Source organism: Malaclemys terrapin, chromosome 7, assembly GCF_027887155.1.
Source record: "Malaclemys terrapin pileata isolate rMalTer1 chromosome 7, rMalTer1.hap1, whole genome shotgun sequence".
Taxonomy (NCBI): Eukaryota; Metazoa; Chordata; order Testudines; family Emydidae; genus Malaclemys; species Malaclemys terrapin.
The window spans coordinates 14,725,362-14,869,540 of NC_071511.1; the positions used below are offsets into that span (position 1 = coordinate 14,725,362).

General features: G+C 42.1%; 1 protein-coding gene and 1 long non-coding RNA gene across 2 annotated transcripts; one reads left to right on the forward strand and one right to left on the reverse strand.

Annotated features, from left to right (window-relative positions):
* Positions 1–44,812: 44,812 nt before the first annotated feature.
* Positions 44,813–70,813, reverse strand: LOC128840957 (uncharacterized). The gene is made up of 3 exons (XR_008445749.1): positions 70,743–70,813; positions 46,054–46,149; positions 44,813–45,483 (listed from the first exon to the last, which is right to left on the reverse strand). It is a non-coding gene; the product is annotated as an uncharacterized LOC128840957 (long non-coding RNA).
* A 6-nt stretch (positions 70,814–70,819) lies between these two features.
* Positions 70,820–106,203, forward strand: LRRN1 (leucine rich repeat neuronal 1). Its single transcript, XM_054035569.1, has 2 exons — positions 70,820–71,169; positions 101,556–106,203. The coding sequence occupies exon 2, from the start codon at positions 101,789–101,791 to the stop codon at positions 103,937–103,939; it is 2,151 nt and encodes a 716-aa protein (XP_053891544.1). The 5' UTR covers positions 70,820–71,169; positions 101,556–101,788; the 3' UTR covers positions 103,940–106,203.
* The last annotated feature ends 37,976 nt before the right edge of the window (positions 106,204–144,179 follow it).

Consider the following 144,179-nt stretch of genomic DNA (forward strand, 5'->3'; position numbering starts at 1 on the left):
GTTTTGTTTTGCCAGATAAATCACCTGGTAGTTCATCTGTTCCTTGACTGGAGGGGCACACCAGCTCTTCTAGGTAAATCTACTTGTGTGTGCTAATTTGTAACTAGCTGTCCACAAATATTTCAGCCAAAAGAACTCACCTGCCTGCTCATGGGGAAGCAAGCTTGAATGGGTATATAAGACTGTGCAAAGCAAAGCCATTAAAAAAAGTCAACCAAATGTTTGTGAATTATTTTTTTTAATTCACCTATTATCAACATTGATTTGACATTGTGATGGTTGAGGGGAGGAATCATAAGAACGGAAATACATTGCTTTAGAAAGGAGTCAAAAGGCTTTGCCCAATCAAAGTTAGACAAGATAAGAATATAGAAGAATAGATCCTAGTATTGATAGAAAGAAAGAGGCCTCAGGAGCCTTTTATTGTCATTTAAGTGCTCATATGACGCTGATTGTCCTAAACAAGAAAGGTCCTGTTTTCTGTGCCTCAACTCTTGTGCATGACAGGGCAGGCAAGGTCACAGATCTCATTCAAGCCTACGCATGCAATGTTTCACCAGACAAGGGACTAGTGTAGTTCATATGCACTTGTCTCCAACTCTGCATAAGTGGCCATTTGTTATCCACCAGCTAAAATGGAAAACTATTTATTTATTGAGGACTACCTCGGTGTGTCTGTGTACAAATAATTCTTGCCATGAAGATCTCATAATCTAGCAGATTCAGAGGAAGGCATTTCAGAGACACAAGACCCTCAGAGACTTCAAGCACTTTTGGCCCCCCATGTGATCTGCGTGGCTCAGTGAGATTCCCAAAATCCTTCTGTTGATCCTGTATTCTAAGGAATGAAGTTTCTTAGGGTTACCATTCGTCCGGATTCCCCCGGACATGTCCGGCTTTTTGAGCTAAAAATAGCGTCTGGGGGGAATTTGTACATGTCCGGACTTCCCCCCACCCAAGCAGAGCGTGCACGGCTAACAGGGCAGCTGGCCAGATGGTGCCACTTACATGGGGCTCCGACAGCCAGAGAAAGCCCCTCCTCTGCTTCCCCTGCAGCAGAGATCACTCCCTCCCTCCCTGCATTCACAGATCGCCTCCAGCAGTCTGGAGCTCCTCCCCTGCTCCTCCTCCCCTGCTGCCCAGCGTGCGGGGACAAATAGCTCAGGCCTTTCCTGAGCAAGTTCACAGAGACGTTAGGCGAAGGCCAACAACAAGGGGACCAGGGGGTCAGAGAAGGGGCAGGGAGGTTTTGGATGGGGCAGTCAAGAGATGGGCGGGATCGGGAGTTGGGGGGGGGCTTTCTGGGGGGAGTGTGGATAAGATTTTGCGCAGTCAGGGTACAGGAAGGGGGTTGGGTCCTGGGAGTCAATTAGGGTGGGGGGTCTTAGGAGGGGGCAGTTAGGGGACAAGGAACAGGGAGACTTAGGTAGGGGGTCGGGTTCTGGAGGGCAGGTAGGAGCAGGGGTCCCAGGAGGTGGCAGTCAGGGGACAAGGAGCGGGGGGAGGGGGTTGGGAGTTCTGGGGGCGGGGCTGTCAGGGGGCAGGAGTGGGGAGAGGGATCGGAGCAGTCAATGGGACAGGGAGCAGAGGGGTTTAGATGGGTCGGGAGTTCTGGGGGGGGCTGTCAGGGGGTGGGAAGTGGTTGGATGGGGCGTGGGAGTCCCAGGGGTCTGTCTGGGGGTGGGAGTGTGGATAAGGGTTGGGGCAGTCAGGGTACAGGTAAGGGGTAAGGTCCTAGGAGGTCAGTTAGGATGGGGGGAGGGTCTCAGGAGGGGGCAGTCAGGGGACAAGAGGCAGGGAGGCTTAGGTAGGGGATGGAGTCCTGGGGGGCAGGTAGGGGCAGGGGTCCCAGGAGGGGGCAGTCAGGGGACAAGGAGCGGGGGTAGGGTTGGGAGTTCTGAAGGGGGCAGGGAGTGGGAGGGGCAGGGCGGGGCTAGTGCGGGGCTCCTCCCATCCTCTTTTTTGCTTGCTGAAATATGGTAACCCTAGTTTCCTTTAAACTTAAAGTGAACTGTGCTTGAGGGAAAAGTCTTGAAAGAGGCTGTGCTTGGGGTGCAAACCTTGAATAATGGAGAACAACCTATGATTGTCAGGAACCAGCCCTTGAACTTTTTGTGCACTGTTTAATGCACAGTGAGAACCTTGTGCCTTAGAAGACAATGAAAGTTTCAGCTGTAATGCATTCTGTGATCAGTCAACCAAGTCATTCATTTTCTTGTCTGCAGGAGTTTAAAAAAAAAAATCACAGCGCTGCAGGTGCATGGAACAAGAGCATCTGCACAGGTTTTTAGATATATTGCACCTTATTGATGAAGCATTCAGTGACAAGGGAGCTTGTGTAAACAGTTGATTCATGGTGAGATGCTTTTGGAAAAAAAATCTAGTTAGAATTTCAGAGCCCAAGGGCATGTCTATACTACAAACTTTTGCCGAAGCAAGTTGTGGCAACGTACAGCTGCCTTCGTTAGTACGCGTTCATACTTGGCTCCTTACATCAGCGCTGTGCATACTCACCAGGAATACTTGTTTTGATGCACAGTGTGGTACTCCAGGGGTAGGTATCCCAGCGTGCAATTCACCACCATCCAGCACACTGTCTGTTGGCAATGTATGGTGAGGCAGAAAGGGTGAGTGGGACTGTGGGCTCAAGTTCCAATCATGCAGTTTTCTCTATCACATAATGCCACCTCTAGTGCTGCCCCATAATGCCATAATTTTCATGCCTGTTTTGAAAAACCCCACAAACCCACATGGGACTTGTTGCTCTCTGCTATCTCTGACAGAAGTATGGAGCCTGCATAGCTCTGCACTATTGTCATGAGTGTTGTAAGCACAGGACACATGATCCTCTGGAATTTGCAGAGCGACAAGAAAAGCTACGGGGAACAGGATTTCCTGGAGTGCAAATTGCTGTGGGATGTAGCAAGAACCAATTCAAGATTGTTGATCGTGTTCACGGAGCAGCTGCAAATGGGGAGACAGTTCTGGGACTAAGAAAGGAGAACTGATTGGATTGCATCGTAATGCAGGCGTGGGATACCTTAGAGGTACCAGGCCACATTCCTGGATCTGTGTGCTGAGCTCACGCCAACCTTCCAGCACAGGGACACCAGAAGGAAAGCTGCACTGCCAGTGGAGAAGCGAGTGGTGATCACACTGTGAAAACTTGCGACACCAGATTGCTGCCAGTCAGTGGGAAATCATTTTGAAGTTGGGAAAACAAAACAAAACAAAATCTCCTGTGAGGGCCATTGCCATGCCAGTGTGCAGGGCCATTAGTTGTGACCTGCTATGCAAGACTGTGACTCTTAGCAATGTCCAGAACATAACGGATGGATTTTCAGCAATGGGGATCCTGAATTGCAGCAGAGCAAGAGATGGCATATACATAGATCCCTATTTTGGCACCATGCCACCTTGCCAGAGATTATCTCAACAGAAAGGGCTACTTTTCTACAGTTATGCAAACACTGGTGGATCACCAGGGACACTTCACCAACATCAGTGTTGGCTGGCCAGGGAAGGTGTAAGAACACAGGACTGGTCAGAGAGCTGCAAGCAGGGATTGTTTTCCTGATAGGCAGACTACGATTGGTGATGTTGATATGCCAATAGTGATCCTGGGGCACCCAACCTAACCCTTACTCCCTTGGCTCATTAAGCTGATGAGCCCCCCCACACACACACACACAGCACCAAGGGAAAATTCAGCAGCTAGCTCGGGGCAGAATGACAGTTGAATGTGGTTTTGGTAGACTGAAGGGTCACTGGCATGGTTTATGCACCAGACTGGGTCTCAGTGACAAAAATATCCCAATAGTTGGAGCTGCTTGCTGTGTCCTGAATAACAACAATTTGTGAAGAACGGTGGAAAAGTTGCCACTGAAGTGGAGCAGCTGTCCACGAAGTTTGAACACCAGACACAAGATCTATCAGAAGAGCTCAGTGTGGAGCTATATGGCTCAGGGAACCTTTACAAAGAGCACTTTAACAGTGAGCCACAGCAATTGTGGTGTACTGTGCTTTACCTGGCCCTGTAGGTTGGAACTGTAAGGAACTGTATGGTGCTTGGTGCACATGAATATAAACACTGACAACCTATTAATTTTGTGGTGCTTGCTGTACCTTTATGATTATTACACCGTTGTCACTGATCCTATGAGCTGCGTCACAGAGTACAATACCAAATAAGTGGGTGCTTTTGCTGCCACCAGGTATTACACCATTGGGAACTAATACAGATTAATTATTTTCCATGCAATAGTTTTATTGACTTACAAACTCCAGTACAGCATCTCCCTGCAGCCTTCTGCTCAACATTCCATGTGGGCGGCCTGAGGTGAAGGGGTAGGGATGTGACCCCTCAGGGAATGTTAAGGACCACCCCAACTTCACATTCACAGACCCGTGAGAGCCACAGTGGATGTATGTGTAGCTAAAATGGACATGAATGTTCCTTCCCTTCTTTAGGCTCTGTTCCATTAATTTATTAAGGTTTTAATGTATTTGCTTTTACTTTGCAAAGAATTTTGGGGACTTTGTACATCATCATCATCTAAGTCCTGGAATGGTTTTTAGTCTAGTCTGAGGCATATGAAATGAACTGGAAAGTTTTTAAAATGTAGGACTGTTTCATGAACAAATTTTTAATTTGCTCTGGAAAACCAACAGCCATTTTGCTGTCTCTTCCAACCCCTCGCAAATGACTTAATCAATGGTTAGTTGCACCTATGCTTTCTATGCAGAAGTTCTGGAAGAGAGGTATGGGAGGGGGATGAGGGAGAGTTATTCACACCCTTCCAGTTGAAGTAGTATTTGTTTCCGATTGAAGTGATACCAATTAATAGACCTTTTCAATTGAATTGTTGTAAAAATCAACTGCTGTTTAAGGGACTTCACATTTGAACCACACCACATTGCCAGAAAGAGCATGCACGCTCAGCTGCAATAAGAACATAATTATACTTTAAATTTGTTGATTCATTTCACAAGATTGTCCCTGGAATGGAAATATCAATTTCTTGTAATATTATTTTAACGATCTTAATTACCCTGTGACTTACAGCCACAGCCAGTGTGGAAACTTAAATTACAAAAAATCCTTCTTGTAATTAGCCAACACAAATCACGTTATTATAATATCAAGCCACAATTTAAAATTGGGCCTCTTTGAAATGCTCCTAGTTTATTTCAATGGATTCTATCAAAATGTTGTTCCAGGAGGCACAATAAACTCTAATCTGAGTTCACTTGCTGTAAAGAATGCATTGTAAACTGTTAGTATAACAATTAGAGTTGGGGTTGTTGGCTAGTTACACTGACTAACTAATCAGGTATACTCATATTTGAAGCAACTAAGGGACCTAGGCTGGAACCATGCTCATTTTAACTGTGGACATCTGCAGATGATCTGTATTCAGAAAAGAAAACATACTGAATTTCTTGTTGGCTTGTTTTCCTAATAGACTTGAATTAATAGAAAGGTTTATAATAGAAATACAAACAAGATGAATAACTAGGACGGCATGCAAGAGGAACTGGATGACTGACATGAGATTGAAGTTATATGGATATTCCCCACAGGTCAGAAACAAAACAATATTTTGTACATGTAACAGACTATTTTTCTCACTAAAGCATCAACTCAACTCATTCATAAATACAAGAAACTGCTTATCAACTTGCTACAGTTATTTTTAGTATGTGACTATCTGTGACATGTTAATCTCTGAAAGCGGGGCGAGGAAAGTAGGAAGTTACATTAAGCAGTTGAAAACCAGCTAAAAGCTGCTAATCTTCATCCACTCTCATCAAAATGACATGACATGTCAGTCTCTAGAGAAACCTTCACTAAGACCCCAAACCTTCAAGCAGCTTCAGGCAAGTAGATCCCTGCACCTGTATGCAACTCCTTACAGGATCGAGGAATAGGATTTGGACATACAGTAAACACCATGCAGTGAAAGTTCAGACTAGCTTCATGGATTAATATATTCCCTGTGTATATTTCCAGATAGCAGGTTATTACCAAGTAGTACTGCAGAAATAGGCATAGTCACATTCGATATATTTGCAAGGGTACAACGAGATTCCATATCTGGGCATGCTGCAAGTTCTGTCCTCCGCCCCGCCCCCCACAACCTTTTGAGATGAGGCTAGGTTTGAGATGGTGTACATGTGTTTGGGGCAGAGATCAGAATGGTGGGAATAAATGATGGCATTTATAGCAACCTGCATGGAACTCAGAGGGAGGAGACAGGCTGCAGGAAGAAGCAGGATGGAAGAAGCACCAGGAAGCCAGTCCACATACACATGGCTAGAATGCTAACTGCATCATCCCTGTAAATAATTCTCTTCATAAAAAGAGTCAGTTTAGTTTTAGAAACAGAGCATTTTAATGTTTTTCCCAGCATGTGGTACATGAAACAAGGTGGTGGTGGCACTCAGTCCACAGCAAGGAAGAGAATGTGATTAACAGACAAACAAAGAAGCACCCAGAAACAGAGCAAATGGGAAGCAAGACGGGTCTCAGACCTAAGTTCCCTCTAAGCTACACGGCCGTGCAGCAGGCTATCAAGGACATGCAGGTGGCAAGAGGCACCCCTCCCCGGCCCCCGAGCTGCTGTGGCGAGAGAGGGCTGGGGTGGGGTGAGTCCTCTCTCCCTGCTGCAGCCCCAGGGCAGCCTGCACCCCAGAGTCCTCACCCCCAGTCAGAGCCCTCACCCCCCTGGACCCAAACCAAAGCCCTGAGCCCCCTCACACCCCAAACCCCTCATCCCCAGCCCCACCCCAGAGCCTTTACCCCCAGCCAGAGCCCTCACCCCACTGCACCCCAACCCTCTCCCCCAGCCCTGAGCCACCTTCCACACTCCGAACCCTTCAGCCCCACCCCTGCCACACATCACCTCCATACTGGCACATGTAACAAAATTCATTCTGCACACACATATTATATATATAAATAATTTTAGAGGAAACACTCTCAGACCCCTGGGAATGCTGGATTTTGAGACAAAAATCTTTGCACAAGCATGGAAGCAAGAACTGAGTTTTTATATATGGAACAGATGGGGGGGAAGAAGAGAGAGACACAGAGTTGAGAAAATGTTATTTTACTATCATATAGCTGGGGGGAGGGGGAGAAAGAGCAAGAAGCAAGTGAGATGCTGTTGCCAAAATTGATGTCTGAAACATTGGAAGGCCTGATAAAAATGTTTGATAAGAACCATGTTCCCAGACACAATGAGACTGTAGAGAGATACTGTATTTTACCCAAAACAAAGCAGCAGAAGAGGGAAGAGATAGTTACAGTATAGATCAGAGAACATGTAACTTTGGAGACATTAGAGATTTCCTAATTAGAGACGGGATCATTTGTGGAGCATGCGATTCCAACTTACAGGAGAAATTGGTTGAAAGAAAACCGATCTAAACTTAGAGAAATGTCTCCAAATAGCAAGGGCAGCTGAACTGTCTGGGTGAAGGATCATAACAATCGTAGCTGCGAGTGCAGAACAAGTACGCAGGGCCAAGCTAAAAGGAATGCAGGAAGCAGAACAGAGACCAATCGAGAACGTAGACATAGTGGTCCAGTGTGTACATTCTGGAAAATGAGACAAGAGTGTGGGGAACAATTAATTTATGTCCCAAGTCCCCAGAAAGCAAAAAGGCAGTATTACATGACGGTTGCTACAGCTGTAGCGTGCAGCTGGAGGTTGCTCAATCTAAGCCCAGGGGGCAATATCTATTAGGCTCATAGGGAGTTGCGCTAAGGAGAGGTCATTTTTGTATTGGGTTGTTACAGACTTTGGCCTTGAACCTGCAACTATCAGTGTGTGGGAGGTGATTACTGTGCCCTGTGAATTGCTACAGGTCAGCAGGGCACTGGGCAAGCACAGTAGCTTGACAACGTACTACCAATCGCAGGAGAAGGAGTTTATTTTTGTGTGTACATGTTTCCCAGAGCTATACATGAGCACACTATAAAGTGTTAAATAAACACACAAATATTGGCATCCCATAGTTTTGGTCAGCCAGCCACTTGCCTGTTCTCCCACTGACGGGCTGAGCCAGTAAGATCTCCAGCAATACAGGAGTCAGCAAGACATTGGCTGCCTCCTTTGTGGCAGCATATACAAATAGTCATTGCAAACGCCTTAGGGTTTTTTTTGCTGGGGACAGAGAGGGGGGTGGAGAAGAGGTCATCAAACCACACAGAAATAAAATTGACAATGCATATCTCCATTGTGGACAGCACTGTGAAAGTATCCAGCAGTACCACACGAAGAGCAGCTAGGGACATGGAAACTGAAACTCTGTGTTGACCACTCAATTTTATTGTGGAGTCTCACGCTTTCTGGTGGTTTTCGTAAAGCCCCAGTTTCTGGATTTATGTGATTATCTCAGAGTCTCAGATTTTTATTTTTATTTTTTTTTTAGGATTAAAAAAAAAGTCTCTCACCCTCATGGTTGTGAAGAAAAGCTTGAAAACATGACCCCTAAAGACAACACCAGAAAGCCATTACTACTAATTGAGGAGGTTCAATGTATTTTTTAAAATTTCATGAATCAGACCCTCCAAAATCATGCTTTTTGAACATTTGCTGCTGGCAAGGCTGCCATTTCAACCGAACTTCTGAACTGTGAAGGCTGAACTGTTTTTTGTAGGAATCATGAAAAGGGAGATTTTTAATGTGCAGGGGAGAGGCGGGAGGTTTGAAGAATCGTTTTGCAGATGTTTGCAAGAAGCTCCTTCCAGGCATGTGGGAAGGACGGGAGAAACCACAAATGGGAATGTTTGAAAAGTGTAACAAGTGGGGAAATGGATCCTAACATTACATAGACAATGCATTTTGTTCTAACTCTTTCTCTGATATGGGAAGGATTTTGATAGAATTTCCTTGGAATTTTATTGTGGAGATTTATTGTGACACAGCTAATTCAGAATAAATTATTATTCTGGGATGAAAACCAATTTAACGCCAGTAAGAGAGAAAGGATTATTTATAGTAACTATTGTGACAAAGTTCCTCCTCTATCTTGGTGGGTCCTGTGCTTATTGGCGGATTTTCTTGCCTTAGAGATTCACCATGTGGGTTGGGGAACAGCCCAGAGACCTTCCCCTCTGGAAGAACCCACAGTCCAGGTCAATTGGGAGGTTTGGGGGGAACCCAGGCCAGCCCTCTACTCCGGGTTCCAGCCCAGGGCCCTCCTGTAACAGCTGCATGACAGCTACAACTCCCTGGGCTACTTCCCCATGGCCTCCTCCAAACACCTTCCTTATTCTCACCACAGGACCTTCCTCCTGGTGTCTGATAACGCTAGTGCTCCTCAGTCCTTCAGCAGCGCACACTCTCAGCTCCTTGCGCCTCTTGCTCCCAGCCCCTCACACTTGCACCACAAACTGAAGTGAGCTGCTTTTAAAACCCAGGTGCCCTGATTAGCCTGCCTTAATTGATTCCAACAGCTTCTTCTTAATTGGCTCCAGGTGTCCTAATTAGCCTGCCTGCCTTAACTGGTTCTAGCAAGTTCCTGATTACTCTAGTGCAGCCCCTGCTCTGGTCACTCAGGGAACAGAAAACTACTCATCCAGTGACCAGTATATTTGCCCCCTACCAGACTCCTGTACCCCACTGGTCTGGGTCTGTCACACTATGTTTCTAGTGCAATGATTGCAGAGTCTCCAAATGGCTGGAAGCCTAGATATAGTTTTAATAGATGTTGACAGTGGTTACTTGGCATATTCAAGATTATGAAAGTGGAAATAACATTCTCTCCGCCCCCCCCAGCCCCCCCGCAAAAAAAAAAAAAATCCAGAAGAGAGTTGCAGAGTAAATAAACAAATGCACCAGTAGTAAGTATGCATTCTAAATATACATAAATAAAACAAATTCATGCCCAGTAGAGTTTTAGATACAGCAATATTCTAGAACTGGTTTTCTACTGCAATTTAAAACAAAAACAACCCACACACCACACTCCTAAAAATACCTTATATCTGAATGGGGGGGGGGGGAGCTTGCGCACTCCGGCGGATCAAAGCAAGTTCGATATAACACGATTTCACCTGTAACGTGGTAAGATTTTTTGGCTCCCGAGGACAGCGTTATATTGGGGTAGAGGTGTATATTGTAAAGAGACCAATACAAAGACAGAGATAAATACAGCACACATTACTACTTTAAGGCATGCTAAAATAATCAGATTGTAAAGTGTAATCTGCACTCATTTCCCCCCTCCCCATGATTGAAAGCAATTACATACATTGTTGCTAAATATTAACACACAAAATCCCAAAACAGGTTTTTAAACATTCAGATGCAGTAATGACCATTAAAGTACCAGGTGGAGGCCACAGGTCATATGGCCTGATTGTGCAAGGGTTGCACAACTCTTGGAGGTGCAGAGCACTTTCACTCTCAATGACTTCAGTAGTATTTGAGGGATACTCAGCACTTCCCAGGGTGGTTCTTCATATTGAAAGATCAAGCCCATAATAATGATGACACATTGATCATATATTTAGTCACAAGTGACATTTGAGAACTAGCACATTTTCTATTATGCTATTTTCCCTTCTCACACTTGGTTGAGCAGGACTTGCTATGACATGCTAGAAGTATGCCTTATGTTTCCTTTGGGACTATGGAAAAAACTCTAGGCCTGCTCCTGCTCCCTATTTATTGGTGGGGGACCAAAAAAACAAAAACAAAAAACAAAACACAAACACCCCACCACACACACGAAGGAGCAGGAACTAGCCTACCATTTAAACATGTAACGCAAGTGAGTGCATTCACTTCTTTCCAGTCGTAGTCAGATTTCAGGGAGGCAGGAGAGAACAGGTTGTGAGGTTTTTGTTTTGTTCCTTGTTCCCCCATTTTTAGAACTTGGCCCTTCAAGCGCAGAGCACTTTTAAAGATGGTGAGCTTAGCTTGGGCTTCCATGGCAGTTGAGGTTTCAGGATCCTGATAAGAGCAGTCAGAGGGTCAAACCTGACGCTGAGAATAGCGGAGGAGTTCATAGTCAAGTTCTAGGCTGGGGACAATACGAAGGATCAGACTCCAGGTCAGGTGTGGAGGTCCAAACCAGACTGAGATCAAAACCAGGAGTTCAATGGAATGGTCCTGGTAGCTACAGGAGATCCACCCTGTTTCCTGGACCCTCCCTTGGATTATATAGGGCACGGAGCCAATCAGGACCCGTGAGGCTGCTGCCTGGCAGACCCCTTGAGGAGAGACTTCCAGTGGTCTGTGCACAGCAGGTCATAGGTGGTGGAGCTGAGGCTGGTTATAGCGGCCATGGGGTGGCAACGTGGAGGTATTCACTACCTTGCAGTTCAAGTCTGGATACAAGACCTGCTGTGCCTTACATTAGGGCACTCAACTTCAACAGTACCTCCTAGAACCAGATAAAAAAAAATTCTCTTCTTTAAAGACCAAGGCAAGATATATTTAGACAAACCTGGCACCTGATCCCACTGATTTCCATTTATTTCACACACAGTTGAATCAGGCCTTAACCAAAGATCCACAATTTATGCTTTGCAAACAATGTTTTCCTCTCAACAGAAAGTCCCCCCCGCAAGTTGGTAGACTTTAGTAATGGATTCAGCAGTGAATAAGATACCACATGATATTATTGCATTGTTCCAGTTTTCATGGTGCTATTACTTGTATTTATGATCATTACCATTTTAAGTAAAAACAGACTAATGTCTTTCCCTTCAATGATTCTAAATAACTTCAAAGATGTTTTGATCCTCTATCTTTTAATCATCTGAATTCCTTATTTAGATCTATAAGCAATAGCTGCATTTAATTCAGCATTGTTTATGCAAATAGTATTAACTCATTTATCAACAAGTTTCTATTTTTTCCCCTCAGTGCTAGAGATAGCATTAAATTGGACTTTATGCACATTTTTCTTCCGACTATTTGACTTCTATGAATAATAACCATAGTGACAGACGTCAGAAACCCTCCTTTGTTAAACTCAGTATGAATTCATTCCCCCCCGCATTCATGGGGGCAGGGGGGGAGAGAATCAAAAGTTATCTTTGATGCAACATGTCCATTACGAATATTACTGCTAGCTGTTAGGGATTAATCAGTATTACAATACACACACACACACTTTCAGAAAAGAAATGAAAACGTGAAGGTGATAAGCTTCTCCTTTGAGCAGAGGGTGCTCAAACTTGAAACTTCAGACATTTGTGTATTTCACCATGTGTGTGTGGTAAGTTGATCCATCTTATTTTCTAGTTCATAATCCTACTTTTTTTTGCCCTTTCTAACTGGTAGCAAAATGCCATGCTCATAATTTTGCTGGATTTTCTCCTTGCACTTGAATGATTCTAGATCTATTTTACTGATCAAGGAAAACCATCAGAAAAAGAGCATACTTACACAGATATTCTACCTAGTGACCCTGGATAGAAATGGATGTTACTGACCCAATAAATTACATTTCACAAGAGTTGCTGGTTTTGTAAAGTTCAAAGGAATGCTACTATAACCAAGGAATGACTTTCCATACCTTCTCACTATATTTAGATGCGCACATCAAGTGGAAACACATTTCAGATTCCTAGCCATCTGAATATCATGAAAAATACATCGAGTGTAAACCATTGCTTTTGTATTTCACCAAACTGAATTATTGAAATCAGTTTTCAGTATTAACAGTGACATGTCTATAATTATATGCATACACAATTGCTTACAAAACACTGAACCCACACAACTATTAAAGTGAGGGCCTGCTTGAGACAGATTCTACTGCTTATAGGCATATTGAAAGCTTTCCTACCATCACAGCTCTGACACACACCCCAATCTGGACTTAACCTGTTAACAAGCCTGATGCTCCAGTCCAGCTGCTCTCTTGAACAGAACAGAGACTGCAAATGATGTGGCCATTTTGTGAAGTTTACAAATGTTCCCTAGAGACTGGAATGAGATCACCTTCTGACCTAAGACAAATTCAAACCTAAATCGCCCTCACGGAGATGCTATTGCAGTAACATGCCGTCAATTAACCCCGCCCCAATAAGGCAATTAAAATGCTGCTATAATTAATTGCAAACAAAGACATTATAGCCAAACCTCTGAAGTGACAAGTCTTTTTATCTTGTAACTCAAAAGCTCTGCCTAATAGAAGGAAAACAAAGAATTATTCTCAGAAAACAAATCAGTACTATTTTAAGCAAAATTTGATATGTTCCTTTTCATACCCAATGTACATTCTACACATTGCAGAGAGTTATGGTAGATACCAGATGGGCAGCAGACTATCAAATCCCATAATAGTGCATGCAAATTAAGCATGCTAAAGTCTGTATATGGTTCCATGTGCTGTTGTGAAACTATCTATTGTCAGTCACAAGTCCCTTTTTTCAAATGCCAGTTTGTGCACTAAAAATATGTATATTAACAGCCACAATATGTAGGTTCTGCTTTTCACATTGCTGAAAACTTTCACCTGTGTGTTCTGAAGTCTCAAATGTACACCTCAAATTTGGCAGGCCACAAAGAAGGATGACTCACCTTCACTTGTCACAGCATGAGCCAGGCTGCTCCATATAGAACAGCATATTCTCAATCACATGGAGCCTGGAACAATTTCAAGAGCTGCAGACACCTGATGACTTCTGCAATACATCCTTAAGCACTGCGTCAGCTCAACATTTTTCAGTGCTTTTATCTAATCCAGTCAGGGTGGAGGGAGATAAAGATATCGGAATCAACAACTGAACTTTGCATGCTGCAAAGATTTAAAACATTATAAGAATTTTAACTAAGAATATTTCAGAAGACTTCTCTCAAGTGGAAGAAGAAATTATGGAAGTAACACCCGACTGTGGCCAAGGGATACAACGGGACACTGTGTCCTATTAAATAAGTGTGTGCTAAAATGCTTTCCTGTTTGACCTGGTGAGAATTGCAGATGCAATGTTGAGTAAATATAGGTGAACAAAGGAAACAGACCAGCTCTAACAGTTCTGGGGGAAAGGGAGAAAACTGGTACAAGAATAATCTTCCAGACATATAATATACAGATGGTGGTGGATTAGTGGCTGCTGAGGCTTTCTTCCCCGCTGGAAAACATTAGATTTCTGCTTTTGAAATGGTGGGCTTCCTTAGAAACCCTCTACTTGTTTTTGAGCTTTCCAGAGACTGATCTAGCGAAGGACACTTTCATAAATAAGAGTGATGAGGAGAATACTGGAGGTTGGCTTAGAGGAGCTGTGTAAACCTCCTGCAAATGGTCCAGAATCTTTTTTTTTTTTTTAGGGATTTTGTTAGTGCTGGTAGGAGTAATAGGAGACTATTACTTGAAAAGGGACACCTGTTTGTACCTAGGGTATTTTTGTAACAGATTCTTCTGTGTGTGGAACTGGCCTGAGGAGTGGAAATAAGCCATAGGGGCACAGGAACACAGACATGTGTGCAGATATACATATTGGAGACGCCCTCATCACCATGGCTTTTTGGCAAGGCTTCAAAACTCCATAAATAAGAGGACCTGCATGCTGAAGTTAAATATAAAGATATCTAAAGGCACATGCACAGTGAGGCACTTTAAATCCTCATTTAGCACAATCAGATTTTCAGTTCAGCCGTCTACAACTTTGAGATGGGCCAGAACCAAAACTCGGGATCTAAACCACACCCTCCTCCTGCTGGATCTAAGCACAGTGAAACTTGGGAAAGTGCAAAATCTGGATCCCAACTTCATGGTCAAGACTAGGGTTACCATATTTCAGCGAGCAAAAAAGAGGACGGGAGGAGCCCCGCCCTAGCCCCGCCCCTGCCCCTCCCACTTCCCGCCCCCCCTGACCTCCCAACCCTCCCCCGTTCCTTGTCCCCTGACTACCCCCTCCTGGGACCCCTGCCCCTAACTGCCCCCCAGGACTATCTAAGCCTCCCTGCCTCTTGTCCCCTGACTGCCCCAACCTTTATCCACACCCCCACCCCCAGACAGACCCCTGGGACTCCCACGCCCCATCCAACCACTCCCCACCCCCTGACAGCCCCCCCCAGAACTCCCAACCCATCTAAACCCCTCTGCTCCCTGTCCCCTGACTGCTCCGATCCCTCTCCCCACCCCTGCCCCCTGACAGCTCCCCCCCAGAACTCCCAGCCCCCTACCCCCCCCGCTCCTTGTCCCCTGACTGCCCCCTTCTGGGACCCCTGCTCCTAACTGCCCTCCAGAACCCCACCCCCTACCTAAGACTCCCTGTTCCTTGTCCCCTAACTGCCCCCTCCTAAGACCCCCCCCCCCCAACTGCCCACCAGGACCCTACCCCCTACCTGTACCCTGACTGCCCAAAACTTTCTCCACTCCCCCCAAAAAGCCCCCCCCCGTTTCTTGACTGCCCCCTCCAGAACCTCCCTGCCCCTTCTCCTGCCCCCCCTTACCCTGCTGCTCAGAACAGGGTGTTGGGCTCTGTGCGAGCCGGACAGGTGGCTGAGCTCCCCAGCACAACAAAACCCGGTCCCTGGCCCTGCACAACAAAACCCGGTCCCTGGTCCGGACCGGGTTGCAGGGGAGAGCTGCCCTTGTATCAGCACAAAGTGCTCTCGCTCCCGTTTTGCTACCCTGCATGGCAGAAACCGCTCCCAGTTGCAAAAGGGGAGGGCTGCACTTTGTGCTGAGACACTTGCTCAGAATGCAGGGCGGAGCTCCTCTCCAGCTGCTCCGGAGTCCAGCCCGGGACTTTCCTGCAGCCCTCCCAGCCGCTCGCTCTGCTGTGCCGGGGGAGGGGGAAATCCCGGACATTGTGAGTGCTTTACAAATTCCCCCCGGACGCTATTTTTAGCACAAAAAGGAGGACATGTCCGGGTAAATCCGGACGAATGGTAACCCTAGTCAAGACCCAAGTCTACCAAAAACGCTAAGCATGCAAACAAGATTTTAAATATGGACTTCTACAAACAGTATTGTGGCATGCTGGCATATTAAACTAGACTTCACAAGTTCATATCTGTTATTGAACAGGGTCTCAACTGCCCGAGATCTTGATATATAAAGGTACTGAAGGGCCTCGAGAAGAAAATCCCCTCATAACTTCAGGACAAAATAGAGAAATAAAATAGCTAGATGGAGCAGGAAATGGAACCCGAGTTTGCTGATTTCCAGGCTAGCACCCTGTCTACTGGACCATCCTTCCTCTGTCATTGAGATGAAGAAGAAACTTCAGGGGTGTGCCAGAACTGCTCTTAGTTCAAAAGGTCCACAGTCTCCTAGATGACTGCTACCATTTAACCTTATAAAGGTCTGGGAAACATGCTCTTCCTGACCTGCTCCCAGGGTAAAGATCTGGGTTTGGCTGGTATATACACCAGTCTTTGCAGGGAGGACACAGGCATTCTGGGAGACCAGAAATCATGGCTCATGAGATCAGGGAAAAGAAAACACTATGCAGACTTGAACTCTGTCATGTAAGGTTAAACTTTGACCTTTGTAAGTTATGTTTCCCTGATCAATCTAGCACGGCTTCCTCTAGCTGCATCTACAGGAGAATAAGAGCAAAAGCTTTTCTTGATTTTTATTTGTCTCCCTTCTCTTTTTTTAAGATAAGCCACATGTTTTACTGTAACATTAATTAGAATTGGTTTTGAAGGATTTGGATTTTGACAGCTATTGCCCACACGTTCCAGGGAACAAAAACATCCCCTACCTTCAGGGCAGGAAGAGAAACCATAAAAGACTGGTTGGCTTGCAGTGACCAAGGTCAGCCAAAAGGGTGGGACTGCCTGTTCTAGCATGTGTCTTAACTAAGAGACAGGGATCCAACGTAACAGAATGTGCCCTCTGACTAGAAGGTATGAGACATGGAGACCCACAGTTATAGGAGACAGTGGATTTAAAAAAAGACTGTTCTGTCTTGTGTCGCATGCATCGTGATTCTAATGCCATCCATTTAGGTTATTAGAGACATCCACTATTCATCAGAGAACAGTAACCAACATGATGAGAAGTGTCCATGTGCTGCAGAGCTCACAAATGACAATGGAAGAAAAACCAAGGAATGTGGAGATCTAATATACAGTACATACAAATTCATTAATAACCTCAGATGCCATTGTTGCATTTTCACCTCTACAGCCCAATATCTAAAACATATCTACAGAGGTTGCAGCACAACTAGAGACAGTAAATTGAGCAATACAATATATTGGTAAACACATTTCTTACTGACCTCCTTAGGCAATCAGCTTGTAGCCTGGGCCAGGAGTTTCATTAGTACAGTTTCAGAGCTCTATTTGCAAATGTTGGCAATTAATTCTCTCAGATTTCCCATGAAAGAGAGTGTTTAGTTGCCCACATCTTGACCTCATGATGTCATTGCTCTAAAAGAACAGAGGGATAAACAGCTTGGGTGACCATACATCTATTGATTAGAAGCCCAGCCGGATTTAAATGTAACACAGTAACAGGACATGTCCAATTGAGCATACGGAGCTGAGCTAAATCAAGCATGCAGCAAGTATACTTAACAGCCTCATTAGAGAATCTTGGCCGTCTTTAATGTTCACAGACTGTTTTCAAAACTCCTCAGTGGAAGGAGCTGTCTGGAAACACATGATTATTCTTGTGCCATTTAATTTCAGTGTACACTGCAACCTATCACCACCAAAGCCTATTTGTTAAACTACATAATAGTCATCATATGATAATGCTTGAGGTTTGTGATACTGCAAGATAAGGCACAGCACACTAGTAGCACTAAAAGCCTCTGGCATATGCCAGTTTTAAAGGGTTACATGCTCCCTTTCTGTTACACGTGCAAAGAGCCATTCTGCCCACTTCGTTCATTAGCATCTTGGGTGCTGTATAATGGCACTTTTAATATGTTTATTTTTTTCAATAGAGAGAGATGGGCTAAAGCTGAAAAACATGGATATAGATTTTGGAAACTCCTGAAGTTTGAAGGAGTTCAGATCCAGATTTGGGCCTGGACCCAAACTTTGTAAGTCTCTCTTCCTCTGCTTTTTCAATAGTCAGCAGGGGAGAGAACGTTCAGGTGCCAAAACTGAGACAGACATGTTTTAATCATCAAAATTTGGTGCAGGGTTCACAATGGAGAGCAATGTGTTAAAATAGGAAAATATTAATTAGATCTGCCACTCCAACAGGATCATACTCTGGCACCCCACGAATGGCAGACAGGAAGCAAGTGCTTGCACTCCTGGAGCAAGGGGGCAAGCTAATACAAAAGGAGACACTCCATAACCCAAAAGGCACATAGCTGGATGGGGTAAAATCATAGCTATATCATAGCTCCCAAATTCACAGCCATAAAAAAATACATCATGGACCATTAAATCTGGTCCTGTGTGCTTCTTCCCTCTGCTATACCAATTTCATGGGGGAGACCAGAGTTTCTCAAATTGGGGGTCATGACCCAAAAGGGAGGTGCAGGGTCACAAGGTTATTTTAGGCAGGGTTGCGGTATTGCCCCCCCTTACTTCTGCGCTGCCTTCACAGCTGGTTGGCTGGAGAGCGGCAGCTGTTGGCTGGGTGCCCAGGTCTGACGGCAGCGCCCCACCAGCAGCAGCGCAGAAGGCTGGCAATACCATGCCATGCCACCCTTACTTCTGCATAGCATCCTTCCGAGCTCAGTGGACGGAGAGTGGCGGCTGCTGACCGAGAGCCCAGCTCTGCAGGCAGCAGCGCAGAAGTAAGGGTGGCAATACCACCAAGAGGCCTATGGAGAATTCATTGTTGCATTTCATTGTGCTCCTCGTCAGCTTGCAGTTTGCTAGGCACGGCTGACTCTTGCTATTGTTGTAAGATGATGGGGTTTTAAAGAGACTTGCTGCTCTTGATATATATTTTTAAACACAATAATATACTTGGTTGTGTGCCGTGCACAGCAAAAGAGTAGTGTTGGATTCCCCCCCCCCCCCCATAGTTGTCTAACTTAATATGGACTGAAGAAAAAGTGGGAAAAGCCTAATTCCAAAGAGGATCTTGTAACTAATGGAAATTTCCTGATCTGTAGTAATAAGCTGCTGCTTTGTTTTCCTCTCCTCCCTCTCCACTGGCACTCAGATGATCCCATTCAAGTGCATCATTATTTTTTCATCATCATCTCCTCTAGATACTTTGTCATATCGCATTAATGTAGATCTTATCATATGGCACTTTCCATTGTTTGATTACTTTGGTCATAATGATAAACCATTTTAACATCTACAGTTGATTGTGCATACAGTGTATTATGTATAAGTTTATTATGTGTAAACATAATTAACAGCCAGTTTATCGTCCCACTTATTCAGCTCTGACCTTCTTAGCCCTGGTCTCATTCTCTAAGACCTAACTGTGTGTGAAAGTCAGAACACAGTTTATATAGAAATCAGATGAAGATTGATTCAGCTAATGTTATAAATGATACTTGTGCAATATTTTCTATAAAGCCCACCCTAGATCTGGAACTGCTTGCAGGTATGTGCATGTGTCAGTATTGGTCCAGTAGAAATTCCTCCACCAGGATCCAATTTAAGACTCCTATGATCAAAACATTGCTTTCCAAATAGCCATATGCTGGTATAAATCAACACTCTCCTTAAGGACCCAACATAACATGCTACACAAGGAAAATTGCTCAGTAAAGTCTGGAGGTTTTGAAACATTAGCAGCTTTCAGCAGGCATTGGCAGGGTATGATTATAATTATCAATGTGTTTAATGTGGACTTGCAGTTTTATGGATTGGGCTTATAGATGTAACCAAGGCCACCTTCAGGGAGGGAAGGCAGAGATGGGTGAGCGCATAGGCACTGACTTTCTCAATTCCCGGGCAGTACTCGACCCCCACTCTACCCTAGGCCCTGCCCCCATTCTACCCCTGCCCCTCCTCTTCCCACCCTGCCTCTTCCCACCCCTGCGCCGCCTCTTCCTGCCCCTGCTCCTCCCCTGACCCCTCCAGCACCTCCTGAACATCTGATTGTGGCAGGCAGGAGGCGCTAGGGTGACCAGATGTCCTGATTTTATAGGGACAGTCCCAATATTCAGGGCTTTGTCTTATATAGGCACTATTACCCCCAACCCCCTATCCCAATTATTCACACTTGCTACCTTATCACCTAGGAGGCGCTGATCCACGGGGCTGCTGGTGGGTGCTCCAACCCCTGAGCACCCATCGAATTGGCAATTATGGGTGAGCGAGAAAGCCCTGAAAAGGACTAAAACAATAACGTTGGCATTTTCACAGCTAGGAGAAAAATTAAACCATGGGAACCTCATCCAGAGGGCAGTTCAGAGAGAGGTTGGGCCAATATCTCAAAGTGAAAAATGAATACTTCCTTTTCCCTGCCCCATATAGGGTGAATTCTGCATTGGCTACTCCAGTAAAACTGCCATTTAAGGAAAGGGAAGTTTGATCTGAATAAGATCCTGCAGCACAAGACCCCTATATAGTAACAGTGATAGTTAGCTCGGATATAGCGCTCTTCATCCACGGATCATAGTACAAAGGAAGGCAAGGATCACATGTGTTATGAAAAAAAAAAGGGGGGGGGGGAGATTTGTCACACAGTATTGTAGCACCCCCTGAAGAAATTACAATGTCCTCTTATTATTTCTTATAACATGCAAGCAAGGTTCATTCTCCGCAGCTCTGATCTCAGATCAACTGTCTTTTGATATAAAATAGTAATTTTGCTGCTCCCAAAGTAATTTTGATACACTCCAGCTTGCAAAATTGTCAAGAACATTTACTAGCCCAAGCTCAAAAGCTATTTGCCAGACCTTTGCAATGTGGATTATTATATGTTACTCATCTGATTTTCCCACCTCCTAAAACAAAACAAACCTTCTACTCACCATGGAAAAGCGGGTTAATAGACGATTGCAAAGCCTGTGTAATCAAGGCTCATAATCCTAGCTTCCCTCATGAGTGAAATAAATACCCTAAAGAAATCTAATTTACTAAGATAGATATGTAACATCTTGAGATTTAGATACTAAAGGCACTATTAGGAAAAGAGCAGTTGGATCTTTGAATGTAGGCCCATTTGAAGACAATGGAGGTTATACGTATTAGTGGTGGACCCATGTGCTAGATCTATGCCTTTGCCTCTGCTAAATTCAAGAGAAACCTACTTAAAGTTCTCGGAATTTTTAAATTTCCATTTTGCTGCCAACTAGAGTAATGATGTTTGAAATGAGATCCCTAGAATGTAGCATCAAACAAACAAAAAACGAAATAACCAGCTTATAGTGGCTCCAAACAAAAACGATTTCAGTGACTTCTGATCACGAACATGGTTTTTCACTCAAAATAGAATGGATCTGGAACCTTATCCATTGTGACCATTATTTAAAGCCTATTTCAGCTGCTAAAATTAAAAGGAACTATTTGCTTTAGAAAGGGATGACCAATTAAAAAAAAAAAATATATATATATATATATATATATATACACACACACACACACACATATGAAGTCCCTGGCATTACATATCAAAAAGGTCCTTAACAATATATTACTTATAGATCAGTCTAAGCTACTCTGCAGTCTCAAACATCATCATTTCAGAGTTCGTCCCTGCAAGGAAATACATTGCTTTCAGAATTGCAAAGCAGGAATTAAACCACATATGGATTTCATAAAAATATAAGTGTCCCTGACTGCACCTCTGACTACACTGCTTTTCCCATAACTTATACACACACACACACACACACACACACACTATCACCAAGGAGGCAGATATGCAATTTTGCTCCTTCAGCAACCTGACCATATCATGACAAACACGGAGACTCACTACAAGATGATGTCATTGCATTCTGACAAAAGGCACTGATGTATTGTTAATGTTAAGGGGAAATTTAATCCCTGGGCTCGGTTGAAACATACCTTCATGCATTAAAGGCTTGTTTTCCCTCATTCAAAACTCATATCGGTAAACAATACAAACAAATATGAGAGCTTTACCAAAGCTGTATCTAAAGCATCTGCAGTGAGAATGAGATTTACCTGCCAGACCATGTAGTGTCAAACATTTAACAGGCAGCCTGTTAGGAAAAATACCTTTAGGCTTCAGAATTCCAGAGTTTCAAAGTGCCTCCATTTAGATGCAGATTTTGACTTTACCTCCTGCGTTTGCACAAATGAAAACAGATGCATCTGTTACTATGAAAATAACTGTATAATACCTCCATGAAAAGAAGCCCTAAATTCTGTAGGCAAGCCACCTTGGACCATGATCTCATCACCTAAGCAAAATGAGACTGATCAATTCTTGGATGGAAGACCTCCAAGGAAAACCAACGGTGCTGCAGAAAGTAGCATCTTCTGTCTTTTGGAGGAGACAGAAAACCACATAGAGCCTGATCCAACTCAGTGAGAGTCTTTCCATTGTCTTCAATGAAATTTGGACTGGGCCCACATTCAAAGATCCAACTGCTCTTTTCCTAAGAACTGGGGCTTAGGCTCCAGCGACCTGGCGAAACTGCACCTGGAGCTTCTGCCTACCTCATTTCCCCTTGCACTATTACCGACAGATTATTGTGAGTAAAGGGATTGGGTCCCAAGTGGGTGAAAGCATTGTTTTTCAGAGCACAGTCTAATTTGTTTAACTACTTGGTGTATGTTGTAGGAGCTCAATTTTGTGGATGTTTCACTTGTCAAGCTCTCTTTAGTGTCAGGGGATGGAGCAGCTGCAGAATTAGTTCTTCAGACTAAAATGTTTGCTAGCAGGGCAATATAGCCCTCATACAGGCCCATAATACATAACTCTTTCTGTACTGTTTCCCCACCTCTTCACCCCAAAGTGGATACCTGGTTAGAATACAATCTAAAGTAGGTTTTTTTTCCATATCCAAAGCAAACGTACAATTATTTATCATCTCTGGAACTAAAAAATGAATCCATCATAATCAATTTAGCTATTTTTAATAGATATACAAACCCCCCCACTGGGATCTTGCATGCCAAGCATCTGTGATTTAACATCACCATTCTGTCAAAGCCCTGATAAAGGGAAAACAAACACATTTCTGCTAGAAAGAACAGTTAAAGGTTAACTGTAGCAAAACAAATGCAGTGCTGTACTATGATAATGCACCCTGGAGCAGTCAGTCAATCAACATCACCTTCCTGCTACTGTCCTTTTGGCCATTAGTATGGATGCTACCTTACCCACAAAAAAGTTAAGGAGAAGCTTTTCCATCTTCCCGTGGGAAAGGTTGCCCTTGTGACCTAGAGAAAACAAAGGGGTGACTTTGATAAGTGAGCACTTTGCTGGCTGCTAGAAGGCCACCATAATCAATGACCTGGTTGTAAAAGAGAAGAATTCTCCTGACAGAGAGGCAATAGTGGGGCAGGGGGGAGGGGGAACCCACACACATTTGCACTTTGGGTTGAAACAATAATTGCAGCTGTTGCTTGACAAAACAGAGTGAAGCCATGCAACAAGCAAGCAAAAAAGTCTAATGATACAAACATTCACAGTTTAAAAAGAAAGACAGACACACACATGATGCTTACAGTAAACTCTTGGCATTTGAGGAAGGCAGATTTACCACAAACTAGCTGCTGGATCATTTGGAAACTAAGGCTTCAAAGTACTGAGGCATGCGACTTCACTGGGGGCAAGCTTAAAGTTAAGCCTCATGAATTTTGAGGCTTGCTGGAATTTTTCAGCCTATAGTTTCTTCTGCTACTTCCTCCATGTATTCATATTCAACCAGTTTGAAGAGGGGGAGGGGGAAAGGGAAAAAAAAAACACCACAATGCAGTGATTTATTGCCTAAGAATTCACTGGTGGTTAAACTTTTATAAACCTAAATATAGCAGGTCTCAAGCCTCCCAGAAATTATCATCTACAAAAGTAATGACTAGGCTTGCAAATAATTTAGACAAGGAAAAAATCAATTCTGCCCTATGTAATGATGTTTAGAATTTTAGCTTGTAGCCCGAGCACTGCCGTTCATTGCCGCTCTGAAGTGCCCATCACTAGAGAACCACCAGTTAGCCGCAGTTCATTAATTCTACTAGAATTTACTGCTTAAGCTCTGAGGTGAGCCTTAGAATCGACTGTATGGGAGAATTCTTGGAACTCTCAAGGGCAATGTTAAATTTTAAAAAATGGCATCACTTTATATCTGCACATATATTAAAAATATGATTATACGTGATACAAGTTACTCTATAGTGCACTAAAATGCACAGATTTTCTGTTTCCTTAGGAATCATCTGTTACCATTGGCCTTTTGGAGAGGTAGTGAATAGAGCACTGGACTGGGAGTGAAGAGACCTGGGGTCAATTCCCAGCTCTACACTGCCCTGCTGTATGACCTTGGGCAAGTCACTTGACCTCTGTGCCTCCATTTCCTCTCCAACCCATTGTCTGTAGAATAAATTGTAAGCTCTCTGAGTTGGCTAGGCACTGTTCCTTACTAACTGTTTGTATAGTGCCTAGCACAATGGATCTCAGTTGGGGCACCGCTAGTTCCTACCATAATACAAATAAAAATAGTAATAATCCGATGATGTAGGACCCAATCCTGCAAGATGCCCAGAGCCTTCAAATTCCAGCTAAATCAGTGGGACTTGAAGAGTCACAACAGGGTCATGGCCCTGTATTACCTTGTGTTAAAGGAAGTGCTGCACAGCTGATGAGGGCATGATATGCTTTGAGCAGGGGGTTGGACTAGATGACCTCTTGAGGTCCCTTCCAACTCTGATATTCTATGATATGCAAAGTATCCTCTGCTGCCACTGTCCTCAGCACCTTGAGTGATCAAACTCTGAATGACAGAGGCTGGAAACGCACAGGATGTTCCTTACCTGTTACAGTGCTGTGTGTATGTCAATGTCATCATCACCACTCCCATAACCACATTGGTCATTGGGGCACCATCACTGACGAGCAATCAACCAACTGTCTCCACCCCAACGAATGTGTGTCAGTGCTTGTGTTTATGTAACACCAGTTAAATCTGAGCAATAATTCTGTACTTTATGCAGATATTTGTTGCTGCAGAGCATCCTTGTTACAAACTACAGACCTGATCCCATGAAGTACTGAGTTCCCTCTGCCCTCAACTCCCATAGAAGTTCATAGAGGTATATAAAATCATGAGTGATGTGGAGAAAGTGGATAAGGAAAAGTTATTTACTTATTCCAATAATACAAGAACTAGGGGTCACCAAATGAAATTAATAGGCAGCAGGTTTAAAATAAATAAAAGGAAGTTCTTCTTCACGCAGCGCACAGTCAACTTGTGGAACTCCTTACCTGAGAAGGTTGTGAAGGCTAGGACTATAACAGAGTTTAAAAGAGAACTGGATAAATTCATGGAGGTTAAGTCCGTTAATGGATATTAGCCAGGACGGGTAAGGAATGGTGACCCTAGCCTCTGTCTGTCAGAGGATGGAGATGGATGGCAGGAGAGAGATCACTTGATCATTGCCTGTTAGGTTCACTCCCTCTGGGGCACCTGGCATTGGCCACTGTCAGTAGACAGGATACTGAGCTAGATGGACCTTTGGTCTGACCCGGTACGGCCTTTCTTATGTCTTATGTTATGTTCTTATCCTGCAGGATCAAGTCCTAAGCTCTCCCGAGTCCCGTTCCATGTGTCAACCACAAGACCATCCTCTTGCTCATACTGTAATATCTACTGTAATTGACAAGTCTCCTTATTACTCAAAGCCATTTGCCTTTTTTTCCCCAAATAGCGTTAGAGTTAAATTCATCTATGAACTTTCTAAATTCAAATCTGACAAAAGCTTTTCCTAAACATCTGTAGACTCAAATTTTTTTTATACACAGAGACACAGACTGAGAGAGCGCACGCACGCTTGCTTTTTAAACTGAAGATGTAATGCTTTCTTGTCCACATTATTGATGTATGGGAAACACTAGCTTTTTCAGATACTACATGCGATCCCTGATTGTGCAACACTGATGCTCTATGTGGAGCAGTACTGCCTGGGGTCTCCATTTTCACATCTTAGGAGGCCATCAATATCTGTCCTTCAGCAAAGAAAAGCAAACACTGTACACTTTGCCTGTTGCTTTTATAGGTTTTTTTTTTTTTTTTGGCAATGGAAAAAACCCTTAGATTAAAAGACCCGGCCTCCAGTGATCTATTAATAATAAATAAAGTGTTGCAGCTATGCCAGATGTTAGAATATTTAAATGAACAGGTAGAACATTACTTTCCATAGTCTTATTACTTCACCACAATGATTATGTGCACAGACACAGAGCGGGCACAATGCATTTAAAAGCTCGCCCTGACTGTAAAATTGCAGAGCCTCTGAAATCTGCATGTGCAAAATTTGCAAGCACATCTAATTGTGGGCACAAAATCCACATTGCCTCATACAGCCTGGCATTTGCTTGTATCAGTCTGGTAGTTACATATACAACTATTGATCTGACTGATCATACAAATGCCTGTCTGAATGTATAAATGTGGGTTTGTGTTACCCACTGGTGAGTGTGGATTACGGGTCACCTGCTGATCCACAAAGGACATGAGTTCTTAGACCAAACTACAGAAAGCTGCAGCAGCTCATGGTTTTAGCTCTACAAGTCCTCAGTTCAATCACTGGTGTGTCAGGCAAGATGGTGGCTGTCACATTTGCACCCACCATTAGCGCTATAATTTCAGAACTCCTTTGAGAAATTAGTCCTGAATGTAAAATTGCAATGAACTAAGCAGTGTTAAAGCAGAATGCTACCCTGAATGTGTAGCAGCGATGTGCTGATCTGTTGATATAATTGATAACAGTGATCTCACACGCTCTTTGAACTTTAGCATGACAGCACAAGTTTGCTGAAGCCAGGGCACATATTGCTTTTTGGTAACTGTGGGAAATGGAATGAAAGCCTTATGAAGTGCTGGAGCATGGTACTGACAGCATTGAAGGCAATATGACGGTGACAAAGGCAAGAAATGCAGGAGACTTCCAGTAGCTTCTTAATTCCATGCTTCTAAGCTTTTGGTAGGGTGTAACTTTAACTGCTACTAAACATAGTTTTTGTTTAGTATCAATAGGATTACTTGGTAAAACCATAGTAGAATTTTGAGATCTTTCTTGTGTTCTAAACCAAGTGTTTTTGAAAAAAAGGCAGCACAGTGAACTGCAGACAGAAGACAGATACTTTGGCCTGGTCTACACTGGAGAGGGGAGTGTCGATGTAAGATATGCAACTTCAGCTATGGGAATAGCGTAGCTGAAGTCGACATATCTTATTCCAACTTACCTCCCGTCCTCACGGCATGGGATGGATGGCCGAGGCTCCCCCGTCGACTCTGCTACTGCCGCTCGCTCCGGTGGAGTTCCGGAGTCGACAGGGAGCGCGTTCGGGGATCGCTATATCACGCCTTAACGACACGCGATGTATTGATCCCCGATAAATCGATCACTACCCGCCAATACGGCGGCTAGTCTGGACGTACCCTAGTATGTCTAACAACAATATCATTACAGGGACAGACGCTCAGTGGTACTGAGCCCCTTTATGTGCTATTGGAGGATCAGTTCCAAAGTGATGTACATTTATATCTTGCTGTACAACAGACATATGTGCCAAACAAATAACAGTCTATGACCTCAAGAACTTTAAGTCTATATAAGATGTCTAGCTAAAATCTATCAACTGGGGTATAAAACCAGCTACCCAGATAGGAAGACCACTTTTTCCCCCAACTGAAAATGAGACAGATTATTAATAAACTCAGACCTTATGCAAATTTGCAATCGCAGCAATTTGGATGCCCTTTGAATATCTTGTCAAGAGTCAGGAAAACAACAAAAGGCTCTGCTAATCAAGTGAAAGAGCACTTTCAAAGGTGGTTATACTCAAAAATAACTACGTATGAACATGTCAGTTTCTTGTGCTTATTCAGAATTAAACTTTGACACTAAAGTAAAGAAATGCATCTACTCTTTTTTACTCCTGGTAGCTCTGTAAAGCAGGAAGTGATCTAGAGCCCCTTCCTTCTTGGGAATCATCAATAGAATTGTTAACTGTCTTCCAATCAGTCACAGCTGTCAAGTCAAGGCAATGAGGCACATACTCAGCTTGTCCAGATTGTCATAAGTTCCACTGAAGTCAACAGAGCTTTGACAATTTACAGCAGCTGAGGTTCTGCCCCATTAGATTTGCACAAGTGCCACTGAGGGTGTAATCTCAAAATATTTACCATGCTCATGTGGCCTAGGGGCCCTAGTTTGGCCAGCAGAACATTTGTTACTGTTGATAAGAACTGGATTTTTTTTTCCAATCTCATGTCTCAGGTGGTAGGTAGAGACTGGAGACCTAGCAGATTAAAAATAACACAATTTAAACCTTCTCTTTAAGTGTAAATTGAGCACTTATGTCAAAATTACTGAGCCACAATAAATAGGGAACCCCTCAATGCCATTTTCACAGTCGCTTATCTGAGTAGAATTGCACTTAGATACATAGAAACCACAGCATCCAGCAAAATCATATCGAAGTGCATCTCGGAAAAGTAACTTCCTTTGAGACAGATTGTCTTTTTATTTTTTAAAACAAACCATTAAGACTCCTAGAGATCAGACTTGTTTGAGGCTATCACTACTCTGGTTAAGTGACTTCTACACTTTTACTGTTCACGGTGTTATTTCAACAGAAGACTTCAAACAAACCACAAGTCTATGGCAGTGGCAGCCTAAGCCGGGAACATTAACTACCCTGCTAATGGAGACTCACCAAGGAAAGTTCAGCCACACAGACCCGCCGCATTTCAGAGACAACTGAAAACTATAAACAACCTTTAGACTTTTGAAAAATCAATTCTTAGTAATGCTTATAAACCGGTTACAAGAAAGAACAGAGCCTTTCCCCATCTCTTTCTTCAATTATAGCTGAGAAGCTGCATGGATGGTTTGGGATTCAGCAAGCCTTCTGAGACCGTTCTCAGACCCCCCCAAAAAGCCTCTAATCCTTTCTTTTGAGGTGGCCTGAGTGAAAAAATGTTGATTCCCTCGGTGCCCATGAATGTACTTATGCTTCTTTCACATACCTTATGCTTAAGGGCAAAATTCCCACTGCCCATGCAAAGCTTGATTGAATGAGATTTTAGCACTGGAGCCTAAGGGCGAGTGGGGTCAGATTAATGCTCCCTTCCTAACAAACCTGGAGGCAGGCAATGGAGCAGCTGTGCAGCCCCCCTGCCCTGCCAGCACAGTCCCTTGGCAGCACTAATTGCTCTGGCCAGTTATTGGCTTCGACACACATTTGACGTCCACACTGGTGAAACCCCCGCCTCTCACTAACCATGCCTTGTATGGTGCTATAATGAGAGATGCCCCCCAAGTCATGTTTCTGTGGTACTCAAATGATTTAAATGCCCCTGTCCTTTTGCTCTCCGCCACCAAGCGGACACGTTAGTTCTACTGCTTTTCCGCCTCCTTGTCTGAAAGCAGGATGGTACACAGTGAACATGATGTAATAAATCCATGGCCCTTCAGAACTTCACCATGACAACGGAGCTAGAGCTCAGACCTCTTCCTGCAGGAATACTGGTGCTGACCAATGAAGGAGACTCATTTAGCAGGGTGAGGCTCAGGATATGCTGTTGAGATTTGATTCCATCCAATTCAAGACAGTGGTGTACATACAATTTAAAACAGGTTTTCATTAAATCAATACCGTTAGGCCCTGATTCTGCACTGGAATCTGTACAAGCACAGCAAGCTGCCTATGAGGATCACAATGCAGGATCACAGCTTAAATCTGTAACTTTATCCATGTTGATATTCTGATTCATGCGGGCAACAGGTCTAATGACACAAGTACCGTAGCACTTTGTGAAAGCCTTTAGGTAGTTTTCCCACTTGACCCCCATCAGCAATTTTAGATGCACCAGGTCCCCCATTTAGAATCATCTAACAATAAATGAGTACTTCAGACTTAACAATTAACCGGTTTGTTTTTTGTTATGGGCTGGTTAATTTTAAATCCTATTGTTTAAAGGACAGCAAATAAAAGACATTCTGCTGCCCTATAATAATCACTCGCATTAGCCATTACATAAATGACAGTGACACAGAATACATGATTTCCCATGATGATTTCCTTTGAAGCCGAGCTAGGATATGAACTCAGCGCTGTTCGAACATTAGCAGTGAAGTGTACATTTTAATTAAGTGTAATGCTATTTTATACAGTAGCAGGCCATCTGGAGACACTGTTCTCCTTGCTAGTGTTTGTGTTATTTTAACAGACGTTTAAGGCGTCAGATTTCTTGGCTCTCAGTATTGTTTATAAAGTTGACACCTACTCAGATATTTGGAATAAACCACAAGAGTGAAGATTGGTGCCTTCTGGAAAAAAAACAAAAACCCACTGTTTGTGTGATAGCCTGTGCTTGAATATGGAGGTCAGACGATGATCCATTTCTTTTCAAGGTCAATTAAAATGTAAGAAAAGCAGGCAAAGCAGTTATTTACTTGATATTCCTCATGACTGATATATTCATGCAAAAATTACTTTTAAAAACTGTCAAAAAGAGAGAGTAAAATAGTGCAACAGAAAAAAGAATCCACATACCACAAAGTAATTGTAACCTTACGAGAATAGATGTTGTCACGGAATAAGTTAAGGAACAGTCTGATAGGATGTATACATCTTTATGGTCTCCCTAATTTTCATAAATGTGACAAAGCTCTTCTTCTGCCTTGGTGGGTTCTGCGCTTTTTGGCAGATTTGCTCACCTCGGAGGTTCATGGCAGCCCTCAGTTTGGCCGCTTCTGCTAAAGGCTCAAACCTGCTGCTCACTCAGCTAACTTCATCACTAGTCAGCATGGAGGAAACAGAGAACAATCTCCGCAGTCTCTGCGGTCCACCTAGTGGGTCAGGGACACACCAGATCCCTTTCCAAATTAGACCTTCCCTTCTGGTGTTGCTCACAGACCAGGTCAACTCCTCCTGTGTCCAATCAGGAGCTGGGGGGGATGGGAGGAACCTGGACCCACCCTCTACACCGGGTTCCAGCCTAGGGCCCTGTGGATAGCAGCTGTCTATAATGTCTCCTATATCAGCTGCGTGACAGCTACAACTCCCTGGGCTACTTCCCCATGGCCTTCCCCCAGCACCTTCTTTATCCTCACCGCAGACTCTTCCTCCTGAAGCCTGATCACACTTGTACTCCTCAGTCCTCAAACAGCACACCTTCTCACTCCTTGCACACCCTCCACTAACTGATGGAGGTCCTTTTTAAACCAGGTGTCCTGATTAGTCTACGTGCCATAATTGATTCTAGTATGTTCTTAGTTGGCTCCAGGTGTCTTAATTAACTTGAGTGTCTTAATTGGTTCTAGCAGGTTCCTGATTGCTCTAGTACAGCTCCTGCTCTGGTCACTCAGGGAACAGAAAACTATTCATCCAGTGGCCAGTATATGTGCCTTCTACCAGACTCCTGTACCCCACTGGTCTGGGTCTGTCATAGTGTGTAAAAGGATTTGAAGCCATTAATACTAGAAATTACTCCAAACTGCAAAATTTGGTCTGGATCTGCATTTCGAACACAACCAAAGTTTCAGGGTATCTAGCAGAGGGATTCAAAGCCTCTCTCAATCATTGCAGGACCTTTCTGTGCCAAACAGAGCCAAAGGACCATCATCTGTCACTATCAGAATACTCCCTTTTATGCCTACAATGGAAACAGGGTCAGAGGAATAATTCCTACTCACGGGAGAGTTGCGAAGATAAAATATATTAATAATTGAAGGTGCTCATATACTAAGGTGATGAGCCATATAAGCATCTAGACAGAAAAACAGCCATGTCTGCTTTACATTAGCACATCCACCAGTGCTAGCACTGGTGTCATGTTAGCCATTGGGACCAGCAGGTAAGAAAAGACCTCATGCAGACAAGGGTTTTAGATACTCTCTAAACCAGTTCCCACTGAGGTAACATATACTTTTCCTTTCCAAAGGCAAATAAATACATTAAAAATTCCTAATAAATGATGGCAACACATACTTTCCAATTACTCTAGTTTCTTGTGCCTTTGTAGAATTTTTACAACCTGCATCACAACTGCCTTTCTAATGCACCGTTCCATATAGTAATGAAGAGAGATCAGAAGAGAGTAAAATATCCAAACGGATGCTGGAACTACCCAGATGGATAATTTCAATGTTAATACAGAAGCATTTAAAAGAACCACAGGACTGGCACACAGAGGATTAGAAATACAGGGACGAGCGATGTAATTCATTGTGAGAAAGTAATTTTTCCTGTGCACTGGCTCTACAGTCTAAGGAGAGTTTCTAAGGCTTAACATATTATGTGTATTTCCCTTCACAGCTGTACTGGGGACAGTTTGTTACATGGATTTCAAAATCCGAAAATCATTCATACCACTGTAGCAAAATAGCATCATTGCTTTAGGCTTTTGTCTCTTAACTGATTTCACCTAGGGCCCGAGTCAGTAATCTATCCCTATTTGACAAAGCTCTCAAGCTTATGCTGAAAACTAAGTATGTACTTATGTGCTTTGCTGACCTGTAGCCAGATCCTGCCACCAGTAAAGTGAACACCAAAACTCACATTGACATCAATGAGTGAGGAATCAAGCCCTTAGGGTCCAGTTGCGGGGCTCCAAAAGACTCTCTTCCCCCTGCAGGGGACTAGACTAGATGACCTCTTGAGGTCCCTGACAGTTCCGATTCTATGATTCTCTTATACTGCTGTGTAGCGGACAGCCACAATGTTCCTGGGAAGCACAAGTTCTGCTCCCTTTCAGCATCCATCTAGGCAACAGGTGCTTGAAAGACGACCGTATGGGAGAAGCCATGGTTCCCCTTCCCACTTTGTACCAGCTAGAAGAAACAGCCATGCATTAAAAAGGAATATGCTGTACTCTCCGCTCTCCAATGGGTGTGCTACTCCTCTAGTCATGAGCTGTGCCCAAGTCAGCCAAAATTCTATCTGGGGACTCCAGCCGAATCATGGACCTTAATCCACGCCATCTCTCACCCTTCAAGTACCAAACACTCATTAGCTGCCCAATTCACCACCACTGAAGTCAATGGGAGTTTTGCCTTGAATCTCAAAATGAGCAGGAACAGGCATTAGAAGACTATGTGGCCCAGTAACATGGGGGCACAACTTTCTTCATCAAAATATGACAATAAAACAATGACTACGAGGATTTCCTTGGAAAGCGCTATTGAGCGGTGGAGAGGTTAGTTGGGCATGAAAATGATCCTCTGTGCATTGTTTACGCTAAGGACCAGAATTGTGCAAGGTGGTTGTCATCTTCAAATACCTTTTATCAATGGCAGACACAAACCTAAAGATACCGGAGGCAGTATATGAGCACCAGTGGGAATTAGAAGGCTTGAATGCATTTATTTTACACAACCTAGGACAACAATAAATATAACATGGACATTGCACTTGGCGAGACCTTATCAGTATGCATTCTATTAGCATTTAAATAGATGAAATTGTACTGAAAGAGAAACAGGGTCTCTGTTGATCATTTTTTCCAATTTCTAATTTAACATTGACTCTTACACTTTAAACAAACATATTGTGAGGCTGAGAAGAATTATGCTGAATTCATATTTTTAAAGATCTTTTTCCAGCAAAAAGTATCAGGAACAACTTGGGTAAGCCCTACAAAAGGGGACAAAAATCCTAGCTCGGGATCAAACCAGACTGTTTGCACTAGAGTTCAGCCTAAGCTTCAAAGTTCAGTTCAGGACTGGGCTCCAATCTTCCCCAGTATATATGGGTGACAGGTCTGAGATTTAGATCTGGACATATGTCTGGTGAGGCAGTGAAGTCTAGTGGATAGGGCACTGGACTGGGATTTGAAAGACGTGATTTCCCCCTCCTCCCCCCAGCTCTGCCACTGGCCTGCTGTGTGACCTTGGGCAAATCACTTAACCACTGTTTCCCCTCCTGGTCTGTTTACATTGCATGATCTTCCAGGCAGGGACTGTCATAAATTTGTCTTCACTACATTATTAGCTCAAGTATAACTCAAGTTTTGCCCCTAGCAATCCACTCTCACTCAAGTAGGCTAACTCAAGTTGAGCTACCTGATGCAGTGAAGATAAGCCCTAAATGTTTATACAGTGCCTAACACAGCGGGTCCTGATCTCAGATGTGGCCTCTAGGTGCTACTGTAATAAAAAAAATATAATTTACCAGGGAATGCTATGGACATCACAAAACGTCTAGTGCCATATATTGGAGTGACTCAGTTCCCCACCAGGGAAGTATTTCATCGAGGTTATTCACAGGGTACACTTGTTTTAAGGAAGATAAACAAGGCCCCATGCACTCTGAAGCAAAACTGCTCCAGGTTCTGCAGCTCTTTGACGCAGGAGACTGGAAATTCTACAGCAGCTTCAGGTCAATTCAAAGGATAAAGATTTTAATGAATTAAATACAAATGGGAACAAATCCAACAGCCCTCATTATTTATTTTGTTATTAGAGTTATTTCATTCTGCCTCTAAATGCTCGATGCACTGATGATTTCTGTATTGACAATGCTAAGATGCAGCGGCTGTCAGAAAGCGTGCTGGACATAGCTACATAGGACAGTTGGGGATTTTGGGATGTAGGGAAATGAAAGATTTGTATTGAGGAACAGGATCATCGGTTGGATATTTCAGCTAAAGTGATTAGCAGGGATCCTAGTTTTCCATGATTAAAAAAAAAATCTGATAAAAACCATAAAAATCCATATTTTTCCATGATTAAAATGAAATGCTGAATTTTGGTTTCCCTAGCCACAATATATATAGGTATCAGTTGAACACAATGTTTTATTGATACAGTTGAACCCCATTTATTTGATCTAAGCCAGATCAGATCATCAAAATTCAGATAATACAGAGAGCTTCAGTCCCACCACCTGGGGCTGACAGCCTCGGTTCGATTTATACAGAGAGCTAGATAATGGAGGCTAGGCTAAATGGGGTTCTACTGAATATGTTTCTTATTTTTTCACAAAATGTGAAAACTAAAGATTTTCTGTAAAGATGCAAATTCTACGTTTTTCCATAGCAAATGGATTTCTAGGATCCCTGATGATCAGCAGTGAAATAATAAATATAGCCGCTAAATCATCATTGTTAGATTTCAGAGTCAACAACCCATTGAGATGAATGTGGGAGTTCACACCTTTCAGAGCTATTGCTTCAGACAAATAGTCCGTCTGTAAACCCAGAAAGACAGCACTATATCAATTTACTCTCATTTCATCATTGGCTACTTTTCTTTGCAACTATAAGAGCTAGAAACACTTTTTCGAAAATGAAATGTTAAATTCTGGTACACAGTTCTGGGCCATTGAATCAAAGAATCACAGATATCATAGAAATGTAGGACTGGAAGGGACCTTGACAGGTCATCTAGTCCAGTCCCAATCACTGAGCCAGGACTAAATATTATCTAACCATCCAATGACAGAGCTCCCACAGCCTCCCTAGGTAATTTGTTCCAGTGCTTAACTATCCTGACAGGAAGTTTTTCCTAATGTTAAACCTAAATCTCCCTTGCTGCAATTTAAGCCCATTGTTTTTTGTCCAGTCCTCAGTGGTTAAGGCGAACAATTTTTCACCCCCCTCTTTATAACAACCTTTTACATACTTGAACACTGCTATCATGTTCTCAGTCTTCTCTTCTCCAGATTAAACAAACCCAGTTTTTTCAATCATTCCTTGTAGGTAGTGCCGGGTCCAGCTTTTTTTGCCGCTGCAAGCGGGAAAGCGAAAAAAAAAAAAAAAAGGCCGATCGGCAGCACTTCAGTGGCAGCTCAATCGTGCCGCTCCATTCTTCGGCGGCAATTCGGCGGGTCCTTCGATCCCTCTCTTCCTCTTCAGTGGCACTTCTGCGGCAGCTCAAAGAGGAAGAGAGGGACCCGCCGCCAAATTGCTGCGAAGACCCGGACGTGCCGCCCCCTTTGCCACCCCAAGCACCTGCTTCCTTCGCTGGTGCCTGGAGCCGGCCCTGCTTGTAGGCCATGTTTCCTGGACTTTTAATCATCTTAGTTGATCACTTCTGGATTTACTCCAATTTGTCCACATCTTTTCCATAGTGTGGTGCCCTGCACTGGACACACTACTCCTCCATTGAGGCCTTATTAGGGTTGAGTAGAATTACTTCTTGTGTCTCACTTACAACACTTCTGCTAATAAATCCCAGAATAATGTTTGGGGTTTTTTGCAACAGTATTACATTGTTGATTCATATTTAGTTTGTGATCCACGAGATCCCCCAGGATCCCCCAGATCCTTTTTTGCAGTACTCCTTCCTAGGCAGTCATTTCACACTTTGTATTGGTGCAACTGATTATTCCTTCCTAAGTGCAGTACTTCGCATTTGTGTTCTTGAATTTCATCCTATTTATTTCAGACCATTTCTCCAGTTTGTCAAGATCATTTTGAATTCTAATCCTGTCCTCCAAAGCCCTTACAAAGAGCTTTAAATACAGACCTCTTTTCTGTTCACCAGTTATCTCAAAGAGAATTCAGATATCCTGAATGTCTTGGTTATTTGAAACATTTGTTTATTAAGCATATTTCACTCACAAACTATTCTCCGTGGTTTTTGCTTTGAGTATTCACTGTTCACACTGCCCACAAAAAATCTTTCAAGTTGACCCCTGAACACATCTAGTGTAAATATTGGTGCCAATATTCCCACCAATATTCTATTTCCATGAAAAAGTTTGTGAACAAAAATTCAGTCATTCAAATGTTAGAAAGACGTCCTGAATAGCATGCAAACCACTTTGGGCTTTGTTGTTCAAACACATCTTTGTGAATTCTGGTTTGGCTCTACAGACAAGTTGTCTTCTTCCGCCTGACTGTGTGACTGCTTTGTATTATTGACACACTCACTACAGCCACACAGCAAAGATCAGTTACTCCAGCTCTAAAATGAAGTTTCAGCCTTGGACCTGATTTGACACTGCCTATACCTTGTGTAGCCATTTACACCCATGCAAAAATCAATATAAAGTGGGTTTAAAATGTATCAAATCCAAATTCTCCATCTTTCACTTCCCATTTTAAACATGTATTGCACAGATGTTAATGGCTACCTAAGGTGAAAGGCTGGGGAGAGCCAACCCCACAGAATCAGGAAAGCCTCCACATCTCTTTAGCTCCAGAGGCCTGTAAATCTTTCAGTGGCCAGAGGCAATCAAAAGCTAATTTCAGCCACTTAGATCTCTAGGCTTTCTCTATACCCCAGTGAGTAAATTCATCAGGAAAAAAAAACCCTAAAGGCATCACACATTTCCATCCTAAGGAGTGAAAAATGTTTAATGTTCTCCGCAGTGAAATACTGCTGGAGAAAGGAGGGACCGAGGGAAAAACACAGCCAACCCAACACCTATGGGACAGGCTAGACTTTTAGGAAGGGTTTTGCTTATTGTACCTGAATTAGGCCTGCCAGAGCTGATTTTTGTTTGGTTGGTTAGTTTGGTTTGTTTTTTTTGAAGTTTTAATTATTTTTCTACAAATAATATATAGCATGTAAGAGACCATGAATAGTTAAGCTCCTTTTTAAAATATATATAAATAGATATATGGCCAAGTCACCACAATGTCATGTTTTCAATTGAACCAACAAGAACAGCACAATGAAAAATACTGCCCTGACTTCCACCCTTAACTCCCCTGGCTGGATTTCAACCAGTGACCTACATCTGGAAGGCACTATGCTATTATGAATCCCCTGAGCCATCCACTTACTCTCTCTAGCCTCAGCTTTATTGTTTTAAGCAAGCTAAGCTCTAAGCAGGTGATTTTTCCCAAGCACTCCCTTCGTAAAGAGCAGTCCAGTTGTGGAGAGAGTAAGGATTCTTTTCTCTCTCATGTAATTTACATGTAAAAAGTAATTAAGCCATTTCACTATGGAATATATCCAAATAGCACCCCATTTATGAATATGAACAGATTTTTAAAAGCAAAACATTTCCTCTTTTGTCACTGAATTAAAATGTAAACATATCTCTACTGCACATACAGCCAAGCTTCATATCCCAAGAGGTCTATGCATAATCTATTTAGTTTCCCCTATCAAGGCTTCAACATGTCCTTTGTTCCCTGCTATCTTCTAAATTATTTCAGTACCATGCACAGTTAAAAAAGCAAACAAGGTAAAATGAGCTTCTGTAGGCAAAGAATTTGGGCCAATTCTGGCCTCATGCACCTTGAAGGAGTGTTTATATTTTCATTCATTCCTTAAGATGGCATTTCAAGCTTTGTTACAAATTAACCTAAAGTCATCTTTTAAAGAAACAGGAAACAATAGTGGATTAATATTGCTTAACCTGTACAATTCTTGGTACTTAACTAATTTTGATGAGAATGACTTCAAATTTGGAAGCTTCAGAACAGATAACAGGTTTCTGGCACAATGTTTAAATCCCATAATAAATTATATTGATATTAGTGAAATGTATTTAATTGTAGATTTGATTGGACATTCAGAAGGACAGAGCTTGTGGCAAGATATGTCCAGATGTATAAAGTTATCATATGATTGATGTATTAAATCACTGTACTAAACAAAAAGCAAGTATGTCTATAGTACACAACACACTGTCTCTCTACCAACTGTGTGTGCTAGGGAAAGAAACAAGGTTATTTTCCAATTAATTTCAAACCCAGATGAACGTGATGGGATAAGTATTACTATTCTTGGCATGCTGTAGCTTTGGAAAGGTTCATGGTGCTTTGAACATGGTTCTGTTACGTATTCTGAGGTACTAGTTCTCCTAGGCAATGAAGTTAGCCCTGAGAGGGACAGAGTGGAGATAAATGAGAAAGAGAGGTAGTGAAAAGTGGAGACAGGCCTAGAAATAGAGAGGAGGGCCTTAGAGCCTATGAACCCACAGAAGCAAAGCAAACACAAAGAGAGGAGGCCCAAGGAAGCAGAGAATGCATCAATATACCGACAATTTATACTGGGTTGAGGATTGTATTAGAACATGGTTCAGACTAGCCTGTGTAAATGGGTGTCAGGAGTAAGAGCATGCAGCTGCCCCTGCTCACTACTCCCGACAGGCAGTCAGCCGGGCTACCTGACGGATCACCCTGCCTGCCTGCCTGGCTGAGGAAGCCAGCGGGCCGGTTCTGAAAGCCCAGCAGCAGCTTGCTGGTTGTTCACTATGCACATCCACAGATTCGCCGCCTCCATGTGCTTGTCTCGCCCCAAGCCCTGCTCTTGCTCTACTGTTCCAGCCTGGACCCTGGCCAGCTTTGTTCTGGTCCTCTCCCAACCTTGCATCCACATCAGAACCAGCCCTGCTCCTGATGCCTGGAAATCCAGTTCTGACCTTTGGCCCTGGTTCTGACCCTGTCTCACCCCTTGGCTCTGGCATTTGGATGCCAACCACGAGGCATGACTGTCTATGACCCAGTCCCCTGACAATAAATCATAGACTTATGTTATAGCATCCACCTGTTACAGGATTAGGCACTCCATCGTGGCGATGGGTGGGGTATAGGAACATGAATAGAAAAGAATACTTGGGTAATGGTTAAAACGCAGTTTTAAATCCTACAGGCCCTGCGGAAAGAAATGTAATTTTTACAGGATCTCTCTGTTAGTCAATGGCAAACACCTGCAGGAAGTCAGTGCACACAGCTGAAGTCAGTAAGATTTGTGCCTTAGTGTGGTCCCTGGTGCAATAACAGTTGTTGTGCAGATGGGCTCAGCTAATGGCAGACGTGGACAAAGCAGTGGAGAGGAGGAGAAAGGTGACAGAGTGGTTCCAGAGACCAGGCAGCTGTGTAAATCTACATGGCAATTCTCAGCTTGCAGCATGAAGCCTTAGTTGAAAAACCCTGTGTCCACATGATAAAATCCATACTGAATAATTCAACCGTAATTGTTCAGTCGTAAACGGCTTCACTCAAGACCAGTAAAAGCAATTAGGGCCAGATTATGGCTGGGGGGGGCCTGCACTAGAGGGGAGGGGGCAAGGAATCCACACTCCATACAGGGACAGGCCTCATCTGCAGCTCTTGTTTGCCCTGAAGGCCACCCCTATAGGAGTGAGGAGATAGAAGAGGTAGCCAGCTGTGAAAGGAAGGCCACATTGCGTCCTCTTGCGTGGTGCATCAGCAGGTGCACTCCTGTGCGTATCAGGGAGCACGAGGAGGCAGGCACAAACCATGAGCTGTCAGATAGCGCAACTCCACACTTCCCCCACCATGGGGCTTTGCCTAAACAGCATTAATGAGCCCTAAGGACCTGATCCAGCAAAGTACAGGTATTTTAAGCATGGATCGGAGGTTTAATTTGCACCCTGGCCTGTTCCACTCTTATATTTTATCTTAACCAAGGAAATCTTTCCTGAGCTGTATATATGCAATTATGTGCCTCCATTATTCAAATACACAGTCACGGGGGGGGGGGGGAAGGATTATGAATTTAAAAAAAAAAAAATCATGGGATTGAAAATATCATTCTTGGTTTTCCTTTAACCAAATTCCTGCCTGGTACATTTTTTTAATGACTAAGTGAGGAGCCCTTCAATAAAAGCGATTTAGGATGGAAATTCTGACTGACCCACTATCATTATGGCAAGAGCAGCTCCACCGTAACACACCAAAATATTTTCATGTTTATCTTTTAAAGTGATCAGTGACACTGACAGGTGTACTCTGAAAGGCAATCCGGGGTAGGGGTTGTTGAACCGCATAGACACGTCCTCTATCTGAATCCGAATAATACATCAGAGAAATCGTGGTTACCTTGGTGGATACTATGAATCTACACATTGCAAAAGCATTTTATCTGCAGGTGACTACTGGCTAGCTTTAAGTCATCCCTTCCAGTAATTCAGCCCTTATCTCCATTTTGCAGGCCCAGGACTATCCCTTTCCTCCGCTCATCCCCATCACTACATGCTGAAATCACAGCAAAAGCAAATATTTCTGCAACCTGAACCAAGCCAGAGCTTAAGCCCTCAAGCGCACAAAGAGAACAGTTGCAGACAAATGTTTATCTTGATTTGCACACACCATGCTGCCGAGGCTTTTTAATCAGAGACCATAATTGCTCTTCTTTGTTTGGGAAACTCACAGGGATCAAATATCAGTCAAGCTAGGAGAGGAAATTATGAGTGGGAAATGACAAAAAAATAAAAAAGCCAACCCCTGCAAAGCTGCAGTTGCTGCTACGTATCAACTAATTCCCCAGTGACTCGGTGTGGTGGTTCCGAGTATTAGCAAGATAGCACTCTGACCTCTCCATATAGTTGAAGTCCCCACATCCTCCTGTTGCTGAGTAAAGAAAACTGAACAATCTTATGGAAGAGGATTACTGAGCTCTTTCAGATATCTTTAGATTTGCAATACTTTATTGTACCCCAACCTCCACAACTTAAGTCAGTTTGTTCACCCGCTATCCAGAGGTGCTGCAGGAGGAAGAATTAAATCATGGACTATGGATAATTCCCAAATCCCAGTGTGCCATTTTTGGTTACCCTTATTCCAAAGAGGAAAATACTAGCCTGTAAGTAGCATTCTCAATCGAACGTTGAACACTGAGTCTGGGGAGTACCAAGATGGTTTTAGAAGACAGCATTTCTGCAAACGGCAGGCAACCTTGTTTAATTTGCTGTTTGCTGCCATTTTTCAGGGCACAGACTGCAGATAAACTATTTTTCCCCCCAAAGGATTGATAATGGAGGATAAAGTGACACAAGGGCACACAGAGTGGTGCTGTAAGTTCGAAAGCAAGAAAGGAATGTTCACCTTCCTTTTCACTGAAATCCTAGCCCAGTGGCAGGACCCCCATAGTGCCACATGAATGGCTTGAAAATATAATTTCCGTTACCTGCCAAATTCCAACTGAAAATAAGTTGGATGTAAATAAAGATGGATACTAATGTGCAAATCTAGAAAAATCCAGTTCTGGTGTAAATTTCTTTGAAACTGGGTACATTTATTTTCCCAGCTTCCAAACTATCTTTGCTTCTGATTCAAACTTCAATCAGCAAGGAAATTCAGAATTCAATCAGACAGTCTTTCCTTAATTCTCCCTGTCATGTCAGTCTGTATGGAGCTGGTATGATGTTAGCGTGGACTGGATTTCTGCATTTAAACCATTACTGCAAATAGGTCTTTCAGAGGAGAGGTAAAACTAAGATCCTTTTTAATACGTAGTCTTTAAAGAACACATAGATACTTTTCATAAGAGTACAGATGTTAAGCCAATATCCTACAGCCTAATCCCAACTAATTACATGCTGGCTATATGCATTCTCCTTGCAGCTTCAAACTGCATGTGATCTTCTTCTACATATCCTGTCCTAAAAATGTTGTTCGGTGTTGAGGTGTGCTGTTAATCACATGCTGCGTTCTATCCCAGACGTTGCTCTCTGTTAACGTGTAGCAATCCCTTATCTATCTTGGAGAGCTGTTCATAAGTACGGTCAAGGAATTGTGCTTATAATACTATCACTTTAAACATTTAAATTTCATTGTAGGTTCTCAATGCAGATTAAATGAACTATTCATTAGAAATATAAATTCTTAATTATCATCATTGCTAGTAGAAGCAGCTATCCAAGTGTTAAAAAATCAGCCATTTTACATTTAAATTCAGTGGCCTGCATCAGAGAATTACTTAAATTAGCGATGGGAAAGCCCAAGTACACAGGGTCATTTAATCCACACCCTTGATATAAGAAGTTAGAACAAATATTTTTGAGTACTTTGTGTAGTTTAGTTTTAAATGTTGCAAGCAATGGGGTCTGCACAACTACCACTGGCAGATTACGCTGCAATCTAACAGAAACTGCACCCACAGGAAGGGAGAATGGGCGTCCTCCGGCCTTCTGAAATTGCATCATATCATATTGAACTACAGCATTCTCCTGATGTAGGCCCCTGATTTTGTAAGGTACTTAAGCATCAATGAGATGATGCCTGTGCCTAAAGTTAAGCACATGCTTAAGTCCTTTGCTGGGTCCAGGCTATAACAAGGAAACTCCACATAAGTTCCCGTGGCAAGCCCCTACTTTTGTCAGATGTATAACACTTTATTGTATAATACACCCTTTGGTTCCCACTGCTGTGTTGTCTGGGGTTTTTTTGTCCATTATATTATATTGCATGCAGCCATTTCTGTTCTAAAAAGCAAGGTTCGTCATTTAGATAGAGCAGCAAGTAATTTATTTGATGAATTTGACCATTCTTTCTTTTCATGAATTTACTGTGAAAAGTTTACAATTTTCTTGAGTTTATTTGCAATTACTTGATAAATGTAATGGCTGTGAACCACACTTGCTAGGTAGCCCAGTCGCAAACAGTTCATTAGAAATGTTCATTTTGAAAAATTAGAAATTTGAGCTGCTTTTATTACTTTTCATCAAACACTTGGCAATGTGTCTATTCCCTGATTGGATGAGCATAACTCTTAGAATCTGGTTTTTGCTGGGAATCCTCATGTTTATACATGTTCAAACTTTCCTTTCTGCAATATTTCCATTTCTCAAAATTCATCACTTCCATGACCCTTCCTACCAATAAATCAGTTCCCTAGAACACCTGTGGAAAGCAGCCACAAAATGGGGGAGAAAACAAATGAAGGGAATTAAAATCAAAGCTGGGGGCCTAACTCCCTTAGACTCCTTGCCTTTGAAAATCCCAGCTTTACATTTTAGTGCTCTTTTCTGGTTCAATAAGCAAAGTAATAGATGTGTAATAGTTGTGTATGAAGAGTGTCCTATTTATTGTATGCTATATATTTGGATCCATGCATCTCTGCTGTACTGTATCAAAATCTAACATATGTTTAATTACATTTTTTGGTACAAAGACTAATTTCCTGCATGTTTGTACAATGCCTAGCATAAATGGGGCCCTGACTTGGTTGAGGCCTCTAGGTACTACCCACATAAGTATTCAATAGTCATAATTAGCTCAACAAAAGCAACCTAGCAGAAATGTGGTATTCTTCCATATAATTTACTATTTTCTATAGTATCTTGAGCTGTCTTTGGTGAATTCACAAGGTGTGTCCCATCCTCAGAAAGAGTAACACTCATCACTTGCATGTCTTTTTATACTTGGTCACACCTGTTGACATTTCTGTCCAAGAAAAGATTATCTAATAGCAAAGGAAAGAGACGGGGAGTCTGCAGCGTCGGAAGAAAAAAAGACAAGGCAAGATGTGTTGCAGCAGGTGCCTCACTAATCCATCGAGACGTGGATAATCAAAATATATACAATACATGGGTACAGCCTACATATTCTATATGTACTGCAGGCAAGCTCACAATAGATTTTATCCTCAAACTAACTAGAGAGCAAAGTGGAGAGTCAAACAGAGCCCCAGAGAGAAGTGATTGTCCTTCCAAAGGTGGACAGTCCGCTGAAGGGATGTGACTCTGTGTGGTTAAGGTTCTTTTATTTGGGACAATAGAGAAAAAAGAATGTTTGCAAGAGTTGCATCTGCCCAAAAAGCATCCCTGATTTGTGGGCATGACAACAGAATATATAGATTGGACTCTTACCCACTCAGCCAGAAAAAGAAGTACAAGTGTGGGCTTGAAAATGCCAGCGAGCCAGAAATAACATCAGAAAGCTCATGTGCCATGTTCACAGTTAGTAGCTGTAAGCATGTAGCGTGTTCATCATCTGCCTTCATTTTTAGCAAGCTCCTTTTAGCCAATACTAATGTGGCCCTACAAGTGGGCCAACAGCAGGGGATACATTTTAGACAGCACATAACTGGGTTGGGAGATACAACTTTATTAGCAGTGCTAATCAAGACAGTATTAAAACAAGTCCAACCCCTCATCCATTTATAAATAAGTTCATTTTTGTCAGATTCTTACACTTGTTCTCGGGTGCAAATTTAATGAAATAGCCAAATGAATGTCGTTCTTAGGTACCAGAGGCAGTATGATAATACATAACATTATGTCCAGCTTCCCCACTTCAGACACTTTTTGTAGAAATACCTCCAAAAGTACCTTTGAACAGGTGATGATCCCTTCTCCCTGTCCAATGGCTGGAATGTGTTTCAAAGGACCATACAGGAAGTTCACTAAAGGTGGCTGGTGACACACTTATAGGAGATAGTAAAAGTAACATTGGTATGCAACTTCCTGGACAGGAGGGTGTTTGTGGATGTTCCACGTGAGAGGGAGAAAGAACAGCTGTAAACTCCTCAGAACCATGGACAACAGAAATCCAGATAATTATTCTGACCTCTTTGGTATACAGGAAACAGGACAGGTATACAGTGAAACAGGACCTGTGGTTGCAATACACAGGTTTACTGCAGTTTTCAGTACTTTCTGTATTGTAAGTTCTCCTCTTTTGAGATCATACACCTTGGCTCAGATCAGAAACTGCTATTGCACAAATAGATAGACATATTATCCAGGTTTTTCTCCATCTTCAGAAATATCAAGTATTGGCCACTGCTGGAGGCAGGGCATCAGGCTTGAGATACCAAGGGTCCGATCCTGTAAAATAAATCTTAATTTAAAGATAAAAATGGAACGTGGGATTATTAAGCTACATTTATCTGACTCTAGTTTCCCTTAGGGTTGTATGAACCTTGGATGCATAAATGAGAGCTTTCTCCTTGAGCAGGGACATAGGAGTAGGTAGAATGAATTTCCTTATTAAGCAGAAGCTTTATTTTGTAAATGGGATCCTGCATTTACCTAAGCACACGACAGTAAAATTCACCCAAAGAGCAGGCAAATTTTCTCTGAGTCATGCCTTACAATAAAAAACTGCTCAATGTTATTCCCAATAACTACTACCTCAATAGGCAGAGTGTCTGGTAAATACTACGTATAACTTACTAGCTTCTTAAGGGAACAGCATCAATATATATCCTATAGTAAAGCCATGTAAAGATTTCTGAGGTTGTACATCCTCTTGCAAAGTTTACAATCATGCTCTTTACATTAAAAAATAATGAGCTTATTCTCATTTGCGGGTTCTTAAGAGCACAGAAGCCCATGGTCACTCAATAATATGAATGCGCATCTCATAAATAGTAAATGAAAATGGAGCTCTCTCACCTTCACAGAAGTAGGACTGAAAGCTGTCTGGTCCCCCAGGGAAGCATATTTCTTTCAGGAAGCATTCATTTCGGGAGTTCTGAAAATCCTACCAGTCTAAAGGTATTTGAGGGAGAAGGGAGGGTTGATATGGACACTTACACTGTTTGTTTCATTTCTCCCGTCTCGATACATCACTTGCACTGAAGCTATAATTGTTTTCACAATGGAAAAGTGCCAGTGTTCCTGGTAAGACCAAAGATCAGTCATTTTTTATGGGTAAGCAGCACAAATGGTCTATTTCACCAAAGAGTAACTTTGGGAAGTGATAGCAGTTAAGCATAATATAGCAGTTATTGAGATGTGTGCCTAAAGGCATCCATGATTACAGGAATGAGAATTAGAGTACACAGCTTTATCAAAAATGTGGACTTCTATATTTTCCCCATTCTTAATATCCTTGTTCATTTTTCTTTCATAATAAAAACCCCCTAGTGCACACGGACCCTCATTTTGAATAGGTGTGTTCTGCCAGTTTTAATCCTAGGATGAGGTTAGTGTGATAATGTGCCCAAGACATCGAGATTAGATCTATTTGATTAAATGCATTTAAAAAAATGTTAAGTGAAAGTTATTTAGAATGTAATAGGTATGAAACCAATTAAAGTCTATAGAAATGTAGGTCTGATTGAAGTTATTCATAAAAGCATCTTATGATTCCCTAGGAGGGATATAATTTTCTGTTAAATGGCTAAAAAAAAACGACTATAGAAAAGTTAGCATTTTGGCTCATTCTATAGAACTTTGCTATGACCCATACATAGGTTTTGGATATGGTTACAAAGATTCCAGTGAAGCCAATGGAACCCCCTGCACAGGGCCACCCAGAGGATTCAGGGGGCCTGGGGCAAAGCAATTTTGGGGGCCCCTTCCATAAAAAAAAGTTGCAATACTATAGTAACATCTATTTGGAAATGTAAAAAATAACCAGTGAAATACATTCAAAAATTAATTTTTAATCATTTGAAGATACACTAAATACATTATTTAAAAACATTAAATGCTTTAATGGTATGTATACATTTGCAATTACATAATGGGCTGTCGCTGGGTGATGGTTGGTGCCAATGGGCTGTCGCTGCCTGGGGGTGGCGCTGCTCTTGCCCAGGGCTGGGTGAGGAGCTAGGCTCTGGATCGGAGGTGCCTGGCTCACAGGGGCTGTGTTCAGAGCTGGGGGTCAGGGCTATGGGGGATGGGGTTGGGGGGTGCCCGGCTCAGAGGGGCTGGGCTCGGAGCTAGGGGTCAGGGGGGTGTCCAGCTCAGAGGGGCTGGGCTCGGAGCTGGGGGTCAGGGCTGTGGGGTGGGAGGTCAGGAGGGGGTTACCGGCTCAGAGGGGCTTACCGTGCTGCTTATTCCCGCCTCCCCCCTCTCCCGGAGCCTCAGCGCACTGCGTCCAGGAGCGGCCCTGGACAGCGCTTCAGTGGCCTGGCTCCACAGGATCTGAGCTCCCGCCGCTCAGAGCCCCGCCCCCTTACCATGCAGCTCTGAGCGGGAGGAGCTCAGGCCACACGGCTGCAGTGCTGTCCAGAGCGGCTCCTGGACACGGCACACTGAGGCGCTGGGGGATGGGGAAAGGTGCCCCTGCATGCATTTTCAAAGCAATAATATGGCCTTATAATTGTGACTCAGCAATTGACAAGTTTTCCGACAAATTAAATTAAACACACACACATGCTCTCTCTCTCTCACACATACACACACACACACACACAGGTGTAGTTCTGGATGCATAACAGATTTCTCAGTTTGCTGGCAATTCCAAAAAATTGGAAAAATACTGGTTTCCAGTAAAACCAAAAATGACATGTGTTAAAAATTTTGAAAATGTGAAAGGTGAAAAAAAATCATTTGGGATTGAATGAAATGTTGGAATTTTTTAAAAACAAAATCTAAGTGTATATTTTGAATTTGACCATTTTTTAAACATTTTTTGAATGTTTCAATAAAATTAAAGGACATTTCAAACAAAAATTCATTTAGAACAAAAACATAAAACATTTCATTTTCAAAAAAGTCAAAACTTGCAAACAAAATGTTTCAATTTGGGGGGAATTTTTTAAAGATTATCCCCTCTCCCTCTCAAGAAGTCGGTGAATTCGTCATGAATTAGCTAAACATTTCAATCATAGAATCATATAAGATTAGGGTTGGACGAGACCTCAGGAGATCATCTAGTCCAACCCCCTGCTCAAAGCAGGACCAACCCCAACTAAATCATCCCAGCCAGGGCTATGTAAAGCCTGGCTTTAAAAACCTCTGAGGATGGAGATTCCACCACCTCCCTAGGTAACCCATTCCAGTGCTTCACCACCCTCCTAGTGAAATAGACCTCTCCCACTGCAACTTGAGACCACTGCTCCTTGTTCTGTCATCTGCCACCACTGAGAACAGCCGAGCTCCATCCTCTTTGGAATCCCCTTTCAGGTAGTTGAAGGCTGCTATCAAATCCCCTCTCACTCTTGTCTTCTGCAGACTAAGGGTATGTCTTCACTGCCACATTAAAGTGCTGTCGCAGCAGTGCTTTAAAGTGGCTGTGTAGTCACGGCACCAGTGCTTGAAGTGAGCTCTCCCAGCGCTGTAAAACAACCACCCCCATAAGGGGAGTAGCAATCAGCACTGGTGCGCTGTCTACACTGCCACTTTAAGCCCAGTTCCCTCAGCCTCTCCTCATAAGTCATGTGCCCCAGCCCCCTAATCATTTCCATTGCCCTCCGCTGGACTCTCTCCAGTTTGTCCACATCCTTTTTGTAGTGAGGTGCCCAAAACTGGATGCAATACTCCAGATGAGGCCTCACCAGTGCCGAATAGAGGGGAATAATCACTTCCCTCGATCTGCTGGCAATGCTCCTACTAATGCAGCCCAATATGCCGTTAACATTCTTGGCAACAAGGGTGCACTGCTGACTCATTATCCAGCTTCTCATCCACTGTAATCCCCAGGTCCTTTTCTGCAGAACTGCCATTTAGCCAGTTGGTCCCCAGCCTGTAGCAGTGCATGGGTTTCTTCCATCCTAAGTGCAGGACTCTGCACTGATCCTTGTTGAACCTCATCAGATTTCTTTTGGCCCAATCCTCCAATTTGTCTAGGTCACTCTGGACCCTATCCCTACCCCCCGCATATCTACCTCTCCCCCCAGCTTAGTGTCATCTGCAAACTTGCTGAGGGTGCAGTCCATCCTATCATCCAGATCATTAATGAACAAAATCAGCCCCAGGACCAACCCGTGGGGCACTCCGCTTGATACTGACTGCCAATTAGACATCAAGCCGTTGATCACTATCTGTTGAGCCCGACAATCTAGCCAGCTTTCTATCCACCTTATAGTCCATTCATCCAATCCATATTTCTTTCACTTGCTGGCAAGAATACTGTGGAAGACAGTTTTTCACTGTTTTTCTGTAGTCAGTCAGGCCCCTGCTGGAGTGCTCATGGGCACATCGTCTGCTTAGGCAAACAATCAGGGCTTTGGCCAGCCCGTTTTCTAGGGTTACCATACGTCCGTTTTTTCCCGGACATGTCTGGCTTTTCAGCAATCAAACCCCCATCCAGGGGGAATTGCCAAAAAGCCGAACATGTCCGGGAAAATGCCGGCTGGGCACTTCCCCTCCCGCGGCGGCTCTGCTCCTCCCCTGACTCTTCGGCTCTGTTTAAGAGCCGAGCTGCCCGAGTGCTATGGGCTTCAGGCAGCCCCCTTGCCTCCGGACCCCAGCCGCCAGCCGGGCACTTCCCTTCCCGGGCTCCGGCGGCGCAGGGTCCGGAGGCATGGGGGCTGCCCAAAGCCGGTAGCGCTCAGGCAGCTCGGCTCTTAAACAGAGCCGAAGAGTCAGGGGAGGAGCAGAGCCTCCGGCCGCGGTGGCTCTGCTCCTCCCCTGACTCTTTGGCTCTGTTTAAGAGCCGAGCGCTACGGGCTTTGGGCAGCCCCCATCCCTCCGGACCCTGCGCCGCCGGAGCCCGGGAGGGGAAGTGCCCAGCCGGGGGCGCAGGGTCCGGAGGCACAGGGGCTGCCCGAAGCCCAAGCGCTACTGGCTTCATGGTTTGCCGGGCAGCCTCCAGACCCTGCGCCCCCAGCTGGGCGCTTCCCCTCCCGGGCTCCAGCTGCGCTGGGGAAGCGCCGGCCGGGGGCGCAGGGTCTGGGGGCTGCCCGGCAAACTGTGAAGCCGGTAGCGCTCGGGCAGCCCTTTTCGCGTGGCTGGGAGTGGGAGGGAGGAGGGGGCGGAGTCAGGGTGGGGTTGGGGCGGGGCTGAGGGTGGGAAATGGGTGGGACCAGGGCCCCATGGAGGGTCCTCTTTTTTAATGTGTTAAATATGGTAACCCTACGTTTTCCCTTCTCTTTGGGTGATTCTTTCAGAAGCAAGGGGAAATGACAGTTTAGATATAAGAAATTATGATTGTCTGAAGCCACAAAAATTAGTAGGGTGTCTCCAGAGTAGATGTAGTACCTGAAATGACTTCTTAACTTATTTTAATATGGATGGTGAACCGTGGTCTTGTAGATAACACCACTAAATCAGGACTTGGGAGGACTGGGCTCGATTTTCAGCTCTTCCATAGACATTCTGTGTGACCTTGGGCAAGTCATTTCATCTGCCTCCACTTTCCATCTATAAAATGGAGATAATAATTCTTCCTTCATCTCTTACTCTGTGTATGTATAGATCAATAGGGACATGATCTTGATTTGGGCCTCTTGGCCCTACCATAATACAAACAACAAATTATGAAGTTGACCAGATTTTCAAATTAACAGTATCCCTTTAAGTAAGACTTTAACACTTTGTTCCCTAGAATGAGAGCATTTATTTCTACAATATTTAGCAAAAATACATCACATTTTGTTTGATTGATGTGAACCTTAGGTAATCATTTTTTTTAAAGAATAGCAGCTTTTTACAGAATACTTTTATTTAGTAAGATAAAGAGGAAAAAACCTCAGAGGTTAGACGAAAAGTCATTTCCTGAGGCAGATGTTTTTAAGTCGGATGAGAATAGCTTGAAACCCTGTCACTCTCATGAAATTTATATTGAATGTACAGTCAACAGGAGAAGAAAAATGAACTATTGTTTTAAATTATTATGGCTGAAGGAATACGTATTTTTGTTGTCAGATTCTTCAATTGATACTGCTTTGATGCTCTATATTTCTTTCATCCCTAGCTTAAAAGACCACACATCCTCTGTTTTTATCTGCCTTGGTTTATATCCCTGTAGCAGGCATTCTGGAGCCATTGTGCTATTCTGTCCACCAGAAGGTTCCACCAGACTTAGTCCAATGGATTTACTGAGCAGCTAGTCCATTGTCCCCATGACCTATTATGAACCACACGGCAAGGCTAAGCTTGTGAACCTCATTCTGACATAACTCTCATGGAAATCAATGTGAGTTTACCATTTCTGGAAAGGTATGCAGAACTGGGCCCAGTAGTGATGGTAAATACACTCACCCCAAGTGCAAGCTGCATTGGGCCAATGTATAGGGCACTGGACGGGGACTTAGTAGCCCTGGGTTCTATTCCTGGTTCTGTCATTTTGGCTGCTGGGCGACCACAGGTAAATTGTTTCAAGTGGGATTTTCAAAAGCTCTCAACACTGTTACACTGGCCTAGTTTTGCTGCTGCTGAAGTGAATGCTAAAACTCCGATGCATTTCATTAGAATCTGGATTACTCTCAACGCTTTTGAAAATCCCATCCTTCAAATTTCAGTGCCTTGGTTTCCCTATATGTAAAATGGAGATAGTGATACTTACCTCCTTTGCAAAGCATTTTGAGATCTGTGGCTGTGCTATAAAAGAGCTAAACTTTTTGGTTTTAAATTTTAATTTATTATGTAAACCATTTTCATATGTTTTATACAAATTATAGGAGGCAAATTTGAGATTGGATGGTTAGCTGGAGTCCGAGTGAGTAACATTTGTGGTTTTTTGGAGGGCAGAGTTTTGCTTTTTTTTTTTTAAAGAAGTTGTAGAATTTTTGCAAAGAAGGGGTAAACATATTGGGGGGCTAGCTGGACTCCACTGAAACACATGCTTTCAATCTTAACCTATTAAATCCAGTTTTCTATTTAGGAACAAATGTTAGTATTCTGAAAATTAACTATTTCATTTAACTCCTGAGTCTTGAAATCAACACAATTTATTTAATGCTAGACGACAAATTTTGCAGTCCTTACTCAGCCAAATCTCCCATTGAAGTCAATATAAATTCATAACTTCACTTCAAAGTATTCCCATTAAAGTAGTGCATGACGTAAACATTTATAGTGCATTTAAAATAATTCCTGTAAATTATCCCCCCTCATAATATCTTATGCACATTAAAATATTTGCCTTTTATTACAGCTCCTGTACAGTATTCAAGCCTTACTTCTGTACTTTAAGTAAATCCATTCTCACCCTTGTAGTACAAAATAGTCTCCCATAATGTGATGATTAGTCAACTTCCAGGACTCATGGACTCTTTAGTAGTAAGAGGATGTAGCTTAGCTGATTAAATTTGTACTACAGTCAGGAGGAATCCTTTAATGTGAAGATCAAGGAAGCAATCGTGCACCTGAAAATTTCTGGATGCCTGCTAGGCACTCTGGTACAAGTCTATTGTCTAAGCCAGTTCTCTCTGTTTATGCAGGGAGAAAACTAATACCCAAACTAAAATGAAGGGCTTGAGATTAGGTCCCATAGAACATGTAATGCACATCTCATTGTTATACCTAAACATCTCTCTGTGGTATCTGTTTTCATAAACCATTTCAGTGCATTAGAATCTTGTCTAATCTATATTTGATTAGAAGTAAGATTAGCCCTAGTTATCAAATCAACATGTATAAAAGGTTAGCATAAATATGTGTAATTCTCTGTTGGGTATTTATAAGTTATTTTTATTTATCTAGGACAGACAGGGCTAACATTGGCATATAAAATGTATTTTGAGTATCGTACAAACAGAAGGATTTTTGCCTACTTAGCATTACACATTACGCATCTGTCCTACACGATGCCAGCTTTCCCTGCCACTAGATTTTCACAGCAGTAGGAAAATAGCAGGGATAAAGGGATTAAAAAGCAATGATTTTCTGTAAAGCTTTATAGGACACATCTGCTATGATCTCAGCTTACTTGCCTCGTCTACACAAGTGAAACACCAGCACAGATAGACTGAAGGATTAAATGCAGACAAGTGTGTAAAGTAAGGATTTTTGCTGATTTTACTCTCTGCACCCTTTGGAAGGAGGCTTCAGAAGCTGTTATAATCATAGACAATATTTCAGTGTGGTGATTTTTAGTTTGTAATTTAAAAATCAAGGGACCTACTCAGTGCAATTCAAAGGTCATGCTCAAAGTATAATGCTCAGGAATTGCGAACACTCAATAACTTGTAACAGATGCCACCGAGGGCTGAATTTGACTCAGTTGCCAAGACAAGCCACACGAATTATAGTTCATTGAATTATTATTTGTATTCAGTCCTTGCCCCAAAGAGATTGGAGTCTAAACAGGGAAGTTGGGGGGAGGAAGGAAGCATTATCCCCATTTTATAGATATCACAATTCTATGCCTTAACCACAAGATGAACTTATTCAATGGATGTAGATATACATCTGGAATACTGGTGGGGGAGGGGGTTTGCCAACAGTTACCGAACAGTGATAGCTGAGAAGCCAGTTATTGAGAGTCTACATACAAAGTTTCCACTGTGTGGTACCTCAGAAAGTGCCAACCACTGCACTCGGACAATCACAAGAAACTGTTACAGTTCATCTTTGCAAGTGAAAAAGTCTTTCCAGTAGAGGCAGAAGCAACACAACAATGTCAGCCGATCTCTTTCTGGTATAACTGTTAGATCTTTTATCAAGTTCTGTCATTGGCTTTTCATAGACGTGTATTAGCTAATCTGGATTAAGGTGCTGTTTGTAAATCAAATTGCTCCCAAATGTGGCCAACATTTACCACTGAATTTGTATCTCTCTGTTAGTGGTAAGGCACCTGACTCTGTGGTATCTAAACTGAAAGAATGATGAACTGCAGGCAGCATCCCCGGAGGATGCCTTAGCCTTATTGTTAGAAATATTATCATAATCTTTCTCAGATTATTGGAATATTTAGATCTTGGTAACCCAAATATTTTGTTTGCTTGCTTTTGAAACTATTGCTTTCTTTTTAAGAACCAAGAAGCAACTTCCTCCAGGGACACCGCATGGATTTTCCCTCTCACCTAGAGGGCAAGAATGTCTCGGGAGTATGCTTTTCTACCATATAGCTCATTAGGACTCACTGATCACAAAGCCCTTCCATCGTCACAGACCAGCTATGGACCCAACCACTCCTTTCTGGTGTAAACTTCACAAGAGCGAGCTATTGAGGAGTCAAAATCTGCATGGATCCCTTCATCGAGTTTCTTCCCAGTGTTTGTACTGGAAGAGTGGAGTCGCCCACTACCTGACCCATGGGATCCCGGGATATCAGTGAGAGACCAAGGCCATTTCTGTAGAGAACTAGTGCATCCACACTGGTCGTATGCCTTCCCCATGTTACCAGGGTCTTCTAGTTACATCTGTCCCAGCCCTCCCCTTAAAGAGACATTTTGCAGAATAAATCAGAAAGCCCAGGTGATATTACCTTACTCAGGTAAGCACAACAGGGCCAGAAATAGCTGACCCTCCTTCTCTTTTGACTGCAAAAGTTGAAACTCAAATGCATAGATCTTGAAGGCACAAACTGGCCTTGTGATTGGTATTGCAGCCTGAAACTCCAGGATTTAGATGGCTTAGGCAACATCTGCATAGCCAGGAAATACATTACATTTGCCCCTATTTCTCTTTATCCTTTTCTTTGCTATTAATTTCAGAGAATATATAGAATCCAATAATATCATATATAAGCAATCTCTGTTCTCTCATGTACTCTCACCTAGAGTTTTCTACATGGAGAATATTTTAACATAAACTGACAAGTTATGTGATATTTTGATTTATAATTAAATTAAGATTATTCATATTAAAAATAAAATACATATATTGCTCCACCCGTCACACATGGAAAGGGCTACATATATAGAGTATATCAGTGTAATCCATTTATTAGTTTATGGGTCCAGAATCCTCCAGGGAATATATCAGATGTACATGAGTACTCCATTTTACTTTTAGATCACCGACACATTGAGAAAAATGTACATTCTCATCTACAGTAGCTCCATATTGCCCACTCATCAAAGGACGGTAAAGTCACCTGATTTATGTTGCCCTTTAAAAGTATATTTAGTGGTTTAATGTCAAAAAAAAGATGCCAGATTGGCACATGTCAAGTTCTCATCACTGAAGAGGTAGCGCAGAGGCAGCACCAATGCAATCTTCCCCACACAGCCCGCCCGATGTGACTCATCCTCTTTGTCTAGGGGCCGTCTGTATGATTAAGTGGGTAATTTGTTCTCCATTTCTATTTAATCCACAGTCTCTCAGCTGAGACTACTAATTAAAATTAATTGTAATTCTGTTTTTTGGGGGGGGGCAGTTGTTTTGTTTTGTTTTTTGATTATATGGACACCTGTCTACCTTGAACTGAACAGAAACCACTAATGCTTTTCATATTTGCCACTGAACAGTCAACAGGGAATAAAGACTTTCTGTCATGACCAACTCGGAAAGACATTAAGGTCTTCATATACAGTTACAAAACTCCCAAGCTTTGCAGTCCTTCAAAGTATGTTATTTATTCCACAAGGGCTCTGGAATAAGTTATGCTTAATTAAATAACTTCTGAGATATCTTATTCAGACAATCAGCATAAGAAACGTTGCACAAAATCATCACAATTTTGGCCAGAACATGTCCCTTTTGGGACCACAAACACAGAAGTCATGTGGACCTACAGAGGCCAGTTCAACAGCTTAGCGTGGAAACATTCCTGAGTTTCCAGGTTACTTTTATACAAAGATGATTTTTCAATAAATGTGTTCCAGAAAAATATATTTAAAAATGAAAGACCAGATCATCTGAGCTGGCCAAGATAAGCTCTGTGCAAGACTGGGTGGCCAAAGGAAGGACGACAAAGAAAGTGGTTTGAAGCCAGGTATGCTTCAAATAGATATAGAGCGGAGGATCGTCACTGACTTACCAAACTGTGTCATTTTGTATCTTAAGCAGTTCTGAATCCAAATTAAAAGTTATTATTATTTGTATCATATTAGTGCCTACAGTTCCCGACTGACATTGGGGCTCTGTGCTTGGTGCAGTACAGACACATCATGAGAGTCCTGCCCTGAACTGCTTACAATCTAAATATACTAGACAGACAAAAGCATGGGAGAAATTATTATCCTTATTTGACAGATGGGGATGGAGGTATAGAAAGATTAAATGGTTTGCCCGAGGTTCAACAGGAAGTCTGGGAACTGAACCCGGACTACCAGGGTCACACCTTTACGACAAGGCCATGATTCTTCCTAATGGTGTTTGTTTTGAAAACTGTTGACTGTTTTCAATAGCCCCATTGAGAGAATCAATGTAAACATTTTTCTCTCTCTATCGGTCGTTTCAGTGATTTCTGTTTAGGGAGAAACTCTCCCTTTTACATCCTCTAAACTGCTTGCTCCCTGGCTCAAAGCCTGCAGTAATTTCTGGACCAAGGAATGTAACTGTCGCAGGCTCCTCTATGCATTTAATCCTCCTCTCTATCAAATCAATGGCAAGCGGTTGGTTTTAATGGCAATAAGATTGGGCCCTGAAGCTCTAAGCTTGATCTCTCATGCGTGTAAGTCAGAAGTGACTCACACTCAATTGATTGCATTGGTGTTATAGGTGAAATTGGCATAAATGAGGCTGGAATTGGACCCTGAATGATTTTATGATATAGATTGTCTGATCAGTTACTAAATATTAGGGCTGTCGATTAATCGCAGTTTACGCCTGCAATTAACTGAAAACAAAATTAATGTGTTAATTTTTTTAACACATTAATCGCATATTTCTGGGCGGGGAGGGAGTCAGCAGTTACAGAGAGACCTGAAAGTGTCCAGTCAGGTCCAGCAACCCAAGCTGCCACCAGAGGATGGGAATAAAAGAGAAAGGAGGAAGTGGCTCGCATCCCAGCTCCGGCAGAGGTAGGGATCCTGACCCCGCCATGCCCATTGCCCCCTCTCTCTGGGGACCAACCATCCCTGCCCCCCCCACCATGTCCCATTGCCCCCGACCAGTCTCTCACTCTGGGGACCAACTCCCCCCCCCCCGCACCATGTCCCAATGCCCCTGACCAGCCCTTTTCTGGGGGGTATCCCATAGAGAACAAGGGCCTGGTGAGCTCAGGCTCCCTGCACCAGCCTCTCCTCTCCTGCCACATGCAGACTCCCTAAGGTAAAATCCACCCTCCCTTGCAAACAAGGGCTAGCTCAGCTGAAGGGAGGCCAACTAGCACAGTAAGGGTACGTCTTCACTACCCACCATATCGGCGGGTAGCAATCGATTTATCCAGGATCGATATATCGCGTCTCATTAAGATGCGATATATCGATCCCCGAACGTGCTCACTGTCGACTCCGGAACTCCACCAGAGCGAGCGGCGGTAGTGCAGTCGACGGGGGAGCCACGGCCGTCAATCCCGCGCCGTGTGGACCCCAGGTAATTCGATCCAAGATACTTCGACTTCAGCTATGCTATTCGCATAGCTGAAGTTGCGTATCTTGGATCGATCCCCCGCCTCCCCAGCGTAGACCAGCCCTAAAAGGAGTTTAACAGGAGTTTAATTGCTCTGTTTAACAGTGCAATTAAAACTGTGATTAATTGCAATTAATTTTTTTAACTGCTTGACAGCCCTACTAAACATATTACCGCATCCTACTGGATGCAGACCTGGCCACAGGGATCCAAGCTTGCTTGTTATGTATCTAAGAATGGAGTCACACATTCTGAAAAACCTCCCATAGGCAACAGCCTGTCTTCTTAACAACATAAGTCACCACAAGCACATCAGCTTGGTACTCAACTCTCCATATTGAATAGGGTCCAGTTCAAGATCTCTGATCTCATATTCATAACCCTAGGGTTACCATACGTCCGGATTTTCCCGGACATGTCCGGCTTTTGGGGGCTCAAATCCCCGTCCGGGGGGAAATCCCCCAAAGCCGGGCATGTCCGGGAAAATCGGGAGGCTCGGCCGGGGCCTCTTTGTGCGGGGCCGGGGGCATGGTGCCCGGCCGGGAGCCGGGCCGGGGGCCAGGCCGGGCCAGGGTCGCAGTGCCGGGCCGGTCCGGGCCCACGGGGCCGGGCCCGCGGGGCTGGGAGCCGAGCCGGGCCCGCGGGGCTGGGAGCCGGGAGCCGGGCCGGGGTCGGGGAGCCGGGAGCCGGGCCGGGGTCGGGGAGCCGGGCCGCGGGGCTGGGAGCCGGGCCGGGGTCGGGGAGCCGGGAGCCGGGCCGCGGGGCTGGGAGCCGGGAGCCGGGCCGCGGGGCTGGGAGCCGGGCCGGGGTCGGGGAGCCGGGAGCCGGGAGCCGGGCCGGGGTCGGGGAGCCGGGCCGCGGGGCTGGGAGCCGGGCCGGGGTCGGGGAGCCGGGCCCGCGGGGCTGGGAGCCGGGCCGGGGTCGGGGAGCCGGGCCCGCGGGGCTGGGAGCCGGGCCGGGGTCGGGGAGCCGGGCCGCGGGGCTGGGAGCCGGGCCGGGGTCGGGGAGCCGGGAGCCGGGCCGCGGGGCTGGGAGCCGGGAGCCGGGCCGGGGCTGGGAGCCGGGCCGGGGTCGGGGAGCCGGGAGCCGGGCCGCGGGGCTGGGAGCCGGGGGGTGCGCCGGGGGTGGTCGGCCAGGGCCCGAGCCGACCCAGGCTGGAGCCGCCGGGGGCCAGCCTGGGCCGCGCCGCGCCTCCTTCTCCCTCCCCCGCCCCTTACCTTACCTTACCTTACCTGCTTCAGGCTTCAAGCAGGGGAGGGGGCGGAGACTTTGGGAGGGGGCGGAGTTGGGGCGGGGGCGTGGGCGGGGCTGGGAGCGGGGCCGGCCCCCCCGGAGTGTCCTCCATTAGGAGGCACAAAATATGGTAACCCTACATAACCCTTTGTAGGTTGGCCCCAGCTACCGGAGAGATTATTACTTCTTCTGACCCTTCTGTGATTGCTACACCCCCCTGGAACACTGGATCCATAGACCAGAAAGGGAGAAGCTAGAGAATCAGGAGCCAGAATTTTCAGATGACATGGATCTGGAGGCAAACTGCAGGACTCACTCCCATAAGAGAGAGAAATAACTTCCAATCTCATCCCTTTCACAGCTAAATGCAAATCTCATCTATTTGATTTAGCTTCCCTTGAATATGTTCTTCACACATATACACATGTTGCATGCACACAAACCTATAAGCTAATCAAGGTATTCATCCTACAGGCTGTTAAGAAAAAGAGAGAGACTATTCCTGTAATTTCCAGTTTTTATTACCTGGGAGCCATTCAGCTGCGACTGAAATAGGGGCCATATAATTACTTAAGTAGACAGACACACACATAGTTTACCTCAGTCTGCAGTGCAGAAGCCTTTGTGTGGCCTGCCCCTCTAGGAAATGCAAAAAATAAATAAATCACTGAGCCTTATATATTCCGGCCCTATAATACCATGAAATTTGAGAAGTGGACTTTTATTGTCAGTGAAAAGTAATGATTCACCTCTTGTACCAGATATTGCAAAAATGCTCTCATGCATATTCTGCTAATAGCACACAATAGGAATCTGGTGAAACAGGTTTCATGCTTTATTTGTCATGACTTCTGTTCTTAGGGTAGATGACAATGATAGGGCTGCAATTAAACTTAATTTTCTTCAAGGCAAACCAGGATTTCTGAGAAGCTTATGTGGCTTTATCGTAAAATGATGAAATAAGATTAGCACTCTTCATTCATGAAACATTCATACCATAAATCGTTTGGGGAAGGATGCATCAACCAAAAAGAAAAGCTGCAAAATTAATAATAAATAAGAGATGTGGTATGGGATACTTGTCTGAAATGAATGACCTGCTTTAAAAAACACATCTCAGTATTGTTTCAGGTCCTGGTTCTAGAATTCCCTACAGCAGGAGATCAAGATGTATTCATGTCTTGACTCCTTTAAAGAACAGATATGGCAACTGTTTGCACCAGCCTTTCCTCAATAGAGGCAGCAACATTTTGGCCAGCCAGTCCTCTTCTTCACAAAGAGAGCTCATTGCAGAAATAATACAACCCCAATCAGCAGAGAAAATGGTCTTTTCAGGTCAAAACTGAGACTTTAATTCTTGCATTTGGAACCTAAACACCACGGTGACTGGTGCACTCAATATATATACACTCAAAAAGGTTTTGGAAACTCTATACACATGACAAGAGGTGCAAAATTCTGTGAACAACTGCATATGTCATTTGTGCATGCAATTATTATATCTACATGCATACCGGGGTAAACTGTATGCTAATGACCAGTTATACATATAATTGGTCACTGGCTTACAGTTACTTACAGATTATTTGCATAGGCTGTCATAGTAACTGCATGCACAAATCAGCCAATTTTGAACATAAATACATGCTAACAGTTTAGAACAAAATTGGGTCAAAAGAAAACCTAGTAGTGTTTCATCTCACTAATATAAAATGTCATCCAAGCTAAGGAACCTGTAAGCACAAAATGCAAATTTCAATACTTATTTCTCTACTTAACTTGCAAATCAGTCTTCGGTAACATTCATATTTATCTTGCAAAAATCCCAACAAACCATGGGCATTTTTAGAGACTTATTTCTTTTCACTCCAGTTCATAGCAAATACTGTTGTGACATACAGCTCCGGGACCCTGCAGTGAGGATCTGTGTGAAATATGCTGCCCTCCTTTCTTGTCTGGAATTCCCATTGATAACACTAGGGGCTCTCCTTATGGAAATAGGCAATAGAGAGTCACAACATAGTTCAGAGATGAGAATTATGCACAGACTCAGGCAGTTAAGCAGCTTAGTGGTATGGTGTCTTTTCAGAGAAAAATTTCAGTGGCATGCATGTTGAAAAGTCAGTGAGGGGGCTGCATAGAGTATTGTATTATTAGTCTGAAAATAAATCCTTTTCTGTGCCATCAGACATTGCTTAGGGCATGAACAAGGTCCCAGCAACAATTACTGTCAATGTCTACCATATAAATGTATTTATTTACAGTTTACAGTATGAAAGGTTTTGCTTGCTGTTGTTTTTATTTAAATCAGCAGCTATTCACAAAAGCAGCATTGAGAACCCAGATTTAAAAATCATGAGTCAGGCCCAAAATCATGAGATTGTCTTTGAGATTTTAATAAATAATACATTTTAGGTTCTTTAATTTGCTTTGTGGGTTTTGAGCCTTTAGGTTTCATGTTTTCACGTTTTTCTGTGTGATCCTGAGGACTAGAAATGCTCTCTCCCTCTCTTGTTAATGAAAGCTGAGATTCTCACATAATAGCTTGATTGCTGGAGCTTTAAGAAAAACACCAACTATCACAATACTTGTGATAAAATCATAAGACCTGGCAACATTGCCAAAATACTCGTTCCAAAAGCTAGGCAAAGTGCATGTGAGTAATTCTTTGTCAATGCATAGCTGCTATATAGCCCATCATCCAAAACCTTGTTATGCAGCAGTGTGAATGGAACATCCATGAACTGAGGTCTGTGGCAAGTAGTGAGTACATGACCTTCATAATTTCTACCTTCCCACCACCTGTAAGGTACAGCTGAACCTCTGGCACTGCAAGATGACCCAGTGATGTCTTGGAAGAAGAAAGTAGGATTGACCTGCTAATGAGCTACACAAGTGAATAGACAAGCTTCATAGGCCCTGTCATATTCCTGTATGAAATATGGACTGGCTACAGAGACTGTTTCTGAGTGAGATACACACCAGATGTGTTCATCATAAGAGACCTTAATGCACTGCCAAGTATGGCTTAAGATAACTTAAATAAGGTTTTTACAGATAGTACCACCTAGTGGCTAAATGGTATAATATGGTTTAGCATTCCATTACATCTCCCCCTTTTAAAAACTCCACATTCCTACCATTTACTATATTTATACTATCAGGAAATCTTTGAAGTTCAGTAGGTATCAGTCTGTTAAGTATCTCTGAATCATACTGGTTTTCTAATTACATGACCCAAACACGTAACAACTCGGTCTTCTGGCTATCCATTAGTTGCAATGCCAGCAAACACCTGGACCATACGCTGCCATGCTTTGTTATGCAATGATTCCAGACTACGTGCTACTGGCCTGGCGTGGTAAAGTGTCCTACCATGGCGGGCGGGATAAGGCAGCCCTCCCCAGAAACCTTTTGCAAAGGCTTTGGGAGTATATGAAGGAGAGCTTTCTGGAGATGTCCCTGGAGGATTTCCGCTCCATCCCCATACACGTTAACAGACTTTTCCAGTAGCTGTACTGGCCGCGATTGCCAGGGCAAATTAATCATTAATCATTTAACATGCTTGCTTTTAAACCATGTGTAATATTTACAAAGGTACACTCACCAGAGGTCCCCTGTGTGCCCTCAGGGTCTGGGAGCACACCTTGGGTGAGTTTGGGGGTTACTGGTTCCAGCTTCCAGAGTGATAAACATATCCAGGCTGTTGGGGAAACCGGTTTCTCAGCTTCCTTGCTGCTGTGAGCTATCTACATTATCTTCATCCTCATCTTCCTCGAACCCCGAACCCGCTTCCCTGTTGCGTGTTTCTCCATTGATGGAGTCATAGCACACAGTTGGGGTAGTGGTGGCTGCACCCCCTAGGATCGCATGCAGCTCCGCGTAGAAGCAGCATGTTTGCGGCTCTGCCCCGAACCTTTCATTTGCCTCTCTGGCTTTGTGGTAGGCTTGCCTTAGCTCCTTAATTTTCACGCGGCACTGCTGTGCGTCCCTGTCATGGCCTCTGTCCTTCATGGCCTTGGAGACCTTTTCTAATATTTTGCCATTTCATTTACTGCTACGGAGTTCAGCTAGCACTGATTCATCTCCCCAAATGGCAAGCAGATCCCGTACCTCCCGTTCAGTCCATGGTGGAGCTCTTTTGCGATCCTGGGACTCCATCATGGTTACCTGTGCTGATGAGCTCTGCGTGGTCACCTGAGCTCTCCTCGCTGGGCAAACAGGAAATGAAATTCAAAAGTTTGCGGGGCTTTTCCTGTCTACCTGGTCAGTGCATCTGAGTTGAGAGTGCTGTCCAGAGCGGTCACAATGAAGCACTGTGGGATAGCTCCCGGAGGCGAATAACGTCGAATTCCATCTACACTACCCCAATTCCGACCCACAAAGGCCAATTTTAGCGCTAATCCCCTCGTCGGAGGTGGAGTAAAGAAACCGGTTTAAAGGGCCCTTTAAGTCGAAAAAAAGGGCTTCGTCGTGTGAACGTGTCCAGGCTTAATTCGAATTAACGCTGCTAAATTCGACCTAAACTCATAGTGTAGACCAGGCCTCAGAAGAGCAAGGAATTGATCCTCATGTTGTAGGCTTTTCTTGTCTGTCTGTACAGCTCTCTCAGCCTCTCCATTCGCTAGTGAATAATGTGGGCTGCTAGTAATATGATCACAGTCATATTTTGCTTGGAATGACAAATTCTACTGCAATGAATTGTGGCCTGTTGTCCATCACTAATTGTCTGAAATACCAAAATGAACAAATTTGCACTTCAGTTTCTGACTACTACTGCAACATATTACGTCTTTCAAGTACATTGGAAAAGTAGTTCACAGCAACAAGGCAGTGATGTCCTCTGAATTCACATAAATCTGCAGCCGGTCTTTTCCAAGATCTCCCTGGTAGGGGTATTTGTACATTGTATGGTTCAGCATTCTCTGAAGTTGATTTATACTGGATCTCCTTTCAAAAGTCCAATAACAAATCCTCCATCAAGTTCTTCCACCTTTCTCAGCAGACCCATCACGGCTGCCACATGGCAGCTGAGATGGTTGTTGGTCTTTGATCACATACACTCTGAAAGCAAAGCTTTTGTCTTTGTAAACTGTTTCTGTGGTGAACTGGCCCATGCAGTTCAGAATACATCCAGAGCTAATCAGGGCTGTGTCAGCTGACTTCAGCTTTGTGAGGGGTTGAAGTTGATTGTAAGTCCCTTCTGAGATGATTGCGACATCGAGTCCAATTTTAAGCCAATAGCCTTTCCATGAATATTCAATTTCACGCTCCAGGCAGGCTGTGTGTCATCACAGGTGAAAGATCCCTCCCCAAAAATGGCTCTTGATTGTCTGTAATATGAGTCAACTCCCTGACTGCTTTGGTGTGGCAAACAACTACAAAACATCCATATTTTGTGCATTTATTACAACACATGCCTTTGGCTGGACATGCATCATTTCTTTAGGATATTACTTTTTCCACATCCTTATGAACCTAGGCTGAAATTTGTCCTTCTTGGCCTCGGAGTTCTCTCTCCTTGTCTTAGGGGCTTTATGATAGTGACTTTTAACACTCAAGTGTTTGTTTATAGCTTCTAACCCAGTCTCATTTTTTTAAGTTGCTCCTGCCTTTTGTTCTGCTGTTTGACTAGTTCAGACTGCTTTGCTATCTGTATAACTGTGGCTAAGGTTAAGTCTGTCTTCAGTGATAGCTGCCATGAAAGATTTTTATCTGTTAACCCAATCACAACCTGTCCCTGAAATGTGTGTGTTTTGCATTCCCAAAAGCACAGTTTTCAGACAATGTATGCAGAACTCTTATTAAACATTCAACGTGTTCCTTGGTTCTTGAATTCTCTGGTGAAAATATAGTCTTTCATAAACCACATTTTTCTGAGGTATAACATATGCATCAAACATAGTTAGAATCCTTTCATAGTCATATTTTTTCAATAAAGTCAAAGGATTTAAAGGTGCTCTCCCTGCTTCCACATAACAAATTAAAGGAGATACCTGTATATCTCCAGTTTCTTTGTGGAGCTTGATTGCAATGTGAAATCTTGCAAAATACTGCTTCCAGTCTGCCCACTGTGAAGGTTTGTCAAAGCTGAAGTTCTCCGTGGCATTGATGAGTGACATGTTGATGAGATCCTGCAACCTTTGTTCCTTCTGTTTCTGTTCTTAGTTTACTTCTGATACCATGTCATATTCCTATACCAGAAATGGACTGGCTACGGAGCTTGATTCTGAATGAGATATGAACCAGATGCATCCATCATAAGATGCTTTAATGCACTGCAAGGTATGGGTTAGGGTGAAATATCGGGGGGACAGGGGGAGCGCACTGGCGGAGGGGGAAAAAAGGAGCTGCCAAAGCATAGGAAAAAATGGTGGGGGCTGAGCACTCACTGGCAGCTACCCGCCCCAGCTCACCTCCGCCTCCCCTGAGCGGGCTGCCGCATCCTGCTTCTCCCCCCACCCTCCCAGCACTTGCGCCGCCATACAGCTGATTCTCGCAAGCCTGGGAGGGACGGGGGGAGGAGGAGGAATGTGGTGTGCTTGGGGAAGAGGCGGAGCCAGGGCGGGGATTGGGGGAGGGATCCAATGGGGCAGGGAGGGCGCAGAGTTGGGGCGGGAGCTGAGTTGGGAGGGGGGCACGAGCCTCCTCTGCCTGTGCGCCGGAGTGCAAAATATCGGGACAATTCACGAACATCAGTCGGGACGCGGGACAAACAAGTAAATATCGGGATGTCTGGTCACCCTAGCTGAGATTAGCTTAAATCAGGTACAGTATTTTACAAACAGTGCCACGTAGTGGCAGAACAGTATAGTACACCTGAGGTTTCTTTTACAGGCCCCCTCATAATGAGACATGCCAAACCCGCAAAAAAAAATGGCAGAAATTGGGCTTGTTTTTGGCTTACGAGTTGCTTGTTGGGCTAGTTTTTGGCTTGTAGCTTGTTTGGCTTGTAGCTTTTTTTTTTTTGATCGGCTCCCGGCAAGCAGGGGCAAGGGGGGCAGAGAGTCAGGGGTGCACAGCGGGCCCACCACAGTCCCAGACTGCACACCAGGGGGATCTAGTCACATAGAGTGTTGGGGTTCTTAGGGACTGGCTTGTTTTGGCCTTGTTTTGAAATGGGATTAGCTTGATTTTTGACTTATTGTGAAAGTCAGGGTGCTTATTTATCACATGAAAGTTGGCAACTGTGCGAATCATTTGCAAGGTTTAGCACATGGCCTGTATGGAAGTGTGCTTACTGTCTCTTATATTTCTAGTCCAGGTTGCTTTTTCAAACTGAAGCATTTTACTGAATTTTTTGCTGGAATCACCACACAGTTTACACAAGTCCCACTGCTGGAAATGTTTTTTCAGTTGCACCACACTCTGGTGCAAGCAACCACACCTTACTCTCCATAACTGTGTCCTCCTAACTTCTTTAGCAAAATTCCAACCTTTAAAGTGACCGACTGCTGGAAAATATAGCCCTGGTCTTCCACCCAGTTCTGTATAAAACAGACACTTCACACCAAAGAAAACAGGTTACGTTTATACTAGCGTACACATGCTTACTTTTAGCAGTTCGTGCTCATTAGCAGCTGTGTAATTTAGCTCACACTGAAACACGCCATGAGTCTTAAATGATAAATAAACACAAGTTTTACATTTGTACTAGCTGTACAAATAAAACGTGTCAATGCATGGGACCATCTAGGAGTATCCAAACTGAAGATAAACACGCTGCAATCATCCTCATTCGCTTTACAACCAGACATTGAAAACCCTGGTTTAGAAGCTGACTTTTGAACACTTCACAGGTTCCTCATGCATGTCATGCATATAATTTAGAATAATGAAAGACTACATATGGTCACGTGGATGTGTACATGAGTATTTTGTTGCTCAGGAAAATCAAATATGGACAACCTTTTTCCTTATAGCAAGATTCCTAACATACCCACAGCTGTTTTCTACCTCTGTACATACACAGGGTTCTACTAATTAAAATACAGAAAAAATCTTAGAGCAAAAAGGCATTGTTAGCTTGAGTGTGAAAATAAAATGTAAAATAGTCTCCCAAAACAAGTAATGCATGCAATAAGCCTGCAAGGAATACCTCTCTCTGTTGGATCTGCCTATTTTTGCTTTATGCGCTTAAAAAAAAGTCATTTTTGTGTAAATGGGGTATAATAATTGTATACATCTAACACTTGGAGAAATAAAGGCTAAAGTTATTCTATTTCAAAAGAGATAATAAATCCCCCCAAAAGAACCAAGAACAGAAGCTGTTCACAATATAAAGGATTTTGCAAGAAAGCTTCAACTATTATATCATTTCTATACCAAAAACATGTGATGGATGGTAGAGTTGTAACATGTAGAGTGATGAGAATTTAGAATGTTGGGAAAGGAAAGAAACATTTGGAGGCCATTTATGGGATTCTTCTGAAAATTCAGTTTCTTTGCATATGAAAAACTTCACTGTACTTTTAATGTGATCTGAATGACCTTTTTGGATTTTGAGAAAGTGTTCATTGCTTCAATGGGAGAGCTGAGGCCTTTAGTATGATTAACCAAAGGCTATATTGACTATGTATTTAACTTATCTTCATCTCATTTTAAAAGAGAGCTTTCCTTGTTATAAATGGTTAAAGTGATTTTTTTAAACCAGTTCCTGAGAAAGTGCCATATTAGTATTTCCATAGGCAAAAGCAACTAAGTTACCTCATCTTATATGTTCGGACACTTTATCCTGCCTATGTTAAACATATTGGGACAAATTCTATCTTCAAGTAGACCTACGCAAGACCATGCATTTAAATGGGGCTGCTCAAGTGGAACCCAGGGTAGAACTTACCTAATTATTTGCATGGTATAATAAAAGGGTTCAGACAGTCAGACTACATGTGTAAAAGTCATACAGTAGTAAAAGTTGGTTGGATCAGGGCCGGTGCTACTATTTAGGCAAACTAGGCAGTTGCCTAGGGCGCCAAGATTTGGGGGCGCCAAAAAGCAGTGCCCCAATTTTTTTTTTTTACAGTGTTCCTACGCCCCCTCCCCCGCCCCACTTCTCCCGCCTCCCAGGCTTGCAGCGCCAATCATCTGTTCCGCGCCGCAAGCCTGGGAGGGGAGGAGAATTAGAGCGGGGCAGTGTGCTCATAGAGGAGGCGGAGCAGAGGTGAGCTGGGGTGGGGAACTGCCACATGGCTCCCCAGGAGGGGGACTGCCGTGGGGGGGGGCACCTCAGAGCAGAGGGGGGGAGCTGCCGCGGGGGGGGCACCTCAGGGCGGGGGGGGGGAGCTGCCGCAGGGCTGGGGGGGCAGCGCAAGGTGGAAGTTTCGCCTAGGGCACGAAACTTCCTTGCACCGGCCCTGGGTTGGATGGCATGCAAAATGGGGGAACAAAGCAATGTAGCACCCTTCAGGCATCCGTTTTCATTTAAGCCAGAGTGATAAATGAATATCAAAAGTTTTGGAGAAGGGCTACTTCACATTAAGCTGCCAAACGTGCAATTTACCTTGAGGGTCCAGGTCCACCAGGGAAATGCTAGTGTGACATTGTCTACTCAAGCTCTAGTTGTGTGTGGCATGGAGCAGAATGCTTTGTGCTGCATGCAAGCTCTCTGGAGAGAATATCTTGACCTCCTCTTTTGAACCTCCTTATATTTAAGGACATTCCAGCCTTTTTCTGGATCTATCTGGCTGGTGTGATCAAATCTCACACACTTTGAGTCACGCCTGAGCCAGAGCTACCTCTGAAGCACTGTCTTGGAGATTTTTAACACAGCATTTAGCCCAGGCCCTAACCAAGTATCATTCACCTGCTGCCACTCTGCTAAGGAAATCACAGCCAGCTTGCATGGAGAAATCTGTTAGCAGTTCAGTGGACAAAGACAGGGGTCAGTGGTGGAAAAGGAAAGATAAGGAACAATATAAGTCAATGAGTCCAGACTGAGAAAATCAGAAAAGAGGAGAGAGAGGAAACAGGGAACAAATGGGAAGCTGACATACTTATTTGAACAGTTTCAGGCCCTTCTCAGATTCAATTTGCTTGTAGGGCTGAAGTTCGAGCATGCTTCTTTTTTAATCCCAGCTAATTCACCAAGCTCCTTTTTAAGCAGTCATTAATGATACATGGATATAACATCAGTGAGTAATGTTATCTCACTTTCCTGTAAGAGAATTTCCCTAACCTGTAAATGTTCTTTGTGCCTCAACTAGAAATGCCCTCCATTTATGGCTTCCACATACAATGAGTTTTTGCAGTACAACAGTTGTTATTTAAAAAACAGCATTAGCCAACAGTTACTGCACAGTGGTGTCTTGAGTGATACAAGCATTTGCCCCCTATACTTGGAACGGGAAATAAATATAGTGCTGATTGGCAAAGATTGAATTCTCAGTGGCCACCATTGTACTTCAAAACACACCACATCTCAGCATTAGCACTACTCTCCTCCATATATTGTTTATTAAATACATCATTTTGTATTCAATCTAGATGAAAGGCAGGAGTCAAATGGCACTAGGTCATGGGTGCACTGTGAGCTAATTCCTCTGGTAGATGTAGCTTATGCTTTAGAATCTGGGCTCTCATTTTTAAAGAAATAGGAAGTCTCTAGACCTTAGGGTCGCAAAGACAGCCTTCAGCATGTGAACCAATTCTGTGATCTCTGCCTTTGAGAGACAAACTCCCAACAGCTTGAAGAGAGATGTGAATTGGCTCAATGCATTTCCAGGGATGTTAGCATCAAAGCCTAATGACAATTTAAATATCAGCATTGGTAACTATTTGACTGATCCAAACAAGAAAGCAGAGGCACCCCATATTATGAAAACCTGCTCACTCTAAACTAGGAGTGGCATCTGACTTTTAACTTCATGCATGGGCAGCACTTGGGTTGTGGGAAGAACTTGGTACTTATGTTTTCCGAATCTGATCCCTGATACAAGGGTGCTCCACAGACCTCACATCATTAACAACCCCAGGGAGAGACAGACACTCGCCGCCTTTGTCTGAAACTTGACTCACCCCGCCTTTGCATCTCCCCCCTTATGCTGGCCAAACCCCACCACTCAGCAACGCGCTCAGGCTTTCATGGGACAAAGACGAGAGAGCCTGAAGAGGCAAAAAGAGGCCCGGAGGTAGAGAAATGTTCCCTGGAGCAAGAGCCAAAACTACCCTAGGGACCAAGAGAGACAGGGGCCCGCTCCTGGCATGAGTGTGACGGTGAGGGAGAGGGGGACACACACATCCCTCTTCAGACACCAAAGCGTTGGGGAGCCCTGAATCCGGGGCCCTTCGCCCAGGGGCCAGCTCTCCAGCAGCAGCCCGCCTCCATAGTGAGATGTCTCTGCTTTGCAGCCCTGCCGAGGCCCCGCGACACCACACAATGCACCGCACCCCGAGCTCCCCACAGGGCTGCTCCTTTGCACAATGTGACACGCACCCCCTCCCTCCCGCTAAGCGTACCGCTCGGCCGCACAGCGCCAGCCAGGGCCCCTTTGTGCTGCCCGTGCACCGGCTCGCATTGTCCTCCCGCACCACCGAGCAGCGGCAGCTCCCCCACCACAAAACAAGACGGGGAGGGGGGGAGAGATGCTGCTCCAGTCCCCTGGTTCCCACAGCAGCAGCGGGAGCGCCCTGCCTGGCGGGCCCCACGGAGCAGCCGCGCACGCTCCCCCTTTGTTACCAGCCCCTACAGATGGTGCCCGGCTTGGGTCTCGGGGGGAGGGGAGGGAGTGTAAAAGGGGAGGGGGGGCAGCCAATCAGGACCCGGCCCATCAGCTGACCTGCTTTGCTTACACCAGGTGCACGCTGGCTGCGGGCAGCACAAAGCCCGGCGGAGGAGGAGGGAAGGCGGCAGCAGCAGCGGAGGAGAAGGAGGAGAGGAGAGGAGAGGAGAGGAAGACCGAGGGACTGTCTGGCTGAGCAGCAGGGTGTGGAGCGGACACCGCAGCCAGCATCGCTTAGGGCTTGGCCGAGGCTTTGAGTTTTTTTTTCCCCTTCTACAAATTGTATCGCGCTCCCCGCACGCCCCGGGGGCGGGGGGGCTGGACCCTGAACCAAAAAAATCCCAGCCACCCCCCACCCCCTTTCCGTGAACGGGGCACCTCCTGCCCAGGGGTAGCGGCTGGTGGATGGGCAGCCAGCCTGCTCCCAGCGTGCGGCTAGGGGCAGGAGTCGGGGCTTAGCATCCCGCCGCCCCGCACCCTCTGGGTAAGTGTTTTCTCCTTGGCGGGGGAGGGCAGGCTCGCTTGGAGCTGCAGTGGGGAGGGGAGGGCTGGCATCCAGCAATGGGGGCTGCCAGTGCTGAACTGGGGGATGGGGGGGGTCAATTTATGACGAAACCTGTGTTAAGTGGCCACCCCGCGGACAATCGCAAAGACCGCCTTTGTCTCGACCGCAAAATCGCCCTGAAAACCTTGAGGCTACTTTAAAGCGGTCACCCACAGCCCAGGCTGACGCAGCCGGCAAAGGGTTAAGGTTCATAATGGGAATATAATAAACGTTCCCTCCCCCCATCATCCCCCCCCCCCGCACTACCCTCCCCCCTCCAGGCTGTGATCTCCACACGTGCTAATAGGTGTGGTGGTTCCAGGCGATCTCTGCTTCTCTCCATCCTGCTAGAGGACCAGCAAGGAGCTGCTGCTGCCCACTCTATGCCAGACAGTCAGACACAGTGAGGAAAGTTTGCCAGGCAGTGTCCTTTGTGCTGGGAGGGATGTGGGGTAGGGGCGAGGGAGGATGGTGACAACAGGAGCAAGGGGTTCCCTGTCTTCCAAGGAAATCCCAGTCAACCGGCTTTTCTGGTTAGGGATTCAGCCTCGAGGTTCTGGTCCTTTATAGAAGCAAGAGCCCTCCAGTGAAAAGCTGGCTACGGCCAGGTCTGCCCTGTACATGGCTAGGGTATTGTTTGTCGCCACCAAGAAAGTTACAAAGGGTAGTAAGATTACTGCATGAATAGTGATTTCATAGTGCATTAGGATAATCCAGGGGGACGGAGCTGTTTCTAAGTTTCAAACCCACAAGGGTAAACAAGAAAATGGATAAGATGGTCTTTAAGGAATGTTGCCTGCCATTCAGGTGGGCTTTTGGTGTCCCCCCTACTCATTTTAAGGCACTTTGCTTTCCTCTAGGCTACTCCAGTTTTGCTTTTGTTTTATGTAATCATTTTTACTAGTTTCCACCACCTAAGTCATGTACTTGTCTAGTGCATTTATCTCACTGGTAAACTACTGAAATAAAACTGACTAGAAGTCATGTATGAAACAGTAGAGGAATGAAGTTTGATCACTTTATGTATGGAGTGAAACTGGTGCTGATTGTCTAGCAGGGGCATGTATGTCTCTAAATCTCTGATTTGCATGCAAATGTGAGTGTATCCTGGCAGATGTCTTGCCTCCTCCATTCACATGAAGGAATTTGAAACGACAAGGAGTCTTCAGTTTAACAATAGACCTTCAGAAAATGGAATAAAGGCTCAGTGTAAGTTTTTTTTCTGTTTGGGAATTGTATGAATGGCTGTCACTTTTATCTGAAAGCCAAATTCTTTGATTGTTGTTTGCAATGAAATATTGGAGTCATGACTGCTCCATACCTGTATTAACTTGTTTTGGTAATATTTAAAAGTCTGAGTGGATGAGATGGATGGTAGAGGTAGGGAAGGAGAGTATGATTTGCAATTTCAACAGTAGCAGTTTACTCCTATATAAAGATTTTTCTGTACCACTATATTTTAAAAAACACTTCAAGTGACACAATTTTGCCCATTTGTACAATTTTATAATATTGCACATCAAACTCAGCAGATGAAAATGCACTAAATCTCACTGGCCTCAAATAATTTAGGGCCAGATCCTGATCTGGTGTAAATTGAAGCCAATGGTGTATGCAGATTTGCACCAGCTAAGAATCTGCCCTTAATTTTTTTTTTATATGCAAGGCTGATTTAAAATAAAGTACTGCACACATTCCCCTTTCACATCATTATAACTTAATGTAACAATGCAGGATGCTGAAAATCAATAACCTGATTCAAACAGCCACAAACCAAGGACTTTTCTTGTTTTCTCCAGTATTAGCTTGATAGACAGCACTCTGTGCACTGTTCACCTCCCAGCATTGTGAAGCCCAGTAGGACAAAGGGCTTGCAGCATGAGCTGCACGTGAGTCTGGGTGAATATACCTACTAACATGCCAAGAACCAGTTGCCTCTCCTTTTGTTGGAGTCTCATAGGCTGTTCTCAAGAGTAAAAGGGCCCATTCACTGAAAGGGGTTAACCCCTGCATTCTAAAACTTCATGGACGGAGGCATCTAAAGAGAGAGAGAGAGCATGCATTGTATTCGAGTGTTGGATGTTTTGAGGAGGAATACAACAGATGTTAGTCTGCTATTTTACATGTTTCCTTAAGTTATTTAGTGCTGGTTCAATGCATTTTTCCCACTAGGCAATAGGGGGAAATGTAACCATAAAACTTAAATAAAAAAAGTTATAGTCGAAAGACGATACAGATGACCCAACTAAGCAGTTATCATTTTTGCCTTAATGCTGCACAGTATTTACCAAGTTACAAATCCTAGCATTAAAGCTCTTCTGTGAATGTTTGTCTTTCTTCCTTATGGACATTTCTAAATGAGACTATAAACCTTTTATTGGAAAGTAAGTAATTTAGGTGCACATGAAACAATCCTGGAGACATTTAAAATGGCCAAAGCCTTACATCAGATGAGATCTCATTGTTATATTAAGTGTTTTAATCAACTAAAATATTTTTCTTCAAGTCCTATAAATTGGAATTAAAAACTTAAGAAAGATACATTTGGACAGAGAAAAACAAATTAATTCATTGGGGGAAGGACGCATTCCAGATAATAAAATAGGATTTGTTATATCTGATGAGACTATTGGCCTATGTAATCTGGTATATTGCCTTTGGTAGGGGCAAATATCTGATGCTCCAGAAGAAATTGACGCCCTCTTCATTCCATAATGCTGCATGCATATATAGTACCATACCCTGAAAGGAAGAGATTCCTTCCTCATCCCCCACTGTGGGTGTTCAGTTTACACTCTGAAGCTTGAGATTTTTTTCAAGAGCTGAAATTCGTGGAATTGCCATGTAACGAAAATACTTGCTTTCACAGTTCAAAATTTATCCTGAATAGATCTTTATACCATCCTTATAAAATGTACATATTCTAATAACTTTATTGAACTTTAAAAGGATCAATTACAGTGATGAAACTGAAAGACTGCTTGTACCAATCATTGAGATGAGTGACATTATATTGGTTAGACAGGGAAATAGCTATATTGCCAATTTCATGGCATATACGGTGATCTACGTTAATCAGTTAAAAAATTAAACTAATTATGGAAGACTTTCTGCAACAAGGTAGCAAGTTCACATGGAAAGCAGACAGATTTCTATTTATTTTTTTATTCAGATTGCTTTCGAGATATATAGCAAGATCTTTGGTAGCAAGATCTGTTGGTTTTTTGGTTTTGTTTTTAAAGTTTTCAGTCTGGGCATCTTATTCCAACTCATGAATACAGTACAAGCATTTCTCTCAAGAACAGAGCTTTGATTAATATTTAATTATCATAGTCTTATACATGCAAGTAATTGCTAGCTGAATTATTTCAAGCACACATGTTTTGTTTTCCTGCACTCAAAGCAGCATTCACTAAAGTAATGGACTAACCTTGTTGTTTTAGTTTGATGCAATATCAGGGCACTTTGGAGACCAAGGAAAACTTTTCTTTAATTATATTTCTTGTGTTATGCTTTCTCAGTACATCAGCAGCATACTGCAACTGTCAACATTTAGAAGCTCTTGACTTTTAGGGAAAACTAGTAAAACACCTTGCATGAATCATAACTCAGGTACAATATTTAAAATACAGTTTGCATAATTCATTAAAATATTTGTAGCTCTATGACTGCTATTAATTTTTGTGACTATTAAGGATGATGCCACCTCCAAACTTATTTAAACAGATTTTAATTTCATTTAAAAATGCTCACTACTGCAAATGGCGACCTTCGTAATGAAGGTCGTGGTCAGATTGTTTCTAATGTATCAAAGATTACTTCTGGGCCTCTAGTTTATTTGCATGATATTAACAAGTAAAACAAGCTCTCTCCACCCCCCCACCCCCACCCCGTTTTTATTCATCAATATCATTACAGATGTCAACCACAATATTTCAGCATTCCATGGGGTACTTACTCAGGCAAAACACCCCATTATGGACCTGATACAAAGCTCATTAAAGTCAATGGGAAAATACTTCCTTTGACCTCAGTGGGATTTGGATTGGGTGCAAACTAGGTAAGGACTACAGGATTGGGCTAGGGCATCAGGAAGAGATGAAACCAAAGGGGGGGGGGGAAATCAAGTGACATTTATAAGAATTGCATTTTATAGCATTATTCAAACAAATACAGTATCTAGCAAGTTGCAAAGATAATGGAAATGTTCACTGAACAATCAAAGGTCCTTCAAGAATTAAAAACTATTCTTACTCTGACTTTTATTGTGATGTGTATATTTTAACTTAAGAGCTGTCTGTTATTTGAAGCCCTGATTAATATAAGTGAGTTATAATTTTCTGACCCAAGCTATCCCAGTTCACATATATTATTCTATTGGCAGACATGTGGTCTCCACAGCTGTCCCCTCATTTGTGTATGAAATAGAAACACTGGTGGCATTTGTAGGTTACCATAGTTACATGAACAATACATGTGTGATACTTCATTCTTCCAAGCTAAAGGTTGTTTTGTTGTTTTGTTTTCTGGCAGACATTTTGTAGGCATAGAACTGAAGAAAAATCTATAAAGTTTCTGGAAGCATATAATTCATTTCCCATTTTTATCTGTTTCCATAACATTAATTCACAGCAGTCCTGTATTTCAAATGCTAATCGTGCATCTTCACCTAATTAAAAGCCTCATTCTGCAAGGTGCTGAGCTCATAGACTGGTGAGTGTCACAGAAGGTGCCAAGCAATTAGCAGAATGAAACCATTAAATACCATGGCATCTAAAGTATATTGAGCTTGTTTTTCTACCATAATATATCTTGCAGACCTTGTCTGTCGCACTTTAGGTTTTTAATGTTTTCATAGATGTACAGATGCTAAATAAATATGCCGTTAGGAAAAAGTAAACACGGGAGTTGTAGGAACACTTTTCTTAGCTACAAGTGACTTAGGCCTGGTCTACCCTGAAAAGTTAAGTTGACCCAGTTAAATTGCTTAAGGTTGTGAAAAATCCATACCTATGAATGAAATAGTTAAGCTGACCTCAGTTTAGACAGTGCTAGGTCAACAGAAGTTGCCTCAACCAAGCTACTGCCTCTCAGAGAAGTGGATTGCCTATGCCAAGGGGAGAACCTGCTGTAGCATTTCAGATGTTGACAATCCCATAGTCTTAACACCTAGCAAAATTACAACAAAATGGGGGAAAATGAGTGACAGTAAAAAAACCAAAACCCCTAATCTACACTAAACCAATACTGTCATATCACAATACTAATAAATTGTGCTTCCCAAAGGATTGGTCTCTATTCTGAAAAGCTAAGAGACTCAAAAGACTAATTTTTAATGCAAAATAGACCAATGAACATCTGGTTTTGAAAGACATTAACTTTGTCTTGTCTTCTTTGTGGTTATAACTGACTGAGCTGTTGTAATCCTTTAATCTATTGAAAGCAGTTAATCAATAATAGAGCATACCTTTTCTTAAGCTAAGAAACAAAACAATTTTTAAACTACATTTTCTTATTCATTGCTTCTTAAACAACCACTTTACTACAAATCTGTTTACGTTGGCCTTTTGTGAAGTTCGATGGCTTCTCTCAATTTTTAAAAGTATGACAATGAATGCACAAGGTGAGATTTTCAGAACCACTCACTGTTGACCTAACTCGACTCCTGTTGGAGTCAATAGGCATTCATTGACATTAGGGGGAGCAGAGTTATGCCAAATGCTCTTGAAAATCCTGCCATAAAATACTCAATATACTTTGGGTAACTTTAATTTGTAATTTGCAAGTTCTCAGTGGAAAATTTCATTTCTCCAAATTCTGTGGTGCACTTTTCTTTTGATGATGCACACCAGACCTTTGGTCTAGATCTTGCTATTGACTTAAGTGGCAAGAGAACAGGGACCAAACTTTATTTAGAACACACAGTCTCAAGATAGGCAAAATATACTTGATCTAGAAGGTAGATATAAAGTTTAAGGAAAGGCAAAGTAATTTTAAATACTGGTCTTAAATGTTTAGCAGGACATTGTTTTGAAATGTAATGGCTCCAAACTATGCAGGAGTTATGAAAGTGCCCTAGAGATAGTCTTTCCTTTATTTTGTACAATAACCTTGATACATAATTCACTTTTCTAAAATGCCAACCATCATTCTTTTTATGTGAGCATGGTTTGATACTTTTTCTCTGCTGCCTCACAAAGTTTAATACCAAAGGGGAAAAAAAGACTCACGGGTTTTATTTAGGAATTGTTAGCATCTCATTCTGATATTTAATTTAATAAACTCCTGTGAATGCATCAATTTATATGGCTGTCACCTTTGATTAGAGACCCGGAGAGAAACTGCTGCTTCTACAGGGAAGCAGGAGATCCCAAGTCAGTTGCTGTACTGAAACTGCAAGTGGATGAAAGTGACAAAATAGGGGCTTTTCTAAATACAGTTTTTTGATTATATGTATTTTAAAAAAAAAATGAATAACCTAAACATTCACTTCCAAAAGTGCTGGTCCAAACTGTGTTCTTCGTTACATGGCTGCAACTCCCAAAAGACTTCAAACAGAAGTTGTGCTCGTGTAATTTAACAGAATAGGGTTCCCTGTGATTAGTAATCTCTTCCACATTACTTGTTTCATGGATTGTTACATAGCCTATGACACTTCTAAAGCAGTTAACATTTATCTGTGTATTATAGCAGTAAGTGTAGAACTAAGTATATAGTTTTCAGAGATAGAAATATGAGTGAGTCCAAAGCTGGACTCTCCCTACCTTTATGCTGCAGTTTATTCAAGAATATGCACTAAGTGGGCCAAATTCATCCCTGAGGAAACTCTATTCAATTCATACAGTGAACGGTTTCAGAGTGGGAGACTGGCCAGTCCTCGCTTACAGACTGCTCCCCCCTCCCCAACCTGAAGGAAATACTCACCAGCAACTACACACCACACAACAAAAAACACTAACCCAGGAACCTATCCCTGCAAAACCCCTCTTGCCAACTCTGTCCCCATATCTATTCAAGGGACACCATCATAGGACCTAATCACATCAGCCACACCATCACCTGTTCACCTGCACATCTACCAATGTGATATGTGCCAGCAATGCCTCTCTGCCATGTACATGGGCCAAACCAGACAGTCTCTACACAAAAGAATAAATGGACACAGATCAGACGTTAAGAATTATAACATTCAAAAACCAATTGGAGAACACTTCAATCTCCCTGGACACTCAATAACAGACTTCAAAGTGGCAATTCAACAAAAAAACTTCAAAAACAGACTCCAGTGAGAAACTGCAGAACTGGAATTAATTTGCAAACTGGACACCATCAAATTAGGCCTGAATAAAGACTGGGAGTGGATGGGTCACTACAAAAACTACTTTTCCCCATGCTAATTTTCCCTTACTGTTACTCACACCAACTGTTTGAAATAGGCCACCCTGATTACCACTACAAAAGTGATTTCCCCCTCTTCTCCCCCCCCCCATTGATAATTGCCCTCTTCCACTTTAATTGAATTTTCTCATTAGAACTGACTCCCCACTTGGTAAGGCAATCCCATCTTTTCATATGCTGTGTATTTATAGCTGTCTACTATATTTTTCCACTCCATGCATTTGATGAAGTGGATTTTAGCCCACGAAAGCTTATGCCAAAATAAATGTGTTAGTCTCTAAGGTGCCACAAGTACTCCTCATTGTTTTTGCTCATACAGTGACGATGCTGGAGGTTCACCAGGGCTGAAATTGGCTCATGTGACTTAATAGCTGTGTCTCATGCATATTTCCACCTCAGGTTCTCTTGATGTTCAGTATTTCCATGGTGTTTTATAGGGTTGACCAAGAGTTTTTGTTGTAGCAGTTGGACATCTTGATAGACCATTGCGGAGCAGTTTTATGAACATATCACCAATTCTGTCCCAGATAGTTTTTAGGAAACCTAGAAACTGTGTATGTTCCCTTTCCCCCACACAGTTATTCATTTTCATGTGTTTTTGCTATGACATATGCAAAGCACAGATGCCAACTTTCATGTGGTAAATAAGCACCCTGACTTTCACAATAAGCCAAAAATCAAGCTAATCCCATTTCAAAACAAGGCCAAAACAAGCCAATCCTTAATAACCCCAACACACTATCACCGGTTCCCCCCGGCATGCAGTCTGGGTCTGTGGTGGTCCTGCTGTGCATCCCTGACTCCCTTTCCCCCTGCTTGCCAAGAGCCAATCAAAAAAAAAAAAAAGGGAAGGGAAGGGAAGCTGCTACAAGCAACAAGTTACTACTAGCCAACAAGCAACTCTCAAGCCAATTAAGCCAAAAAAAAAAAAGGCCCAATTTTTGCAGGTTTTTTTCCCCACGGGTTTGGCATGTCTGATGCAAAGTTGACTCAGTTACATCTGGTCCCTGCAAGAGTCTGATGGTGATTGACATCAGAAAGAGCTGCTTTTTCTTTCTTTTTTTTCCGGACGTTTGTATTAATCAAATTAGGAAACTGCTCACAGCACCACCTTAGGGACTCTAAGATATGGCTTATGTTATCCCACCAGAAGACGTCTGTGTTAGCTTGGATCTCCATCTGTATAACGGATCTGTCCTTCTGACTGCAATACTTCAAATGGGACCACTAATCCCACTTGGTGAGAAGTTTTAAGACAATTAATAGGGGGAAATGGTCTTGCTTAATCTGAATAAAATGTTTACATGGTTTCTCCACCATACTGGAGATCTGCTTAGCTTATGTTCATTGAATTCAAGCAACTGTCTAGCAGTCAACAGAACTTCAAAATCATTAGCCAAGTTTAGATGCAATCTTTGGAGTTTGTTTTACTTTCATGAAAAGTTGACATGAGGCCCAATTCTCCACTGACTTTCACTCCAAGAAGCCCCACTGAGGTCAGTGGAGTTTCATAGGATATTCATCAAAGCAGAATTTGCCCTATAAAGTCTTCCTACTTATATAAGCTTACAGTCCTAATCTAGCACCCAGGGAAGACTGTGCAAAGACTCCCATTGATTTCAGGGGGAACTGGATTAGATCCCAAAGCTCTGGTTCAGTTTAACTATTGCGCTAGGTTTCCAAGCAAGTTCACAGATTCACTTGTCAGCAACACACTGCAGGATCAGGGCCTAAGAAATTAAACTAGCATAAAAGCACTTTGCTAAACAGATCAAGAAGCAGAAAGCTTATAAATTGGTATTTCTTGTACATTTTGTTTTGTATTTGCAGATAGAATAGTTGTGGTTGTCCAGAATGCAGGAGATTTAGATTTTTTTGGTTATTATAGAAAGTCTAAATCAAAGCTGTTAAATGTGGTAACAGTACATGTAGTCTATCACAGATGTAATAACTCCTATATTTTGTTTTTTTTGTTTTTTATGGATCACTTGCTTAAGCAACACCCAAAATACCTAGTAAATGCATAACTTGCTAATGCGCATATTAGTATGAAGATCATTTATTCTGACAGGGCCTTCATCAAATTTAAATTACAAATATCTATTACTAATTAGAAACTAAGTATTGACATTTAAAAAACCCACCATCCTACTAATTCTAGATATTGCAGAAGGTAGTTGTAGATCCTGATTTCACCTGTGGGTAAACAAAGCTGCTAAGTGAACTATTTTCAAGAACCAAAAAAAAGTTTGCCAAGAAATGACTACTTAACGCTTTAAAATAACTTCATTACAGTACAAGATACCTTGTGCACTCAGACAAACGGTCTTTATAAATTAGTGGACAAATACATTTATATACAAAACATTTCAATGTCTGGATAAATAGTCTCAATTAGGTAAAGTCTTCACATTCTGAGTTTAATAAAAAATAAAGCATCAACAGTTTAAAATCTTTACTGCAAAGTATAAATTGCTATTTCTGTCAATTCCACCAGTTATTGCTCATCCTATATATTTCTCAGAATTTTAAATAAGCAATTATATTTATGGGAAACTTGCTGACTTGAAAATGACATGCCTGAGGAGCAAAATTTGGGAATAGTTTCTATGTCCTTGTTAAGTGTGTGCATAATATTGGATATACAAATTCCCCTACTCTCTGTAGGTCTGTCTTTAGATTATGAACTACTCAGAACAAGGATCATGCTTTCTTTTCGATCTGGAAAACTCATTACTTGGCAAATTTTGGGTGCTACTGGAGATGCAGTATGATAAAGATTTGCTTGATGTTTTCTCAGTTTTCAGTTGAGATGGACTTGAATCTTTTAGATGACGACTGTATGTTACCGGCCATTCCCCCCTCCCACCACAATAGCAGTTAAATTATTGGTGGAAATCTCTCCCTCCCTGCCCCCCGCCCCAAAAACCCACTCTTTTTAAGTAAGGTACCGGGTTTAGTTTAAAGCAGGGGTCGGCAACCTTTCAGAAGTGGTGGGCGGAGTCTTCATTTATTCACTCTAATTTAAAGTTTCGCGTGCCAGTAATACATTTTAACGTTTTTAGAAGATCTCTTTCTATAAGTCTATAATATATAACTAAACTATTGTTGTATGTAAAGTAAATAAGGTTTTTAAAATGTTTAAGAAGCTTCATTTAAAATTAAATTAAAATGCAGAGGCCAGGACCCGGGCAGTGTGAGTGCCACTGAAAATCAGCTCCCCTGCCGCCTGCGGCACGCGTGCCATAGGTTGCCTACCCTGGTTTAAAGTGTTATATTACCAACAGTGAAAGAAGAACCAGGAGGTTCTCCAGGGGGAAAAAGAGCTTACGCAGAAAACTTCATGTAGAAAACTATTCAGAAGAAAAGTGTCCTAAGACACTAGTAAAATAGGAGGAGAAATTATGCTACCCAGTAACTTGACGAGAAGTTATTTTCACTAATATCAACTCAACTTTAATCCAGTCTAGTAACAAAAACAAATCAGAGGCTGCTTAATGGAATTGTTTCTATGCTATCTTGACTTGGTTAGGTTCCAAATCCTGTGGCTTGGTGTTAACAACTTATATATTGGATCTTTAAGCACCTACCATGCTTCATCTGTTTATTTTCTTACGGGTGTATTCACAGTATTGAATGAGCAGTCAAAAGCCTCCATACCAGCCAATTCATTACACTGTTTTTATTAACCTACATATAACAAAATACTATGTAATATGGGACCTGATCCTGTATTCCTTGCACGCACACAATTGCCAATGAAGTCAGTAGGAATGCAGGATTCACCCTCTACAATATAATGTTTATACATAAGTTGCACAGAAAGACACTATAAAAGTAAAGCTTTTGATTTTATTTAATGTTTAATCACGATGGTCATTACAAAGTAATTATTTTAGTACAGCCCTATAAAGAAAAATAAATAAAATTACCCAAGTGCAATTTAACAACAACAAGGCTCTGCCCCTCCTTTTTTACTTGTTTGTTGGTACAAAATCTAGGCTATAAAAGTAAATGAACTGTTTGCTTATTATCATTGCAAAGCTTATGTGCTTCCTATAGCCATTGCCATTATGATGTCAATCTTATAAATTCACACTTTGAAACTGGCTCATTGATTTTTATTTTTTTGGCAACTTTTTCTAGCAAAGATATTCCTGGGTACCACTGACTGTGGTACGAACCACCTACAGACTGGCTCTGCCCAAGCAGATGGGGAACCCAGATAAGTCACAAAATGGAAGCCTCCGCTAGAGCTGTGTTGGAAGCAAAATAACCATACTGGCAGGGAACCAGAGGGGGAAGAGAGGGAAAAGCTATTGTCTCTGGCTTAATGAAATGCATGTGCAGTTCAAGCACACACATTTTTCTGTGGTCCAAGGCATTTCTCACATACACCATATTTTTATTACTATTTCTACCAATAAAACTATCACTCATCAGATAAACTAGACAAGGTCATGACATTCTTTTCCAGCACTCTCTCCCAGCTCCCTAGTTCTCCTTTTTCTTTTGTAGGCCACTGATCCTCTTTGTGCATCCTTTCTGGTAATGAACTGTCTAGGCCAGTGCTTCTCAAAGTCGGGCCGCCTCTGGTGGTGGTCTGGGCTGGTTTGTTTACCTGCCGCATCCGCAGGTTCGGCCGATCGCGGCTGCCACTAGCCGCAGTTCGCTGCTCCAGGCCAATGGGGGCTGCGGGAAGCAGCGCGGGCCAGGGGATGTGCTGGCTGCCCTTCCCACAGGCCCCATTGGCCTGGAGTGGTGAACCGCGGCCAGTGGGAGCCGCAATTGGCCGAACCTGCGGACGCGGCAGGTAAACAAACCGTCCTGGACCGCCAGGGGTTTTCCATGAACAAGCGGCAGACCGGCTTTGAGAAGCACTGGTCTAGGCTACCATTCAAAACCCAGTAATCCTAGATTCAAATCTCCATGACCAGCCTTGCATGAAATAAACATGTAGGGGCATAATGCACCCCAAAGTCATTTTGGGATATTCTGTTTGGTAGAAGACAGTGCCTAGCTGCTTTCTCTGCTGGGACTGTTGAGAAAAACTTGTCACAGAAGTCCAAATTTAGGTGACTTTCTGCAAAATGTGGGCTTTTGTTTTCTTCTTTCCAGTGAAAATATAAGTCAAGCAGTTTCACGCAGTTCCTGCCTGGGTAGACTGTGAGGAGGGGGATGAGAGAGTAAGTCAAACTCAGTGACTTTGGGAAGTCTCTTCTTCCCTTCCCGTGGTATGCTCCCCCCTCCCCATCATTGCTGTCCTCCAGCAGGGGCCAGTGGTTTGGGAGTTTGCAGCAACATCAACCCCTACTGGCTCAGGGAACAGGAATCACAGTTAAACTACTGATTATGGCTCTTATCCTTGTCATCCTCTCCACCAGAATCTATTCATCATCACATTTTTAAGGTGGCAACCACTATACTATCTGGATACGATTCATACAAATAATTATATTTTTCTAACAGTAGTACCTTGAAACCCCAACTGAAATTAGGCCCCACTGAACAACATGTAAGCAGGTGCACTGCACCCATGCAAAGCCTCGTTGACTTGACTGGGACCTCTGCACATTGCCACTTGCAGGAAAGAATACACAAGAAAGATAACATTTGAGGCAATATAATATCTACATTTTATGGATGGAAAACTGAGGCATGGAAAAATGAAGTGATTTGCACACCCCACGGGAAGTCTGTGGAAGAGCTGGAAATTGAACTCCGCTCTCCAGAGTCCCAATTCAGCACCTTAACCACCAGACCATCTTTCTTTTCCATCTTCAATGAATCTTAACAAAGAAAATGGAAAACCTGGAGTGAGAGGAAAAAAAAGTCAATTCAGAAGCCAGGTGGATGCAATCAGACAGTTCATCACCCAGAAGAGTTTTTCTGGTTGGGACTTTGCAGATGCTAGTGCAGAGTAAAAGAAAAGAAAGTTGTAACTACAGCATAGCAGGGACACAAGACCTCAATTGTGCAGTCAATAAGACTCAGAGCAGTAGCTCTCTGCAACGGTGCTCCTGTCTCCTTTTTTACTCAACGAGCAAAGCAAGTGTTATTGAGTAAAGGGAACAGATTGTCTAGTGTTAATGGTTACATCTTGCACATAATATATGAATACACAAAGCAGAAGGGGGAGGATTAAATTGTTCAGGGTATTTCAACCATGCTGAATGCATAGAAAGTATACAGAGTCCACAAACTGTGTCACTTCCATACTTCTGCAGCATATTGTTTTGCATCATCATATTTGCTTTGATATGTTCTTTAGTGCAGATCTGCAAGTGTAGTAATGGCTAGAGAAAGGGGCAAAACCTGTTTAAACCTAGGTACCAGCATTGTCTTGACATGAGCACACAGGACCATTTCTTAATGAGCAAAGCGTGGGTTCCAACATGTCAGTCTTAGAGGAATTTACTCCCTAGAAGAGGGACCGTGCCCTAAATAAGGAGTAATGAAATTGTAAAATACAAGCAAAATGACTGAGTTACTGGCTTAGTGGATCTGGGGGAAGCAGTAGATGTAATATCTTGATTTTAGTAAGGCTTTTCACACAGTCCCACATAACATTCTCATAAGCAAACTAGGGAATTGTGGCCTAGATGAAATTAATATAAAGTGGGTGAAAGACTGTACTCAGAGTAGTTATCAATTGTTTGATGTCAAACTGGGAGGGCATATCTAGTGACGTCCCACAGGGGTCAGTACTGGGTTGGGTACTAGTCAATATTTTTATTAATTACTTGCGTAATGAGTGCTCAGTATGTTTATAAAACTTGCAGTTGACACCCAGCTGGGAGGGGTTGCAAGCACTTTGGAAGGCAGGATTAGAGTTCAAATTGACCTTGACAAATGGGTCTGAATTCAACAAGATGAAATACATTAAGATTACATGCGAAGTACTTCACTGAGGAAGGAAAAATCAAATGCACAGTTACAAAATGGGGAATAACTGGCTAGGTGGTAGTACTGCTGAAAAGAACCTGACAGTTATAGTGGATCACAAATTTACTGAGAATAAAGAATGTGATGCAAAAAAGACTATCATCATTCTGGGGCACATTAACAGTAGGGTTGTATGTAAGACATGGGAGGTAAGTGTCCTGCTCTACTCAGCACTGGTGAGGCTGCAGCTAGAGTACTGTGTACAATTCTGGAAGCTGCAATTTAAGAAAGAGGAGGACAAATTGAAAAGAGTCCAGAGGAGAACAACAAAAAATGATGAACACGTGACCTATAAGGAAAGGCTTAAAAAAGTGGGCATGTGTAGTGCTGAGAAAACAAGACTGAGGGGGAATCTGATAGTCTTCAAATATGTTAAGTATCAGAGGGGTAGCCGTGTTAGTCTGAATCTGTAAAAAGCAACAGAGGGTCCTGTGGCACCTTTAAGACTAACAGAAGTATTGGGAGCATAAGCTTTCGTGGGTAAGAACCTCACTTTTTTCAGATGCAAGTAATGGAAATTTCCAGAGGCAGGTAAAAATCAGTATAGAGATAACTAGGTTAGTTCAATCAGGGAGGGCGAGGTGCTCTGCTAGTAGTTGAGGTATGAACACCAAGGGAGGAGAAACTGCATCTGTAGTTAAATAGCCATTCACAGTCTTTATGTACATAGCAGAGGGGCATTGCTGGTACATGATGGCATATATAACATTGGTGGACGTGCAGGTGAATGAGCCGGTGATGTTGTAGCTGATCTGGTTAGGTCCTGTGATGGTGTGGCTGATGTAGATATGTGGGCAGAGTTGGAATCAAGGTTTGTTGTATGGGTTGGTTCCTGAGTTAGAGTTGTTATGGTGCGGTGCGTGGTTGCTTAAGGTTGGCGGGTTATCTGTGGGCGAGGACTGGCCTGCCTCCCAAGGTCTGTGAAAGTGAGGGATCATTGTCCAGGATGGGTTGTAAATCACTGATGATGCGTTGGAGAGGTTTTAGCTGGGGACTGAAGGTGATGGCCAGTGGAGTTCTGTTGGTTTGTTTTTTGGGCCTGTCTTGTAGCAGGAGGCTTCTGGGTACACATCTGGCTCTGTTGATTTGTTTCTTTATTTCCTTGTGTGGGTATTGTAGTTTTGAAAATGCTTGGTGAAGATCTTGTAGGTGTTGGTCTCTGTCTGAGGGGTTGGAGCAGATGCCTCAGCGCTTGGCTGTAGACGATAGATCGTTGTTTAACGAGGGAGGTTGTTTAATCCACATCATTGGAAGTTTTTAAAAACAGGCTGGACAAACATCTGTTAGTGGTGGTCTAAGTTTGCTTGGTCCTGCCACAACTTGTTGACTTCTCGAAGTCCCTTCCAGCCCTACATTCCTTGGATTTTTATGCTCACAACTACAGCTCCGGTGGGAATGCCTGCTCTCAGATTCTTACTATCCAGATCTCAAGACAACAGCCTCACCTGCTCATTCCAAGAGCTCTACACTTCAGCCTACTCTGTTCCTAGCAGTCACTTGAGAGAGGAAAAGGGTGGGTTTTGAAGTTAGATCCAGACTGAGTGGTGAGTAGTAGTGCAGAAAAAAATCTCTTCCTCCCCATTCAGGTGGAGTATGCCAGCCCATTGGGCTCTGACATGTGCATTCCTCCTCAGAGGAGGAGAATTCACCCTTACTGTCTCCAAAAAATTCTCAGGAGATTGTGAACAAAATAACCAGAACTATTTTATTGGCTTTTTGAAAACCTCATTTATGCAGAGAATTTTACAAGAGATTTTAGTCCATTCATCTTCTAATCACCTGGAATAAGGGTATTAACCATAGCTTTGATCCTTTGCCAGTGAGTTTGGGGGGAGGACTGATTTCAGTGAGAACAGGATCAGGCTCCCATAAGCAGAACACTAATAGGACTGTGGGCAACAAAAGCACAATGCACATTTTCCCAATGCTTATCTTACCATCGATCAAAATGAATGTAACAGATGCATAGCCACTCGGGACATTGGGCTTCAAACTTAGAAATATCACTACTCTAAAAATGTATTTTGCCTTGCAGGTTTTCATGGCTTTTGAGTATTTGAGGGCTTTTTTCTTTGGTGTTTTTTTTTTTTTTTTTTCTTTTTTTAAAAAAGGAAACAGACTACTAGTGCATATAATTTGACAACCCACTGTTTGAAAGCACTTATTATTCTTGATGTTTCTAATATGACTTGTTAATGCTAATTTGCCAGATATTTTCAAATGGAAGACGACAGAGAGGCACTGTTGCAATTCCATGCTTGAGTTAGTGGCCCATCAATATACAGTAGCTATATTCTGCACAGCACCCACCACTGTGCTTCTACTGAGCGTACGAATGAGAAGAATCTGTCTCCTGTGAATGTACTTCAAGATTTTAATGGAAAGTACTGTATCTGATGTGAAGGCTAAAAACCAGCCACAATAAACAATACTTAAAAGTGTTGTTGGATTTAATATTAATATGCATATTAGGAACAGGGCAATCTTTGCATTTCTTCTGTTGAGATAAAGAATCTAGTATTTTTGGAATAACAGATGGAATTTGCTAAAGGAGTTTTTTTAAATACAGCAAATCCGCTTCTTTGGAGTATGAAAAGTATGAACACTTAAGATTTTCCTGCAAACATACTAAAATGAAACATTAATTTTATTCTTACGGGCTGTGTCTATGAAAAAACAATAAAACACTGTAATTTAAAAAGTGGGCATTATTTGGAAAGAGATTTTTATACCTTAAACATCTTTTGGGATTAAGCTTCCTACAGTTTTCATCCTATTAATTCATGCTTTTTACGCTCTTGTTTACTCCTTTGCTTCTATTAGCAAGCTGACATTTTCAGATTTAAGAGCTACAGTATGCTCTTAACAAATTATGACTCACTTGCCTTATTTTAAGCTTGACATTGTCTTAAACTTATACATAAATCTTATGAACAGTTCTTTTCCCCAGTCCCATTTGAAATATTTAATAATCCTTTATATAAAGTTTTTTTTAAACAGGAATACTTTTGTGGCATTTTTGGACAATCTTTTGAGTAGTCAGGACTGCATTTTGACGTGATGCTTAGAAAAAGTGCCCTTTTAATAGGCTAGCCATAAACATCCTGAATGCATATATAGATTAAGACCTCGATCCTGGTTGCCTATTCAGAGTCCCTTTGATTTTGGTGAGATGTAAAGGTCATACTTTTGGAAATCTCTTCCAGATTGGGGCCTAATTATGGCAGTATAAAATTTAGGCTCAGATTTTTTTAAAACTGTGCACCCAGGTCCTGTGATTCTGCATGTATGCATGGTAACTGCACAAATAAGTCACTGGTTGGATAGCTATGCAGCTTTTGCATACTGAAAACAAGCCTGTCTTAATTAGCAACATATCATTGCCTTTTCTCCAAAAATGGCAACAGTTGTTTAAAAAGACAGGGAGTGATTCCAGTCTCACTCCAATGGAAATCGAAAACAGTCAGTTGAAGCCAATGGAGTTAAACTAATGAAAAGTAATGAATACGGAATCAGGCCTACAATTTACAGATAAGATACATGGCAACAATCTTGCAATATTTCTAGAGAGTGACCACTTAGGACCTATTCACACTGTGCCATGGTGCTGCGATCCCTCTCCTCCTGACCAAAAAACACCTTGTGAATTCCAAAAGTTTATACTCCTTGGGGAATTCTGCGCCACTGCGCAATACAGAATTTTGCAGAAATTAACATTGTGCGTGCAGAATTTCTTTTCCCCCACAGAAATGGGTTACAGTGCTGCTAGCCACCACTAGGGGCTACTGGACCACACAGAGCCCAGCTCACACATAGAAGGCACTGCTGGGCGGGAGGGAGATAGAGGGTTCCTGGCAGTTGCAGTTCCCAGCATGCCCTGAGGGAAGGAGAGGGCGGTGCTCAGGAAACTCTATGCAAGCCTGGGACAGAGCAGCAGGTTGTTTCTCCCTCTGGGCTCTTGAGGAGAAAGGAGGCAGATGTCTGGACTCGGGGGGTGGGGGGGCAGGCTGGGCTCGAAGGGGGGTGGGGTTGTGAAGTTGGGCAGAGAAACAGGAACTGGGTTGTCATAGGGGTTTCTTTAACACTTCACTCCTAGAGGAATGTGTGTGTGTCTGTATTGTTACAGACATACTTGCTGACAGGTATTTTGAAATAAATTATCAAAATAATTGAAATTTGTGTGATTATGTAGCGTTATTTTGACAAATAAAATTTTGCAGAATTTTAAAATATCATGCGCAGAATTTTTAATATTTTGGTGCAGAATGCTCCCCAGGAGTGGACAAGTGAGTGTTTTAAGTGGAAGCAGACAAAGATGTTGCTGCTAGAGTTGGTAAACTTTCTGGATAGCAATTTCACATTAGTCAGATTCAGTTTGCCTCAGCCCATATGCAGCTGGGCCCCGTGCTTTTGTTCCAGAGCCTTAAAGATACCCCATCTTTTCCTTGTTACACATCCCACTTTTGATTCCCCCTGTGTTACCCACCATCTCAGTGCCACTGCATAGTGGCCATGACTAGTTGCTGTTGAATAATACAAAACCTACCTAGATTTAGTGATTTTCTGCAAAATTCCTTTCCATGCTAACCTGCATCTCCCAGATTCGCGTATACAATGTGAGTAGTTCTATTGTTTTTATACCATGTAAATTGATGTTTAAGTTCACTGGTCACATGTGGCAGTGTCATGTAACGTCTCTTCCAAATGAACTTAATGACTGTAGTACTTATCAGTCCAGGACAAGTTTTCCAGCACTGATTGCTATACTGAGAATGTACCAGACAAGGGCTTTATAAACCCCAAAGGAAAGAGATAAATAAGTGACCACAATTCATTAATGCAGCATTTAGACAATTTTCTGAAAGACTGACTGTGTGAGTTAGGCTAACCCCCAGGCAAGTTTAATTTATGCAGCTGCTAACCCAATCATACACTGACTTAGCTGCAATACAAAGAGATTTTTTGTAAGGACAAACTATTGTTGCAGAAATTCTTCAAGCTCTTAGCAATAATTGTCTATCCTTTAACAGCAAAACACTCAAATCTATTAGTGCTGGGTGACTTTTATGTGAAGGTGCTTTGGTTTTTACCTTTCAATTTATATTTGCTGGGACAAATGAAAGAGAAATGGCACCCTTCATTAAAAGGCTTTTTTTCCCCTCCTAGTAGGGAAATTTTTAATACCTATGGCTTGGTAGCTGGCACTAGCAGTTAATTATTAACATTGTTTTTATTCTTTGTCATTATACAAACCTATTTGTACACATTCTGTATATACTGCTGTTTTGTTGACTTAAGTGCACACACACGTCACTTGCGCAGCTAAATCGATTCCAATGCCAGTCAGTTATTCTGTATGCTATCACCTCATACATCTTAGCAGAACTAAAATTCAGGATCTTTTGCTCCTCCCACTAAATAACCAACACCTACATAGATCCTACCATTGCAATCTGTTACCTTATGAGTATTAGGGCTTTTATAATTTGCAGGATACCACCATAGGGCAATATATTCAACACACACAGTAGTACATGAACCTAAATTAAGTCTCTCCAAGGTACCTTGTATAGTACAAGGTCATAATGGGAATGCATCCCCTGTACTACAGTTTGCTAGCCCTGCTCAGAGGCCAGTTTTGGAATTTTTTATTGATACACAACATGGGCTTTTAGGCACCTGGGTACTGATGCTTCCATGCAGAGCAGCTCTGCTTCCCATAGTAACATCATTGCTCCCTAAACCTATCCTGCAGCAGATCGGTCACTCCCCCCCACCCCCGGCCCTTCCCTGAAAAAGCCTGCAAAGTGCCCTTTGTGATTTATGGAGTGGCAGGAGCATTTTATTTATTTATTAAAAACATTGAGATATGAAGGTGGAAGTATGGTGAAGGAGACTAAAAACTATTGGAGTATCCACAAAGTCACATAATATTGGCCTAACCTGGCAAAATGCTCAGCCCATCCTAGTTAGCACTGACAACCAGTGGTTAAGATAGCGGGTAGTACAGAAGAGCTCAGCTCCTCTTTCTGACAGCTGTCAGGAATGGCTCCCCATCCAGTTTCCATCTAATTTAACAACTGCCCTCTACCTCATGAAGGTCAGTCAGAGTTGAGGATACTCTCCATCTCTGAAAAGACACTCACCGTCTTTCATATTCAGCCCTAACTGAAGACAGTTATTGACCTTGCTTATTTTGAACAGAATATTTCAAGTGGTGTCTTCACTATAATTACAGGTATCAGAGTAGCAGCCGTGTTAGTCTGTATCCGCAAAAAGAACAGGAGTACTTGTGGCACCTTAGAGACTAACAAATTTATTAGAGCATAAGCTTTCGTGGACTACAGCTCACTTCTTCGGATGCATATAGAATGGAACATATATTGAGGAGATATATATACACACATACAGAGAGCATGAACAGGTGGGAGTTGTCTTACCAACTCTGAGAGGCCAATTTGGTAAGACAACTCCCACCTGTTCATGCTCTCTGTATGTGTGTATATATATCTCCTCAATATATGTTCCATTCTATATGCATCCAAAGAAGTGGGATGTAGTCCACGAAAGCTTATGCTCTAATAAATTTGTTAGTCTCTAAGGTGCCACAAGTACTCCTGTTCTTTTCACTAATTGTTTTCCTAACTTGGGTTCTCTTCCAGCATATCCATTTTAAAATGAGTTTTCTCTAGGTACGTTGTCTCCATGTTTTCATGGGGGAGACTTAGGTGATGAATCTGCCAGTTCCTTCCAAGTTTGACAATGCACTTTTGAAAATCAAGAGAGGACTAACATTAAGCAGGCTTTGCCTTCAGCTGAATACTTTTTGTTCTGATTTCTTAGGACTCTGCACATAATAGATTATTTTCTTATGAGAAATTTAAATGTAATATTCCTGAAAATCACCCCCTGGAATCTCTTGTTCCATTTGGGCATTTATAACACACTTCCTTCGTGCAGCTTTTGAGTGCCTTGCAGAATTATGCTACTACCAACAGGTAGTCTAAACATTGGCATTAGTTGCCTTCATCACTTGCACTAGAGAAGGGATCTCTTGTTGTTTCATTTTATTTTCTTCGTTTTTTCCAAACTTATTTTTTTCTATTATGGTTGGAAACATCATAGTGAGCAAAAAAATAAAAAGGGGGGAGGGAAGTGTTTACACCTTATTCTGAAGGGATGGAATTCCCCAGCCTCCAAGGTGACTCCAGCTCCTGCTCCCACTCATCTCATTTTAAGTGGGTTTTTCAAAAGCACCTAATTAACAGGCACAAGTCCCACTGAAAATCAGTCACATACATAAGTAATTCTGTAGTGTATAGCACCATAGAGTCCCATCACAATGAACAGCAAGCACATGAGTTACTGGCCAGCAATCTTCCTTCAGGTTTTGTGATCTTCACATAGCTGTGAAGCGTGCCACACTGCATTCCCATCCAGTTAGCTACACCGCTGAACCACACTCACCAAGGGAAGCCTCTGCCCTGGCACCAATCCTTGCAAAACTTGCTTCAGAACTCTGTTCATCCAACCCACATGTCCCACAAAATCAAGTTTTCTTTCTCTCATCATCTTGATGATATCTGGTATCACTCCAGTTAGGCTGTAAATTCAGGCAGTAACCTCCTCGTTAGTTGTGTGCAACATATAACTAACACCCAGCAATTGCATTTCAGTTCAAGGCTCTTTAATGTCTTCTTTCTTTAATGTTCATGTCTTGCATGCATATAGCAAGACACTGAAGACAAGAGACTGCAACAATTTCATTTTATACTTCATGGCATCACCTTTTGCTTCACCAAATAGGTCACTAGAGCAGCAGTCACAAGTCCAATTCTATGTCAGATCTTTAAGTGGTGTTTAGCATCCCTTGTAGTTATACAACCTAGGTATTTGAAGTGCTCAATGCCTCCTGACATTTAGGTAGAAAATATCTGCGCCTTTTCATCAGACTTGGATGTCACCATTGTCTTTAAAACAACAAGGTGGATGAGATCTTTTGAGCTACACAGAGCTCTTCTTCAGGTCTGGGAAAGGTACTCAGATGGAACAGATTGTTTACCATAAATAGTTAACCTTGAATGATCCTGTAGGGCACAAGTTAACTACTTATGCTAAACAATCTGCGTAGCTCAAAAGCTTGTTTTTCACCATCAGAAGTCAGTCCAATAAAAGATATTACCTCAACGACCTTGTCTCTCTCATATGCTGGGACTAACATGGCTAAAACAACACTGCAAACATACCTGTCTTTATCTTTGTCTTTTTGTGGGATAGCCTTAGACCAAAAGTCTCTGCATCTACCACTAATTTTTTCAAACAATTTTTGCACTTTTTTTTTTTCTTGCCACAATCCAGTCAGATTTCATCAGGGAAGCCCTGATGACTAATTTTTCAACTACCAAGAATACGCCCTCCTGTAGGTTTCCATCCATGGCTTTTTAAAGATTTCTTCCAACACCACATTTGAAGAGAGTTAGTAATAGCATACAGCCCTGCCTGACACTTATCCTCAAGTCAAATCAACTACTTTGCTCGTGCCCCATAAAGACCAAAGCAGTTCTGTTTCCACAGAGATTTTGTATCAACATTATATTTTCACCAACTCCAGCCAACAGGATTGCTCAAAGGTTTATGCAATATGCTATCAAAACCCCTTAGCAGAAGTCACAAAGACATGGACCACTTTCTCCTCATTCTCCAGTGCTTTCTCACATAGCAAATACAGATTGAATATTTGCTGCATACCTTTTGTTTTTGCCCAGAGAGTTCTCTACCTTGGGAACAATTCTCTTCAGAATGATGCACAGCAGTATTTTGCTAAAGTGTGTCAATAGGATTGTATGGTAATTTCCTTTTTATGAATAGGAACCATCAGGGACTATGTCCATGTCTTGGGCCATCTTACGGACTCCGTAATCACATTAACAATGTTATGATATGCCAGGATGAGTGTGTCTCCACCACTTTTAATTAGTTCTGCTTATGTGTTATCCAATCCAGGGGCTTTATTGCTTTTCAGTGTCTATACAGCTTCCTCAATGTCTTCAATCACAGGGGGAGCTTCTCATAGAGATCTCTTCTGCCATGTTCACTTCCAATATCAAGTTAATTTTGCTCATAGTCTATAGTTATCAGCAATATTTACCAAGGGTTTGGTGAAATGGTATTTTTCCTTCAAGGAAAACTTTTGAAAAGAGTCTTGATGGTTTGATAGGTCTTCCTAGCAGCATTTACTGCAAAGGAGTTTTGTGTATCAGTGCACTGTTATTCAAGCCAATCTTCTTTTGCCACTTTGAGTCCATCTCTTTCTCATGTCATACAGGAATATTGTTTTTTGCAGATCCATCTCTCATCCTTTTTGCTCTTAACTGCCTTTGTTGATCACACAACTCTATAATCTTCTCTGTGATCCAAGACTGCTGCTTTAGGGAAATGGATCCTAGGAGTTCATCCGCGGTCGCTATAATGCTGCAAAAGATAGATCAGATATTGTGCTCTATGTTACCTATGCAGAGGTCAGCAGCTTTTAGCCTTTGTTCAATCATCTTCTTAAATTCCACTTGTTGGCTGCTGGTCCCAATATAGGCACATGATGGAATTTTCAAAATGATTAAGTTTGCCCTAAACTGCCCTACAGTGGGAGCAGATATACGCCAATACTGAGTCCTTCTGAAAATCCTTTCCAAAGCTTCTAGCTTCCTTATCTCAAGTTTCCCCAACTATTTGTTTCATGGAGTTAATAACAAGAATAGATATATAAACATTTGACAAACAAAGATGTGTGTGCATACAAAGCCACTCTAAAAACCACTGTGAGGCAAATCAGAGTGCAATCTTGCTGAGTAACTGCAGCTTCCATTGTAGTCACTGGGAGCTGAAATCTAGCACATCACGGGATTGGACCTATTTTGAAAAGATCAATAAAGAAGTTTGTTTAGAGCAGTTTTTAAAAACGAACCCTACAATAGTTTCCCCACATTAGGCAGGGGAAGTCATTATGCAGAAACGCCCTGCAGGGGGACTCCATACTGGTGTGTGCCATAGAGTTCTACTCTGCAGTCTCTCTCCATGGGCAGTAGAGTGAGGGGGCGTGGAACCAAGCTGCAGGAGTGAACAGTACATCTGCCTTTATGTAGCTCAAGAAATGTAAAACATTCTGTGCAGAGTCAGCATAAGGACCCCAACTGCAAACAATAATCATCATGCAGATGCAAAGACATGCTGTGCCAAGCCTACAGGGAGCACCCATCACCATGGTATCTAGGCATGATTGGTTGTTGGAAACACTAAGGGAAATAATACATGGATATAAAGCAGTAGAACAAAAGCAGAGTTTCCATTCATATTCCTATTTAGCTGTTCTCCAGTATGCTTTGCGTTTTCCATAATTACTGGTTCCTTGTTAAGCTCAGCAAAGTGGCACCTTTGGTTTTAGTTTTCAAACTCCTATGACCTGCTGCCTCCCCCCCACCCCCATCTGCTGATTTACACACTGGTCTCAGGACTGTCATTCGCACAAGCATTAAAATGGGCTAGGGCATCTGAAGCCAATCAGAATTTGCTTTTTGATTACATTGGATTTTCATGTATAGCTTCATCCAAACTGCCCTAGGGCTGGATGAGATTGGAGCCAATAATGTGCAAGTCATTTATAAAGAACATTTTTCAGTGGGGAAAAAAAGAAAATTAAATCTATCTGCAGTAGAAAATAACTTACCTAGAGAAGAGAGAAAGTGTCACAGTTGGCTTCTAAAGCCATATGTCTACAGTGTTTAGAAACCAAGACTCCATTCAATAAAATCAGAAATGTATCCTTACACAATATGGGCTAGAAATATAATGTACAAATGATGGGATATAAGCATTAAACAAAGTTTGTTTTTGCGGTTTATTCAAAATTCTAATGAAAAAGCTAATGAAGTCTTTATAGGTAAAATTTTAAACGTAGATACATGTAGCCAAAATGGGGGTAAACCAATCATCTGGACTGAATAATTGTCATGCTCTTTTTCTGCTTGTGGATATTCCATGAGAAGATTTAAATTTCCTTAAATAAATTTAAATAATCAATTCAACAAACATCCTTTAGATTTTGTGTTTTAACTCTTTGAATCAGACATGTATATTTGAGCTGTATTGCTTACTTGTGAGTGGTGATGCTCCTGTTTCCTGACTGGACAAGCAAACTAGCAATACTGGTTCAAATATTGATGCCTGTGACCTTGACATTCACTTTCTCTGAGCATTTTTGCCTATAAGTACCTTTGTTTGAATGTTCACAGGAAATCCTACAGAAGCAGTACAAGAACATGGCAGAAACAAACTCATTTAAATATTCAAATTAATATTAGCAACTATTTTTGGTATTTAAATTGTAATTTAAGCCATTAATTCAATTTTCAGATAGCTAATTTTTATTATTTCAGTGTAAAATTAATCTGAGAGTGCTGTTCTGACAGACTTTCCCTCAGTATGTCAGAGTTAGTTTCTAAAAGATTGAGAAAACGGTCCTTTAAGTTAGAATTCTGGAGATCTCCCGTACCTTCTGCAAATAGGCTGTCACTGCCTGCCAGCATCTGATCACCAACATCTCCCCTCCCTAAAATAATGTAAAGCAAAAACTGGTACATCTCAGGCGCTACTGTTTTAAGTTAGAATAACCCCAAAGGGAATACTCTATCAAGCGTTCAATAAAAACAGTTGAAGCTTATCTGAATCACAAACTTGATACCGTTCACCACAGAAATATTCTACTTCCAGATGACTTTTTGACCTTTATTTCCTCATCCAACTGCTATCTTCCTAATAATACAGTTTGGAGCTTCCCCTTCATTCCCTCCTCCTATGATTAAGAAAGTAATCTCTCTCCTTGGGTTGGAAACTTGAGATTTTTAACCCATTGTCTGCCTCTCACTTCAATTATATAGTATATGCTATAGAAGGGATTCCACAGGAGTGAACACTTGGAGCAGAATTGCCTTGTCTGGTTTGGTGCACACTGCCAACTGCAGTTGTCTCTAAAATCCACCCACGCCTGAAGGAAATGATCCCATAGTTGTTCTAGATGATGTTGTGGTATCCTCCCGCACTGAGGATACCTCTCGGGGGTTGAGGAGGGGGGAGAGGAACTCCAGTTATTAGGATGAGACAGGTATTAGAATGAAGTGTAAAAATATAATTGGAAGGCCAAATAAGAATTTGAAGAACAACTAGCCAAAGACTCAAAAAAGTAATAGCAAAATTTTTTTGAAGTACATCAGGAGCAGAAAGCCTTTTAAACAACCAGTGGGGCCACTGGACTATCGAGATGCTAAAGGAGCACTCAAGGACGATAAGGTCATTGCAGAAAAACTAAATGAATTATTTGCATTTGATTACCTGTTCATTCCCTCTGGGGCACCTGGCATTGGCCACTGTCGGAAGTCAGGATACTGGGTGTAGTAAGATGAGGCCCTGAAACATAAGCTCTTGTGTCAGAGGCCCAGTCTGAGGCCTGAAGCCTGAACCAAAGTACTTCCAGGCATTGCTAAGCAAAAGCTGTGCTGTGAGCCAGAAGCAGGCCTCACTCACAGAAGTTGGCGAGAAGAGGGTTGCTAGACACAGGTGCATTCACATATAAGCACTAATAAGAGGAACTTGTGCCAAGATGGCACCTGGACAGCCCGATACAAGGACACTCCACAGACCTAACAAGGCAAGTGCATCTTAAAGACAGGACAGCATGATGGATAGATCTGTTTGTCTGAAACAACATGATCAAAGGGGAGACAGCACCCTAATGAGCCAAGAGGCTGTACCTCAATACGTCAGTAGGGATGAGTAATCTGTCCTGTAACTGTATAAAAGTAGGTCCCGGAGTGCGCATATTTGTCTGGCCTAGGGGGCAGTAGAAAGTCCCACCACTGACTGAGACGGTCCATTGCCAGGGGGCACAAATTCGTAGTATGTCTTGTACAGTCTACGGGAAACTATTACTGTGCTTCGTTTGACAATAAAACTGGCTCGGGTTCCTTTGTACCTTACTAGAATCTGTGGTCTTTGGGGGTTCTCTTGGGGTTTGCTGTGTCAGCTATCTGCACACAGAGGGAACACGCATGCAGCCGACTGTTATTGAACAAGAGCAGAGCACCACACCGGTAGCTACTGACAACATTGGACTAGATGGACCTTTGGTCTGACCCAGTATGGCGATTCTTATGTTCTAAGGGATATTTCTGAAAACCATTACCTGGTTTGTTTATATTGTGGCAGCTTCTAGGGGCCTTTACTAGGTTGAGGCCCCAATGTAATGTGCATAGCACAAACATAGAAAATGGCATTCCTTGACCCAAAGAGCTTACAGTCTAAGAAATCTTACTAAAGATTACAATCTAACAGTTTTACTAAAGAATGGCATACTATTTCTCCATTTCCATTTGCCCTTTATTTCAAATATAGTCGGTCTATATCTGCTTTCTAAGTAAAGGTAATTAAGATAAGTACATCTGATTGGGAGTTCTCTCATCCACAAGTACCCTGGAGTATGATTTCCCCAAGCATCCTTGGTTCTGGTGAACATTGTCATAATCCTTATAGTATGAGCCTAAGCATCTCCTAGTAAATTTCCAGAGGACGAATCTTGACACCCTTACTCAGTTTTGCCCCATTCCTTACTGGGGTCTCATTGATTTCAATAACTGTATCTGCCTTATGTGGTAGACTGTCAGTACCTTTACAATGAGTTTAAGAAACTTGATCTGCATTCTCCAATTGCCACTGAGTAACAAGCTTAGGTATAGCTGAAATTCCCACCATAAGTACCACTAGAGAAAAGGAGTCTATATGGTAGCATCATTGCCACTGTAACGCTATAGGTCTCTGAACTGGAGAAACAGAATAGGTTAGTGTTGGAATGAGACTTGTGAAGAGCTGAAAATAAACTATGCCCTGAAACTTTACTAAGGAACCTCAAGACATTGGCTGGTTTGGTGCTACATGTGTCTATGGGAGAATCTAACAATTAAAGTCCTCCTTCTACCACCAAGATTGGGGTTATATAGTAGTTGTACAGAATACTGAACTTTGACTGCACACACAAAACTACATTCACAATATACAGAGGAAATTATCTATCACTAAGTTTGCATATACAAAACATTCCATTATAGAGTTTTGGTTTGGGTTTTTTTAGAAAGCAAACATCAAGAAGTTTTCTGTCAAGAGCCTGGCATATGCCTTGAAGGCACATTTAATGACTCAAGAAATTTTAATAGAATAGGTTTCCCAAATAATGTCAAACATTTTACTTTAATTCAAAGGCTCTCTTTTATGAATAACTTCAGTCTAATGTGACACCTACAGTTGGCAAGCTTTGCATAGTAATTAGGAAATGCTGTGAATACTGTACCCACAGATGCTCAATGCAATGCAAACAGCTACATTTAGGAGATGTTTTCTCAAATACTGGGCTCAGACAAAGCCCTCACAGAAGTTGAGTGGGAATGGTTTCTGGGTAAGGACTGCAATATTAGGTTCCACAGTTTGTAGGCAGTAGCGATGATGACAATCTGGAGAGGAGATAGTTTCCAGCAATAGGGAGAAACCTCTCACAGTAAGAGAATGAAGATACCAAGCAGGAGGTCTTTTGTAGAGTTCTATATGTAAGATACTGACAAAGTGTATGCCATGACCCTGATTCATTAGAGTACAACAGCCTACTTCTGCTACTAGCTAATGGAGTTCCGTCTTTATCTCAGGTGATCTGCAGTGGGATGGTACAGTTTCTAGATTCAAATTTTGAAAGCCCATATGGGAGGTTGTTCCATATATATTTAAAAGAGCCTTTTCATTAACAGAAACACATTAAAGGGATACTGAGGGTAGTATATTATATAGATTTATCTTACACTGTCCAACCTATTGGAATAATGAATCCTATCATCATAGGGGAGACCCAGCCATTGATATTTTGGGTCAGTGGAAGCTAAAATTGGAGGCAACTTCAACCATGTGGGGAGTCTGAGGAGGAGGAAGAGAAGTAGCTCAGTCATTATGAAGTTTGTGCTCACTATATGACACACAGAAATAAAGATCAACGTTTTGAAAACTAAAATAAAATGTCATTAGTCCAATAAATAAACATTCATAATCCATTTATTGTTTAAATATCATATTGGAAATTTGTATTTTAAAACTTATTTTCCAGGCTAACTTGTATTTTATCAGTTTTGTTTAACCTCTTTTTTGTACATCAAATCTATTTGCATTTCTTATGCAGACTTGGAGTTTCTGATATACAAGGGTCTGACCTCCAAAATTTTCATTTGGATTTGACTCCCTAGATAAAATCCAATCACTATTGTTTTGAGTGCAGTTAGATCCTAAACCAGTAGACCCCATTCTCAGGAACTGGGTGAGATCAACCCAGGATGATGGAAGTCCTGGAAGATTTTTCCAATGGTCAGTTGAAATTTGAAGAGAACATCTTGCAAGATTTCAGTGCCATTGAACCTAAAATATTACATTGGCTTGGCCTTGAGCCGAAAAGTGAACACAAGCCTTAAATCTAATCAATACTGAGTTCAAAACGCTGATTTCCCTGGCCTACCTCCAGTTCGAAACACATTTTAATGGGTTTCAGTATCTTTAGTGTTTTGCAAGAAAAACAAGACAACACGCTTCAACGTTAAATTTTCAGTTAGTCTTTTTGTGATGTATTTGTAAATTAAGTGTTTTGTTTTCTAGTGGTTACACATGTTTTAATGTTCAGTCAACTAGGAATATCAAAAATAGTTCTAATTTGAATCAACTGTAGAAAAGAGCTTCTCCCGTACCTAAGTGGAATTTTCATTTAAGGAATTTGGAAATTAAAAGGTTTCTTATTTTAAATAACTTTGTCTAGAGAAGGAAGAAATGAAAGGAATGTGCATGAAAATGAACATATGAAATGTACAAAAATGTATATGAAATAAACATAACATCTGTCCTAATCTGCTTTTCAGGCACCTCTCCAGATACTGATTTGGGTTAACCAACTCATGCAGCAGAGCTTTGTACAAGCACTCGGAACAAAGGAGAAGAGTGAAGAGACTCTGAAAAGCATCTTCCATATTCTGAATGTCCAAGGGTTCCAACCTAAACTTTAATTTTTACTTTTTTTTCTTGATACTGATTTATATATTCAGTCTTGTGCTATTTTAAGGGGCTAGGCAGTTGAACTTACTAGCAAACCAACATGGCTAGGATTAGATTGATTTTAATAGCTTGCCTGTTGGTGCTAGAATTGCTAATGAATTCAGGAGCTGAGCCTTCCATACAGAATAATGAATGTCCACAGCTTTGTGTATGTGAAATCAGGCCATGGTTTACACCGCAATCGACCTACAGAGAAGCTACAACAGTTGACTGCAATGACCTTCGTTTAACAAAAATCCCCAGCAATCTTTCCAGTGACACTCAAGTTCTTCTCTTACAAAGCAACAACATTGCAAAGACCACAGATGAACTCCAACAGCTTTTCAATTTAACAGAGTTAGATTTTTCACAGAATAATTTTACCAGTATCAAAGATGTGGGGCTCTCAAATCTGACTCAGCTCACTACTTTACATCTGGAGGAAAACCAGATAACAGAGATGACTGACTACTGCTTGCAGGACCTTTGCAATCTTCAGGAACTATATATAAACCATAACCAGATTAGTAGCATCTCTGCAAATGCATTTTCTGGCCTGAGGAACCTTTTAAGACTTCATCTTAACTCTAACAAATTAAAGGTTATTGACAGTCGTTGGTTTGATTCTACTCCTAACCTGGAGATCCTTATGATTGGAGAAAATCCAGTGATTGGAATATTAGATATGAACTTCAAGCCACTCTCAAATTTAAGAAGTCTGGTTTTGGCAGGTATGTACCTCACTGATATTCCTGGAAATGCATTAGTAGGCTTGGATAGTCTTGAAAGTCTTTCCTTTTATGATAACAAACTAGTCAAGGTTCCTCAGCTTGCTCTTGAGAAAGTTCCAAATTTAAAATTCCTTGACCTCAACAAAAACCCAATTCACAAAATCCAAGAAGGTGACTTTAAAAATATGCTGCGGTTGAAAGAACTTGGGATCAATAATATGGGAGAACTAGTTTCTGTTGATAGGTATGCACTAGACAACCTACCTGAACTTACAAAGCTTGAAGCTACCAACAATCCAAAGTTGTCTTATATACATCGTTTAGCATTTCGTAATGTTCCTGCTCTGGAAAGCCTGATGCTGAACAACAATGCTTTGAACGCAGTCTACCAAAAGACAGTGGAATCCCTTCCAAATCTGCGTGAGATCAGTATTCACAGTAATCCACTCAGGTGTGACTGTGTCATTCACTGGATCAACTCAAACAAAACCAATATCCGTTTTATGGAACCTCTATCAATGTTTTGTGCTATGCCACCTGAATACAGAGGACAACAGGTGAAAGAAGTGTTAATACAGGATTCAAGTGAACAATGTCTTCCAATGATTTCTCATGACACTTTTCCAAATCATTTGAATTTGGACATTGGCATGACAGTGTTTCTAGATTGTCGAGCCATGGCAGAACCCGAACCAGAAATTTATTGGGTAACTCCACTTGGAAATAAAATAACAGTTGAAAGTCTCTCAGACAAGTACAAGCTGAGTAGTGAAGGTACCCTGGAAATCTCGAATATTCAGATTGAAGACTCTGGAAGATATACATGTGTTGCTCAAAATATAGAGGGGGCTGATACAAGAGTAGCTACTATAAGAGTGAATGGAACTCTTTTGGATGGTACACAAGTGCTGAAAATATATGTCAAGCAAGCTGAATCTCATTCGATATTAGTTTCTTGGAAGGTTAACTCCAATGTCATGACCTCCAATTTAAAATGGTCCTCAGCCACTATGAAGATTGATAACCCTCACATTACATACACCGCGAGGGTCCCAGTTGATGTACATGAATATAACCTCACTCATTTGCAGCCATCCACAGATTACGAGGTCTGTCTAACTGTATCAAATATCCATCAGCAAACTCAAAAGTCTTGTGTTAACGTTACAACAAAAAATGCAGCTTTTGCCCTTGACATTTCCGACCAAGAAACCAGTACCGCCCTTGCAGCTGTAATGGGTTCAATGTTTGCTGTGATCAGCCTTGCCTCCGTCTCTGTTTATATTGCTAAAAGGTTTAAGAGAAAAAACTACCACCATTCATTGAAAAAGTATATGCAAAAGACCTCTTCAATCCCACTGAATGAGCTCTATCCTCCACTTATTAATCTCTGGGAAGGTGACAGTGAAAAAGACAAGGATGGTTCTGCAGAGACCAAGCCAACCCAAGTTGACACATCCAGAAGCTATTACATGTGGTAACTCAGAGGATATTCTGCTTCTGGTAGTAAGGAGCACAAAGGCTTTTTTGCTTTATTCTGCAAAAATGAAAAGTTGAAGACTTTTGTATTTTTTTGACTTTGCTAGTTTGTGGCAGAGCGGTGAGGACAGGTGGATATTTCAGAATTTTTTAGTATAGCGTATCGCAATTGTTTGACACAAATGGCAGCTTCACCTAGCTTCCAATTTTTTTTTTTTTTTAGTTGTGCTAAACTTAATGCTGTTCTAACTACAGTACTGAATAAAATTAATGACAGGCTGGGGTTACCTTGTGATTCACCGCTAGCACAGCCTCTTTCTTCTGAAGCCATCAGTAGAGAGTACAGTGTCCTGCAACAGCTAACATACAGTTTTGAAATGGCATTGAACCAGTTCTATAACACTCTGGTCTAAAGACTCAAACTGAGAAAAGAAGACTAGATCTTCAGTGATGTTAGTTGACTGTACTGTAATGTTGTATCAACTGATTTGAATGTTTTTGACTTTAAACAATGACTTTTTTTCTTTTTTGTAATAGTTGAAAAGGCTTAGGTACACCTAACAGGCAATAGAAATATGTACATCTGATTTTTTTTTTTAAATGTAACGAACTAAATGTTAATTATCTTCTTTTTATTATATTTAGTAGACACTTTTAAAGAATACTAGCGTTTTGTTGTGCTTAATCCACCAACACATGGTGTATAATGAAGGCAAAACTATAATAAATTACAGTTTTGTTCTGATTTTTTTAAAAACAGTCACAATAATGTATTGTTTTTAGTTGCCACTAAATGGTGATCATGTTTTAATATAAATATATCCAAATTATTATGGTAACATGGGGGGGAGGGGTTTAAAGTCAAATTTCAACAGATTTTCAGTTTTTGCTCTAAAGAAGAAATATCTATTTTAACTGGGATGTTTTTTCTGCACTGTTTTTCAATATTAATAACAAAGTACTGCAGAGTACCTAATCAGAAAGATTTCAAGAGTAAGGGCTGTAACTGTATCACATGGAAAAATCAAAACTGCCTTAGCACACGGGACTGGACTAAAGGACCTCTCATGGTCTCTTCCAGCCCTATAGTTCTATGATACAACTTAGGTACACATCAAGAAAATACACTGAACGTAGCACATTTTCCTTTCTGTACACATTTTTGTTTATATTATAAGCTAAGTTATACATGAAACAAGTGTTTGGCTATCACTGACAATTAAAGAAGAAAGGCAACTCAACATCACTAAGTCAATTATAGTTGAATCCACAAATGTTTACCTGTTTAAAAAAAAATCCATGTTATTTGGATTACTGTCTTTTAAAGGATCAGTTAGAGTATTTACAACTCAAATACAATATCTCATGTGGAATGGGGGCTTATCAGCCAATATCTATTTTATAGACTTTCATATTTGTAGTTCTAAATATTTTACCAAATTACAGAATAGGTTAAGATGGTACAAAATTACAGAAAACAGTGGTGTGAATACATGAATAATTTAGAGCTGGATTTTCAGAAGCACTGAACCTTGGCCTTCCTACTCTCATTAAAATCCTTGACAGGGACTGTTCATTGTGAGGTCACAAAGGGGACAGGGTTTCTAATGAAGCATCAATTGTAGTCATGCCAGATGCCAAGTGAGGAAGCTGAAAATTTTGTGTAGTATGTTAATTTTCTACCACCCCTCTTCTCCTTAGCCAAAAGATGGCTAAGTGCTGACTCTGCAACGATCATTAACTATATGCAATGTGTGGGATGTTTTTGCATACCGATGAGCTATTTTTGAGTTAATGATGAGCACAAATAAATTGTCTGAATGCTGGAATCATAGTTTTAATTTTTTAAAAAAAAATCTTCAATAACTCAAAAACGATATTTCCCCAAAACTTTCGTATGAAACTATCCACCCTTTTCTCAAGTTCAAAGAATTCTTCAGACAGTTATGTCTGAATATGAGAAATAAAGTCTCAACATCAACCTAAGCACTGGAATAAATTGCCTAAGGAGGCTGGGGAATCTCCATCATTGTCTAACCTCCTCTTAAAAATCTCCAAACACCTATCAGGGATGGTCTACTTTAGTCCTGCTATGAGTGCAGGGGACTGAACTAGATGACCTCTCGAGGTCCCTTCCAGGCCTACAATTCTATGATAATCTTTCATATAAGTTTCACTGCTGCAAAAACTTCAATATAATAATTTTATATAGCTAATGTATAGCTTCCTCAATCTCATATTTTAATTAAAGAGTTTGGTAAAACTATTGGTTTTTCATGTCAAAAATCAAGAACTTATATAAAATTCTTTATAGTTGTGAATTCTCAAATCTTTTACCTAAATGGCTGCTGGATATGGGTTTTTTTAAGTGTTTCTTTTACTTGTGGAGAGGAAACGAGGTGGGGACCATGTTAATTTTGTCATACTCTACTACATCTACTTCTTTAATGTCAATTTCTGCCTCTTTCTGATGGGCAGCTTCAGAGCAATAAGTACCACCTTGTATATATGCAGTTGTAATCTAGAGTTACCACTGCTCTGATAGCAGACTATATTAATTAAAATTGGGATCTGCTTTGCAGTGGAGATGCACTCTTGGTTTCTTCAATGTAAAGGACACAGTAAGGACAAGGTTGACAGAAAATTATGGCTTCCCACTTGAGTGGCATCATCAAATAGTCTTCACAAAATAATTCACTAAGGGCTGGTCCACACTAAGCCCCCAGTTCGAACTAGGATACGTAACTTCAGCTACGTGAATAACTTAAAGGTACTTACCGTGGGTCCACCTACTCCTCTCGCAGAGCAGGATTACCGGCGTCGACGGCGAGCACTTCTGGGATCCATTTATCGCGTCTAGACAAGACGCGATAAATCGATCCCAGAAGATCGATTGCTTGCCACCGAACCAGCAGATAAGTATAGACGTACCCTGAGCAGGTGTCAGATGCTGCAGCATAGACCTCCTCACCATTTCTTCAGACTTCTGCAGCACTGCATAGCTGTATAATGATACTCAAAGTATAAGATGACCACAAAGTCAATGGAATTGTACCTGAACCTCCTATCTGAACTGGTGCAGGAACAAGCTAATTTGTGTCTACAGCTTTTGCAGTGTAGTGGGCTATGAAATAATGTTCAGTGTGTTTTCTGTTGAGAAATCATGGGCCAGTGGTAGCACATACATACCTCATCCTGGATGGCATTTCTTACCTTACTAAGAAACCATGACATCAAGGAAGAAAGGGCAGGAGAAAAGTCATGCAGTAATTTTGTCATGCTGCTTCTTCAACATATTTCAATTTGTAATGTTTCCACGTTGCCCATGCTAATGGGCACAAGTCTCTGGGTGAAAGATCTGGATTATTACACCGATGAATTGAAAAGTGAGAGGCACCGAGTGCATGGGGTATGTTATCCACAAATAGCCACTGCCTATATGTAATTCAGTCTAGTAACTCAGCCTGAGAAGTTAAGATATATCTACACTGCACTGTATGCCTGTGCTTGAGCCCTGACTCAAGGCTAACCCCCCCTTGCACCTACATTGCAATTACAGGGCTGGAGGGTCCAAGCTCCAGTCAAGCTGGGACCCAGGGTCTGAGTCCTATTACTTTGCTGTGTAGCCATAGTCTTGCTTGCCTCAGGTCCTGGGTGTCATCCAGAAGTAGCCTACAATTCCATGAGAAAACTTTCTCAGTCTTCTCTATCCCAATAATCTGCAGTCCACTCTATTGAAAATGGAAGTCCCCGCCCCTGCCTCCTTGGCAAATGGTAGCAGGTCAAGTTAGTGTTAACCCATTCTGTTCTCATCATTGAGCTGCAAGCATGCCACCAGAGAGCTTCCTAGGTTTGCAATGGAGAGCGAACTGATCAAGCCTTTTGCAAAGGGACATGCAGGGTGGACAGTAAAGTTATAGTTACTGTGACTCAGATCTGCACACTGCAGTGTGGACACCAGAGCCCTAAGTTCAAGCAAGAGTCAGAAAATTCTAACATAGGTTTAAAATACAATGTTGATGTTCAAGGCCAGGGTTCATTAACATGGGCCAGCTGCCTCAAGCCCCACTAACCCTGGGCCTAAATTGCAGTGTAAACATACCCTTAGTCACTGCTACTTGGAGAATTTTATATAGTTCTATGGAGACTTAGGTTCTGCTTATAACAGAATTAACTGGTAAGAGATTAGTCAGACATGTTGCATCTGATTTTAATAAATGACCTTCACCTTTGCCTATACAATTTTGGGTTCACAGTTTCCTGTGGGCATAAATATAAGTATCTGTATGTTTACCTGATTGCATTCAAAATGCATTTGTGTCAGTTGTTCATTGTAGACCCAACATACCCCCCTCCAAAAAACACACACACACCTGGAGGTTGAGTTAAGCCACTTTAAAAACATAGCTAATAATGTGTTTCACCCCATGCTGTTAGCTTTCATTTGGCTAATGATTTATAAAATGTCTGTGGGCCAAGGATGAATATTTCACACACAACTGTAATCTTTTACAATTTTTTGCTAGTAGACTGTGCTATGATTGAAGTAATTCTGTTCTTAAGAGTAACTAGATCCTACAACTTGTGTTCCTAGATATGTTAGTAAAAATACATTTTAATATCACCTAAATCATAATCCTGCTAGAATCAGAGGGCATTTTTGCCCAGGGACCAAAAAGTACACATGCAAATATACTAATAGGTACATCGTTTCACACATGATTGCATAAAGACTTCAGGTCTCCTGGTTTCTAAATCTGTCCTGAAATGATGCTTGGTTAATACACATGCATGTAGTTATTAAAAACCTCAATTTATGGGAAAGAATGACAAGGTTGCAACTGTATGGTCTCTAATTTGGACAGTTCGGGCACTTAGTATGTAGATTTGAATGATCTCAGCTGTAGTTTATGCTTTTTAATGTTTGATACCCATTTTGATTGACTAGAGATTTGTAAGTGAACTGTTCAACAAAGTAGAGATGGGCGTATCTCTCATACCGTGACTAACCAGGTTTCTCATCAGGGTTGATAAGTGAAAAGGAGTTTTCCCGTTGTAGGGGTTGGTACAAACACTTTCAAGATGGACAGGCTTATGCAGACCTCTTGTTAACAGAGCTGGCCACTGAGCCCCACAAAGGAGAACTCAACTTTTTTAAATCTCTAGCCCTCTTTGCGAAGATCATCTTGAGGACATGAGTCACTACAACCCACTGCAATTAGAGTGCCAATTATAAGTGCAATATGCAGCTAAGCACCACTCCTGCAGCAGCAGGGGGGCTAAAAGCACATCCCTCTGTGCATAGAGAACTGATCATGCTGGACAGAAAGTGTGTGGGGGGGGAGAAATGAATTCAGTAAAAACTGTTTCCCAACCCGCAATAAGAGGGGATCCGCTTGTTAAAATCGTAAACTCTCCCTGAATTCACACAGTACTAATGTCACCACACAGCTGCTGCAATGGGAACTCCCCTCTGCATTCCCCAGCACTGCCTCTACATGCGTGTAGGGAATGCACCAGGCAAAGTCAGTAACCACCCAGGAGCAAAGAGTATTTTACGTAGGAATGCCATATGTTTTTGAGAGTGGGGCTTTGTTAAAAACGTTGACAGCACATCCCTTTAAAGGGGGGAAGCTGCAGCTCCCCAAAACTGCCTTGATTAGCTCTCCTACTGTTACACCAAAGAAGCTGACATTTTGTCTCTCTCCTGGTTTTTTCCTTCACTTTAAATCTATTCTTCCTTTCCTGTTTCACCCACTCATGTCATTTTTCACACTTGAAATTCACTGTGGGCCCTCCCTGTAATCCTTCACGTTTCTTCCATAGTCTCCCCTTTCCCAGTCCCACCATTCCCCTCGACACGCATTGAAGGAACAACACTTTCCCCCTACCCATGAAACCCTTTATATCCATTTGTAGCAATGAGATGGAACAAGATTACCGTTAAGGGCTGTTAAGCTATATTTTGCTTTGGACTCGTTTTCACCCATTCTGATCCTTGTGCTACTTTTGTCTTTCCAAGGTCTCCCCTTTGGAGACCATGATGGCTGCTGATTATGTCAGTAAGAATCAGATCAAGAGCAAGCCAGCCAGCATGCAGAATTTTAATTTTAACCTTCAGCCTCCCCCCTGTATCGTAATCCACAAAACTTTCACTTCCACTTAGCAAAAAAAGCAGTGCTTTCCCTCCTCCTCCCCGTGCCAGCTTTTCCATCCTGAAAATACTTGGACAAGATGAGACTCTAGATAATTTCCCCACTTTATGTGAAGACAAAGGAAAGGCTGATTTTTCTTTCCAGTAAGGTAGAGGAGAATGGCCACAAAGTCTTAATTTTGAGTTTCCATACTGAAATACCATGTACACAAAGCCGACACCCATGCTATAACAATACAGCTGCAACAGTGACATTTGAAATACTAAAACACACATTGGCAAAAGCCAGTAGATACATCAGTTACTCCAGGTAACATTTTCAGAAGCACCTAAATGATTTAGGCACTGAAGACCCATTGACTTTATTCAGGCTGCTAAATACGTTATAAAGACAAGGTGGATGAGGTCATATCTTTCGTTGGACCAGCTTCTGCTGGTGAGAGAGACAAGCTTTCAAGCAACACAGAGCTCTTCTTCAGGTCAATGTAAGATCAAAAGCTTGTGTGTCTCACCAACAGCAGCTGGTCCAATAAAATATTACCTCACCCAGCTTGTCTCTAATATCCTGGGACTGACATGGCTACAACACTGCAAATGCACTAGACGTTTTTTTTGGATTTTGGTTGGGTGCTTTTGAAAGTGTTACCTTTTGTAAAATTATAATGTTTGAACATTTCTGTGCTACTCTATATTATTCCATATTCAAAGCCATTGAGGACCTGATCTTAATCTCAGCTACATGGGGGGGAAAATACAAAATTCCTTTTCAATCACTGGAGTTAAATTTGATTTTCACTTCCCTAGATGAGATCTACATCTGGTTCTGAAAACTTCAGCTGCAGATTTCTGCTGCCCACAAGCATAACACTGGAATAAGAGTTCTTGTCGATTTTTATGATAAATGTTTTTTTACTAAGGCCTTTTCCATTGGCTTAGAGTGTGGTTTATTCTAAGGCTTGGTCCACACTGGGGCAGGGGATCGATCTAGGAAACGCAATTTCAGCTACGAGAATAGTGTAGCTGAAGTCGACGTTTCCTAGATCGAACTAAGTTTACTTACTGCGGGTCCACGCGGCACAGGCAAGCTCCCCCGTCGACAGCGCTTCCTCCTCTCGGCGAGCAGGAGTTCCGCAGTCGACGGAGGAGCGCTTCTGGGATCGATTTATTGCGTCCAGATGAGACACGATAAAATCGATCCCAGAAGATCGATCTCTACCCGCTGAATCAGGCGGGTAGTGTGGACCTAGCCTTAGAGAGGATAGTTGGGGTCAACACTGAAAATTGCAGTTCTTTTTAATATATGCTATGGCTGAGCGTTATTTTCAGTTTTGGACAAGCATCTTAAATGTGCATTTATATGAAAACCTGAATGGACAGTAATCCAAGTCTGCAATATATTTTTAAGGTTATATGGAATCCAACATTTGCAATCCTGGCATTTCAAATTGAGCCATAGAAAGACCATGTCCACATGAAGATTTAGTGCAAACAGATTTAAATCTGGAACACACGCTTCCCTGCCATGCACTGTCAGTATGGACTCTACTGCCACACACCAAAAGTACTGTAGTGTGCTTTAAGCTATGATGTTTCATGCAGCAATAGATGAAAACACGCTACAGAACTGGTAGTGTACGACAGGCTACAGTGCTGTACATTCATACCCTGACTTCCTGCACATTAAATCTCAGTGTGGACAATCCCTAAGTATGCAGATTTAATACTTCCTTTGTTTTCAGGCACAAGTCTATCATTTTACATCTTATTTCTAATTTTAAGAAGTGCACTCCCCAATGCACAGACAAATTCTGTACTATATACTTTATTCAGTGACTTTTATTGCTTTCACTGCAATTTAAGGCACTCCCAGAGGAAAACAACAGGTTTACAGAAAAGAACTACTGCCTTATATCAACGTTTCCATTAAAACTAGGGAAAGAAAGCCAACCCCATCAATTTGATTTGGAGTTTAAATAGTTCTTACATGGTTAAATGTGTAGGGTGATGTGCCCTGCACACCAAGAGTCAAACTATGTAAAATGTGGCCATGAGCAATAGTAACATAGGTACCACGCACATTATCCTTTTTGCTTAAAACCATGTTATTAGCTGCAGGCTTTCAGCCATTTCTATCAGCTGTGCTTTTGGTTTGATGGTGAAGCTGTACCATTTAACAAGGCTGGGATTATTAGCTGTGCCTACCAACTGAACACTATGGTTTGTACAGCGGTAGATCATATGAAATAGTATCATTAGTCACATTAAGTGGTATCTTGCTCTTTGAGTATGTGTTGGGCATAGGTCGATGGAAGAAGAGCAAAGGTAGCATTAAGCCAATTCTGCAAGTCTTTGATCTTGGGGAGTTCCTCCTCCATTCCTGGGAAAATATATAGAGCAGCCCTAAGGCCGCTCTACCTTATGCTTAGCTACCAACAGCCTCAAGGGATTGTTCCTCCAATCAAATATCAGCTGAGCACAGAGGCAACCTTTTTTCTGGCCATGTCCCCTCTGCTAGGGACCAAAAGGGGATGATGTAGGAGCCACTATTCCTTCCCTACACCACTCATGGGTTTCCTTATGGGGGAACATCTCCATATGGCTCCTCTCTGGCTGCTTTTGTGACAGATTTCTGTTACCAATCTGCCTGAGACATCAAGTGATCAGGCTGAGGCCGCAGGATCATTAGGGGAGGAGATGACAGAGCACACCACATGTCCAAATTTTAAAGCTTTATTAATAAAATAATAAAATAACAATGGAGATCCTACCTGAGGCTGGGGATCCTACCCGAGGCTGGCTAAGAAGAAGAAGAGGGGGAAGGGTGGATGGGAGTTCTTGTTCCGTGCACAGGTCATCCAGGGTCCACTGTTAATCTCCAACTTGCTTCGGCTCTCAGGAGGGTTTTTAAGCACTGGGTTCTTTTGGGGGCATTTCGTTCAGGGACCTCTGTTCCTGGTACCAGTCCAAACTGGTTCTCTGTGGCCTCCTCAGCTTTCCCAAAACACACGCTCCAGGGACGCAAAAACGGTTGTTTTCCGCCATGCTGGCCTTCGCTGTCTCACTCGTTTTTGCCGCCCCTGCAGTTCTGTTCCGCTGAATCCTCCTTTCTCATGGCTGGTCAGGGTGGAATAGGCCCCCAGTCTTTCTTGGCAGGCAGCCAAGAGTTGGATGTGTGCTGCGGCCTTGGGCTGGAATCAGCTTCTTATCTTCGGGTCTAGCTGGAGCGTGGAGTTAATTCGTTCTCTTCTCCCTTCCTCCCCCCTTTGGCCTCTCGCAACCTGCAAAGGAATCTTCTACTCCACACTCACACCTTTAACCCTTCCCCAAATGCCTTGTGATGCTTGCAACAGTGTTAGCAACATACAATGCTGATCTGCCTCCCCAGGGGACCCCCAGAGGGAGGGGGCCATTGGGTTGTAACTCTTTGCACTGCCAAAACAATGCAAAGAAGCTTTAGCCAGTGTGAAGATTTGACCAAATTCTTTCCATTCCTGAATGGCAGATGATCCTCCTAACTAGGACTCCTTCCACTGCAAGGACGTTGCCATGAGCTGTGCTTCAACAATGGGACAAAAATGAGAGCATGATCTATGTTGGATTGTTTCATGGCAACTAGGCAATGCGACTGATTGATATTGTTTTTTTCAACTGTGTTACCTTGTGCTCCAGAATCTAACCCACCATTTAAAAAAGAAATCTCGAACCCTTATAGTTGCAGAGATAGTTTTCAATACGTGAACTGAGTGTCAACTAATGCAAGATTTGCCTGAGTCTGCCACCAGCCTCAAACAATAACCCACAGAGGAGTAAACTGATTCCTTTCATCTTAATGAAGGGTCAATACTACACTCTATTATGATTTAATGCTAGCATTCCTAAATATTAGACTGCTCATCAAAGCACACAAGAAGAGGGAGGATCACATTAATAAGATCTGATGGAGTGGCATCTCATTTTAGTGAGCAAATCTTGGTTTGTTGGTGGAGCTTGGAAGAGTATCACTACTATGACGCCCCCGTCCCCAATTTCTATCACTGAATGAGACCAGGGCAAGGGGAAGAAGTATAGCAACTTTTCCAGACTGACTTAGACAGAGCTTGGTGAGTGATTAAGCCGCCTAAACTGAGGTGCAGATGTTTAAGTGAGTAGCTGAATAGCATTTATAATGAGCGTCTTAAACTGTAAGAACTATTTGGGGCCATTCTGAAGACTCTAAATAGCATATTAAAATTGTTTTTGTGGAAAATGATGTAATTAGTGGCTATTACATTGCTCCCTGTCTTCTGGCCTTGCAAAATGTCTCTTATCTTGTGGGGATAACGTTTCAGAAATAGACCCAATACCTTCCACTATTGTCAAGTGTCCGGATTTGTTGACAAAAAAAAAATCTGCTGTTGGAATTTTACAACTAAAATACTCCTGAGGGTTTTTGGGGGGAGGGATAGGTTAAAGGGCATTCTCCCTTTAACTACATCCAAATTATAGGACGTTTTATTTGATTGTTGTTTTTAAGGAGCTATAATGTATAAATATTAACTCATGCAAGCTTTAATATCTTAAATCCAAAACGATTTTCAGTAAACTAAAAAACACATCAATTTTAATCACAAAAATGTAGGGAACAGAAATGAGCCTTCACTCAAACTGACACATTACAGACAGTATCTCACTTTACTGAAATCTATGTTAGCAATTAGCAACTAACATCCGTTGGAGACAAATGATCAATAAACCCCCAGCAGAAGGGAGTCAAAGTTTCATTGTGCCACTTACAACATTTAACCATATAATAAATTCAGAACATTTTCATCTACTGTAGTGGTATGTTTCCTAAAATAATTAGAAAGATAGTCAAAAATTGAGGTACAGTACATCACAATGGGCACCATTATTATTACATAATTCTGAAGAAAAAGCAAAAAAAAGTCTTGATCCTCAGAAATATAAATTGTGAGAGTACTTGACACATTTGTCATGTAAAATTCAAACATAAGCAAACATATTACAAAGGTATTTTGATCACTTATGGACGCAAGAGAATTTTTAAAAGTGATCCAGGGATTCTGTTTTTCACGTATTGGTCAACAACTGGTGAATTTTATGCACTTATAAAACCAAGAAAATAGTTCTGGCGATAGCCAGATATAAGCATGATGGAGTCCAACCTGTTTTGTAGACTTTAGGCACTACCATAAAATAGATGTTTAAATAAATAAATAAATATTATTCAAGTGCATGTGATGTTCTGTTAATGCTCTTGAACCTTGACCTGCAAAATGCTATTTCAGTCAAGATCATACACCAATCAGAGATCATAAATTTTGGCAAACAGTGCCATTTCTGAGATATGGAGAAATATTCTCCCGGGTTCATGTTGAGGCCAGAAAACTTGCTTAATTTGTGGACTAAACTAGATTTGATCATAGTCCTCCAGACATAAGAAAATAGTGCTTTCGACAATTGTTCTAGCATACTGTCAGTGTCCATGCCCATGAAGTGTAGGCATAAACTGTCATGTGTAAAATGATGTTATACAGAATACTGGCACATTTGAAAATATTGACAAGATTTAGGCCATTATCTGTGTCTGTCACCACTCCCAAGAGTTCAAAAAATTGAGATACAAGCTGTCAAGGCTGAATACCCACTCTGAGTGCAGAAGGTGGGGTCCCGCAAGGATTTTAAAAATTAATACTTGAGTCTTCAGGCTTGTATTACACTCCCAAGTTACAACTTTTCTCTGACCTTGGCTTGGTAAAAACTGCCACCACCCAAGTGCAAAAAAACAAAAACAAAAAACCTTGGAACCCAGGAAGGAGCACTTGGGAATTCCTCCCTGTGGGGTATTCTCAAGCCCTTTCACCCCACCCCCACTCCGGGGAAGAGCGGAGAAAGAAAACAAAGGAAATTAGCTGTGGCTACCAGCTAACCAAACAACATGCACAAACCTCTTAGGACACCAAAAATCCAATCCTGTTCCTAAAAAAGGTAAATTTTATTAAAAACAAAAAGGAAAAAATTACATCTGGAACTTAGGCTTTTTGCTAGCTCTTAAAAGAAACAATTCCAAAAATTAAGCACCCAAACTAGCTTTCTTGGGGGTTCAGCTTAAAGGTTACAAGCAAACAAAAGCATCTGGGATTAGCACAGAGGAGATCCATAAGCCAAAATAAAGAAGATAGACCTGATCACGTCTAGCTAAACATTCCTAATTTACTTACATATTTGGGGGGTTCCAAATAAGTAATTCTAGGTATGATCTGATGAATTTTCATACCTGGTTCAAGCCTTACACAACATTGCTGCTTTGTCTCCTTCTCCGGAGAACAACAGACCAAGGGAAAGTTTCTTTCCCAATTTTAAAAAGTTCTACCTTCCCATTGGCTCTTTTGGTGCCCACTCCTTTTCTTTTATCTGTGGCCATGTTAACCCTTTACAGATAAAGCAATCAGAGAACAGACCAAGGGGGATTTTACAGCTAACTGGCTGGCTGGGTGTCCATCAAAGGGAGCGACTCCCCTCTCCCTTCATGTATCACACAAGCTCTTTTAGAATGCTCTTTCCCGCCTTATTTTTCAGGTCATCTTTCTCCAAGTTCTCCTGCAAAAGTTGATTACCTTCTAAAAGGTGATCGATGGCTTCATTCTGTGGGCACAGATTCACAAACTTGTGTTGAAGGAATTTGCCAATCCTGGAAAAGGAAAACAAGAGAAGCAAAGGAGGAACTTGTTCTGAGAAATATCAAGCAAATTTCTGCAAATTGAACAGATCCAGGCTCACCCAGGTCTCTGCTGTACTACAGTATATCTTCATGCCATACAGAGAGCTAGAACAGTGATGAAATTTCTAATCTTGGAAACCCAAGAAAGTTATAAACTGCCAAATAATTACTAATAACAAAGGTAGGTGCCCCTGTACAGTTAATTACCTTGACAAATGGTTCTGCTATTCCATCTCCCTAAGCAGCATCCTCATTTCCCTGCTTGCAATTGTTTCATTTTTTAAATGATAGAAGAGTCATCAGACTAGAATTTTTTTTAAGTTGGTTGTGGAAATAATTGAATTATAATTTACTGCATGGTAGATAATAACTGTCAATTTAATAATTTGCACTAGAGGGGAGGAGAGAGCTCTAAGATCAATACTCATTCCCAAAACCTAGAAATAGTCAGATGGCGTGAGCTCAAACAGAGATTTTCACCAGCTAAATCACTCAGGCAGGGACTAATTGCCCTTGAACTTTGGACAAGAGCCATCAGACTTTGATACCTAGACTGTGCTGAAAGCATTTCCCTGAGCCCCAGAGAATGGATGGGTATGCATTCTTCATAGCAACTGGTTTGCAAAGGCATCTAATTCTGGCTGCTGTACTGGAGACTAGAAACAAAGTGGGTGAGGTAATATCTTTATTAGACCAACCTCTGTTGGTGAGAGAGACAAGTTTTCAAGCCACACAGAGCTCTTCTTCAGGTCTGGGAAAACAATCCGAAGGAGAGCTCTGTGTGGCTCAAAAGGTTGTCTCTCTCACCAACAGAAGTTGGTCCAATAAAAGGTATTACCTCACCCACCTTGTCTCACTAATATCCTGGGGCTGACATGGCTACAACTACACTGCATACAGTATTTTCAGCCCTCTGGACATGAAGTCAAGTGCTTTAATGCAACTGAACCATGTACACAATAGGGAGCGGAAGCATGACTGAATGTAGAGGTAAAATGTGTTGGTCCAGTACTGCAATTTAAACTGGGGCTGGGTTTTTATTACAGTCCTACAGCATAGTGGAATACACCACAATCAGGAGGCAGGCAATTTGCAGAGATAGCAATTGGTGCTCCTATAAATTATAGATTCACACTTGATGTAAAAGGAAGAGGAGGAAAGATGGTGTTGGTAAAATGCATATCCCAATTCAGAACATTCATGATCCCAAGGATGGTACCTTGGAGAATGAGTTGGACTGTCAACAACATGAAATAAGTTGCTGCACATAGGTAACAAGCTAATACTGAAGTCTTTGCCAAAACGCCTATGGACTTAAATGTAACATAGGGGCCGATAATACAGTCACACCCCACAATAAGGCCCCCCGCCATAACGCGAAATCGCATATAACACTATCACAATTTGGCCCCAGTTTAAGACATACAGTAATACAGTATGTACCAGTGGTCCCCAACGCCATGACACTTGCCGGGACATGGATGTGCCCCCGCCTAGTTCCAGGCAGGGGAGAGAAGCCGCGGCCCCGTGCCTGCCGGGGTCAGAGCACCGGCGCCCGCAGCCCTGGAGCTCTCTGTCCCTGGCAGGCACAGGGCCACGGCTTCTCTCCCCTGCTGGGCACTAGGGGCACTAGGCGGTGCACATCAATGCACTGCCTTGGGGACCACTGACGGGCTTGAAACCCCGCTATACCACGACCCCGCATTTAGCACGATGTAATTTTTTGGACCCCAAACATCGCGGTATAGCGGGGTTTCACTGTACTTTTGGATAATACTGGTCTATGGTTTTCAGTCATTTCTCCCTTCTTCACTTCCAGATTGGAACATCCAGACCCTTCTCCAAATTAACATTTATTTAATAAAATTCTGTGGTGCCAATAAATCCAATTGCCTCCATCATTCCCTGCAATGGGCGTTCTCAGTGGAAATTAATTTTCCTGGCTGTCATAGGAAATATCCCTTTAGTACGATATTCTTCTTGAAAAGTGCAAATTGGATAGTAAGCTACTATGTTGTTTTTTTTAATGGGAAAAGGTTTAGGCACTTCGTATGCTTCCTCACACAACTGTAGCCATGGCTCTCAATCTTGATCTGCAACACTCCTAGCCTTTGTGCTTCCTTAATGAAAGCTGCCAGCTAGACTGGTCCATTTATTGACTTGAGAAGAATTAGAGACCACAAAGCCTCCTCCAAACTCACACTCAGTTGCAAAACACAAGATGCAAAATCTGGTGTCCACTGAAGAAAGGCTAATAAAAGAATTCAATGCACCCCGTATTGGAATATTCCAAAATTCTAAACAGGTGAGAAAGCCAATATCATGGTCACATTGAGCAAACAGCCCATAAATAGGGAGAGAGGGGGTTCACAGTAACTGCTAATACAACTGATTAGCATGGATTGTAAATTTAACTTCTAACTGTACAATTATTGGATGCCTTATAGACTGTCTTGCTATGTGTAAAGGTTGTTTTGCCTTTAAGGAGGACTGAATGTTTGATAAGGTAAGAAAAATAGCACAAATATTGTATTTCAGGAAGAAGAGAATAGTGCACACAATGAGTTGCCTCTCTGTTTGGAGCCAACTATTTGGAACCTTGTGTGAATGTAACAAACATGGAAGCTCCTAATATTGCAACACTTTGTACAAATAGCAGTGTATGTTTCAGTTGTTGACCGTATGCAAGATGGTCCCTCCACTGCATGGCACAGAGCAGAGCAAAGGAATGGAAAACAGAGAGAATGGAGAAACAAGGCTTCAATACATATTCCCTCCTCCCTGTGGAAACCCTCTGTGATTTCCAGGTTGGATCAAAGCAGAAACCAACAAAACTCCTCCAGCTGCCTCCTTTTACCTTCCCATGTAGTTTTCTATGGGAAGGGAGGATTTATACCCATGTACCATAATTTGTAAAAGCTAAAATTTCCACACAAATATTTGTTTGCCACAAGCGTGTGTGTGACATCCACCAGCTTGGCCAGCAACTGGGAGCTGGACCAGACACCTCCAGAGCTAAAAGCACAAGCTGCTTCAGTTTGAGCTGAAGAATCATGGCTCTCTAGCTGTAACAATTCATCTCCTCTGCAGATCAGGCATGGAGGGGGATCCTTAACACAATCACCAGTGGGTTACACTTGCACATTCACTCGGTCAGGGAATAGAAATGATACCATGTGGCTTGTCTGATCAATCACTACTAAGCAACACAGCTCAAATTCCAAACAATCCAGAGCAAAATAATTTTAAAAGATTTTCATTGAATAAAATCCAGTAATGGACAAATTCGAAGAGCTCATGCTTTGTTCATGGATATTCTGCAAACAGAAAGAGAAGCCAAGTCACGAAATAAAGTAGTTGCAATTTTTTGTTCACCTCTGTCCTCTACTCTACACACCTTACAAGTGTCCATAAAGTACTCAGCAAGGGCTAAAAACAGGGGTTACAATAATAAGCTGTAAAACTATAAGCATCAGATGAGTAACTAAGGAGCCATTACTCCTTTGAGCTATTCAGCACTTCTGAGCCCAAGGCACATTCTTCCGTCCTGTGCGTCAATAAAGTCCAAAAACTTATTCTAAACATTTTTATACATGGAGAGTTGGGATTTCTAGTTGTATTCATGTTTGTGCACGTTAAACCTAATGCATATACTGACTCTCTTTTGAGAGATTTTTTTACAGGATGAAACCTACAATATGTATACTCATTCATGCGTAGAAAAAAAGACTATGACAAAATTGTACATTGCACAGAGAAGATTTTTTACCAGTTAATTGGAGTCTTAATATAAATGCAAAACCAGGCATGTGTAACATTTTAATAACCGAGAACACTTGAAATGGCAGAAAATATCACCAATAAAATAGACTCTTGCTGCATTTCAAGTGTAGAAGTAGTTTTGGCATTGGCTGTGTCATTTATCATCATGCACATAGTAACAGAAAGTCAGGCAGCTATAGAAGAGCTGAGCACAGTGCATTTAAATCCACAACAACAGCAGCTTCTGATAGCATATCACCTGGTGCTCCACTTACTGTACTTGCTTCCCATAGAAAAATGGGTCAGATTCAAGGTTTTGGTGTTAAGCTTCAAGGTCCCCCCTGAAATTAACTCGAGATACTTCAGACAAACCAATCTTCTGTCACAACTAGATCTGGGCAAATATTTTTGTACAATGCTTTTTTCCTATATTCAGGTCGACTAAAATAAAAAGAAAATAATTTCGGCTGAAAAAAAGAAAAGAAAAAACACACACATTTCTGAAAGAGTTGACATTTTTAAACATGTTTGAATGTCAATCCGGAATTACTTTTCATTTAGAATGCTACTTCCATTTTATTTTTAAAAAGGTAAAAAAAATTCTCAAAAACAAAACCATGTTTAATTTTGAGTCATTTTACCTGAAACAAAAGGATTTTGATTTGTATTTTGCCACTAAATTTGAACAATTTTCATTTCAGGTCAACCTACAATTAACTTCCTTCCTGCCCTTTTTTTTTTTTTTTTAAAAAAGCAATTTTTCAGTTCAGTCACCAAACCAAATTATTGGTACAGCTCTAGTCATAATGCAGACCTCCATCAAAGCCTAGGTTTCTCAGAGGCTATGCAACTGTGAACCTCAAGGGCGGAGCTCATGAGAATGAGAAAATGGGCTGTTTTGGCACCAGGGCCTAGACTCAGTAACTCATCACAAGAGGGTATCAGAATGACCACAGAGCTTACAGCTTTCAGAATGAAGTGTTAAATTCATTTCTTTGTCTTTCTTTCCCCAAGCTGCAATTAAAAATAGAGAAAGAGGAAAGAAGAAGGCAACAAGGGAGAGAGAAAAAGCACTTTGGAGGACAGGATGAGAATTCAGGATGATCTTGACAAACTGGAGAATTAGTCTGAATTCAACAAGACAAGTGCAAAGTCCTTCACTTAGAAAGGAAAAATCAAATGCACAGCTACAAAATGAGGAATAACTTGCTCGGCTGTCGTACTGCTGAAAAGGACCTGGGGGTTATAGAGTTGGCCACAAATTGAATTTGAGTCAATAATGTGATGAAGTTGAAAAAAAGGCGAATATCATTCTGGGTATATTAACAGGAGTGTCCTATGTAAGACACAGGAGGTAACTGTCCCTCTCTACTAGGCACTGGCGAGGCCTCAGCTGGCATGCTGTGTCCAATTCTGGCTGCCCCATTATAAGAAAGATGTGAACAAATTGGAGAGATTCCACAGGAGAACAACAAAAACGATAAAAGGTTTAGAAAACCTGACCTATAAGGAAAGGTTAAAAAAAAATGAGCATGTTTAGTCCTGAGAAAAAACAAAACTGACAACACTCTTCAAATATGTTAAAGGCTGTTATAAAGAGGACAGTGATCAATTATCCTCCAGGTCCACTGAAGGTAGGATAAGTAATGGGCTTAATCTGCAGGAAGGAAGATTTCAGTTAGACATTAGGAAAAAAGGTTTCTAACTGAAAGGGTAGTTAAGCTCCTGAACAGAATTCCAAGGGAGGCTGTGGAATCTTTATCACTGGAGGTTTTTAAGAACAGGTGAGACAAACACCTGTCAGGGATGGTCTAACTATACAGGGCCTTGCCTCAGCACAGGGGACTGGACTAGATGATCTATCAAGTTGCCCTTCAGCCCAACATTTCTATTATTCTAAGAGCAGTAGGAGAGGAGGGAGGAGAGAGACAAAGAAAATATAATTAAAAGCAATTTAGACCCACTGCCTCCAGAGAAGAAGGGAAGACTTGACAGATCATGGTCTAGTCTGGACTAGTCTTATTACTATTATGGTAGTACCTAAGAGCATGTTGACACTGCAGCTGGGAATAAACCTCCCAGCTCAGGTAGACAGACTTGTGGTAGTGGGGTTCAAGCTAGCATGCTAAAAAAGCAGTGCAGACATGTCTTGGAAGTGTCCTTTTTAAATGTAAAGTGGGGGGAGAGGTATTTTATTCTTGTCTTGTGACTAATATAGAATTATCTCCCTTTTTGTTTCCTTTTTAGGCTGAAGTTTTGTTTGAATAATGGTGGTGATAAATCATGGACAAATTTAACTACAACTGAGATATTTACATCATTTCACCTCTCCCTTCTCTTTTGAGAAACTTCAGGTTTATCCTGCGTATTATTTATTAGATGACAGAATGAGATTTATTCATGTATAGTGCTAATTTCTTAATTCGGTGAGACAACAACCTAAGGGGGAAAAAATGCAAACCCTAAGAGAATGCATAGGGCCCAGTTCTTCTCTAAGATTGTTAAGTATCAGGGGGTAGCCATGTTAGTCTGTATCTACAAAAACAACAAGGAGTCTGGTGGCACTTTAAAAACTAACAGATTTATTTGGGCATAAGCTTTCATGGGTAAAAACTTCACTTCTTCGGATGCATCCAAAGAAGTGAGGTTTTTACCCACGAAAGCTTATGCCCAAATAAATCTGTTAGTCTTTAAGGTGCCACCAGACTCCTTGTTGTTTTTCTAAGATTGTTGAGACTCGAAAATCAAGTTGACTTATGCCAGCATTAAACCAGACATGAGAAAAATCAAGCCTTTTGTATTGAAATGGCAGAGGAACTCACAAATCCTAAAAAGTATATATCATTTCTAGAGAGGAAGGACTCCTCAAGGACTATAAGAAGAACCAGGACCAAATCTAAGACCGGGATTCAAATATAATCCACTGTACACAAGCCACATGGAACATTTCAAAACTGGACAACCTTTCGCCACTAGGGTTGCCAACTTTTGTTGGACGAATTCTCAGCGATTTCATCACATGACATAATATTTCATTAAAGATTAATCTTTAATTCCTGGAGACTCCAGAACCCCTTAACCACAAGGATGTTTGGCAGAGACGGGTCCAGATCCAACTGGATTTTAATGTCTCAAATCAAAATGCATTGGAGATCCTGCAATTACTTGATGCTCTGTGCTTCAACTTTTCTTTGTATTATAATACAAAATACAAGTGAAATCATGAGACTATGATGAGCTTCCACCTGGCAGGCCAAAAATCCTGCCCTAATCTATCAGCACAATGAAGTAAAGTAAAGTAAAGTCACATTGAAAACTTCACAAGGCCAGGTAACTCTTAATTTAATTGCTACCAAAACCAGAGCCCATGCAGCTAACATTTTTCAGGCCTTTCAGGGCTGTTCCACACTATCAAGAAGGCGTTTCAGAACAAAAGTTAAGGGGCCAAAATGAGTGGTGTGTATGTTTGTTATGGACCCTTCTTCAATATACTGTCAGCCCCTATGCACACTCATGCACTCAGATGACTGTGCTCCCTGACAGGAATAACTTGCACAGGGGAATCCATGGTTGGCCAGAATGAGCACAAATTAACTCAGAAGTTCTGCCTATTAGAAGGGGAAGGGAGAACTGGAATGGAAACATCCAGGATAGTCTAAAACTTCATTTACACATTTTCAAGAAATGGTCTACTCACACATTTATCAAAAGTTTAAGATGCCAACATTGAAACCCAAGTCCAGGCATCAAGTATAATTATTATGTATCGCTCCACTACGGTGTCAGGTTTCTGTAAGGTTTAACATCCAAATTGGCAATGGACACTGACAGCAACATCCATCAGCTCTATTCAGCCAATCAAACTGGGAGATCATATTTCTGGCAAGCCTGTGGAATATATATTTTGCCCAGAAAAATATACTGAATTACATTTTGTTTTGAATAATTAGTTCATTGACATACTTGTACTAAAGAAAACAGCATTATTAATTTATAGACAATTGTAGGTGAAATACAGTCATGGTGGTTCAGGAAAGCACAACAGGAAACAAATTAAGCTTAGAAAAATCATTAAAAGGTGCCTACTGACATCCTCGAGAATTATCATTCCGATAGGCTGAACGGGAAACCTGCCAGAGCCAGGCTGCCTTGATCTCAAATGGTCAATACTGCAGCACTGTATTAGATTAATGCTTTGGATTTTGGAGAGCTGCCAGAAAGTCTGCCTGAACTGCAGTTTGTTAAAAAGAGAGTCTGATGGAATCCTGAATAAGAAGGAAAAATCAAATTCCACTCCTCCAGTAGGAAGAGAGTGCTTCTAATTTAGTTTTCCAGAAAGCATCTTCAAGTTCTCACCTGGAGCTCTCCATCAACATCCATAGAGCCATCTCATTGTCCTTCTTTAAATCCATCTTTAGCTTTCTCTTCTGCGGTGTTGCCCACAAGAAACCTCGCAATGCTTAGGAAGCTGGTGTGCTCTGACCTCTGCCTATCATGCTCACCATGTTGTTTCCTTGTGTTCCACCTGCCTATTTGTTATATCTACCTGTGTTTACAGTCTTACACTTAAGCTTTATCTACACTGGAGCTACAGGTGTAAATTCCATCTCAGGTAGATATACCCTCACTAGCTCCAATTGATCTAGCAATAATGTTTTTAAAGTCTCCATTATTTATATCTCTGTCAGGGGTTGGGGAGGAAAGGATTAGCAACCACACCAGAAGAGAATTCTAAGTAGGAAGCTTTATAATTGGCTCTAAGGTTGTGGTTCAGATATTAGATACTAATTGGGTTTCAGTAGTAGGATATTTAACTAGCTCTAAGTTATAGCCTTGATTGACATTGGTAGAATTCTTCGGTTGATGTTTATAGCGACACAGACAGCCACCTTCTCTGAATCCTCTCTAGAGTTTATAAAGATTGATTATTTTTAATATTTAATTATTTAGTTCATTTAATGGTTTAATTCTAATCCAATGTAGAAACTAACAAGTTGATGTGACCTTGGTTTAATGTTAATTCGATTATACTGCTTTATTCTTATTTTCATTTAATATTGGAAACAGTGGCTTAGCTTTGGGAATAGCTTTGACTTTATTTTTGCTTAAGCATTTTAATAAAGCTTATAAAAAGATACTGAGTTACATTTCTTTCCGTAAGCAACATGAGTCTAGAACAGGGGTGGGCAACCTGCAGCCCGCAGGCTGCATGCGGCCCGTCAGGATAATCCGCTGGCGGGCCGAGAGACAGTTTGTTTACACTGACTGTCTGCAGGCACAGATGCCTGCAAGCTCCCAGTGGCCGCAGTTCGCTGTTCCCAGCCAATGGGAGCTGCGGGAAGCAGTGCAGGCCGCAGGGATGTGGTGGCTGCTGCTTCCCACAGCTCCCATTGGCCAGGAACAGTGAACTGCGGCCACTGGGAGCTTGCAGGCGGCCGTGCCTGTGGACAGTCAGTGTAAATAAACTGTCTCTCGGCCCGCCAGCGGATTACCCTGACAGGCCGCATGCAGCCTGCGGGTTGCAGGTTGCCTATCACTGGTCTAGAACCTTTGAGGATCTGGTCAACCCAAAACCTGGACCAGTTTCCCCTAATTAGCCTTTGGTTCCCCCAGCTTAAATTCACTTCCCAGTTCAGAACTGAAATACTGTTCAACATTGAGGTTAGGCATAACATATGAAATGTCAAATAAGAATCTAGAATGAACTATGGAATTATAGCTGTTAACCACTGGTCATCTTTTATCGACATGCTTAGAATTATTTTTAAAATGAGTTTAAGTAAAAGGAGGCAGCTAGAATATTTACTACTTTGTCCTTTTGCTCAAGTGATCCTGAAGACTTAAACTGTGGCTGGCCATGTGCAATGAGGCTTCATGCACCCTCCCTCACTTCAGCTCCTCTGGAGAGAGACACCACTATCTCTCCTTCAAGCTGTCCTTCCCACTGAACGCCGCCCAAGCACCACTGCACACAAAAATATCCAGGTGGGAAGAATAGCCATATTTATGTAGTGCAAAATTCCACCTAGAGCCAGGGCCCCCAAACAACAGAACTGTTATCTAGCAATGTCTGACTCATAGACAGAGTCCTTTCGTAGCAACACTAGAGATTTACTATAGACATGACTATAGGTATCTGTGGCTTAATTGCAGTTTTTCTGAGAACAAAAGCTGACTTACTGAGCAACTGCTGGGGACTATCTTGCCACCTCTTGACCATCCGGGCAAGCTGCCAAACTTACTGATGCCTATTTCCCTTCCCTGCTGCCAGGTTTGCTTCCTCATGTGTGCACACTTCTCTCTTTGCAACCCATTTGTCTCTATTTCCCCCCCCCACTCACTGCAGGCCCCAAGCTCCTGAAGGCCTCAGTTTCTTTCCGATTTACTTTCAATCTCATTTTTCTCCAAATGCTGCAATTCTCAGCATGCACATACAGTCAGCATCATTTGAACTTTCCGATTTCTATCCAAAGCAATTTGAAATGATCTCCCCTTCACAATAGAGTGGGTTAGCTGAAGCAGCCGGATAAGAGAGAGAGAGGCCTTGACCTGAATTCAATTATTGACACAGATAGAGAGGCAATCATCATCTTATTTTAGCAAGACCCTTTATTATGCTTTAAACTAGCTTGCTTATTTTTTTAATTGATAAATAAAGCGACAGTTTTTTGGAACAACTATTGCTATATTTTTCCTGCTAAAGGTCTCCTAGTCATTAACAAAAGCGGTTGATGGGGGAAAGACTCTAAATTTGGTGCTTTGGATAGCTGCCCAGCTGTCAACAAAACCTTGCATGTGTTCCTGAATTCCATAACCTCTGTCTTTTGCTCTGTGTGCTATTGACCACGCTCTTTAATATACTCAAGCGGTGCACAGCTCAGAAGGGAGTGAAAGAAAAGACTTGAACAAACTACTAAGATGCACTTGAATGAACACAACAATGCAGATAGTCATTAAAAGAAACTGAAAGAAAAATTGGAACAAGGAGGATGGCTAAGTGAAAGTTTCTGTAGCGAAACCCCGTCTTCAATCTTCCAATTATGAGCTTTACATGGCTATTACCTGCAATATCCAATCAAAATATCTGACTCTGCACAGAAAAAATGTTCATAGCGCCCCATGGTCCATGCCAGATAAAAACTCACATGGAACAAAAATATATATGTAATTGTGAATGCTACATGGATAGCATATGCTTTACATATGGGACATGAGGCTATATGGTGACTCTCCCATTCACTATATGAAAGTGGCCCTCCCTTTCACATATTACTGCCCATGAACATATAAACAATGGAGCATTCCATCTACATATATTAAACACATGTCCTCTCAAAATGGAACTTTGTTTTTGTTTAAAGAATCACTTGTATTAACCACCTTAGTATGTGTGTGTGCTCTGTAACGCCAAAATCAAAGAGTTTGATCATTCAAGCTAAAAGAAAAATCACCATTTGTACAGTACAATAGTAACCAGGCTTACATCGTTTGATGATCAGCTACTAATGAACCAGACTCAAAGTCCATTGTCAAAGACTGCCACTGGCCCGCGATCACAAACACTTGACCGACTGTGGCATTCCGGAGAGCAGAGGGCAGTAATACACACGTACATTGTGTGTTACATTAATGCCATGCCATCATTAACAACATAACCACTCCATCGCCAGTGAGTACCCCAACAGTATGCCAGTGAATTATGGATCTGACTGTTCTCACTTACACCTAGGTAAGATGTGGAAAATAAAACCTAGCTGGTTTGTTTTGTTTGTTTTAATAGTTTTGAATTTTATTGAGTTTCACACATAAATGTTGCCAGCTCTCGCTGTTTTATGATGAGCCTTGCAACATGTGGTGTGTTTCCTAAAGCTTCGGCTCCTGGAGTCGTATCAATATGTAAGAATCTCTGATTTCCTTTAAAAAATAAAAGTAAGTTGTTAGCCTTCAAAGTGGTGGAGAAAAGCTTGGACATGTGACCTCAAAAAAAACAGAAGGCAAAACAAATGTATTGTGGCTTAAAAATCATGAGGGTTTTGTCTGTTTGTTTTTTAAATCTCATGACTTGGAGATGTGGAAGTAGGAGGGCTTAATTTATGATTTGTAATGGGTTGGAAATGCTGAAGCTCCATTAGTAACTGCCTGCCTAAGCTTTTCAACATGTGTACAAGCAGAACGAAGAAAAGAGACAACCCCCTGTGAGATCAAAGGAAGCAGCAGGAAACCCAACCCTCTGACCTGAGAGTTGCCCATTGACCAATCTTGATCATATGGGATGAAATTTTAACCTCAGGTATGCACAGACCTCACACCAACTGTGACGGGAGGTCTGAGTGCCTATGAAGGAGCAGAAAAGGGTTATTTTATTTTATTTTTAAAGACAAATATTATAATATCTTTATTGCATTTTTACAAGCATTCTGGCTTTGGTTAGAAATAGAAGCTGTAACATCCATTTTAATAATATAACATTTTAATAATTATAAATGACCATTTAAACCCATAACTGAGGAAAAATTACTGAAATTAAATATCAATCTCTTAAATGCATATTAACTTTTTAAAAAATATATGTATATGAAGGCAAACTTGCAATAAAATGTTAACATACTACATTGTATATCACTGATTCAGGATCAGGATAAAATTCAAAGATCCTGGCTTGTTGGCTGGGGAGCCCTCCTCCTCTGAGTGCACTAGAAAGGGTGACCAATTGCTGAATGCCTAGTCTCTTTTTGGTGCTTCTCTTATGTCTAAACTTGGTGTGAAACCTTTTCCATTACAAGAACAGTCCATATTTTACTATACCACAGTTCCATAGGAGGAGTCACATTTTTGACAATATACAGTCTAGCTGCTAACAATAAAAAAGAAATTAATTTGTCATTCTGTTTAAAATGTGGATCCTTTAATAGAGCATTAAGTAAGCTGGCCAGGGGATCTCTCAGAAACAGGCGTTTTGTCATATTTCTTTAATAATTTCCTAATAACAGTCTAATTCCCAGACACAACCATCACATGTGCAAGTATGTTCCCTTTCCCCTCCAACAGACGGCTTCCCTAGGAGCAAAAATGTGATGGATCTTAACTGAAGTGGGTTTTAGCCCACGAAAGCTTATGCCCAAATACATTTGTTAGTCTCTAAAGTGCCACAAGGACTCCTCGTTGTTTCTACCTATACAGTAATTTATAAAATATATATATATAAATTGAAGATGTATATCATCTTTCCCATATAGAAGCCCACTCATCCAGACTAATTTATTCTTCCAAGTCCCCATTCCATCTTTTCATCTGGGTTGTTTTCTTATCAATATCTTTTTCAACCAAAATTGTATAAATCTTAGAAATTAAACCTTGTTCAGGTTTGCTCCTGGGTCAACTCCTCAAATGTGGTTAAAGGTCTAAATAAAGCCAGGTTATATCTACATTTCACAATAAAACGTTTGACTTGTAAATATTAAAAGTGTGGGATTTTTATATTGTCTATATTATTACATATCTCTGTAATGATTTCAAATCAGGGCGTAGGAACAGCAGCTTGAACTGAGTAATCTCAGCTTTTATACAACAAATAGACACTTTGATATTTCCTAGGGATACATTCATGCTTATTAATGAAAGTGGCTAAGGCAGAGGGCCTCCGTGATAGGAATTTAGAAAAGGTGGCCAAAGCTCCTAAGATGGTCTGGCTGAATGGGTGACAATTTTTAGTGACCTAAATTTCTTTGTAACCCAAGAAATACTATGAATAACGTGTTCTACTCTTGTTCAAGTTTTACCCAGAGATTATTGTTAACCCAGTTGATCACATCTTTTCACTGAGATACATAATAATATGCCAAATTAGGTAAAGCTAGTCCACTCCATTTTGCAGGCTTATACAGAACTTTAGAGCCAGGGCCGGCTCCAGGCACCAGCTTCTCAAGCAGGTGCTTGGGGCGGCCGCTCCGGAGAGGGGCAGCACGTCCAGGTATTTGGCGGCAATTCGGCAGACGGTCCCTCGCTCCGCCTGGGAGTGAAGGACCTCCTGCTGAATTGCTGCCGCAGATGACGATAGCAGCTTTTGTTTGTTTGTTTGTTTTGTTTTGGCTGCTTGGGGCGGCCAAAACCCTGGAGCCGGCCCTGTTTAGAACTCACCCTTTGTCTGCATTGTGTCCACATAAATTTTAATTGTGCACTCTGTCATGGAAATTGGCGTTATTTCTGTACTACCACCACATTTTCACTCAGACCACCACATCCAGTCTATCTGCTGTCATGTCTACATGCAAGTTTTCCTGTTGTCTTTCAAATCAAGCACACTACACACTTCCCTTGTAAAAGTTCTACAGGGAAAGGAAAAAAGGCATTGTAAGGCTCACATCAATGTTTGTCTAATGTGTGGAAGTCGGGTTTGGCATATCACTACGATAGACTCTCAGATCACATTCTAATTAAAGGGGGACACACACCTCTTTAGGCCTCATTCTTTTACACCTTCAAAGTAATAAAATCTGATAGGTAAAGGCATGCAGATTTCATTACTGAAGTGATTTTATAATTCTGCTGCTGCTCGATTTCAAAGGAAAGCTGTCAAGCCCCATAGGCCTGTTTTTTTTAAAACCTCAAAACTACTGTAATTAGAGGGACACTATAATCCCTGAAGGACTTTTTTTTTTTTTTTAAATAAACTTTGCTTACAACAAATTAAATCTGATAGGAAAAGGCATGCCTATTTCACTCAGGCAGGGATCCCTCCCCGCCCTTAATTCTGCTGCTCTTTCTTGGGAAAATCAATTTTAAAATTTCTTTGACCTTCATATTTCTGCAATCACACCAAACTAAAGATTCTGTTTATTGAGCAGAGCTTATCCTTACTGCCACATTTCACACACACTGCTGAATGTGCATTGGTGCTCAGGATTCTTTTCACCAAGGCCAAAAAGCACTTAAAGTGCTTATCCCCTTCCCTACATTATGTTCCCCCAACGTTGTTCGCAATCAGCTGTCACTATTGTCCTGTTTCCTCTCCCGGTCACTCTCAAGGGTGTACATGGACAGAGTTCTCTCAGGGACCCCTTGTTTGGAATTTATGCTCTAAGTATGTCCACCAGAACTCAGTCAGATTCTATTCCCTCTTCTGCCTCAGACCTTAATCTTGCCACTTACTCTCTCTGGGCCTTACTTTTCCTTTCAATAAAATGAGGACAACAACAACTGTGTCACAGGGTTGTCAGGAGCCTTAAATCATCAGGCCCAACCATAACTGGAAGACATTGACCTGGGTAAAGGCCAGTGTGACAGTGGGAGTAGCCTGTGCACCTTGAAAGTGTCCCCACATGGGCCAAACAGGGAGATGATTGATTAGGGTTGGGTGGTTAACCAATGAACAGGGGAATTCAGCTTGTCAGCTGGGGACTGTTAAATGGGAGACAGGGAGGGAAAGAAGAGGGGTGAAAGGAAGGCAAAAGAAGCCCTGGATCCGAGAGAGATGAGACCTCTCTCCCCATCCTCTCACCCTGTGTCTAGGGGAGTATATTAACACTTGGAAAAAGCCTTATGGTGATGGGACATGAAGCTGCCTAGTACACTGTAAGTAAAATATACGGTCGTTAACTTACAAATGTGTGAGGACTGCTTGCAAAGAGAAACCCAGGGAGTGCCCTGTGGTACTTGGGGATTGGCTTTGCACTTCCCACTCTGGTATAGGCAAAGGACCAGAGAGGGAAGCCAACGAGAAGGCACGGTGGACTTGGCAATATGGAAGAACTGTAATCTTCCCAAGTTCTGTGGGTGAGTGGAAGCAGTTAAAGCGAACACCCACAGTCTCCATAAGAGTTGGGTAGTGACAAGGAATAGGTAGATTCTGCAGCGGGGGCTCATTGGTTAGGAGAGGCAGGGAGAAGCTGGGGGTGGTGGGTGGGGAGGAGTTGAATCTAACGTGTATTCACAGGGAAGGGAAAATCTGTCCAGTGGCCAAAGTGCCTCTTGAGATTCAGGAAATGTTTTGGTTAGGATTGGGGTTGGTGTGGTCAAGATGTTGCCCCATCCTGTGGTAATTGCAACAGATTGGCGCCCTTTTCCTTTGGTGAAGGGGAGAAATGCCTGGTGAACCAAAAGGCTAGAGAGGGAAGCCTCAGAGCAGGGTAGGGAATAAGAAAGAGGCCAGAAAGTCAAGGGGAAGGGGGGGCTAGAAAAGGAACAAAGAAAATGGATTAGAGAAGAGACAAGCCAAGAACACAAAGTCCTGGAGAGAGTCCCAAGGTAGAGAGTAGGAAAATGGGGTAGAAGTATAACAAGATGGGGTAGAGAAAGAGAGTGAAAGGGAAGGCATAAAGGTTGAGGGCCAGAGAGACCCAGAGCAAGAGCAACAGCATATTGAAAGGCAGATAACCTGGGTGGTATGGTAGATGTGGAACTTCAAAGGCGGGGAGGGGGGGGAGAGAGAAGTCCAATGCTGTAAAAGGTTGGCCATGGTGTGAAGACACTGACATGTGGGGGTTACCCACAAAAGGTACATTCTGATGGAGGGGGCAGAAAACAGAGAAGACTCCTACAGAGATTTGAGACAGTTTGTTTAAAGAAACTTTGCTTATGGGAGGGAATATCAGCCCTCAGAGGAAAGGCAGAGGAGAAATCATTGATTAAGACTGGGGAGTAGCAGTAAAACTCTATTTTGAGCAAAGGTTAGTTTTCCAGTAATATTTGAGATCGAACATCAGACTGGCGTCTTCATCCCCAAGTGCTCGTTGCAGTATACTGGCTGGCTAGAATATTCAGCATTTCATGTTCTCAAAAATGGTAGTATTGCAGTATTTAAGTATTTATTATTTCAGACCTTTTCACTCATTCTGTAACATGCTAATACTTAGGCTATGTCTACAGGGCATGTGTCAGCGGCACGTAGGGTATGTGCAGCTACATACTGCAGTGAAAAGCAGGCTGCATCCACACTGCAGCGTCTAGTTACACATGTCAATGAAAGGCTCTGGCAAGGGAGAGGCAGTGGGAAAAGGCTCCAGCAATTCTCCCTTGATGGAGCCTTTCCCCACTGCCTGCCCCTTGACAGAGCCTTTTGCTGCTGCTGGAGCCTTTCCATGAGGCATGTAGACATCCATGTAGGGTATATACCTGAGTACATGCCCACAGGTTTCAAGTGTGTCTTTACTCTACTCACCTAAGCAGTGCCTCACGATCTACACTGATATTTATACCTGTGCTACTGGGGCTAGCCATGTATATACTCAGGCCTAGTCTTCACTTACCGGCTGGTCCGGCGGCACGCCATCGATGTTCTGGGATCGATTTATCGCGACTGGTTAAGACGCGATAAATCGATCCCGGATCGATCCCGGAAGTGCTCACAGTCGGCGCCGGTACTCCAGCTCGCCGAGAGGAGTAGGCGGCATCGACGGGGGGAGACTTCCTGCCGCGTCTGGACCGCGGTAAGTTCGGACTAAGGTACTTCGAATTCAGCTACGTTATTAACGTAGCTGAATTTGCGTACCTTAGTCCGATTTGGGGACTTAGTGGGGACCAGGCCTCTGTGTGCTGCCGTAAGAAGCATGCAGTGTAGATATACCTTTAGGATCACATTCTGTCCTTGATCCACAGCAGGAAGGACTCCCACAGATTTCAAATGAGATTTGTATATGGCCCTTAGTAATTATTGATAGCAAGGACCTAAATGAGAAAAAAAGTACTACACTGGGTTTGCTATCGGCTTTCACTCTATTCTGACTCAGGATTGTGAAATTTAATAAGAACCCAGTAAAAAGAATGAGAGGTTCCTAAAAATGTAGCAGCAAGCGTTTATTTTCCATTGTGTCTGCAGTTTATACAAACAGCAAGTTTGAAAAGGATCATATTGAGACTCCCCAGAGGGAATTCTGTATTTTGAAATCTGAACTGTTGTATAAATAATTCAATAGAATTGACAGGAATCACATAAAAATCAGTGAAGTCATCTTAAGTTGTTAGTTTTTTATTGGAAGGAAAAATTCCTCTCCATTTGACACAATCAATGCAAAAGTCACCATTAGTCTAGAACAAAGAAAAAGTCAGATAAATATGAGCAACTGGTTGCCTGGGATCAATGAACTATGAAACTAAGCATTTAAATGCTTACAACTATAATGGGTTTTGATTTTAACTCATTTGCATTGTCTACGGTATGCTAAACGTTGACTAGAGTTACTCTGTAAAAATGAGGAACCAAAAAGCTTGAATGCCAGTTACGAAAATAAGATAAAAAGTATCTAGTGATTATAGTTTTCATGTACATAAAAGGTGGTTAAAAGGAGGAGGAAGAAAAATTGTTCTCATTAACCTCGGAGAGTGGGACAAAAAGCAATGGGCTTAAATTGCAACAAGAGAAGTTTAAGTTGGACATTAGGAAAAACTTCCTAGCTGTCAGAGTAGTTAAGCACTGGAACAAATTGCCTAGGGAGGCTGTGGAATCTCTGCCATTGGAGGCTTTTAAGAGCAGGTTAGACAACCACCTGTCCCAAGGGCTGTATCTCAGCAACTCATTGGTCAAATAGCCCCAAATTTAGATCACTGACTGTACCCCACATCCCAATGAGGTACACCAAATTTCCAGGCAATCCAGTTAACCATATGGATTTTAGAGCTGTGCAGTCTCAGCTCCACTCCAGCTGAAGGAATGTCGATATCTAATGGAAGATTTCTCATGGTACGTTGGATAAGGGCAACAAACAAGACTCGCAGCAATGCCATGAGAAGATCAAGGAGCTGAGGTAGGCATACCAGAAGGCAAGGGAAGCAAACTGTCGCTGCGCCAAAGACCTGCTGCTTCTATAAGGACATGGACACCATCCTCGGTGGTGACCCCACCTCCACCACCAAAAGCCCCGTGGATACTTCAGAGGGACTGGAGACAGCGGCCAGAGGACTCAACCCTGAGGATGAAGTGGTGGACAAAGAAGTGGAATTGGAGGATGAGATGGGACAGGCAACAGGGTCATCCAGTACTATGCAAGTCAGGCCCTCTTCTCAATCCTGGAACGTTCAAGCCAGTCCCAGCACTCCGACTCTGGTGCACATGATGCAGGAGAGGGGAGCTCTGGTAAGTGCTCATTTTGAATTGATGCTGCACGGTTACATGAGGTAGAGCTTTCCTTTGCTTTATTATATGCTAGAAGTGGGTTAAGGGATAGAAGTGTGCAAGACTAGCTGTGTTTGTGCCTGTTTCACATTCCCCTGTGCAACTAAGCAGTCTGGGGGAACAACAGTGCGTTAACACACACCAAGATTCATGAGAATCCTCCAGAGAGATCACTAGGTTTCTTCCCTGGAGGTACTCACCAATCCTCTGCCGAAGGTTCCTTGGCAGAGCTGCTTTGTTCCTTCCCCTGCTATAGGAAACTTTCCCACACCAATCAGCAATCAGCTTCAATGACCCTCGCCTGTGGAAAATGGTGACAGAATTTACAATATTGTCCCTCGTCGCTTGCACTGATCTCCTTAAAAAAAAATAAAAAAACACCTAGACCCTTTGCCCCATCTTGAATATTCCCACTCCACAGGCTGATCTCACCATGTTTAGGGCGTTTGCTGAGCTGTGTTCTTGCCAAGGGACAGTGAGAAAGAGGTGTATTTTACTATTATGATTCAATGCTGTGAGTGCACTAACAGTCATGCCTCTGTTTATTGTTTCTTGTGCTTCTGCAGATGTGCCCTTGAGGAGAACTCCAATACACCAGCAGAGAGCCTCCTCCAGATAAGGAAGCAACCCAGGAGGAGCAAGGAGGCCGTGTTTTGGGAGGTGCTCCAATCCTCTGATGCCACAGAGCAAGAACACAGGGTGTGGAGAGAGACAGCTAATGAAAAATTAAAAGCTAAATGTTTTGATTATTATCTAGCCACAATAGCACATCAGCTGCAAACCCAAGTGAGAGCTCCAACTGTGTAAATGACCGCTGCCTCCTACAACAAATATTTATGTTTCTGTTTTTAAAAAAACTAGGAAATTAAAATGACAAAATAAACCTCCATTAACTCAGAGTTAAAGTTGCCTGGTGATAGCTCCTGCCCTTCCAGAACAAGTTCAGCAAAAAACTCAAACTTCTGAAAACCAAGGCAAACCTAGAAAAATAGAGTTAAGATCAATGCCCATGCAACCTTAACAACCCACCCCTCCCGAGCTGGCAATAGCCACTGGGAATTATCTGCATGTACTCCATCAGCATTCACTGTGTTAGATATAGTTGTACTGAATGATGGAGAAATAAACTGGAGCAACTTGGAAGAGCTGAGGTTGCAATATGAGGAGATCTGGGCATGAGTCCCGTCACACTTGTTGTCCCAGGAAAGAGGAGCATGTGTACCTTGAGGTTTCAGTCTGTAGGATTTCAATTCAGAATTGTGTAGGTTGTGTCAGTAGCGAGGCACTGGGGGGTGGGGGTGGGATCTTCCCTTGGACAGTCAGTAGTGAGGTGGGTTATGAGAGTAGTCTGTGGATTTAATGATGGGCAGGAGGAAGTATAGGTTTAGGTGGTATCCTGGTGCGCAAGTGTGAAGAGGTTGTAAAACGATATGAAGCGGCTGTTAAATTTTACAGTGAGGTATTCTGTCAGGGGAGTAAGCTCTGTGTTTGAGCATACGGCAAGTGCATGTAGTGATTGTCTATTACATTGAAAAGGCAGAGTGGGAATGTGCATGTTATGGGTATATTGAGGCATCACTCAAATAAGGCAGAGTTAAGGTTGCGTGATTTTCAGAAGTTTGAGTTTTGCTGCACTTGATGTTCTGGAAGGGCACAAAGTATCTCTGGGCAACTTTAAGTTTGGGTTAATTAAATTTTGGGGGTTTTTTTTGGCCATTTATATATATGTATATAAGGAGCTTGGGAGTCACAGAAACAGTCTGGAACATTAGCAGTATTTGGACATCATTAGAATAGTAGACTGGGAGATGGAGTGCAAGCCCATGTGCAAATTTCACTGACGACAGTCCAGGTCTGTACTTGCACCATTTTGCACTTATTGACTTCATCTGATCCTATTTGCGATATTTTTCAACTTGAAAGAATTGGATAATCTAACCCAGGAACATAAACAGCCTTTTATCTCCAGCATCCCCAGAGATCACAGGCAGTTCTATGTCCTTGGGGAAATATCAGCACTTAATGATTCACCATTCCTAGGGCACGAAGCTGCTTAATTAACAAAAGGCAATGCTTTACTGAAGCTATTCTTCTTTCAAGTTAATGGCGCACAATATTACATAGAGTTTTTTGCATTCTAGATCTGCAGCCCAAGTGTGCATTGTACATTGTGTATCTCTTGCAATCGACATAAAGAAAGCAATTCAGTTGATAAGAACGCACTAATTCCATCCGTTACAGTTTGTTGCCATTGTAAGCTCTCTTATTCTCACACTAAACATTCACCCATTTACCATGCTTCTGCTGTTTTGAATAGCTGCATTTCCTTCTTTTAGAAATGTTAATGGCCTTGAGTTAAAAATATATGTGCATAATAAACATGTATAGCACAGTGCACATCTTGTCCGACAGCTTAGTTCCTAGGCTGGATAGTTTAATTGCTTGGTAGTGCAGAAACACACACCCAGTAGTACCACCTTTCTGCTTCTGAAACAAAGAAAATACTGGAACACATGAAGCATTTTAAAGGACGCATTTAACAGAAGTAAGTTAACTGAAGGTCACTAGCTTTTTTTTTTAAAGAATTTCCCATGTCTATCATCATAGGGGAAGATGCGATCACTTTGTTAGAGCTTCTGGAATAAGCATAGACTAAGCAAAGGTTGAAAGTCAAAATGGAGGTCCAAGGCTTATATGTCTCAAATTCATAGCAGAAGTGCACACAAAGAATATTTAAGAAAGAAGCAGCCAAAAGGAATTTTTGCATCAGACTCATGATTGGAAATTAATACAGATTTGAAAAAAAAAATAGAAGGTTTACAGTTGAATTTGACTGATCAGAGATCAGATTGTTTGTGGTAAGGCAACTGAGATAAATAGAACTGATTGTCCTATAAGAACAAAGCTGAACTATCTGAGTATATGAGCAGGAGTGAAGTGAGAGGGTGGAGGGTACTATAGTTTCTTACAGGACTTCATTCTCTTACAACTATGTCTTGGCTTCTACACCAGAGAAGAGACCACAACAAAGCTAGGAAGTCACAGAAAATTGCTTTTCCAAGGCTTGGGCAGCATACAACAGTTTCCACCCTGTAAAGTCCCAGGCCTATACTTTGAGAAGCATTCTAATCAAAGTGGGAATTAAACTGGATTCATTATACCGAGAACATTAAGTAATGTATCATAATGTGGATACAAAAAGGCTCTTCCAAGTAGTTACTGAGGCTGCAAAGAGATCATCTATTGCCATGAAGGCTGAGGGACCTTGAGTCATGGATTACAGATTAGAGTCTTGGATGTTTAAGAAAACATGGTTGTACTGGTTGTTCAGAAGAGGGGCCTTTAAGGAGTGAGAGCGTTGGGGCACAGGTGCTTTTTATTATCAGAAAGTTGTGACTACTACTGTCCCACAACAATGTCATTAGGCGCTCGGATATTGACACAGGTTGCTGTGGTAGTTTTTTAGCAATGGAGTTTACTATTGTGAGACCTACCTCGTGTAGGCTGATGTTTTGATCTGCTTTGTAGCCTGACCAGTAGACAGCATATTCTTTTGCTATAAGCACACCACTGTCCAGTCTTGGATAAGACAGTAATATCTATTTGATACCTGAATAGCTCTTTCGCTACTAACGCAGTTCTTCTATGGGCTCGATTTTCCTTCGAGTCAAGTAGCGTGCAAACGTTCCAACGTCATTGTCCGTTTCTGTCCATTTTTGTGATTGTTTCTCCCACTTAAAATGGAGATCCTGCATCAGTGATCATGGGAAACCAGCCAGGAGTCAGTGAAAGGCAAGCAGGGATGAGATGATCTAAGTGATGGTTAATTGGATATACAACAGGTTTGAATGGCTATGCCATTGTTTCACGTCTGACTCAGGTAAGTAGTTACTGAAAATTGTAGCCATGTGTTCCTTGTCCCCTGTGAAATGAGTTGGTGAACTCAGTCTATTTCCTAGCCGTCTACCCCACAAAACCACCACCACCAGTTGGCACTAATTAGCACTCTAGCTATCTGCCTCAGTGTCTCAGCAGAAGCATTAAATAGTGAGTGAGCAGAGAGATTAACCTATGCTTACACTGGTAGAGGTGGTTCCCTCCAGGATACAATTAAGGACGTTGATGGGACAAGCTTGCTTCTCCTTTGCCTTGATATATTTGTTCTATAAATACACAAAGACCTTAAATCTTCAAGGTTGGCTGTCTGGTATCTTTCACCAGCACTATAATTCACTCAGCATTCCCAAAAACCCAGCATATCAATAATATCTCCATCCTTAATATTTCATGCAAATCCAAAGCATTTTTGCCAAAAGAATTTATATTGTAATTATTACATGTTAAAGTGCCATTTAAGGAGGTAATAGTGTTTTTAATTTATGGTTGTATTAAAAAAAGAAAACACTTTTTAAAATAAACACATCTCTTTTAGTCTTTGTCTCAAATTATAAACTCAATGAGTCAGAAATCTGTGGCTGAAGTCCAAGGTACAACACTTCTCTCACACAACTCAATATACAATTTACTACATTTTTAGTATCTTTTTGCTTTAGTTCAGGGTGACAAGGTCATGCAAGACCATGAAAAACATCCCATTTATCCTCTTCCAATGTAGTTTATCATATTCATTAAATATGCCCTTGTTTTTAAATCTTGAACTTCCAGCCTTCGCCTTCTTCCAGTTGGAAGTCGGCAGTAATAAGGGCCGGGTTCAATATCTAGGGGTTCCTTCTCAAGAATGCAACACAAAACTGGCTCAAGTCCCCACTCAGTAACCTGGGACAATTACACACCACCCTTTCGGAGCCTCTAGAGGTAATACTTCCCCTCTTGCAAGCACAGAGTCTCAGTGTGGAAAAGAAACGTCTAATAAAAGGGGGAAAGTAACCCAGTATTAACTTGTGAAAATGCCACTAGCAGGACTCATAAGCATAAAACCATGAGCAAAATACCCACCCCAGAATATTTTGGGGAGTGTCTGTTTGCCTCATTTTCTTAAGTCCAGCAACACTAAGTCCAGAAACCAAACGTTCCTCTAACATGCCCCTCCCTTCACCCCACCCCACTCACAGTTGTTGTCCTTGGTCAGTGAAGACCCAGAGGTCAGAGGTGCACCTGCAGAGTTCACCGCCCACCCTGCCAGGGGTGGGGAGGAGAGGCACCTTTCTTGCTCCACAGTCCTGGTGCTCGCTCTGGCATTGCCTCTCCGTTCAGCACCCTCTGAGATGTCCTGAGGTCCCACCACTTAACATGGCTCTCAGTGATTTCAGCTGTTAATGGGGGAGCCTCACTCCTAGTGCAGACTGGGCAGTCTCTTGCATCAGAGACACTGTCCCAGAGCAGGTCTAATGCTTAGACCTGGTTTTCAGTGATTTCAGGTCTGTAACAAGACTCTCATTTGAGTCTTAATCAGCTCTATTATTACGCATTAGAGAGAAGAAGGGTAAATGGTGTCTAGGCAGGGTCTCCACTCTCTCCTCCATTCCATTGGGCTTTGGCACCCATGTCCCCTGCCTAGGGAGTGCAATATAGTTGAGGGTGAGTATACCTCAATCAGGGTATGCCAAGCACAGTTCTGCAGCCCTTGGTTCACACAACAAGAACAACCACCCGTTATTACCCCTGCCCCAATAACAAAGTGACTTGGGATCCAACACAAGCCAAAAGCGATCATTTGGGCAAAGCAGCCCCATCATACTGAGTACCAAGGCAGGGTGGGGCAAACAAGGTCAGTTCCTGTAGTTCTCTTCCCCAGCTCATCACTAGATGTCAGAGGAGAGCTCATTCAGCCCTGCTTACACAGGTAAACAGGCAGCTCCTGGCAGCGAACGTGCAAAAAGAGAAGCCTATTTATGCTCATTTTGGACTACATTTTGCTACATTTTCCCTCTAAGAACTACTTCAATAGAAGCCAGGAAAATTATGATTTAAAAAGCAGGGCTAAAATGCTTATTATAAAAGAGTGCTGTGCTTTCAAGATTACTCTGGTAACTTCTTTTATAAGAACATACTACAGCAGTCTAAGAAAATGGCCAAAAACATGAATAGTTATAGAATAATAGTATTGTAAGCTGCAGGGTTTGGGGTCATTAGTGTAAGCTCCTGTAATACGTTTAGTTAGCTAGAAAATTTAGGGACCTTTTATCAAATATCAGATTGTTTGTGATTTAAAAAAAAAATACACATTTAAGATTGGCCAGATACCCTAGAACTTCCTTTTTGCACCTTTGGGATCTACCAGTCATTTCATTTATAGATAGATAAATAGATTAATGTCCATGGACCTACATTTCTTTGCAGCAGTACTGACTGACATCAGTACATGTTACATACACTAATCCCAAAGGGTAAACTTTCAGTGGATTGTGATGGGCTTCTTTTGATCCTCTAGGCCAGGGGTCGGCAACCTTTCAGAAGTGGTGGGCCGAGTCGTCATTTCTTCACTCTAATGTAAGGTTTTGCGTGTCAGTCATACATGTTAACGTTTTTAGAAGGTCTCTTTCTATAAGTCTATAATATATAACTAAATTATTGTTGTATGTAAAGTACATAAGGATTTTAAAATGTTTAAGAAGCTTCATTTAAAATTAAATTAAAATGCAGAGCCCCCCGGACCGGTGGCCAGGACCCAGGCAATGTGAGTGCCACAGAAAATCAGCTCGTGTGCCGCCTTCAGCACGTGTGCCATAGGTTGCCTACCCCTGCTCTAGGCTGTTTGTAATGGTGGGAAAGTTTCTAAGAATTCTAAGCACAGACAAGGTCTTAGAAACTGAACATAGATTTACATCTATCTAATTTCCTTCTCATCCTCTACCACTTATTCCCAAGTATTCTGCACCCTCAGCACCTGGTACTGATGGCCCTGTCTTGGCTTAGAGAGTCTGGATAATGCCTGTGATTCAATTAAAGCCAATAAGAATTTGGAAAGTAGAAGTTTACATGATGTTTGAAAATGAACTCCAAGGTTTCCCTTCTTCATGGACAGCTTAGGAAACATTCACTACCTAAAGCATTTATTTAAAGTTGAAAAGAAGAACTGCAATGGGTTCTACCTGTAGGTTTGGAGTCCTGAGGTCTCTTCCAACCCTAATCTTCTATGATTCTATGAGTCAAGTGGCTACCAACGCTTTTGAGTTGAAGGAGGTGTTGGAAAACTAGTACCCTTTTAACAGTCAGTGGAATGAGCAGAAAGATTTTAGAAACCGAAGGAGGACACAAAGATTTGCATTACATGAAAAAAAGTATCTTGTGGCTGTTGTTTTTATGTTTTAATGGATGAGGACGGCAAATTGCATGGTGGCATCAGCTTTCCCATGAGCAATTATTATTTCTCAGCAAACAGCTTTGCTGGAAGCAAAATTCAAGTTTTTTGCAAACAGCCAGAGGATTTATTTAGTCAGATGAAGGAGGGAGGTGGGGAGAGAGATGGATAAATGTGCCTTAGTTCCCATTTTGATGAGAGTCCTAATGCAAATTTCTCAACTGCATGGCATATTTCATTTGCACAGACAAACAGATAAGGCCTCGTGAAGGAAGACTCTTAAGTCCTGGCAAAAGCCACCTTGTTGACTGTATCTGGACTATCCATCCACTAGGTACAAAATTGCCGTTTGCACTCTTCTTGTTTAATGCACAAAGGAATTTTCATTCTCCTTATTAGGAGAAGCATTATAGTATTGTCAGACATCACAGTTAATGTACCACACCGAGGAAGGCACCACTTAAAGATCCACTCTGCACTCCATGCAAAAAGCATTGGAAATTGGACATTCACCTAACCAACATTGCAGAGCAATGAGTCAGCTAGGAAGAGGCAGATATTTGACTGGAGACATGCCAAACCCAGAAGCTTATACTTCTTGGCAGAAGGAAATGAAATCCAACAGCTTCAAGAACTGCTGTCATGTAAATCACCTGACAGAGAAACATGGGAGGATAGCAAGCAATAGGAGACACTGATGAAGAGGGAATGACGCTCAGTCGGTTACTGTAATGTACATAAGGAGGAAATGTCTGACATTATCTCATTTAGATCAAGAACTCCTCCTCTTGCTTTAACTTTCCTTCTTGATTTCCATTTATTTGGATGGAACTGGACCACATCTCAGATATTTAAAACAAAAAAATCAGCATTACAAATGTAATGTATTATTGTTACCTATTTGTATTTCAGTAGCACCTGGGAGCCCCAGTCACAGACCTGGACTCCCTTATGCTAGGCGGAGTACAAACACGGAACAAAAAGTCTATCCTTGCCCCAAAGGATTTACAGTCTAAGCAGTATTAAGTTAATACCAGTTCTAGTCTCCCAGCGAGTCTTGTCCTTCTTCTCCCTGTCTGATTGTAAACTCCTCAGGGCAGACGCTGCCTTCAGTTGGGTCTTGAACAGCATCGAACACGTTGTTGGTACTTAAATTATAAATAACAAACAGCCATATCTGATAGATCATAACATAGGGGTGGGCTTGAGCAAGATACCTACAGTGAAACACCCCCAGT

Bases quoted from the DNA above. Each gene is read 5' to 3' on its own strand.
- LRRN1 (XM_054035569.1), top strand. From the start codon at position 101,789: ATGGCTAGGATTAGATTGATTTTAATAGCTTGCCTGTTGGTGCTAGAA.